We start from the raw sequence: 107,459 nt of genomic DNA, 5'->3' as shown, positions 1-107,459 counted from the left end.
GCATTCTGTGGAAATTGCTCAGCAAGCACTAGAAGACACATCTTACTGCTGGGTTTCTACTGATGGGAGCAAGTAATTAAAGTGAATCAAATTAAAGTTAAAAACACTCCTAATAAGTCAGCTGATACGATTGTACAATACATCAAAGAAACTAAAAAATAAAGGGATTTTTATGTAAAGGTGACAACTGTTTTTTAATTTGTTGTTATTATTGTTTAGGGCTTAACACCGAATGTGAAGGAATAAGATTATCTGACCATAAAGGCCCTTGTTAAAGAGCAGCTGTACATTTATTAAAGTTCAGTAACACAGCTGGATGGTTATTGACTCATTTGTTAACTATTTAAACCTCTACCCCATACACATTGCCATGGTGTCACCAACGACATGAAATCCCCCCGCCTTCCCCGAACCAGGCATCCTCTTTTTTAAAAACCAAAAAATGGTCACCCTAGTATATGTACATATGACAAATAAAGGTATTCTATTCTATTCTATTCTATTCTATTCTATTCTATTCTATGTAGACAGACGGATAGACACCACGGATGTTTTTAAAACATGATGTGTGCTGTAGAATTGTAACCCATAATGTGTACATCAGAAGGATTATGTACAGTACTTCAGTGTAGTATTGTATGATGTAAAGCGGTCAAAGGCAGGTACTTTTCCACCACATGATTGGCTCTGAGCTCAGACACACAGCTGTAACCTAAAATCCTCAATCCGGCTGTTGATTGGGCGCTGCGCTCAGACACGCCTCCGTGTAAGACCCGCCCCTCCTGCGCTCCGATTGGTCAGACTCATGCTGGCGGTGTCAGTCTATGCTTTTCACCCAGTAACAGTGCGGCTGGTGTCGGGACCTGTGGAGGGCTGAGAGCAGAGCCGTAGATAGAGAGAGTTGCGACACTCCTTGATCTCGCCGCCACGCGGTCACGTGGTTCATGTAACCCTCCAATAGTTCCAAACAAACCCGGCGCTGTCATGTTCTCATATGGGACAGGCAGCAGTGAATTAAATATTAAACGCTAAATAATAAACATTTGTACAATTTCTGGGGATTTTCAACTGCGTTTACATTTACTGCATCTGCTTTAATGTCAATTTGGTATATGAAGTGGAAGATTGATGTTTATAATGACTTGTTAATAGGTCGTTCTTGTTAACACACAGTACATTATATTAGCATACATTACATAATGCCATATCATCAAGTAGTAGAGACAATATACAGTACAGGGATTAAAGAGTTTTTTATGTTTTGTTTTTTGCATAAACTAATCTCCCTTCACTTTCCTGAGGATTCATAATAATAATCATTTTGGCTAAACACTAAGTCATGTGCTGGATTCATAAGGTTTACCTGCACTGAATGAACAGATTGATAAACACACTACCGTACCTTTAACATTATAGTGCAGGTACATGAAAAAGCTTCATTCATCTCTTATTTCATGAGTGATTAATCATTGATTCCTACATGTAATACATTAATGAATTCATTATGAATATGCACTAGTTCATTTTGTCTAATGTAAGTGGTGGAGAAGGAACACAAACCATGTAGTTGAGTTAAAGTAGAGATATCCAAGGTAACATATTACTCCAGCAAAAGTAGTAGTAAAAGTAAAAATACTCTTTACCTCCACTAAAGTACTAAACTAAATTTACCTTCAAATGTACTTAAGTATGAAAGTAAAAGTATAATGATTTATTGTGGTTCTAATGTTTTATGATCATTTCTGTAACAAGACTCTTGATTAATCAACTAATTTTAGGTGAAAAGACTCTAGTGTCATTAATTAATCTTAACTGACTGAGCTAAATTGGGTTATACCTATTAATTAAGATAAACATGTAACATTTAGTGCTGAGCAAATGCTAAACAATAACAGTATTAAGTATATTAATGACATTAAATTCATTATTTTTTTAAAACAAAGCAACATACAGCTAAAAATGCTTGATAAGTAGTGGAAATGAATGAGGCTCTATGGGATGTTTGGAACTATTCAGAGCTCCACAACCCGGAAGCTGCGCAGAAAATATGTCCCGCCCCCTTTCCAACGGTTCCCTATGAGAGTGTCGCCACTCTGTTCTCTCTACCGCTCTGGCTGAGAGCGGCTGGGCTTTTTGTTCAGTAGCGGGCTGAGCGCAGAAGAGCCGGAGGAGCTGCTTCCAATTCATGCACTTACAGTGAGGAAAATGATCATCTGTGCCAAAACCATGGAGTATCGCTTAGGAAGTCAGTGCCAGCGGGTCCGCAATCAGGTAATGCCCAGGGTGCTTAAGACGTTTTATAGTGAGTCGTTCCTCTTCTTTAGGCTGGCAGGCTGAAGATGTCGTTAGGGCTTTGTTTGAAAGTTAATAACATGTAGTTACTTGTGTAGTTGTGCTTTTTTTAATCGTTTAGTCATTATTTGTATAGAATCTATATGTGTATATAAGGCAGTATGTGTGTTTTGAGGAGTCTGAGCTCTAGATCTAGGATTAAATGTAATTCTTACAACTACAGCTAACTGTAATATAAGGTTCCTTTTTATAACCAGCAGGTGATAGGTGATAAAATGTTCCTATTTTAGTTTTTTTATGCGATCTATCCATTGTTATCTGGCTAATCAGAGCTAACTTAGCCCATAGCAGTCAGATCCAGAACTTGCCTTGACTATGCAGACTTAAGGGGGCGTTTGTGTTAATGCTAACTAGCAGAGCTGCTATATGAAGACATACTTGGCATAGCCACTTTAACTACATCCACTTTGCATCCTGCCTCAAGAACAAAGAATAACAACACTTCTAGAATACAATCATATAGCAAAACGATTAGGTGATTTTTAATTTTTCTGTGTATAATAGCTGATCTGTGTTGTTCTATAGGTTGGCTGATTAAAATGGGAATGTTGTACATCCAATCTAGATTGTAACTATGAAAATGAATGCAGCTCTAAGATCCATAATTTGTGTTTCTTTTGACATCTGTCTGTCTGATTGTAATGTTAAGTTTAGTTATTTAATCAGCAGTCAGCTTGATTATTGTTAAATAAAAAGCTGATCTTGTTTTTCTTACCTACAAACCATTGTTCAGCAGAAGGCTTTGCATGGTTAAACTTGATGCATATTCTGAATCCATATCAGATAAACTGCATTTACATTCTAGCCACAGATGCAAAGGTGTCCTTTTTGCATGTTAAGTTCAGACAGCTTTTGTTGTAAGACCTACATTCTTTAAGCAATAAAGCAATAAAATCTGCTTTAAACACATTACCCGTTCTTATATTTACAAACCCGCTGATTAAAATGCAGTAAAATACATCTGCTTGAATGCTTACATGCATAAGGATCACTAATATCCTTTCCGTAGTTTGAATGAATGCATTAGAACTGGCTAATGTAGCAATGCAGCTCTGAACTAAAAATGCCTATTCAGAATAGTAAGCCTGACTAAAAGTACTTGTACTAACACATTACGAATGTTTTTGTGGTAAATAAGCTGTATCTTGCACGTTTGGATGCATAGAGGTGTGAATAATGTGGCTCTTTTTGTTAGCATTTGTATACAGTGATGCTGATGCACTGCCAATCAAAGTTGTTTTTCTCTTCTGTTGGTTGCTGTTTGTCCCTTGGCCTTTAGAGGGCGCTCACACTACCTGAGCATTCAGGAACAATAGCTGCACAGGGCTTTATTCAGCCAGCAGTAATTTTCCTCTACTTCATCAGCTGTTTGTAGAACCTTGATCTGCATTTCATCCATAATGCACCTTGTGGACACCTGCTATTGCTCATTGCAACCCTAAACATTAATGTAAGTAACATGAAAGCTCACAGAGGGGTGCAGATTTCAGTTCTAGGTCTGTGAACAGTTTTTCTGGTCTTTTGTACAACATTGTACACATTTTTCTAAAGGTTACAGTGCAGTAGATAACACAGATAGACCATATTTCTGACATAAGAAGTGTGTTCTTGTTTTGATAATGTTTTGACACCAGTTTAAGCTAGAGCTTAGCTCAATCATTCATTTATTCATTTTTACTTACCGATTTATGTAGTCATTGTTGACATGATGCCAAGCAGGAATACTTCATGGTAGGGCATCAAACACATACATAATTACTTCATTACAATGGAAATGCCCCTTGAATCAGACATTTCAGTAAAAATGCTGCACCAAAATTCTGTCCTAGTATATTTAAATTTATATTTTATAAATCCATGATGTCAGTCAAAAATGCCAGTTTCTGCAGCAAAACAAACATTCCCACATCGTCACTGACCCACCTCCAAGCTTGACTGTAGGTCTGCTCATCAGACTCCCCTTTCTTGTGCCAGACAATCTGCTGATCCATATGGCCAAACAATTCTAGTTTTGATTCTCCAACCCATAGAACTCTGTCTCAAAACTCTGCAAACACTCTAAATTCCTTCAGACGTATTCCAGTCGACCCTTCATGTGCTTTAGTGGTCAAGAGGGGTGTGTGCTGTGAAGTCTGATATTAAAGTCCTTGGTTAAGTGATTTTCCTATGGTTGCTACCAACACATTTATCCCAGCCTTCATAAGGTCATCCTGTATATCTTTTGCAGTAACACAGGGTTTTTTCTTTGTTATCCTGGTGAGACTGCTAAGGCCTCTAAAAGAAAATTTGGTCTCTTTCCCACAGCCATGCAGTTTTGTTGCTGCACCGTAGGTTTGGAACTTTCAGACAATACTGCCAATGCTGTCTAGGAATGTTCAAGGTCTTGTAAATCTTCTTATACCCGTTGCCCTTTTGGTGCAATTAAATTATGTCCTTATTAGCGTTTGTGACAGGTCCTTAGTTCTCACCATGGCTGCAAGACACCTTGAACACTTGAATCTCTGGGTGATGTTTATATAAGACATCACAGTTAAAGCGAAGAGTCATTACTGAGTTTCCAAAGGTTTAATTATATTGTTACCTACATTTAAGACTAGCACCAGGACTATACAGACTAGCAGTACAGTTTAAGATCAGCAGTATTATAAAGAGAGTCGAATAACTATGACAGGCAGTATTAACAAAATATCCTGCTACTCCTAAATACAGCTTTAATTTTCTTTGTTTATTTGCTGCATCATTAAACTGATAACGATTGAATTTAAAGCAGGCTTTAAATAGCTCTAAAGTATAATCATCTTTATCTTTTCATACATTTACAAACAAAACCATAATCACATGACTGAGCTAAGTATCTAAGTATTATGGACAAGCCCAGGTATTTGGCCCTAAACTGGACTTTGGACATGCCTTACATAGTTAAAAATATTACGGTTCAGTATTAAGCAAAATAATAAAGCAAATATGTAAGGAAGAGTAAAAACTATTGAACTGGATAAACAGAAGTGTTTTAAAGCAAGTCATGTTTTGAAAATTAAGGGTCCAATAACTGCCTTTGTATAAATTGTGACTAACTGTGATACTATAACAAGCTTAATGTTTTCCTTTCAGAGTTCAACATATAAGAAAGACATTTTAGTCATCATACATTCCTAATGTATATTATTTACTACTAAAACACAAATAGGTTTTTATGACTATCCAGTGTACTCCAGCTACAATGAAAATTTTTTATCCACAGCTTGCTCTAACAGCAAATGACTTAGATATGACTTACAAGTAACACAGTCACACAACAAAGCATGTTTAAAAAAATGCTTGTAGTTTTAGGGCCTTTTCTGGAACTAATGATTAAAATTCAATGATGCTACATTGAACCGCATGTTTCCTGGTGTGTTCTATAAAATCAATTACTTAAATAAAACCTTTTTGGGTTTATATAAAATTGAACATCTAAAATGTAATCAAATATTAAATAGTATTTAAAATGTGGTGTAAATATTTGCGTTTAGGTGACTCTGTGGCGCGACTAGTACATTACACTCCTACCTAGTTGGTCCACCTTGTAGATGTAAAGTCAGAGACGATCGCTCATCTATTGCTGCTGTTTGAGTCGGTCATCTTCTAGACCTTCTTCAGTGGTCACAGGACGCTGCCCATGAGGCGCTGTTGGCTGGATATTTTTGGTTGGTGGACTATTCTCAGTCCAGCAGTGACAGTGAGGTGTTTAAAAACTCCAGCAGTGCTGATCCACTCGTACCGGCACAACACACACTAACACACCACCACCATGTCAGTGTCACGGCAGTGCTGAGAATGATCCACCACCTAAATAATACCTGCTCTGTGGTGGTCCTGTGAGAGTCCTGACCGTTGAAGAACAGATGAAAGGAGGCTAACAAAGCATGTAGAGAAACAGATGGACTACAGTCAGTAATTGTAGAACTACAAAGTGCTTCTATATGGTAAGTGGAGCTGATAAAATGGACTGAGTGTAGAAACAAGGAGGTGGTTTTAATGTTATGGTTGATCGGTGTATTTTCATTTGTAGTGCTGGATTGTTTACTATCACTAGAGAGCAATAAAGCCTGATTGAAAAACCTTCTTGAAATGATAAAGCCATGAATAAATAATAAAGCCAGTAATGATTTACTTAAAATGAGTTTTCCCTGCGATTGTAAATTTTGGATGGGACACTTAAATAGACTTAAATAGTTTTATAAAACCCTCTTCAATCTGCAGGAGCTCAAACCCCTCTGTCTAAACCACCATCACCACTACCAAATCCCTAAAATGTATTATCATTATTATTCAAAATTACAGCACTTTGTCATTATCGTTTACACATTCAACATAACTTGTGGCTTGTTGCAGCTGGTCGCTTTGCTCCCCTCCCTGGACTCAGGTTGCTTAGCCAAAAGATTATTTTTACTGTAGCATGAGAGATTTGTGTGTTTGTAACAGCAGCGGGGGCACTTGTGCATCACAAGGACAGAGCCCTCTCGGCACTCGGAAAATGCAGATTGAATATCTCATCCAGCTCTTATTTAGTCGCTACGTGCAGGTCCCACTCATCCACTGCTAGTTTAGATGTCTTGGTTGAAGCTTAATTATTTCAACAGGTCACCAATCAGTTGTTACTTATTTACCTTGATTTTTTTTTTAAGTAAAACTGTACTGTTTTTATGTAAACACAGTGCAGTAGGGAACTGCAAATCACTGCAGTCATTGTAGTTTTTATTTGTATTCTCCCACTGCCACACCTTTTTTTTTAAATAGGGTTTATAAAAACAGACAATGAACGAATGAACTGCTCTGCCCTGTCCTGTTGTCATTAAAGAGCGAAATTCTCATGGAGAATAAAACACTAACAACAGTAACTCTGTAGCAATTCTGTATCTCCGATTAGCCTGACTGGGGGAAAATCAGAGCTCCACGCAGACACGGGGAGAACATACAACTCCACACCAAGAGGACTCCGACCGCTCCACCTAGGAATCAAACCCAGGATCTTCTTGCTGTGAGGCGACGGTGCTACCCACCGAGCCACTGTGTTGAAGGGCCGTTTATTTCCAAATATATTCATTCTCTGTACACCTTTCTATATTGCAGTTGACCTCAGTTTTTCCTTTTGTCTTACTTGGCTGTGCTATAGTTTATAAATCAGTGACCTCCAGTGATCCAGTGATCTGCCTGGATATATTCAAACTTAGTCAAATTTGCATATTGCTAAGTTTCTTGATGTATATAACTAGACTCACAAGTTATAGTTGTTTGTTTGACACAAAACAACAGCCAGTGTAATCAGGGGCATTAAGAAATGTCATGGTTTGAATTCTAAATCTGTTGCTTTGATGCACTTTTGTGAAAGTACCATCTAGACTTAACCCTTCGACTGAATTTTAAAGGGACTTGCCAGGAGGATGTGGAAGTGGCTTTTTGTTTCAGATTGAGTGTTAATTAGAACTTGTCTGTACATGTTACCAGTGGATATACAGAGTCACTGTGTTTGCCACTGAATATTCCTTTTTGTGGCATTGCTTGACAATGCGTGGTTCAGTTTGTACGCTTTAGAATGCTGTAGAATCGTTGATTTGAGGTAAGAGCTCACTGGTTGTCACATGCACAGTTTAATGCTCTTGAAAAAGAACTGAAATAGATCAAAAATAACTGACAATATCTTCTTTTTATAGTAAAATAGCATTCCGACATTTTTACATTTCAGTTCAAATTGGGCAGGTTATGCGATCTACTCGGTCATCCCATTTGGTCAAAGGTAAGAGCTGTGGGTATTTAGGGGTCCCTGTAGAGGATCTGTGGGTTTGGCTATTGGTCATTGTCTGTTTTACCACAGACTTATTTAATTTAGGGTCACAGTGGGTTTAATTCATTGGGCGAAAGGTAGGAAACACCCTGGACAGGTCGCCAGTTTATTACAGGGCAAACACACTCACACATAAAGGGCAATTCAGTATCTCCCATTAACCTGACTTCATGTCTTTGGACTGTGGGAGGAAACCGGAGCTCCAGGAGGAAACCTTAAGTTATGCAGAATTAGATTTACGTTACATTTTGTCTTGACAACAGAGCACTCCTTTATTTACAGAGCTGTGTGTATTTAGAGGTCACTGTAGATGATTTATGGGCTTTTCTATTAAGCTTTGAGATGTGATGTGTTTACCAGTAAACGTGACCTCAGAGTCCCTGAAGAAAAGAGGTTTTTCATACCTACATTAATGGCTGGTTCACACCTGCTTTTATACTGTACAGCTTGTTGGTTATTAGGTATTGACCTTTTTCACCCAATCTAAACCTTACTTAACTCTTGGCATTTAGTGCTGCGGGTATGCCTGTGGGGTTTTCCCACGTGTGGTCATTAGTGGCGATGTGGGCTGTACTTCCTTTTTATTGGGTAACATTTTTGATAACAACAGTATTAAAACCACAAAAAAAAGCTAAAACAGGTCATATCACAAAAGCAGTTTTAAATGCAGGAATTAGGCAGAATAGGTGTGGAAAATTAGGTTGATGATGCCATTCGCCAATCAACAAGTCTGTCTTATGTATGATGAAAGCATGTTATCATATTTTTGACAGGGACTTTTTGGAATGGTTTGCCATTTTTACAAGGCTAACATGCATTTTCCAATGATCCTTTTAAATGTTGAAAATAAAACTAAACTAAATCCCCTTTCATCTTAAAAAGGCATAAATTATGGCCAAAATACGTGACCATGAAACTTGCTGTAAAGGGGGACAGGGTGGGTCTACTTTGGCCTCTACTCTTCTGGACCAGCATTTCACAAGATTTTAAAATATGGCTCTTGGGGTTTGTAAGGTCAGACACCGATGTTAGCAAGGCCTGATTAAAAGGGCATCAAAATTCAAATTAAATGGTATTCACTGGGGCTGAGATCATGGCCCTGTGCAGGCCACTGGATTTTCTTCACACTTCATTTCTCAAACCATGTGTTTATGGACCAGACCTCACACTGTGCACTGGGGAATGGTCATACTGGAAAAGAGAAGGTCCTTTTTCAAGCAGCTGCCACCAAGTTGGAAGCAAATAATTGATTTTATAGACCTGTTAGGTGTGACTGAAACAAGTCAATAACTAGGAGGGGTGTCTGCAGAGCTTTTAGCCATGTTCACTCAATTCTGACACTGTCCTAATGTCTGAATCACTTTAATTTACAGACATTTCTTAACTTCTCTTTCTTGGATTGCACAGTTTTTAAAGTGCTGTAACCCCTTGTCGCATTAGTAACACTGACCACTAAAAACGTCACGAGAAAGCCAGACATGGATTTCCGATATTTTACAGTCTTTACTGTAAAGTCTACTCAGCAGTTTTCTGTTCTGTAGAGAGTTTCAGAGATGGTCTTTAATCTATCAAAAATAGCTCTCTGTCCTGTATGTGGGGGAGCTGAGAAAGAAGTGCCATGTATTATAATGCATCAGCGAAATGATGTGATAATGGGCAATGGTACAAATTATTTTAGGCCTTTTATTGTACAATCTAATGTAAATGTCCATCAGCAGAGTTAATTTTTTTTTTTTTTTTTTTTTTTTTTTTTTTTTATATATGCATTTTTTGCGTTTTTCTCCCAATTTAGCGTAGCCACTTCATCTCCTGCTGCTGGGGACCCTGATCGTGTCCGAGGAGGGTGTATATTCGCCTGACACACTATCCATGTGTGCGCAGTCCACCGACCCCTTCTTATTCACCCATACTTCGGTGGATAAAGCTTTTATCCAGTCAGTGTTACGGTGTGTCTGGTCCCACAGTGAAACACTGGGCGCAGGATGCCTGGCTGGCCGATAGCACAGATCTCTACAGTGGCAGTGTGCACCTAGTATGACTGTGAATGAAGCACAAAACGCTCATCATGTGAAAGTGTCTGAGCATGTGCAATAGATAAAGACCCAATTCAGGTTTTCTTTTATTTTCTTACATATGCAGATAGAAGTACTGTGCCAAATTCAAAATAAAATATTATATCTTTTTGAAACGTTGGCTGACTGCTGTATCGTCGACCAATAGCAAACAGGTTTGTACCTGTCTGACCATGTATAATTGTCTGAGTATCTGCACACAGGTGAAGATTACAAAAGCACCACAACTAACTTTGTTTAGGACTATGTGCTGGTTTTGTTCATATATAGAGACTCTTTGAGGCCGCCCTGTGGACCACCAGCTGCTGCTATAGCGACTGTAGGAACGTCAGTGCTTTGTTACTTGTTGTCTCTTGCTGGGAGATGGTATTTAGGTCTTATCTGCGCAACTGCTATCCCAGCTGTCTCTCTCAGATATTTATAACTGCCTGATTCTGGCAAGTTGGCTTCTGTTGGACAGAGCAGTGAAACATCAGAACTTGGTTGGCTGTCTGTTGTAGCGTGGTGTAGCGCTTGGAAATTTGCAATTTAATAAGATTTACATCCGAATTCTTTGTGTTGATTTTTGAAAAGCTGAACATAAATTATGCTTCTGTTTTTAAAGTATGCTTGTCTTTTTCAATATTCAGCCTCACCAAGTTCAGCCATTTCACTAAGCATTCTGAGTCACATTTTTTACATTTTATATGTACACTTTAAGGCCACTAGGACACCATATAAGATATGGAAAATCAATTAACCATCTTCACAGTCATTCAAACAACACCCTAATCCCTATGTACACGAGTAAAGAAACAAATTGACCCCCACTTTGACGTTTTAAAGACAGAACCAATTATTCAGCCATGATAATAGCCATAGCAGCTGACATGCTGTTAGGAATCGAACAAATAAACAAACACTTTATGGCCTAAAGTATGTGAACTCCTGATCATAAGCTTGTTGAACATCCCATTCCAAAACCATTTAATAGGGAGTTGCCTCCCTCTTTTGCACTTATAACAGTGCACACTCAGGCCTCAATCACTGGATAACTGGTGTTCTAATTCATCTTAGGGCTCTTGACAGACTAAAACCAGTTAAAACTAACTTGATGGCCGCAAAGCTAGAACTGGAAATGTCCTTAAAGTTGGAGGCACTTTTGGAAAAACGTTTTATAATTGATTTAATACGCCTGTAAGCCATAAGTATGGCTGAAACACTTAATAGTTAGGTGGGATGTGTACATACTTTTGGTGATTAAGTAACTGTTTGCCCCTGTTATTGCATTTGAATATGGACTATTACATTTTCTAGGTTTAACAGGAGTTGGCAGGATATAAATCGACAAATACTTGTAGTAATTGTAGATACTTGTTTTAATTCATTTTTTCAGGGATGGGGGTGCTAAGAGTGCCAAGAGTCTAAGCTAAAAAGAAACAAAATGATTTCATCAGTACTTCTGTATTTTGTTGTTTTTGTTGGCTCAGCCGGTTTGTGGTACAGAACTGAGTCTTTTTATATTGTGTTGTAGCTTTGTAACAATCAAAGTTTTACTTGAACATTTATAAGCTATACCAGATGCCACATTGGACACACATGATTAATGCATTCATATCTTGTAAGGGGGGAAGCTTTTCCATTATGTGATACCTGCCAAAAACCTGTTTCTATTAAACACATACTGACTGAATGTACTAAATACTCACAAGAATGAGTCAATCTCTCGCAATACCAAAGACTATGTCGAAAATCTTTAACCATGCTAAACTAAAAACAATCCTCTTAAAAAAGAGAGCATTTAAAGAACATAAGAACAGCACTTGACAAGGATGATTATGAGAATTATCTGCCCTTCCTGCCGTAAATATAACCATAGTGAAAGCACAGCATAAAACAATTAATAAATGAATAAATTAACTACATCTGTATTAATTTATACAGATTAGCACTGCATTTTCAAATTGCTCCTGATCATTACTGTAAAGACTGAAATACTTTTAGTCTTTGTTTAAATCATTTTAAAACAGCTGGCACTAAGGTATATAGTTACTCTCATTTTTTAATAACCCTGTATCACTAAAATGTATTGTAACTTGACCAAAGATGGACAGGAACATCTCCACTGGCTGTAAGACAGCCATCTATCTCTAGCAAACAGGATCAAATACGTGCAATTGTTCATGCGAGTTGAGTCAGAAGCTGTGCTGCCCCCATGCATGTAAATGACCTCCTTCCCACCATGATGGCCTGTCGGCCCGGCCAGCAGAGCAGCGGTTTATTCGAAGACATAACTGCTGCCAGAACTGCTGCGCTTTTGGCAACGAGACAGACATTTTAGCTGCAGGAGGTCCTGCTCTCCTGTTTCCCATACCAAGAGGAAACATGATCCACTTTAGTTTTAGTTATAACTTTTATTATATCAACTTTGTGTTGCTTCCACAGATTTAGGTGTATAATTTCTCTTCTATTTAAAACTGTCTTGCATTCTTTACATGATCATTTCTTTCTATTTATCTATTATCTACATTAATAATGTGATCATTGTTTGATTTTGGCAGCTAAACATAATATTGGATGTTAGATGTACTGTATATCTGTATCTATATACATCTTTATTTTACTTTACATTTGTTTGTCTTTTACTTTAAATCAAATACAGACATGTTCAAGGGCAACATTATAGACAATATATAATTATGAAATTCAAAATTTTTTGGTAAAGCATTTTGTTTGAAATCCAAAAGCCCAAAATTAGACTTTAAAACTTCATAGACACAATTTACACCTCGGCTCTAAAAACAGATTGTATAGAAAGAATACATAGTGTATGTAAAAAGTAACATAGGCTAAATTAAAATATATATATATCTGCTTACAAGCTAATTCGAAAAATGACCATTACTTCACTACAGAATAATGTTCTGTAATGTTCCGTTCACTCCACTAAGAAAAATAAACTTGTGGTTTCACTGCTTGTATAAATATATTGAAATAAATTGGATTAATTTATGTAGATGGTTTTCCCATTATGGTCCTTCTGTGTGTATAAACCATATTAAACCATATTAATGAATACTAAATCTGATTTCTATGATATTGTACCTGAAACATGCTACACATTAAAGATTCAATGCAATCTGTATCCTGTCTCTTTTGTAGCATTAACAGGTACTGTATGTAGAAACTGTGCAAGCAAAACATATTTGCATTTATTTAAATTAAAGTAACAGAACCATGGTGTTAAACATTTAGCTATATTGCTTTTTTATGGCTGTATTGAGGGTGATATGGTGGTACAGTCTTACAGCAAGAAGGGACTGGGTTCATCTCCCCGGCCGGGTGGCGAGGGTCCTTTTTTGTGGAGTTTGCATGTTCTCCCCGTGTCTGTGTGGGTTTCCCTCAGGTGCTTTGGTTTCCTCCCAAAGACATAAAGTCAGACCAACTGCAGCTACAAAAAACTGCCCTATGTGTGAGAGTGAACGTGTGTGTGTTCTGTGAGGGACTTGCCACCTGTCTGGGGTGTTTCCTGACAATAAATCAGACCCACCGCCACCCTGACCAGGATAAAACAGACAGTAAATGAATGAATGGATGTATTGATCTGGCTACATCATTTAATTTAACTACAATTTTATTTTTTCTTATTATTATTTTTTTTATTTTTATAATTTCGCGCGTCCAATTTCATCCCGTCAATCAACCTCTCACTAATGCCGGTCCCTGCTCCTGATTGGGGCTGACGAGGCCGTTCCACGCCTCCTCCGACACGTGCACAGCCAGTCGATCGTCTTATCACCCACACTTGACGAGTGCAGCGTGGCAGAGCACCGTGCACGGAGGATCACACACTCCGCCGCACCCCCTCCTGTCTCCATGCAGGCGCCACCAACCAGCCAGCAGAGGGCGCAACCGCCCACATCCCCTCCGGTCTCAAATCCCGCCCCCCCACCTGAACAACAGGCCAATCGTTGTTCATATAGCCGCCCAGCCTCGCCCGGTGAAGGCAGAGCTGAACTCGAACTCGAGATCCAGCCCTGGTTAACTACAAATTTTTTTATAAAGTTTTTTTAATAGAATGTTAAATTGCATTTATAAATCAGCACAGTTTGCTTTTAAAAAATGCTGATCTAGCCTGACCACATTGATTTTGAGAGCTAATGCAAATTAGATTGAAGTGAACATGGCTTAATTAAAGTGAGTACATTTCCCCAATGGTGTTGCTTCAACATAGCTCATAGTTTGTGGTTTGGAACACTGCCGGAGTTTATTTAGGATAAGCTGGCTACTAGAGACTTGCAACTGCCAGAAAACTTTTTATTCTTACTTGGAATGTTGACTTTAAGAAATAGCTTAACATGGTTTAATGGGATAAAACTGTGACTTCCATTCTTACTACTGTGTACTATCAAAATTATTGCTTAATCTAAAAGTAAACTATGGAGTTTTAGGTGAATCCTGGTTTTATTATAAACCAAAGTGCTTTTTAGTGAAAATGCCTGAGAGATCATTTTATATATATATATAAATATATATTTAATGTTGTATGTTTTTAGCATTTTTTAAAATTAAACATTGATTTTAAGTTTGTCAGAGAAGGTCTTTGTGCTGAAAGTAAACAAATAGAGAAGTAACTGGTTTTAGGTGGAGGGGGATTTGAGGTTGGTTGGTGGGGGGTCCTTGTCAGATTTCTGTAATCCTCTCAGTCAGACACAATGCAAGCCAAATGCCTGTCAGGGTGGCCAGCATTGTCTTCACCACTCACATAAGCAATGCATGAACGACATGCATGATTTTATACTTGCTGTAGAAGAAAGATATTATTTTGCCATTGTGACTAATTGCTTCTGTGGCTCTAGTTCTGTCTGTAGCCACTAGCTGGTGAGATGTGTCTGCATGTATAAGCTAGAGAATTCAGTATACAGACGCCTGTCTGGCTCTCGTCTGAAAGATGAAAACTACGTACTAGCAGAGAGTTTTCACAGTGGAATACATGTCTGAATATAAGCCTCCAGGAAGCATTGCGGAGACATTTTCTGTCTTTCTTTTTCCCTTCTGTTTTTTTCTCTTGTGCATAGGAATTTAAATTGCACTTCTGGTGCCCTCGTTTCTGTTTTCCCCTCTTTCTTTTTATTTCCAGACACTCTTAAGTGTTTTACCCATGGCAAGAGTCATCGCTCTCTTTTTGAATGCTACATTTAATGCCAGAAAATACGGCCATCCAGCCAAAACCCCTGAGTAATGCGCTCTAGTGAATGTAGGCCTGTTACTGTCTGATCTATTCACATCTGAAGCAAGATTGAGTTTCTGTGCTAATAATTTATTCAACGTGTTTCTTTCAGCTAGTTTGTGGCTGTGCTATTTTTCCAGACTTGCTGTATTGTGCTCTCTTTTGTTTAGGTGAAGGTGAGCTCTGAAAAGGATCGCTCCTCTCCATTGTGCGTGAAGACTCTGGCCAGCAGAGGGCGGTTAGATACAGTATCACAGCAAATGGCCTCCCACCCTCAGTATTTAGAAAGCTTCCTGCGGACACAGCACTACATCCTGAACATGGACGGTCCACTGCCCCATCCGTACCGCCACTACATAGCCATCATGGTATGAATGCTTTTACAAATCTGCAGAAAGGAAAGCACCGCCACTTCACTTCATAACAGTACGGTTCACACAAGCAGTTTGTGGAACAGTTTGCATGTTAGGCAAATACATGGTGATTATATGCAGAAAAACAAAAACAGAGCCATAAATAGTAATTGTGTGAATTAAAAAGGGATAAAAATAGGCAAAACTACTTGCAAATAGATCTTTTCCTGGGGCAAACAGGTCTGTTCCTGGGGCAGTAATAGCTCAGTGGGTAAGGTACTGGATTAGTAATTAGAAGGTTGTCGGTTTAAGCCCCACAAATATTGAGTTGCCACTGTTGGTTTCCCTGAGTGGGGTCCTTAACCCTTAGTTAACAAAAGGTGTTGTACTTATTATAATTTGTCCACTTTTACACAAGCTTCTTTTAAGAAAGTATTTGAATCAGCTACAAGTTACTAGACATGTTTTGGGAAAAAATAGCTTTGGTTTAGCCATATGACAAAACTATAAATAAGGAATCAACCATTTACACAAGCATAACGGGACTGTGGTGGACAGCTTGTATAACTGTCAACCACATTAATACCACAGTCTTGAGACTATTTACAATACCAAATGGAGCTACTTGTGTAATTCTAGCTGCTTAGTGCTGGGGTTTTCAGGTGAGCGTCATGATATTGTAACAGCACTATAACAGTAACCCTAACAGATAGTAATAATTAGTTATGGACTCTTTTAATGTTGTTTTCCGATTGCTCTCATATTTAGGGGTCGCCACAGCGGATCATCCCTTTATGATGTAGCCCTTTTTATTTTTATCTGGGCTTGGATCCGGCACCGGAGTGCACGGACAAGTCCACTTCCCAATGGCTAGGCTGTTCAGCCCCTCCCCAGACACAGCCAATCATGTCTGTGTAGATGCCCAACGAGTAGCCCCACTGGAATTGAGTTACCGTATTTTACCACTTCGCCACCCGATTGCCCCAATTGTAATTTGAATATTTACTATATCTATTATCAGAATTAGCTGACGATTTTCATTAGTTTTTTGAAATCTCAAAAGTCGTGATTTTGACAGGCCTACTTGTGTGATGTACAGAAAGTAGACATGGTAAACATGTTATCCTTGTCTATGTTTTAGGCTGCAGCACGACATCACTGCAGCTACCTGGTGTCTCTACACTCTGCTCAGTTCCTGCGGGTAGGAGGAGACCCGCTGTGGCTGCAGGGACTGGAAGCAGCGCCGCCTCGCCTCCAGCAGCTCGACCAGATAAACAAAGTGCTTGCTCACCAGCCCTGGCTCACTTCACACTCCCACATTCAGGTACAAACTTTAATCCAGTACTACAGCGCACATATATTCATGTATAAGCTCTGATTATTGTGAAACGTAAAAGTTTTATCATGTATCCAACCTTTGTGATGTCACTTTAGGCGTTGTTGAAGCCGGGTGAGCAGTGCTGGTCTCTGGCTGAGTTGGTACAGGCTGTGGTGTTGCTGGCACACTGCCATGCTCTCTGCAGTTTTGTCTTTGGCTCAGAACAGGATACAAATCCCGGCCCCAGAGTGCCACACGGAACACCCCCTGGCTACTGTCTCTGCGATGCCGCCAACGGAAATGCCACCTTCCCACCCCGCAGGAGGGTAAGAGATTGAAAGCGTCTCATCCGAAAAGAGACAGGCTTGTAATAACTGTTTTTCAAATTTAATAAAAAGGTTTTTTGTGTGGCTTCAATTTACTGGTTATGATTCGGTAATAATTTGGACACCATGGAGACCATATAATTACTTGATGCTTTCTGATTTAGTGCATTCCACCAGTGTTGTTCCTGAAGAATACTGCTTATCTTCCAGAAAGCTAACATGAACTAAAATACTTTATTTTTATTTACTTTTTATGAAATATATTTCTAAACAAAAACAGTTTATCATTAACATGTTCCTATACAGCATTCTGTACTGTAGAAAAATAAGCACAGTGCTTTTTTTTATGTTTAGTACAACGTACATCATTCTCCTCATCAACCTCTAGGGTTGCAATGAAACATTTTCATTTGTTACTAATATTCCCTAACATTCTTGATTTTGTTTCTATAGCTGATATGTGAAGAGAATTAGTCTTACAAGCAGATTATGTGGCTGTACTGTCAGTCTGTGGGGGGTAATTGGGGCATATGAGAGAGGGAGTGAGTTGAATAATAATCCCTGATCCTATTTATCTGGCTTTTGCTTATAAATAAAAATGGTTTTATTTTAATATTAATATTGAGAAATATATTTACATTTTAGCATGAAGTCCAAGGAGTAAAAATCACCTCTCAAGCATTATTACTGCACAGTAAATTATAGATTTAAATAACTGACAAATATACGGCATGTGCAAAAGTTCAGACAACTGCCCTGTTGCAAATACTTAATTTAATTGATTTGTTAGGCTAGTCAAGGATTGATGTTTGGAATTAATAGCTGATGACAAATCCACATCATAACACATTTTCTGAGTCTTCAGACCTTGTTCTAACACTAGACAGCTATTGGTTTCTCTAATCAGCTGACTGAGGATCTGAAATTATGGCTTATTGCATACAGAGCAGGTAATATAAGATAAAAAAGATAAGATCATTTAAGCACTTTAAGATTGCAATTTTACAGTCTGCATTGCTATTAAGGAATGGCAGAGGTACTGTGGAAGACAAGAAGACAAGATCTAGAAGACACTGATTTGCTATAAATTCGCTATAAATTCGCTAATATGCTGGCCAGAAAGGCAAAGCAAATCCCCCATATGATAGAAAGATTGTGCAGACGCATGTAAAGTGGTGCAGCGTTGGATTGTCACTTGTACAAACATGACCTGGATGGAAGTCATTAAAAGTAAACCTTACCTGCAACCTTATCACAAAAGTCTACATCTGAAGTATGTAAAACATCCAGATATACAAAATACCTTTACAAGCAAGTGCTGTCAACTGAAGCATAAAAAGAAATATTCAGCTACACAAAGCAAAGATGCGTTTGGAGGAAAATGGAGCAGCATTTAATAAAAAATAAAAAAAAAACACCTTGCCAACTGTTAAGCATGAGTGGGAATGCTTCAGAGAATGTGTGAGACAGTGACACTGGAAACAATGAATTTTTAGATGGCAGAATGGATTCCAGTAAATAGTACCTTAGGATAGTGTGCAGTGCCAGGGGCATAAGAGGTGATATTTTTCTGTAAGCTGACTCAGTAGAAATTTGACACCCCTCACTCACATGATGGTGGTATGCTGTGCCAAGCGTTGCATACGTGCCATCAGATGCGTCCCCTCTTGCCGGTTTTAAGCTGAACCAGGCAAATATGATGCATTTCTATCATTTACAATGTAAACATGGAAATTATGGATCACAGTCCATACTAATACAAATTATGGAGCTGTTGTTAAACTGACTGATTATGGTACATTAAATTTCACACTTCCAAAAAGGATTCACATATGTATAATTTCCCAATATAAAGGAAAACATGGAAAAATATGATGTGTAGACTTAGGTTGTCTTATAGATTTTTAATTTACTATCTGCTTTCCTGTTATGTAGACAGCTAGCTACTGACTTTTGGAGCGTTCTGATGGGACCGGGTTACCACTTTTACCCCAGAGAGCTACAAAATCAGACAATCAAACATGAGTTATTTATATAATCAAAGACAAAGTATAGAACATAAATGGTTACAATTTAACAAAGCAACGCGTTTTCATTTACCCAATTCAGTTTGCTACCTGTATTAACTAAGTTGCATCTTACTTTTATGGCCTTGATCATCCAAGTCTCATCCCACCATTATGGCCTTGGCCAACAAACATGAGCTCATCAGAGTGGGAGAAAAGAATAAAAAATGCCTGCAAACCTTGACTCCTCAACTATGTATCATAAATCGTTGGGTAAACTTCTACATACACCATCAGTTCAGACAAAATTCTCTAAAAATGTATTAAGTAAAGGGATACTAATATAAAAAAGTATACAATAAGAGTGCATATTTAGAGTTAAACATTAATAATTTGACTAAATAAGAGAATATATGTGAAAATTTAAAATATTAAAATGCTAGCTGTGTTGAGTATTGAATATAATAGTGAATCTTCTGTCTGGTACAGTCTTTAGACTCAAGTTGTGACCTGGCCTGCCTCCGAGAAGGAATCCAGAAATCACAAGAGGAGAAAGGAAAGAAAGGAGACCCAGGTACACAGTCTTATACACTTCATCCTATAGATCAGCTGTGAGAACAAGCAATATATACAGTATGTGAAGATATATTACTGACAGTTGTCATTACTGACCTCTACAATCTTAATTTGAATTGTCTCGGATCAGATGCTGAGGATGAGGAGGAAGAGGAGACGATATGCTCCACAGACCCCTCCCACTTTGTCAAAGACCCTGATTTCGGCTATCAAGAATTTGCCCGACGTGAGGAAGATCATTTTCAAGTATTACGGGTGCAGGTGAGATTACAAATGGCAGCCACTTTGTCCCAGTCTGTGCTCTTGTTGGCTAATCTTGGCTTTATCTTTCCTTTGCTTTAAAATAAATGTGGTACTTGCTACTTAAAAAACAATTTAATTTCATTATTTTGGATTGTGTGGATCAACTGGAGATCATTCAACCGCGTGTTTGATTTGGAAACCCTTTCCCTGGAACTGAGGCAATGCTGTTACCAGCAGTGTGGCTCTTACCAAGCTCAATTTTTATACCATTTTGGACAGGATTCATAATATAGCATAATTGTGTTTCCAATCTAAATCCACTTTATGTTCAGAGAATTTATACTTTGGTAAAAGTACTGATGTATTGGATGTGTGTTTTGGTATAGGACTACTCCTGGGAGGATCATGGCTTCTCCTTAGTGAATCGGCTCTACTCGGACATCGGGCACCTGCTGGACGAACGGTTCCGCAGTGTGGCGTCGCTCCCTTCCCCACGTGATCCTGACCTTAAGAGAGCCATCTGGAACTATATCCATTGCATATATGGCATTAGGTACTATTATATTCCTTTTATTTTATTTACACTCCCTAAGAGTCAGTTTCAGTTCTTTTGGAAATGTTTCAATCCAACAAAATCAAGTTTTTATTTCTTTTCTGGAGGCAGTTAAAATAGTCCTTAAACTGCAGTTTTTTTATAAACTCTCCTACCACCACTGCTGTAGTGTACATTGATAAGTCAAAACATTAGGACCCCCTGCATAATATGACCTGCCAAAGCATGGATTCCACAAGACATCGGGTACAAAGACATTACCAACAGGTCCTTTAACTGAGTTCCCAATTCCCATACAGAGCCATATTGCGAATGGAGAGTCACACTGTACTCCATGTGGACACTGTTTCATCCAAACCCGGCCTTCACACCATTATGACAATGACATGAAAAATAATTGGGTCCAGTTAATTCCTCAGACCAAGCCATTAAGGTCAAGCTATTAAGTTCCTATTCCTATTCAATAAATATTCAATACTTGCTGCATCTCTTTTAAAAGAATTAATCAAAGCACGAGCAGTTCCCTAGAGAATTTCCTTGTTTTCATGGAACACTTTTCCTTAGTTTGCATAGCATTTTTGATAATTCATGAAATAGCAAAATATTAAGCATTGGAGACAGAACATGAATGTATGGACATCTTGTAACTGGAACAACTTTGCATGTTTATTTTACTGTGTAATATCAGGTTTTGTAACATTAAAGTTCTTTCTGTGTAATTGTCTGAAATAATTCAGTGTGACAAATATGCAATGAGAGGCAGTTAAAAGGGAATCTATTACTAGTAAATAATTTGTTTATCTTTTTTGTAAAGGTTAATTTGTGCACATACAAGAGAAAATGATTCTGTGCTATTGGATGACTGTTGGTACTTCCTACGTGTTTTATTTCAGATCTATCCATTATACAGTTTTTAAACTAATGGTCAACTGTGTTTAACAGGAGCGCAGAGGGTTGTTACTGCTACTCATTAATAATCAACACAGTCATATAGGGACAGGAAAAAAAAATCTGTTGTCATTAGTGGTTAGTCGTTCATACAATAGATAGTTACAACTAATCAATATCAAAAAACATTCTGTAATATCTAAAGTACAATGTAAGTGTTCATGTCATTCCTCAAATTCTGCTAACTTTTTTTGAATGGTCAGCAAAATATACATTATAGCCATTACTTTCTTATTGGAACTGTAGACAGTACCCTGCTATGTTTGCTAAAGTGGTCATTAAATATGACATTATTACATTATATACCCATAAATCAAATTGTACATCCTGCATGTTTTCACAGGTATGATGATTATGATTATGGAGAGGTAAACCAGCTGCTGGAGCACGGACTAAAGCTTTATATTAAAGCGGTGGCCTGCTATCCGGACTCTACCAAGAACCTTATGTGCCCTCTGCCCTGGGTTCCTCTTAAAGTCTCAGAAAGGGTAGGTTACTTTAAGGAGTCATAAAACATGTGTTAAATAAAATAATCATAACTCCAGAAAATCTAATTTGCTTGTACTTTGGTAGTGTGATAATGAAAGACTTTCTGGTCTACATGAGTCAGTCTTTAATCTGATTTGTCCGTGTGTGTAAGCGCAGTGTTCTGCCTCTGTCTCACTCAGGTCCATGTGAATGTGCTGGTGATGGAGGCTCGGCTGCAGGCTGAACTGCTCTACGCTCTCAGAGCTATCACTCAGTACATGATCGTCTAGAACCAGCGCACGCACATGGAGAGCGCAAACAGTTGCACAGTCACTCGTGGTACAAAAAAGACCTAATCCAAGGCACTGGTGAGAGAACATGGTTGATGAGGGGAGCCAAATGGACCGGTGAAGAGCAATAGCTCTTCTCATCCATCTCTCTTTCCTTTTCCAGGGTTACTAAGTGTGACCTAAGGTACTGCTGTGAAAGGTCTTCAGGGTGAAACCTGAAGCTGGAAAACAATCGTTCTTTTCCTTTTTTCACTTTGCATGTTACTTATCGTTACTTTTGACGAACCTATTAACTTTTCTGTGTGTGTGTGTGTTTTTTTTTCTACTTTTTCTGTTCGAGTAGCCTCATCCTAGATGGTAAATGTGCAATTATCAATTATATTTTTTTTTATTGTTGTTGTTTTGGCTGTTGCTTCTAATTCAACTGATGGTTGAGAATGGAGTAGAGTATCAGTTTCATTTCTAGAGTGTTGACTCGTTACACTTGGACAAAATGAATGACTTGACTTGTCTTAAAGTCAGAGCTGATGTTTACTAAAGCTGAGTGAACAGCCAAGTGTTGAGACTTGCTCAACATGGTTTCCTTATGATTCATTTGGATGTATGCACAGAACAAAACACAGCAAACCGGATAGAAAAATGTTTTGTGGCTATAATATTTTAATAGCATTTTTAATAAAAAAAACGTCTATATTTAGAAGCAAATTTGTAGACAAAGTCGCATCACAGACCCGGTTAACACTTGGTCCTTTCATGCATCTTGAGTTTCAGGATATATCTAAACTACAATTATTCACGTACATTTATTAGCCACCTTCTTGAGTAGCTTTAGCAATGTTGTACAAGTGCAAACGTGTCTGTTTTTTCAAAGAAGATAGACGTCATGCAAAAATCAGTTTCTACTGGTCAGCATTTCGTAATAAAGTGTGTGTCCTATATAACATTCTGTAAAATGCAGCATTTTGGGATTTTTTTTGCTGTAAAATATGCATCATTTTTCATGATTAGGATTCAATCCTATAAGATGCATGAAATGACCAGGTGTAAATGGGTCCAGTTCATCTAAAATACTTCATAATGACTTTTCTATATACTGCTGGTTTATTCAGCAACCATATAAAAGTACATACACCGATTTATCTGGACTTGATCATCCAAATTTTAGGTCTTAAACAGTGTCAGTTTATGATGTATTATATTACACACTCTGCAAGACTACAGTTTAGAATAAGCTACATGTTAGACTTTTAATATTGGTAAGTGAAATGAAGGATTTTAGGGGCTCCCAATTGGTTCAATACAAAAGGGTTCACTTTGCTAAACATAATCTGATGATGTCCTATCCATTTGTGACTGGTGCTGTTCTCTGGTTGGGAGAGATGGCATTCTTGTCTGTTTTTGGGGATGGGGTGAAGAAAACTAGCCCTTTGCTGTTACCTGAGCTTACATATTTAAAAGGGGCTAGGTAGTGCCACTCCTTCAGGGGTTTTCAGCTTCCCTATTATGTTGCACGAGATAAAATGCAAAAAAAAAAAAAGGGCTCTCTCAGCCGAAGCATGTGTATGTCATGACAGTCTTTGGACTTCCAAAGAGTCCTGCAATTTTTATTTAGTTAGATAGTTTCTCTCAGCATAAGGTGAGGGTTTGGATTTTCTTCCTGACCGTGACAAGAGACCACTATTTCATGTACTTTATTGGATGCAGTTAAATTAGCCCTATTTGTATGGGCACAGAAAAGTCACCAGCTATCTTCAGTCATAATCACTGAACAGCAATAGTAGGAACAAAGATAATAATTGTGAATTGCTGTTTGTATATTAGCAGAAACTATTGAAATTCTAAGACTGTCACTGTCAGTCCCTTACAAGTGTATGTAAATGCTAAGCTTTAACTTAAGCTGTCTTGTAATGAAGGACTATCAGTGAGTGGGAATAGGACATGACAGTTTTAAATTGGGTCTAAATTGAGTTTTGAGTCCTGACAAATGTACTATTTTGCTAACCATAATACTATACAAAAGGTCAAAAATCAGCTTGTTGTGATGCTTTCTGTCACCGACCTGCACAAGTTGTTTCCTTGCACTGGACTTTTTTTTGCACAAAACCGCGTAAGTGACCTGCATTGCCTTTGAGCAGCCGTAAGTTTTTGGAACAAATGACCAGGTTGAGTGAGGCCTACGTTCAATGGTACCATGCTGATGCCATACTTTACTGCAAATGTGTTGGTTGTGTTAAAGGCCAAACTTTGGTTAATCGCTTGATAAAGCCATGATAGTATTGGAGTGGTGCAGAAGTGATGCTTGTGAAGGGTGCAGCTGGTAAAGGAACTTGAGCACCAATGTTTTTGTTTGTTTTTATTTATTTTATTCAAAATGCATTACTGTGTTGCTATGGCTATGTTTGGACAGAGTTCATAGTATTGTTTCTTTTTCAAAACATATTTGGGACAACCAAATTCAGTTCAGTTCTTTTTTTTAATCGTATTTTGATGCAAGAGAAGAATGTTGGCCAATATCTATACTGATCTAATACAGACATCCTGGCAAGTAACTAAAATGACGGTCTACAAGCAATTTGTCAAAAAAATAGTCAAGATGGTCCTACTGTTACATTGTACAAATTTTTTTGCCTAAAGTATTTGGTTACCTTTACTTGTAGCTGGATGGTTTGTGTAAAAATCTTAATTTGTGGCAAATATTTTTGACAAGGTCCTTGACTGTTTTCACATATTTGGTATATTTCCCATGAACCTAAACCCTTCTGATGTGAACTGAAATAATTTGGAGTGTCTACTGCAGACCAGGACTGATGTACTAATACTATCGCCCATGAATTCAGTTCCTGGGGATGAATGGACAGGAATTCCATCTATGATTTTGGACTAAGATGTTGTGAAAGAGAATGTATGAACGTGATGTCAGGGTACCTATGTACTTTTGTTCTAATGGATCTTGGTCAACATCTGATACATACAGCTATTAATATGTCAACTATCTTAATGATCCAGCATTCTTGATCACTTGGCCCAAATACCAATAGTTTCTGACTGGAAATTTTCATGTTTTTAACATGACTACATTTAGATGCATGTAGATCAAATTTAAAAGAATCACCTGTCTAAACATAGCCAGTTTGTTGTTGACTGTTCTTGTTTTGGGAGGAAAAGGTGGGGCAAGATGGCAGCATTTCATCTGTTGTTAGGAACTGACCAATCACATATCAACGAAATTTTATTTTTATCTCATTGTGTACCAAACTTCTTGGGCTCAGTTCATGGAGTAAAGAACTTTGTAATGGAGAATCTTGCCTATGGAATTTAGCCAGAACTATGTGGCCCAACGTATCACTTTAAAAGTATGGACCTTAAAGCGGTGCCTTCAGCTTTATATCATTTGGGCAGACTTGGGCTGATGGTGTTGCTAAAATCATGGAGCTTCTGTTCAAGTGTACTGGATTCAGCATTAACTGGAAGCTTGGTCATCCTACTCTTGTGCTAGAAGAAAAAACAAAACCAGGCCACTAGTTTGCTCATCAGTACCAGCCAACCCTTGGCACTGACAAGCTGTTCCACATTTGTATGGATCGTGTGTGCTGTTTGCCTGCCATCAGCAAGCCTTGGTTGGTTTCTTCCTGATTTTTGTGCGAGATCAAACATCAGCAGTGGACTGCTTTCCCATGTGACTTTCCTCTTAATCCCTGGTGGAGATTGAAAGACTTTATAATAGTGGCTTTAGCCGAATTGTTTGATATTTACCACGTAAATGTAGGGATTATAAAAATGAACTCAACAAAAAAAATGTTAAAATGAAACAAAAGAAAAAAATCTTTTCCTGAAATACAAACTTATTTTTTCTATAAAAATGTTAAACCACTTGTGTCTCCTGTCGTCTTTTCTGGCACTTTGGGTGAATTCTTTTGGTTAAATTGTTTACACACGTATTTTACTTTTTACATGGCGGCTTTAGCTTGATATCGTTCATGTTCAGTGTTTTGCAGAGTCATTGTTATGACTGTCTTATTGTTCTGTAGTACTGTGGTAATATTGCCATCTACTGGTAAAGTTCTCATCCTAACCTCTTCCAATCGACACTGGTGAGGGAATGTACAAGCTAGTTACAAGTACAGACTAATAAATCTGTACTTATTAAATATTTAGGACAGAGTGCAGAGTATACAATGACAATTCGGGTGTCAAACTAGCTATCAATCTGGTTTAAAACAGTTTTATACACTTTATTGCTCTCTGAGTTTCTCAATTAGATTGTGTTGACTGTGTATTAATGAATGTTAATATCAGTTTCTAAGATATACATTAATTTACAGTTTAGCTAACTAACCACCCCCATAACTGTTGTTCCAAAAGATCATCAATCCAGCTGGGTTAGGACCAAGGACGGATTAAGGATAGTCTGGGACAATTTTCTTTTTCTGTTATGAATGATTTGTATTGTATCAATTCATCCGCCAGGCTCATGTTCAGATCTGAAGGATATGCTGCAGCGAGTGAGTTAGCCTTTAAAGTGAGCTCACTGTTGGACATATTGTCAGGCATGAAAAGAACATCAAATAGCTCAGTTAAGTGTGTGTATGCATTCAAACGGTGGTTGAGACAGGACACAAGTTTGTCAATGACAACATTGAAAGTTTCGATCCGAAACTTGTCCTTTCCGTTTAATGCTACACCTGGCTCTGCACTATCATCAGACATAATTTTGCGCTTCTTTGTACGCTGGAGGTCATGCCTGTACTCTTGGGAGACAGCAGTGGTGACATTTAAAGCTGCCCCTTCAAACACCTCAAAGTTATCTCTCTGTGCTGCCACAAAGTCTCGTAAAGACAAGAGAAGTTGTGTAGCTGTACATATGTCAATATCATGCTTCTGCAGCTGCAGGCTTGTGGCTTGGAACCTCTGTAGTATTGTGTCCCAGAAGTATGCCATGAAGGCCATCTCCAACGTGTCCAATTTGTCACAGAGTGCAGAGGCTTCACTTCGAGTTACACATTTCCCCTCCATATCTTTAGACATACCATTCAATGCCTCTCAGTTGTGCATAATATTTCCAAAGAGCCTTAGTTGACTCAGCTCGTGCGCTCCATCGAGTACCTGACAGTGATTTCAGTGTGAGTTTGATATCAGTATCACGGAAAACCTTTCCCCACCTGTGTGTAGATGATGCACAAAATGTGTACATTGCCTGTACAAAGTCAAAAAAACGTCCAGTTTCTGGGCTACTGTCAACAGCATTGACACCAACTAAATTCAGTGAATGTGCTGCACAGGGGACATAACAAATCAAAGGGTTTCTTTGTTTAAGATGAGCTTGGACTCCATTGTACTTTCCCGACATGTTCATCATCACATTATCATATGACTGGCCCCTACAGTTGGATAAGTCTAGGCCCAGATTCTCCACCATAGCAACGACACACTCTGCCAAACTGTCCCCACTATGGTTTTCAATAGGCTCAAAAGCTAGAAAACGCTCAACTACATGTCCGTCATTATTAACAAACCTGAAAATAAAAGTAAGTTGGTCCACATGAGCAAGGTCTGGCGTGGAGTCAACTATAACAGAGAAGTATTTTGATTCTTTGATCTCATTAACAATTGCCTGCTTTGTTCTCTGTCCCATCAAATGGATAAATTCTTCACACACTGTCGATGATAAGTAGGACACAGAACCTTTTCCCTTACCTCCAAACCTTTGGAGGTGCTCAGCTAGGAATGGGTCAAATTTGGCTAAGAGTTCTATGATGCCCAAAAAATTACCATTGTGGGCTGATCCTAATAGCTCATCATCTCCCCTGAAAGCAAGTCCCCTCTCCCCCAAAAACTGGATGACTGCAACAACTCTTTTCAAAACTTCCCGCCAGTATTGTCTTTCTGCATCAATTTGTTTGACAATATCAGAATCAATTGTTGCTGTGCCTCTGGAGCGATTATATAATGCTAGCATGCAAGCCCTATGCTCCACACTCCCCTCAGAGAGGAGAGTAAAGTAGCCACTGCCTAGTCACAGTTTGCCCGTTGGGTAGAGAGCAACTGAGTAGAGCATTTGTAAAGCTCCTACTGGTACCCCCAATGCCTCTATCCCTGACTGAGGCTGGGTACTTAGCACTTCTGTTTTGAAATGCAGCTTCTCCTCTACTAACAAGAATCGACTTGGCTTGGTCGGTAATGGTACTGGGCCATAAAGCAGGGTCGTTGACCGTTTCACACCAGGAGTTGGGGTCCTTGCCCTCCTCATTTGAAAAACGACACTCACACGATGCAGCTGGCTGGTCTGATTGTGGGTCTGACACACCTGCAACTTTCCTTTCATGGTCTTTCTGCTGCTGGTCTGTGGTAGCCTGGCAGGGCTGGCATTCCTGCTCTGCACCTGACTGGGTCTGCAAAGGTACATAGTCACTGACAGGTGACACTAAGCCAGTGGTGATCACATCTTCATTGCTAGAACTCTGATCACTGCTAACATTAGCAATACTTGTCTCACTCATATCCAGCGGTTTCTCAAAGAAGTTTGAGATCAAAGGAACGCTTTTCAGGAAATCTGCCTGATTTGCTTCCTTAATCTTTTTCGCTTTTCTTTTTGAGGCACCACTTTTTTGTTTGGGATCCATGTTATTAATGGCAAGTGTTTCTTAAGATGCAAATATAGAAGCTTGTCTTGCAAATTCCTATTCCTATCCAATACTTACTATGTTGTTTCTATGTTATATGTTCAGGAAAAAAATACAATCACAAAATTGTAGAACCAGATACAATATGTAATAAAAAAAAGGCTAACCTATAACTATTTAGCTATAAATTGTTGTTATTGTAAATGTATTGTATGTATGTACTAATATTATAAAGCTTACACTTCTACTATTATCAATAATGTAATATGCAAATAACAATAAGCTTTTAAAAAAGCTGTGAGTAGCCACTCAGGTGGCGCAGCGGTAAAAAGAAACGCGCTGCAACCAGGGCTGGATTCTGAGAGCGTGGTATCGAATCCAGCCTTGCTTTACCGGTTCGAAGCTGAGTGGCTATATGAGCAACGATTGGCCGGTTGCTCATGTGGGGGGTGGGACAAAGAACCGGATGTGGGTCTCTCTCTGTCAGAATGCGATTGCGTTCTCTGCCGGCTGATTGGAGGCGCTTACACAGAGATGAGGGAGGGTGCCCTTAGGGTGTGTCTCTCCGCATGCAATGCTAGGTGGCGCCAAACTCGTCAATGTGTGGGTGGCAAAGATGCATCTGGCTGCTGCTCGTGTTTCGGAGGGGATACGGGTTAGCTTCAATCACCTCCGTCAGGGCAGGGTTCGGCATAGACAGAGAGGAAGCACGATGCTAATTGAACAATTGGATGCGCTAAAAGGGGAGAAAAAGGGGTAAAAAAAAAATAATAATAAAAAAAAAGCTGTGAGTTGCTAGTTAGATAATGTAATATAATATAATATATAAGCCTTTGAAAAGACTATGAAAAGAATGTAACAGAATATATGCAATATAGTATAGTATAATATAATATAAAAATATTTATATATATTATAAAATAATATAATGCAGTATAAAGGGCAATGAGCCTTTAAAAAGGCTGTTGGTTGCTGATCTGGTAATAGCAAGGTAAAAGTTGTAGTAAAAGCACAGAGCAAGTTCGCAAGCTGAACTGTCTGAATGTGAGGAGTTTTGATACTGGCAGGGGGTTTTATATAGATCTTGCATATTCACTTGGAAGTTCTCTTTGCGTGCGAGCGAGCGAGCGAGCGAGACAGGGGGAAGGTTTTGAGTATATTAAAAATGCTGTGTTAATGATATTAAATCAAGTTTAATTATTGTCGAGACCCCTTCACACTGCCTTGAAACATGTCAAGTCATGTCAAACTGTCATTGAATAGTCATTGAATAACAAGCTGAATAAAATATGTTTTCCAATAAATAATCCTCAAACTAAATATCAGGGTTACACGCATACGCAGCCACAGCTACTACAACAAAACCACTTGCTGTATCATCTGTCACCAAACCAAAATTGTGCTACTCAGTAAAATTAGCTTGCAGTTCTGTTGTATGAAAAGGCACTTTTCCTTTCATGCATTCCTTTAGAGCTAGAGTGACCACTGGTCTCTTTACTGTTGTTTATTAAAGGGGAAACATGAAACTAGTCAAATGGCTTGTTGTTTTCACATAAGTGAAATCACACCCTTGGCCAAATTCACTCAATTTAATCGGTGTCAAAGATAGCATTCATCAGACAAATTGCTTGTCTTAAATTTAAATAATTGCTAAATTGCTAAATTAATTTGTGTCTCTGCGCTTAAGAGAAATTGAACATAATAATTTTGAAACAATACAAATTCTGAAACATTAAGTAAGGGCCTGAATCGCATATTTGCAACAAAACGTCTGTTATGAAATATGGTAGCTTGCCTGGCAATTTGTAGGTCCCTAGTAAGTCAAGGAGCCATGGTAAACGACTTCTATGGAAGTCAAGGGCCCCATAGCAGGGGCCCTCGTGATCAAGGGCCCTCTAATGGTATGCCCTGCTCTTCTCTAGGGCCCCCTGGTAGGGGCTCTCATAACCAGGGCCCTCTAAAAATATGCCCCCCTCTTTCCTAGGACCCCTAATAGCCAGAAGTCGAAGTCAGAGCAGTGCCACAACACCTCATCCATTTTCATAAGGGGCCCAAAAGCATGGCTAGGGCCCCCAAGAGGCCCTGGGGTCAAAGTCCCTAATAGTCAGAGGATCCTTAAAATGGAGGGCCCTCGGAAATAAAAATATATTGTATCATAAATGTTGACAGGCATCGCAAAATGTTTTGGGCCAGGGCCCCCCCGGGGCCCCCTGACCTCAAGGGCCCCTGGGCGCTGGCCCCACTGGCCCGGTCAGTAATCCAGCCATGGTTAGGACTGGATAGGACATGGATTCCACAAGGTGTTGGAAACAAAACCATTAAACTACTTTAGTCATTGTGTTTTATTACTTGTTATATTGCTGTAGGTAGCTTTTATAAAATTAGTCATTTCTGACCATGATGGGATGCACATAGTTGGCAACAGAACACACGCTTTTAGTGTTTATGTAACCTACATCTATTCGTAACCCACCTGTTTTCATAACCCACCTATTTTCGTTACCCACCTGTTTTCACAACCCATCTATATTCATAACACAGCGAAAAATTTCATGGGCATGTTTCCACTGATGGAAGCAATTAAAAACAATAACATTAACTGAATAAACAAATGACAAAAATTAAAATTAAAAACACTCCACACACGTCAGCTGATACAACTGCGCAACACGTCAAAGAAACTAAAGAAATAAAGGGATTTTTATTTGTAGGTAACAACTGTTTTTTATTTGTTGTTTTTACTGTTTAGGATTGAACGCTGAATGGAAGAGACTAAGATTATCTCTATTCATAACCCTTCTTGTTTCTGTTCTGATAAAACACACCCGTTTTCAGTTTTTATGTAACCCACCTATATTTGTAATGCACCTGTTTTCATAAACCACCTCTATTCATAACCCACCTGTATGAGTTACCATGTATGTGTCTGTCCAGTATTCGTAACCCGCCTAGTTGAATTCGTAACCCTAGTTAAACTAAAGTGCAAAAACTTGGTGTAACAGATACTCCAAAAAAGTACTGTAACGAAGTATTATTACTTCCTTACATTACACACTGCCTGTTTTCAGTTTTTATGTAACCCACCTCTATCCTGTTTTTATAGAACACACCCATTTTCAGTTCTTATGTAACCCGCCTGTTTTCATAACCCACCTCTATTTGTATCCCACCCGTTTTCGTAACCCACCTTCATTTGTAACCCACCTCTATTCATAACATACCTCTATTCATAATCCACCTGCATTCATAACCACATGTATTCATAACCCACCTCTATTAAGTTTAGCTGTAACCCACCAAGGTCTGAAGGGAAGGGACTAAGATTATCCGACCATGAAGGCATTTGTTAGTTGTTAAAGAGTAGCTGTTTATTTATTTTAATTCAATAACAAAGTTGCATTATTAATGTATTTGTCAACCCAGTGCCATCTTACCACAAGTGTTCTCTTATTTGAAAACCAAAATATGGTCACCCTAAATTAGCTGAAGTTAGCATTATTACATATAAATGACCCAAGAATGTTTCCTAGCCTTTCTCTTTGAATTGCACAGCACTTTTTGGTATTAAAATATCCAAACGTGACTTTTCTTCTTGAATTTGTAATTACCGCTTCCATCAAATATGAAAAGTAAAGCTTTAATAAACCAATAAGGATTTAGACCATATGAATCACAAGACACAAGGTGAGTTAAACTGATTAGGGTTTATTTTAATTTTATTCATGACCGTTTTCACAGTCACCTCTGGCTAACTGAACGGTAACGGGAAGGAAAAACAAGTCATCAAAATAAAGCATGAAGTACACATACACATTGGCTATGCACAACCCAGTCTTATACACCCTTCCCCTAAAATAAAAACAAAAAGTCTACAAACAAAAATAGTGTTTTATCAAATAAGATATGTATTCAGGAAGACAGAGAAGATGAAAAAATCATTTTAAAACCTACAATAGCTATGGTAAAAAAAGATAGGGAGGCAGATTTAGAAAACAAATGTAGAAAGTTTAAGGCTGTCTGTTGGGACTTACATGTCAATTATTTAACCACTCAACTGAACAGCTGAATAAATGCTGTTTAAATTCTGTTTTAACACACAGTAAACAGTTCGGTAATTTCAGTTTTTTAGTGATCAACCTACAGACCCTTCGCTTACAGGCAGTTCCATGTATGTATCTATTCAATCAGAAATTTTCATCTTTACCATAAACCATTAATATGAAATAAATGTATTCAGATGTTATTACTGTAAAGGACTGTATTCACATATTTCAGCCTGTTAGTCGACATGACGTCTGCTGGCCCATCACTCTGCACTGTGCATTAAATACGTGTAATTCACTCTCAAAATCAAAACAAGATCTAACAACTTTACTGAAACAAACAGAAATACACACAGGAATGAGAAAAAGCACAAAAGACAAGAGCTACAATGTAAACGCTTCATTGAAATACTAATCACCTTCAATCTGTCATAAAGTAACACTATGTTTTCTGTTTTGAAAAAAAAAAGAATAAGAGACTTGTTGAATGGCTAATTTACCTTTGCCATTCAAAATCTGCAAAAATAATGAATGTTTGGATTAATAAAAGGGGTGGATGAACCTTTCTATGTCCAACATTTACAAACTAAAAAATTGGTTGCATAAAATAATATACATCTAGCCATAATAACATCTAGCACCAATTGATAGGACAAACTCCACAAAAGCAGAAAGGTTTAACAGTTAGTCTAGTCATGTTATGACCGTTATATGATGATTAATGTCCAGCTCTGGGATTAAAATCTTTACATTAACACCAATGCTAAGTATTGAGTAAAACCAAAAACAGAAAAAGAAAACATTTCTAAAACAGAACACCAAGATTTAAATACAATAAGCATGGAGTTATATCATTTGTTCAAGAGCAACGTGCTATAGTGTTGTTGGCAGTTTAACTTTTTTACCGAAAACTGGTAAATGCATACATTATACAACCTCTTATATTCAAGTAAATCAAGGTTTACTTCTGTAATGTTCAAACGTTTCAACTGATGGCTGAGTGGCTTTTATAAAATCAGCACTGATTATCTTAGCACTTCCTTTAGGAACCCTGAGAAATACATTGCAGCCTTTATCCACTTAAACCTTTATTTGAGATATTATTTCACCAAATTATTTGATGTGTGAGAGAGCTCACTCTTCTCAAATGTTCCAGTCACAACCAAACTGCGACTGTGATTCACATCGCAAGTGGAATTCTATTACCTGACGGCACCAATACAACTTATTGACTTTTAATTTAGATCATTTACATCGCTGTACAGTTTAGGTAAGTTTTAATGATTTTATCTCAAGCCATCCCAGTCCGACATGCAGTTCTTAGTGTTCCTTTGGTTATGTATAAAATCTACATGCATTTCATCTTTTACAAAAATAAAAGATTACATAGAAAAATGACCGTTATAAATGATTTCTGCAGTTTTAACATGGTATTTTTGATTAGTACAAATATGTTTCAATATATAACCCCAATTTAAAAGGGACATCATAACTATAGTCAATATACTCAGTTTCTTTGCTTCTGTTTTAAAACTTTATACAAACGATTAATATGATATAAGAAAATCACTAATAAAATAATTTACCCCTTACCACTGTTTAACAGATTTATAAATTGCCAGTTTTGTAAGTATAATTTTTAAAATTTCATCCTTCAACTGAAATTATTCTGTGTTTCTGTAAATAAATTTTTTTGAGAAACAGCTGCGTTCACAAGGACACTGTTGGCATCTGTCAAAGATGACCTGTAGAACCTCTGGTCAGATAGATTTTATATTTATTAACACTAACATACATTTTCAAAGCTTGATCTCCTACTGGCTGATGAGTGTATATGACCAGGTACATTCTGTCAACGATTTTTTATACCCCTTAACAGAGTTTTTAGGCATCACCACAAAGGTGTGTGTCTGTCAAGGCATAATTCTTACTGAAACTGACAGAAAAACATCGATATTAAGAGCGTCTTTGTAAACGCAGCCTCAAGTACTTGCAAGTACTATAAAAGTCACACTTTTTTATGTGAATCACTTTAAATAAAGCATTTTGATAATAAGCATTTCATTTCCAATCACATTATGCCATTTACCTTGACAGTTGGAAGAGTGGAACAGACCACAGAAATAAGAACATTTTTTAACATTTTTAAGTATTCTAAATTGAAAATGCCCTGTATATTTTAAATCAAACTTCTTCACAAGGTTAATCAGAATTGAATCATTAAAATTAAAAGTCATACTTAAGGATCAGTCCCCAATCATAAGCATACACGGATAACACCTTTTTGAGTTGATGTCAGAAATGCCAAACTAAAGGTTTAAACATCAGGACATCACCAAACCACCTTCTATACAAGAATAAAATATCTGAGTACATATGTACCACTATGAGGGTGCTATCCAAACTCAGCACAGCTGCCCAAATATAAATAAAGTTAGGGGTCTATAGAGACCATCCTTATTCAAACTCTGCTGACAAATGCTGAAGATGTGTTTTAACAAAGTTTCCTTCGGCAGGCTGTCAGATCCGCTGTGTATTCGACGTAATCCAAGCATTCAATCCTGTAATCCATAAAGCATTTTAAATTTCATCATTTGTTTATCAGCTAGTGACCATTTAAATCAGCCTAGATTGAAAGAATCTGCCAAGTTTAATTCTCCAGTCCAGGTCTCATATTTAGTTCAAGAAAGAGGTGTAACTCCATCCTGCAGTACTATGGTATTAGTAATAGTTAATACCAAAATAAAGTTTAATAAAAGTTTAATAGTTGTGCTTCTTTATGACTGGATTTCCTCCGTTTTCCCTAATCATCACTGACATCCGAACTTTAAAAGCTCTTGCAAATATAGCATTTCAAAAAAATGTGTCAGGACTTCTTTCTGAGTCTGGTGTGTATTAGCTGACTTCCCTGTATAGATTGGCACTTGTGTAATGTTTGCTGTTGTGATCCAAAAACGTAAAACCAAAAAAGTCTGTATTTTCATTCAAGACAGTTTTATGCATTTGAGGTAAAATGGCAATTGCAGAGGCAAATCTAGATGGGTGACATTTTGGCAATGCACCATGTTGTGTTTCCATTAACTTGACAGAACGCATTCCTGCAATGAGAATAAAAAGAGGAGGGGTTAATCACTGCTTTATTTAAAGTCTATTCATAAAGATGAAAAAGAAGATATAAATAAACTGAACACAATTATATGCTGAAGCACAGATTAACAATAGAACTGTCTACAATTAGGGATGGGCACAGGTGAGTGAGTACTCTGTTTCGAAAGAAAGGGGTCATTATGCTGAAATCTAAGCTGATGGCATGATGTTTTAATCTACTCCTGTGTTACTGTAGTCTAGGCATCATTGAAACACCTGGATTGTTGCTGTATTCAGCAGAAGCCACTTAAACAAAAAGTGTGAAAGTGGTGTGGACATCACATTAAAATAAGAGAAGCTTTATTCCTGCTGTGTTACTGCTGTCAATCCAGCTGCTGTTCAGAGATTTTTATTTTTAAATATACTAGAGACCTTTGGATAGTAACAATGTGCCTGTTTGTACTCCTAACTCTTTACCAATAACTAATTAAGAGTAGCCAATCCACCCATTGACATGTTACTAAGATGTTAAAGGGATCCTGAATACCTGAAAAACCAATCCAGTGAAAGACAAAAACAGGCTTGCATTTTAAAATCTCTAGCTCTTGTCAAGGCCCAAACCAACATTTACAATAACTTGCTTATAAAGCTATATGCTTCCCCTACTTTGAATAAAAAGCATTTAAGGAAATCACACTTGTGAATGCATGAATAGTCCTGCCCATCCCTAATTGCAAGTTTTTTTGTCTTGATAGTAATTCTGAAAAAAAAATTATGCACCTTTCTTACGCTTGTCTTTTTCAGAGTTAGCTGGGCACCCAGTTGTGAGATGAGCTTTGTGTGGTCGCTGGCCCAGGATAACTTTGCCCTGTTGGTACAATGGAGTCAAAATTGAAGTCAATCATTTCTCCATCCATAAGGTCACTGTTGATAATATAATCAACATCGCAGTCCAGGTTCTCAGTGAACATGTCAATGTCCAAGTCTGTGGGCAGGCGGTCCTGAGAAGGCATAAAGCAAGCTTGAGTCCCAAACTGGTTTATCCCCTGAAGACCACCACTTCCACCTGAAGAAGGGACAACTCCTTGCTGAATTAGACCTCCACCAGGCACTTGATGCTGGGTCTTTATGGCGGTTAGATGTGGTAGTTCTTGTCCCATGCCTGACAGCACCATGCCAAAGTTCATCTGAGAGACATGCTGTTGCTGCTGAGGCTGTAGCTGGGATTGCGACTGAAGGCTCATTTGCACCACTGGGCTGGGTTCCATACTCTTGCCCAACATCATCTGACCGGGCTTGGCTTGCTTGCCAGACATATGGTCCCCAAGCCCCAAGACATTAGCACCTCCCTGGCTGGGCATCAAAGGGTCCATTTGAGTCATCATGACATCGTTTGGTGGGGGAGAATCAGATATGAGGAGTGCCTCAAGGCTGGATGGCACATGGGTCTTAAAACCAATATGAGAACCAGGACCAGGCAAAGGGTTAAATAGGGAGTTTCCAAAGTTTGAGGGGCTTGCATTGGAGTCCCCTCTTTGCTGAACTGTGCTTTGCTTTCCTGGCTGAGATGGTCCCTGAGGTCCCTTTGCCGGCTGCAACTGACAATAAGAGGCAAAATTAGACCCACGAGGCAGCAGGGTAGATGCAGAGGGCAATGGTGTAGGTGGAGCTTGAGGGGCTGTGCTAGGGCTTGCACCCCCTTGCTGTGCTGTCATCAAGGTAAGCCCATCAATTAAGTCTAATTCTTCCATTAGGGTAGGTGGAAGACTGCTAGTGGGATACCCACTCAGAAGTCCATCCTCAGGCAAGTCATCATCGTCTTCTTTCAGTGGAGCAATTGGAGAGAGCCTTCCACTCAATGTGCTGGCATTTGAGCTGGTGCGTGGTCTAAAGCTTGTCCACATGTCTTGATCATCTAGGCTACCACGTGATGATGGACTGCTACTGTTCACTCCCCACTTCCCAAACTGTCCTGGAGGGCCAGGACTGTCAGCACCCCCTGAACCAGACACACCCTCACCCTGAATGGCACCACCTGGTCCCCCTATGCCACCTGCACCTGCTTGCTTCTTGGTCTGCTTGGCTCGCATACGGCTTTTTAGCAGTTTCGCGCTATTGTCCATGGATACTGCACGACGACGAGGTGCCTTTCCCATCTTGCCACCTTCAGGATTGAGCATCCACCAGGAGCTTTTTCCTGTAGATTCATTGTGTACTCTCAGAAACTTGTTGTGGAGAGACAAATTGTGGCGAATTGAGTTCTGTGTGGAACAAAAGAAAAAAACAAAACAAATGACATTAGGAGAGCGAGCTATAAGATAAGATATAAGATACTGTGATATGATTATGGATAAAATGGGCAATTCTGCACCTAAAACTTGCTCAAATATGCTAAAAAAGAAATCCATTGTCCACTAAATGACTTTCTAATTTGACATAGTCAATGAGTAAGCTTGGTAACATATTTTACACTTTGATGGTTTTACATGATCACTTTTTATTGGCTAAGAATAATTTTACCAGGGTAAAAAAGAAAGATGATGCCACGCTTTGGTGATACAGCTGAGATGAAGCCTTTACAAAAGAAAAGTGTGTAATAGGGTGACATATCTGCATAGTGCAGGTTCATAAAATGTCTATGTGTATTTTCTATTTCATCGCCTGTGCTAACAGGGTAAAAGACTTCAAACTCCAAACAAGCAGCATTTGCTTAGCACTGAAAAATTACAAACGATTTTTGCCATATGCTGCAAAAGCAACTGTGCAAAGCAATAATAATAATAATAATAATAATAATAATAATAATAATAGTAATAATAAAAATTACTTTACAATTTCCAGTGATTTGGTAAAAAGTAAGAGAACAGCAACCTCTGGCTACTGGGAGGACTAATGACCATTCTACTATTAAGTAAATTGTATCAATTAATTAATTAATTAATGAAAGAACAACAAATAAAATCAAATGCACATGAGCAGACAAAGTTTTACACTAATTATTACAAAACCCAATGATTGCAGCACAGATTTAATGTTTAAACCCACTGCATTGTATCACAGCCCTGTAGCTTTAAATGTAAATGGAGAATGAAGAGACAAAAGAACAAAAATTTTTTTTAACAATTTTATAAATTCTGTTTGCAACCATTTAGATGTTATCGGATGTTTAATTTGCAAAAACTTTAGTCCTATAATATTCAGTTTTGTACAGAATGTGTTAATGAAATCTGGAAAGCCATTCCTTCAGCTATCAAAATGAAGAAAATAGAATAAAATGTATTTAAGGTCCAGTTAGTTATAAGTCATAAAAGCATTGACACGTAAAACACAAACTATGCTGATATAAGTGTAGTATGATGTTTAAATCACCACATTACTATCATCTAGATCTGTGCTTATCTACCTTCCATCCTGCAGAGCTGTTGCTGTCTCCTTTATCCTTAAAATAGGGCACTGTTTTGACCATCCAGTCATAGATCTGTGCCAGGGTAAGGCGTTTCTCAGGGGAGTTCTCAATTGCTTGGCTGATTAGATCAGCGTAGGACTGATTCCCCCAGGCATTGCGTCGGGAAGAACCCTTTCGAGGTGCCGCTCCACCCACTCCGGGAACAGACCCGTTATCCGCGGTGACGACTTTCTCGGGTTCGGATGTGATTGGCTGAGGCTCCCGTTTGTCCTCCTCGGCGGGCGGGGTTCCAGCGGCGGACTCCGCGCCGTCTGTCCCCTCGGCTTTGACAGCTGAGATGTCCGGCCGCGGCAGTGGCCATGTGCAGGACCTCGGTCTGCTCTGCGGTTCGAAATCTGGGTCAATGGGTGGTGCCGCCTCGGGCTCCATTGTGCCCAGTGATTTTGCCAATTTCAGACGAGAGCTTGATGATTCACCGGAACCAAAAACCAACAACCAACAAAAGAAAACGAAAAATACAGGAATATGTGCTGCTGTTTTATTAATTCTGTAAAAGTAAAACGCTGAATTTATAACGATGCGGTTTATTTAAAATAATCTTATTTCAAATAAATATTTTGACCATACGTTTTGGCCATAAATAATAACAGGAAGTAATAATAATTTGGCAAGATGTTTTTGTTAAAGGTGAGCAGGCGAGACAGCGGCGGACTGAGCTGAGACGCAATAATCTGGACGCACCAATATAGCGCCGCTTAATCCTCAGATTGGAGATTAAAGAGGCACAATAATCTCCTTAATACTAACTATCATAAACCTTCCGATTGAGAGACTGGGGTCTCTTTTTGTTTACAAAAACAAACAAAGGAAAACCCTAGTAAACCGTACTATTTTTGAATATGCCTAGATGAAAACATCTGGAATGCTGCTGAGGTAAAAACCAAAAAAATCTGAACATCTAGTATGATGAAAATATAATATAACAAACAAATAACAGCCCAGATGAGCACAGTTCAAACTATAGCCTTATATAATAAAATACCTCCCTTGCATAAACTATAATGCCCTATTTACTCTCGTGTTGTGTCTACAGTTATTTGCTTTGCACCTATAAAATTTAAAAAGGCTGTTTAATGTAAAATCGAATTAAAATTTATACTGGATGTCAAAAAAAGTTTTCTTTAGTAATATTTGTAAACATTTCATCGTCTACCCAAATCAAGCGTTCGTGTGTCGTGTCATTTCATCCAACAAAGTCCTATAATTAGTTCAAAATCAGCTTCTAAAATGTCAACTAAGATCAAATTTAGGATTTCATAAAATACTTCAATCCCTAAAATACGACGCGTTCAAATGAGCTTTGCAAGCAAGTTATAAACTCAAAACAATAAAGCTTGATCAGGTTAAAATCCGGATGATCGGATCGTTCGTAGGTTTGGAAAGAACTGTGTTGTTATTATTATGTTATTATTATTATTATGGTTCAGGTTTGTGCGCTCCTCCATGCTGTGTGCAGGCGCGTGTCACCATCTGCCATGTTCCTACACACACACACACACACACACACACACGCGCGCGCACACACACACACACACACACGATCGCGCGGCAACAACTACGCCGAATCCGTCCGTCCACAGTTCGTTATGTCCAAACAAACCCGACCCTCTTATCGTCCTTTACAGGCGCCAACAATAAACAATAACATGTCGAGCTGGGTCGTCAATAACTCCTCAGGCCGGACTGAACTCGCCACCGTAGTTTTAACGTGTGCTGAAAGTAGGTAGCCGCCTAGTTAGCTAACTCCTCCGGTTAGTTACAATCCCTCTGTAAAAGGAAAACGAAAAAACCTTCCTCACGAAACCAGATTTTCCGTCGTAGTTAGAGTTCATTCGTTTAATGTGCTGCGCTGGAAGCAGATATTCACTCATTCATCGTGAGGATCTTGTTTTGTTTTGTTTTGACTCGAGGCGAAGACTCCCTGCTGACGTCTGTTTACCACAGCCAGCCAACGTGTTCTGCGCATGCGTGGAGGCGCTGCCTGGGAAATGAAGTCCGTCATGTAATGCGTGAAGCCGGCACGTGGTGAACACTACTCCACTCTATTTTAGTGAGTCACTTAGGTTGGGTCAACTCACCAATAAGAGTCGACTCTTTTACTCAGCGAATATATAAAAATATAAATACTGTTTATTAGCTTAAAATGAGGTATACAAATATTTACATTCATTTCATTATTTCATTTTCGTTTTCACTACCGCTTTATCCTGGTCAGGGTCCGGTAGAACTAAACAAAAAAACTGTGAGTGAAAAATATACAAATATTTATTAAACGAACAAATAATCAAAATAATTTACCTTTTTTTTTTTACAAAATTACTGTAAATCATATACAACCCAAAATCAGAAAAAGTTGGGACAGCATGGAAAATGCAAATAATAAAAAACACAGTTTCTTACATTTACTTAAAATTAAATTTATTTGCATTTTTCATACTGTCCCAACTTTTTCTGATTTGGGGTTGTATATAAAATGGTCAGATAAATCTACATGTGTGTATTTTAAGTTATTTTTATTTTTTGTTTGAGTGTAACCATTAGGCCACTCTATTTTAGTGAGTCACTGAGGTTGGCTAAACTCACCAATAAGAGTCGACTCTTTCAAATCCTAAACGGTTCTTTAATCGGTAGTATTATCGGGTTTTTTTTGTTTTTACTCAGCAAAATGATCAGAAATAGGTATGTTTTGTTCGTCTTATTTATTCATTGATTTTCAACGACAGATTCACCCTGATTAGGGTCGCGGTGAGTCCGGCGCACCCAGAAACACTGGTCACGCAGCAGCAATATACAGTACTCTGGACACAGAGCTTTCGCAGTACTCGTCTAATTTATATTTATAGATTGTCTAAGCTATAATTAAGTGTAACTTAATTTGTTAAAAACGTACAGTCTTGTGATTAACAATAGACAAACTTCAGGCTGGAAAAATACTGTTTACTAGCTTAAAATAAGGTATAAAAAATTAATTAAATCCATTTAATTATTTAATAAACTTTTTACTAAACACTTAGGCTGACTTGTACTTATTTACTAACATTTTGTTCCATTCTTTTCCATTAAAAAAAAAAAAAAAAAAAAGGCACTTTGGTTCTAACAGGTTTTAGCAGATTTATGTTCTTTGACTGTTGTTTTCCTAAACTTGAGAAATGAAATGTTCACTATAGAAGCACTTCTGTAAGTCGCTCTGGATAAGAGCGTCTGCTAAATGCTGAAAATGAAATGAAATGAATGAAAATGAATTTTCGTTTTCTCTACCTTTTTATCCTGGTCAGGGTCACGGTGGAACTAAACAAAAAGCTATGGGTGAAAAATATATAAAGATTTATAAAGTGGTCAAATGGACTTACAGATGTGTATTTCGTTTAAAGTTATTTTTGTTTGAGTGAGCCATGAACACATGCTTAACTATTAGTGCCAGTGTTTACTATGTTGTTTGGCCTGCTTTGCCCCACCCACCCCCACACTTAGGTACAGTATGTTGTAACATTAAACTAAGCCCCCCTCCAGCGCCCTCAGTAAACTGACAATAATTCTATTTATTAATAATTTCATTTATTAATCTTTTTTTATAATTTGTTTACATTGTTTGCGAATTATCAATGAAGTATACACTATAAAAAAGACACAGGCATACAAGATCTTCATTTACAATCATTCATATGATTGATATTTATATAAAATATTGCATGTCACATCATTTACATACATATAAAATGTTGTATTATGCCAAATAATAAAAAAAATTAGAAATTGAAGGACTATCAGTAAAAACGATTTGCTTTTCATCTGACACTTGATTCTGCTAAATGTTTGTTTGTTTTGGTATTTGGAAAAGAAAAAGAAAAACAGCAATTAGTCGATTAATATATATTTTAATGCATCTAAAACAGAGTCTTCTCTGTTTTTTTTTAATCATGAAATTAATTTATTTTTAAACAACAGTATACACACTGGGCTACAGATATAGCCTTAGACAATGGTATAATATCTGGACTGTTTTTTTGACTATACTGGTGATAGAATCTCAGGAATATTCTTTGAAGGAATAATAAAGAAAAGCTAGGAAGTTTGATTTACCTTCTGATTATTATACTGGGACCATTAGAAATGCGGCCAAGTTTGTATTACAAAGACTAAAGTTGGGGGCTTGTATATTTGTATTTACTTTATTTTATTTATTTATGGCTGCATTAATGTAGAATACAATGTGGAGAACTGTTTGGATATTGTATATGTAAATAATGTGTAATGGTCACTGTTTGTGTGTAAGTTCAAGTTTAACAATGTGAAAATGAGTACAAAAAGTATCCAGTATACATACAAATATACACAGTATATCTGAGCATACAACCAACATTATGATTTAACATGACAGGATCTTCTGTACTGGGCTGTACTGGGTTTGGGTTGGAGTGTGGGTGAGCTGGTGTGAGGTTTAGTGAGCTTTGTTCCGGGGCGGAACGGAACTGGAGTCTCTGGTTGCGTCTCTCGGTTTGATCCAATAACAAACTGCGCCACAACTTTCAAATCTGCTCTCGGGCTTCTGTTTCACTCACAGACATGTAGCTGCTCAATGTAGGTTAGTCAGCGTTAAACACGACTGTCAAGTAACTGGGTAAGTCTCTCTGCGTGTCATCTTTTATTAGATTATAATATACTCGGTGTTTTATTAGTCAGTGTTTATTATTCCTGTTGAACCGATGACATTGTGAGAGGATCAGCACGAGCAACTCGTGGTAGCATGTTAGCATAAACACAAACACGCTACAACTCATCTCAGTTCCTGTTGATTTTACAGTTCTTTATAATATTCTGCTGTTTGACTTGTAATTGTTTGTTAGTTAAATGTTTTGGATGGTTAAATGATTTCATGCATTTATGTCTTGTAAGATATAAACAGGCTTGCATGTGACAGTTATATGTTTTACATACATAGTCAGTGTTGACCTTTATCCACTTATTTTATCAAAGTTAAAAAGTAGTACATTTATGAATAGATGTCGCCAAACTGTATATTTATCTTTGTATCAAACTTTGTTCAATATAATAATAATAGCATGTTGTTCTGTATAAAACACTGATGTGTATTTTGACATTGCACTAATAAAAGGAAAATTATTTATTCAGAACAATCATGTCCATAATGATACTGACAGTATATGAAATATAAATAGGTAAGCTCTTGGCTCCTGGTATTTAATTTCTTTGCCAAATGCACCCAATGCAAAAGAAGGACAACAAAAATTACTGAAGTAAGCATACAAAATATTGAAGTAAGCATAAATGGAGTTCTGTACCAGGACACGTTAAAGAGGAATTTTATCAGCCAACAATCAAAATCTAAAGAAAATGTGATTTTATTAAGATGTGAACTACACATTGGTTAAGACTGAAAAAAGACAGTAGAGTTGCGTGGCCTTGCACGTGTCCTGACTCCTGACTTAAAATTTTATTTAAAATCTATGAAGAATTTCACCAGAAACAACCCCTAATAACTTCGGGAAAGTGGATGGGCAACATTTATTTGCAGTGACTAATCATTTAAAAATGGTTAAAAACTTATTTGTTTACCTAGCATAGAAGTACATTAAGTAAGTCAAGGCATTGTGTGTGTAAAGTTTATGTATGCACTGTATATACATATCCATTTTGTAAAAAGTTTGGACAAAAGAAAAACTTAAATAAAAGCAGACAGCAGTGATGTGCAAATACTTTTTGCTTGGGCTCAGATACAAAGGCAATTTTTCAATTTAATGACAAGTGTTTCACAACTTTAAAAATGTTCTGTAGAAACTCGCATAACCTTTGAACAACTGAATGTTGACATTTGGTTCATAGTTCAAAGATCTTTTGACCAACATGTATAAAATACGATGGTGCGCTGTTTGGATAATGGTAAAAAGGGCATCAAAATAAACCTGATACAATCTTACTGTTCACTTTGATTTCCTTAAATAATTCACAGTAGTTAAATGATTTTAATAAGGCAGTTATTTATTACATTAACAGGCCCATTTATGGTGATCAAAAGTCTTTGGTCTCCTAGCCATGAGCTGTTTTGATGTCCTAGATAGATAGATAAATAGATTGATAGATTAATTGATTGATTAATAGATAGATTCCACAACCATGGGCAATAATGTAAACTCATTATTTTATTTATTTAAAAAAATCCATATAAACATTAGGTAGCCATGTCCAACAGATAATTACCCTCAAAAGTTAACCTGGTTTTACAACCTTTAGCAGCAACAACTGCAATCAAATGAAAATGAATATAATAAATGTATTATATTTATGAACTTATTGATGCTGAAACTAGTTAGTCTACTCTGTGTGTTCTTTGTAGCCAGCCACTGTTGTGTTTTTTGAACCTTTTGTTCGTACTGGGATGCAGCACATTTCACAAATTGCATATGTGTTACTGTGAAGTGCCTGTGTTGGTTGGTTGCAGCGTGAATGTGAATTTTATATGCTCTGCTGTCAACTACTTTAAATTGTTACAAATTGCTTAGATAATACAAAAAGCCGTCATCATACAGATACAGTTGGCACTTTGTTTTTCTTCTGCAATGTCTTTAGGTGATATGGAGAGCGTTCAACAGGAGCAGGCTGCTAGTTCAGCCAACAGACTCAGGATGTCTTCGAGTCAGCCTCACCTATTACCTGACCTGTGTTTTAGTTCCTCCGTTTGTAAAATCACAGATGAAAGCTTGCCATACATGTCAGGAATTTTTGATGATACTTTGAATCCCTCTTTTATGTCGAATGGACCAGTGGCAACTGCTGACATCCCTGACCAGTTAAAACCATTGCCAAAAAATCCTGAAGAGCAATCAATATCTAAGGCTTTCAACAACAGTTGGCTTAGTATACCAGTGGAGAATGGTAATCAATTAGATTACAGCATATCCTTTACAATGCCACAAAACAACAATGAAGACGCTGCTAATGTAACTGAAACCAATCTGAAAGAAGATTTCTCTGGTCAACCAGAATCCACAAGTTGTACTGAAAAATGTGATCCTGGAGTGCAATCTAAAAATGGTACTTTTAATAACAGCCTTAAAGAAAGCTCTCCTGGACTAAATTCTACCAAACCTCTTCTCCGTGAATCCCCAGAATCAAACAAGTCGGTGGAGCTTCAGGAAAAGTCTGCTAGACTTAGTTCTATTGTTTATACGGAGAATGCAGGTCTTGAAGACAAATCTGAAAAGCATTTAAACTCAACTGTTGACATTTGTGGCTCTGCAAATGTTACCTCAGAGCATCCAACAACAGAGAAATTAGACTGTACCGTTGATATTACGCATTCTACTGTACCGAAACAAGAGCGGAGCAGTGAAAAACTTGCAGCGGATGAGAAGCTCGATAGCACTGTTGATATTTCTCAGTCTAGTGTGGTTAAACAAGAGCAGGACAAGAAGAGACTTAGCTCCACAGAGAGGCTTAATGAAAAGCTTGACTGCACTGTGGAGATCAATAATTTGAATGTGGCGAAACAAGAGCAGGACAATAACCGGGAGCAGCCCGACGTGAAGCTTGAATGCACTGTATCCATTGCTCAGTCAGATGTACCAGAGCAAGAGCCGAGTCTTGGTCTTAGTTGTAGTAAGGACAGTGAGAAGCAATGCACTTTTACAAAGTCTACAACAGAGACGAACTCAAGTGGTGACTTGACTGCTGACATAGACAAAAATTCCAGTGCATCTTCTCACGTCTCCACTATAGTCGGTCAGCCAAGTTCTGTCAATTTGGAAAAAGTTGATGGTACGTTTACTAAACACAATGCAACCACTGATCTTGCACCTGTAGGGCCTGTTCCTGACACAGCCAATACCACTATGAACATTACAAAAAAAACCAATATAGATTTACCACTGGAATCTAGTCCTAATAATGGCCTTGGACCTGTAAAAGACCCTGTTCTATCTGAACCATCAGTTCCAGTCAGCACAGCCCCAACAGTCAGTATTGAGATTGCAGTTTGCTCCAACAGAACTCTGGATTTTCCAGAGACTGAAAGTAAAGCAGAGGAGCAACAGGATGTATTCAGGAGGAGAAATGGAGTTTCTGATAATGAGAGTTGCATAAACCTGGACATTAGCCACAGCAGCATGTTTTCCCTGGATGAAATGCTTGACATGAAACCCCCTCCCCTTGTTGCATCCACCCCTATTATTTTAAACAGAGGCTTTGACAGACTGGGATCCATTAGGCCCATAGATATGCAACATCGTCTTTCTGTAATTAACAATGTGGACAAACCTCTGAACAACGATGCCATCAGCATCGGCACAAATGATGGATCGGATGCATCGAAGACAAATCCACCATCCATTAGGTCTGAGACTTCTAGTCAGATCCAAAAGGTTTCAGCAAAGGGCACATCGAATTCCACCACTGAATCAGTTGTTATCAACAAACCTCCCTCAAAACTTGCAGCCAGGAGGAAAATTCCCCAGCCCTCTAAATCAAATATTCCCAAGACTCAGATCTCATTAAGGCCTCCCATCTCACAATTGGCATCCGTTGCTGGTAAATCAAAGATTGTGACAGCAGCTCAAACCCTAAATCAGCCGAAGATGTCCTCATCTGCTCTGAACAGCATGAGGAGGACGGCTCATCTTAATAATGGGAAAAACCTCGCTTCTGTCAAGAATACTGCGCCTGCCTTCACTCCAAAGGTAGGAAATGCTTAATATACTTGGTACACTGCATCTCCAATAATTAATTATTAAGTACGGATGTTTTAGCAACCCCAATTATTAATAGTTGTACATAATCAGTTGTATAAAATTAATTTCTATTCTTCAAACGTTTGCAACAGTTTTGGAGTTATTCATTATGAGAATTAAACATGCTAATTAAATTAAAGAGATGCAGTCAGTGTCTTTTCTAACATTATCGTATTTATTATAAAGTAATAAGAGTTTTACCATTATCCTGAAACATAATGCAAAAAAAAACACATCTACATTATCTTTGTACATAAATAGTAATACAGACAATTCCACTTGTACAGAGTTTAACATGCAGAAAGATTTCAAACATTTTTCCTGTTTGCAATTTTAATTCTTCGTTCATAGTGTTCGGGTTATAACTAAAGTGCTCTTCATGTTTGTACACAGAAGTTGATTGTGAGCACTGACGTTGGGTAGGAAAAAAGAGAGAGCTCTTTAGCTCGTTTCTCAGTTAAAATGAAGTGTCTGCTGGTGGATGAATTTTAACATTAACCTAAAAATGACTTCTTTGGTTATTGGTTAACCAGTTAATCATAAGCATCACTGGTCTACATACTGTTGATCTAAATGCTGTTGCTTTACATGTAGCAACAAATAAGGTACAGCAACCTTGTATCTATGCTTATTGGTCATTTTATCAGGTTTACTTGTACAGGATAGTTATAGCCTGGTAACCTAGTGCAACCTACTTTTTGCAAGCCTATTGAGGCCATAATCACAATATATATTGTAGGGAAACACTGCCCCAATATTCAGATATGTTCAAATGCCCCCTGTCATGTCCTCCAGTTGATTATATGGCAGGATCCAACTCTTCACCCCTTGTAGATTGGTAGATTGCCTCCCATGTTCAATTCATGTCTACGGCCTTGAAGCCTGTAGCAGACTGAACACTGAACTGTGTTGCCTTTTCTCCACAGACCTCATCTTTAGCTGCCAGTGGATGTAATTTGACTACAGGTAAGTTTAATCACTTCAGATTTTAAAAGTTGATTCTTTTGAACAGGGCTTCAGATAGCAACCCTGGAAATCGCCTTTGTGAACAACTAGGTTAATTTGTCCATTATTAAACTTATTTGCAGCAACAAATAAGGTACAGCAACCTTGTCAGTGTAAAACTGAGGCAGCACACAAGGGGGCAGAGTAATTCTTTAGTCGCAGTAAATGTCTATGTTGGGAACTATAAGTTGGTGTTTTTTTTAAAAGATGATAATAGTTATTATTTTGCCTAGTTGCTATCATGGTTTTACTAGGTTCATTGAATGAAGCAATGAAATCAGGGCTGATCCTTGATTGAAACTCTGGATTGGTTACAGGCAAAATATAAAAATGTGCAGTCTAGTATTTTGTTGTATATGTGTGGTATTAATCGACAACATGGATCTTGCACCTGAGCAATGGAGTAAAATGGACCATTAAAATTTTTGCTAACACTGATAAATACTTGCACAAATACTTGAGATTTGACCTAATTACTGTTTCTGCATGCACTGGTCAAAATGTAAAGCTCCAACAGTCACGTTTTAAAAATAGAAAAAGAAATGACATCCCAACATAATTATACTACGTAACAACCCCATTTCCTAATTATAATACTACTCAAGAACTACATAATGTGTATTCCTTTCGTTGATCATATTTAACTTTTGATGTGATTATGGTTAAACAGTGGCATACAATATTCTGACCAAAATTATATGTGGCAAATTGGATAACCACAGATTTGCACAGAAAACCTCCTTTATAATGGCTGAAACTGGTTCAGATAATTACTACTGGGTATTAAAAGTGGTTACAAGGTACATGTGTACTGCAGTGCGTAATATCTGTTAGAATTGTGTGTATACGTTTAGATATACGGAGATACGAGCGTTGTTCAAAAAGTTTCTGCACTTTTTTAAAAACTCTATTTATTAAGAATTTCGAACACCAAATTTTCTACATAGTGACTGTCCGAATCATTTTTTTTCCCAATGTTGTACCAACTTTTTAATGCCATCAGCTAAAAATGTTTTTGGTTGTGCGTGTAGCCACAGATGCATTGCTGCTTTCACATCATCACATGAAAATCATCTTCCCCTTAAAGCATCTCTCTTCTGGCACTAAATCCAGACTATTAGCTCGCTCTCTGTCTCTCAGACACGAGTAAAAACTACTACTCCCACCCTCACTGTTTCCAACGAAATTATAAAAGTGCAGAAACTCTTTGAAGAACCCTCACATAATACAAATGAATTAAATTGTTTAAAAAATTTAGTTGTATTATGCTTGCAGATATTAAGGCTTCAAACACTTATCTGGCACAGCCTAAACCATCTGGACTGCAACCCCCCGGCAGAGGAAGATTTGGTCTTAAGCCAACTGGGACTGGTGTTTTCCCTGAAGACACTGGTTTGTCTCAAACCACTAACAGACAGACTGGTTTATCAGGTAAACTCATGTTTTTTTACTTTTTAAATGTAGTCATTTTGTTGTTCTTATGTCATGTTTACTGTATTAAAACTGAATTAAAGGTATAAGGACAAGGAGTTCACTGCTTCCAGGTTTATCCCAGAAGCATGCAAGCAGTGATGCCTTGCCATTGGCAAAAAGGAAAAAAACTGGTATGATGATTTTGTGTGATTGCTACAAATTCTACACTGAGCCTGTGGTGAAACTTTGATCAACATTTTTGCTTTTCCTACTCAGATATGCAGAACCAGCCTACCTGTGCTGAAGCACTATCAAGTACTAAGCTAGGTGGAGGTGCTCAGAAGCTTATCGCTGCACCCACAGACATCAGACCGAAGGGACTTAACAATGGTATGAATCTTTTACACACAGAAAAAGATTAACTAACATGTGCACACAATCCATTTAGCTGATTTTAATTTAATTGTGTAATTATTCAAGGGCTCATGTAAACTGCATACCAGAGTAGGGTTGGGCGATATTGCAGATTTTCATACCGTCTTCAGGAAATACCGCGGTATACAGTATTACCGCGGCGGGGGGGAAGATTGGGGGGGGGGGGGTGTCGCGGGTGTCGCGGACAAACTTTACAGTGTACACACTTGAGTGTAATTACAATATTTCAATGTTTTATTATAAAAAGATTTAACAATCTGAACGTCAAACATTGCTTATCTTGTCTGATCTATAATAAATACGCATAAGTATAAATGCATGTGTATCAATTACACTTTAACACAAACATTAACACATAACATTTTGGCATTGTAATCTCTCTCTGCCCACACAAAACAGAATAACAGCAGCTACACACTTCAATATATTTCAAAAGTTAACTGCTTAGTTTATAGTTACAGATATTTCTTAAACGTGTATGAACGTGTACGATTAGTTATGCCTGTAATCCAGAATTAAGTTCTATACCGTAACAAAAAATATGAATGTAAATGTTCATGTTGCGATGACGGTGATGTAAAATAATGTTAAAATAATTCAAAGTCCAAACATTTGAGTGGTTAACGAGAACGCTACTTTACATGTCACACAAGCTCAGTGCAAAACTCGAGCACAGAAACGGTACAAATCCGATCTCTTCCCTACACACTCGCTCCCTACGCCCTATAGTGCGCTTAACTTTCATAAAGGGCCAGACAATATATTTTATAATTCACATTACACGACAGGTGAGACGTTCTTTTTTCTTAATATAGCACTTTTATTTAGGAAAAAATAGTTCTTACATAGGCAGGAAAATCTATGGCAGACAAGAGTCAGAACAGCGGATTGGGCGTAAAGTTATTATTACTGTTTGCTCCTTTTTCTCAACACTTGTGCTCAATTTACACTGAAGATATATTTAGTAAATAAGTACATGTCCGCGCATGCACGCGCTTGTGTTCATTTCCGGTTGAACTGATAAAAAATGTTGATTTTGAAAAATTAAAAGACGAGCCGTTTTTCAGTTTCTGCTTGTTAGCTCACAGCTAATGCTAGCCAGTGTGGCTCTTCACTCGTCTCTCTGTGTTATCACCAGTGAGCACCCCACAGCCAATCAGCGAGCCCCAACCGCCTACCCCTCCCACCCCTCCCTCACTGTGGATGCGCGCATGTCCTAAAGTCTCAGTTTTCAAGGTAAACCTGAAGCAAAAATTTGGGGCTTCACATTTAAAAAAAATACCGTCAGCATTTTTGAATACCGTCACCATTTTTAAATACCGCGGTATACGGTAATATCGTCATACCGCCCAACCCTATACCAGAGTAATATTGGGTTTTATTAACTTAAATACTTCAAATGTAAATAAGTAGTAGATGTTTGGTGCATGTATAGTTGAAATCGGAAATTTTCAACTTTTACATGTTACTGCTAATCGTAAAACTCACTGCTAGTCTGTATGACCTAAAGTTGGGTTACAACATGATTAAATTATGGGAACTCCATAATGAGCCTTTTTTTGTTTCAGCTGTGATTTGTCGTATAAACAGCACCATGAGATTCAAATGTGGAGAGAAAAGACAATTTTATTTCACTGAAAGGGCAATGGGTTTAAGATTTCCAGGACTTAACTTTTTTAGAGACATGACTGGGGGCATTGGCGCATAAGTTATAGTGCAGCAGCAAACCTTCCTGGCCGTGGGAACATCATAACACATTTTATGCATCATAGAATAATTATTGCTTACTGAACTTTAATTTGTAAGTGGTATGCCAAGGCACAGCCAGTGTTTATGTTTTATTTCTTATATTAATATTCAGTTATTAAAGTTTTGCTTTCATTGTTCTTTACTCTAGCCATTGTTGGTGAAATGCACTGAGCATTTATAGATTTAAATAATTTTCGTTTTGAGGGTGTTTGAACTTTTTATGAGGAAACAAGGGCATAAAGATGTGTGTTTCCTTTATTTAAATCAGCATGTGGCAGTATGCATCATTTTAGTGGGAATTCCTCATGCACTTTCATGCATTTAGCCCTTTCAGTTTTGCTATTATCAGGAACTAAATACTAATGTGCATGAAAGCATAATCAGGTTATTACCAAAGAACTATTAATCATATTTTAGATTATGTTTCCTGATCATAAAGTCTAAGTATAAAGTTACACATTTACATGCTTAATTATTTAAGTCATTATTAAGTAAAAATAGAATTATTACCTAATTCTTAATTCTCAAAACAATAGTCTGTGTAATACAGGAGTGGTTAAGTAGTTGCCAGACTATCTCAGAATTTGCCTAAAGGTTTCAGCAAAGAAAAACACCAGTTACATAGTAGTAGTAAATGAAGAACCATTTCCTCATGATGGATATAAAATGTTTGTGGCTAATATTTGTGGCTAATGAGTCAGTGTTGATCCAGCTGTTGTTATCTGTGCTTTTATTCATTTTTTCTAATTGATCTAAACATACCAAAAAGTAAAAATCAATAGAATCAATCAACCAATGTCATGCAAAAATCATCATCATAATGCATCGTCATGTAAAATGTTTAAGTAGCGAAGACCTGAATACCCAAAGTCTATGTTTATGAATTGTAGTACAGTTGAGAATATTGTTGTGGAAAAATCATTTAGCTTTGGTATTTTTGTACACTGGCCATCAAACCATAAATGTTAGTTTTAGAAAACGGTACATAGCAGCTACTATGTTGACTTTGACATATGGTCACATGCCTAAATGATTCAGTTATTTTTTTTTCTTTTTCCACTTAGACTGCCAAAATTGTACACTGCTTCAGGAGAAACTGCAAACATTCCATCAAGAACTGGGAGGATTTCTTCAAGAGCTTGGAAGAATACCTGCAGGTATGAAACTTTAACAAGGCCAGAGCCATGGAAATTGGCGGCTCGGTTTTGGAATCATGTCCTTCTGCCTTGCAGAATGTGTTCGGTGGCGATGTGTGATCTGCCTCATTAAATAAATAATAGGGAATAAAAATAATAACTTTGTGTGTGAAAAATGTTTCAATATTTTGCATTGACTATAGTCTCATCATAATGCATCTATATGACCTGACATTAAATAATGTTGTATCTTTTATACAGATTGTGGAAATTGGACTTCATTTCAACAGAAATTTGAAGTGTGTTTAGAAGAGTTTAGGAGATTACAAGCAGGTATGTTTTTATTTTGAACTTACTACTTAGCAGTGTAATGACATGGTAGTGTTTATTAATGGTATTGGTACATCAGTTGATGCTGTGTATATGAGGTTTTTATATAGTGTTTACACTTACTGGTCTCTTTATTGGCCACACATACCTGATTGTTGTAGGTGTTAAGTAAGAAACTAAAGCTATTTTTAATTTCATTCATGATGTTTTTTAATCCTCCTTTAGTCATTTAGCAGTGGACAGTTCCTAATCACAGGACACAGTTGACTGTTTATTTTTGTTTGTGTTTACATTATGCTGCATCAAATACACTAATACCAGTACCACACACTACCATTGATGGATGGTGTACACAAGGGTGACGAAGTTTACAAAGCAACAGATGTGCTACAATCAGTAAATGTATTTACCACAATACATGTGAGCAATACCTTTTATGTAGTACATAGAAGGTATCGCTCAAACGATGGCCAATGAATGATCATACGAGGTAGCTAAACCTAACAAAGTGGCCTGTAATGCATTTCTTTTTAACCCAAATTAGCCCATTGTTTTGAAATGGGGTGTCAACCAGACTGCATGTTGACTACAAACACATCAACAAAAAATCATGTCTGGAAAAATTGTAAAGTAAATGATGTTCGTTCAGTTGCTTTTATGTATACTATCTCTCACTTTGTCTTCATATGACATTGCTATTATATGCTTATGATTTAAATGGTCTTTCTGCCATTCCTTACAGCACATCAGTAATGAAGAGGACCTGATCTGCAAGCTTATGTTTTGTATATTATAGTTAATAAAATTATTAAATTATTGTGTTTCTGTATTGACTGAATTTATGTGGAAGAGTTTAACATCAAATTATTTAACTGTCTTGTTATGACTAGAGCCTTTCTGAGGTTCTTGGTGTTTTCACATTGCTGTGAAATTACAAACTGACCACACAGTGCAGAAATCTATGTATTCGAAGCCTTAATTCATTGTTTTAACTACATTGTAACTAACAAAGGTGATAAATCACTGTGAAAACAGCTGGCCTATAACTACTTTTATAATGCTAAACATAATGTGGTTTATTGTCACTAAAGTTTACACAAAGCCATAAAAGTAAAAAAACTTTTATTATTATTTTAAATAAGCATTACGTTGCAAGATGTAATGTCAGGATTGTTTGGAAGTTATTTACAATATATAAACTTAAGCAGAGACCCTGCATGCATGTAATGTTTCAAGTTTTAAAATTCGAAGTGAAAATGTTAGTCCATGTTTTATTTTAAACCATGTCAAATATTTTAGACATGAGTACAATGCTACTGTTGTTGTCATGTATTTTTTTGTGTTTACTCATTGCACTTAAATTAAAGCAACTCTAAATAATGCTAAGTTTTGCTCTTTGGCTTTTAGCTAGAAGAAAGACTAAGACAATCAGACCACACAGATCCCAATCTGTGTATTCAGATACTCTAATGCTAGAACTGTTTATTACAGGGAACTCGTGGTCACTTATTAATGCATGCTGGAATTTTGAGACTCTTTTTCTTAAATGTGAAAGGGAAAGGATGAGCAACTGACTTCTTGCTGCATTAATGGGCTTCCATAAAACAAAGAATTATTCGATGGTTGCAAACCTTTAACAGATTATTGCCCATACAGCATCTGTGGGGATTGTTCATCACATTCATTTTATTACAGTGGTTGTATCATGTGTAGTTTCTATTTTAGTGAAAATATTTGGTTTAGTATTTTTTTTTTTTGTTAGAAGTTAATACTTTCTGCCTGTTTGAGCAAATTTTTACACGGAATTGCTTACAAAAACACTACAGACTTTTTAATCATTATGAATGAATAGCTAAAGCATAGCACAGACAGTAGATTGTTTATATTAATGCAGGTAGTTTCTCTCAGTTGACTTGTCATAAGGAAACAAAAGTAACTTTATAATCTTATTTTGTGTATTCTTTACAACAGGCAACAATTTCCTTGTACCAAACCTATTTCAGTTACCACATAACCTTGATGTTACATAAGAATTTGTGTTACATGAGAGATTCCTGTTGTACTTAATGTTTTGCAATGGTTATATAAGAAAAAGAAACAAAGTGTATCTATTACATTTACATTTTCTGCATTTAGCAGAAGCTCTTATCCAGAGCGACTTACAGAAGTAAGTCTTTTTAAGTCTATTAAATAGCAGAACTAAAATGTTATGGCAACAGCATTTCTGTACAGGCTGAAATGGCCCAGAGATTTAATGGCATTACTAAATCATGAACATGTGGAAAAAGTAAATGTCTTTGTGAGGCAAGCAGGTCTTGTTCTCTACCGGAATCCATTATCTCTGGTATGAAACAACAGGACCCTTGATGGGGAGCAAAAGGTGACCAGCATAGATGGAGATAGAACACTCCATATTTGTGTGTGTAAACAGTCCTCTTCCCAAAAATTGGCACCCCTTGAAAACATTCTGTATTCCTTATCCTTTGATCTTCCATGAATATGTAAAAAGTAATGCTAAAACAGTATGATACACCAATCTGTCAAAACACTAGGACCACTGTGCTGCTGTTTCATAACTACTGTGCATGTCACAGTCGGGATATATTAAATGTTGGGTTGATGGTAGTTACTATTATACCTGTTGAATGCAGCATATATGCTCAGGCATAAAGACCTGAGTGATTTTGATGAGGGCCTGTCCACCATCAAAAGCACCAACAATAAGAATGTGAGACATCGGAACTAGACATCAGTGGAAGGAGGCATCCAGAATGATTTCTATTTTCATCAATATCAGAAATGATGGGTGTGTGTACATTGTTTACTCATTAAATGAGTGGCACCAGGATGCATTGTAAGATGATTCACTTTGCAACCTACAGAAGATGAAGGACCTGCTGGTAATGTCCTGGTACCAGACACCATCATTTTAAATATAAAGCCAGGTTTCAATATAATGTTGTCAACTTATGCAAGACATTGGTGCAGCTCAGGGGTTAGCACTATCGCCTCACAGCAGGAAGAATTTGATTCCCATGTAGAGAGATCCGGGTTCTTTGTGTGTGGAGTTTGCATGTTTTCCACGTGTCTGCATTCCATTTCCTCCCACAGTCCGAAGACAGACAAGTTTGGTGAACTGGAGATACAAATTTTCAAGTGATGGTGTCTGATGTTGAACTTCAACTGATGAATCAAGTGTAATCTGTAACTACCTGTCCTGTCATGAATGTAACCAAAGTGTAAAAGATGATGTTAAAATTTTAATAAATATAAATCCCCAAAATTGTGTAACTTATTAAATGTGTGATGCCCTGCCATGGTTTGGCTCAACCATGTGTTATGTTTACATTTCAGACAAAAGCTTTAATCCAGACTGTGACCCAAATATGCAAGCGATCAAGGGTTAAGTGACTTCCTCAGAGGCAAAAGAGTGGCAACTTGTTTTGGAGTGGCTCAGACCAGCAACCTTCAGATTACTAGTACATTTACATTTTCTGCATTTAGCAGACGCTCTTATCCAGAGCAACTTACAGAAGTGCTTCCTTAGTGAACATTACCTTACTCTAGTTTAAGTAAACAACAGTTCAAGAATACAAATCTGCTGAAACCCTGTCAGAACCAATTTTTTTAAATGCAGGAATTAATTAAGAGCATTGGTAGGTACATGTCTTAAGTGTTTAGTAAAAAGGTGGGTTTTTAATCGTCCTTTGAAGACAGCGAGAGACTCAGATATTCGGACATACAGAGGAAGTTCGTTCCACCACTTGGGTGCAAGCACAGAGAAGAGCCTTGATGCTTGTCTTTCTCGAGTTCTGGGTGGAGGATCAAGTCGAGTGAGACTAGTGGCTCGGTTGTGTGGTACAGAGTGGGGTTTTATTAGACCTCGAAGCAGTGGCGTTTCCTGGCCAAGATGACCCGTTCAATGGGTAAATTAAAGTTTATTTTAGGTGCAGCAGATCCTGAGGTAATAGTAGTCATGTGGACGAGATCGCAAGCTGCTCCAATTATCGCTACACCAGGTTACGTGTGACAAAAGCACGTAAGTGCGAGCCCTCTCGGAACCCATTCAGATTGTATTGCAGTGCCTACAGTTCGAAAAAAAAGTGCCTTAATATGAGAGTCTATCAGAGCAATCCGGGTGATTTTCAATCACACTAAAATCGCCCAAAAGGGGCGGTACTGTACGGAACACAACTCGACGCTGATTGGACTACGATATTCAGCGGCAAGACAGACTGTCCAGAACAGTCACAGCTAGTTTAACACTGGTTGAATGTGATAGAAAAATGTCTTCCCTTTCGCCCTTTGGTGGTGCGTTGCGCGATAGCCCTAAAGCCTCGAAGGTGGCTTGGGGCTGGTCCATTTTTGGCTTTGTAGGCGAGCATCAGGTTTGTTAAAAACCAGGCGAGCAGCTGCATTTTGGATGAGTTGCAGGGGGTTAATAGTGGACATGGGAGCACCTGCCAGGAGGGAGTTGCAGTCGTCCAACCATGAGATTCCAAGTGACTGAACAAGAATCTGAGTGGCTTCCATAGAGAGAAACGACTTACAGTTATGACTGAACACAATTTTGAGCAATTGACACCTTGCTCAGGGGTCCAACAGTGGCAACTTAGCAGTGGTGGGGCTTGAACCGGCAACCTCTTGATTACTAGTCCAGTACCTTAACCACTGAGCTATCACTGCCCTAGTAGAGTAGAGAGTACAGTCACTTAAATGCTTAGATACCACTGCGTTTTCAGATCGGCTTCTAAACCACTGTGACCATGTCCAAGATGAGGCTTTCAGTAAAAATAAAGTGAGTGAATACTGAATCAGTCTTAGTTTGGTAAAATAGGCTGCTGTAACAGACACGAGTCGGGTACATGTTGCATCTCCACTCCAATCACTCTATTCCGATCCAATGATCAGAGCTATAATTAATCATCAATAATTAGGTAAAGGATTCGGAAGTGTTGCTTAGATTTATGAGATCATTAATATGCTTTGCATGTTTGTTATCAATGAGACGGACGAGCGCGCCATTAGGTCCTCAATGACGTCAATCTTTGACGTTATTCCCCCCCGCGCCTTTTTCCATATAAGGAGTTCTGTTCCGTAGTTCTTTTCGATTCATTCATATGAAGTAGAAGCGGTTAGAACACAGCCCACATCTGCACTGACACAGACACGCGCTCTTTTCACAGCTGGACACCAGAGCGGGTAATTATTTACATCATTTATCGTTTTATTTTTTCAAGTTTGACATTGAAATAATAAAGGGTTTTGAGAAATATGTAACTTAATGTCTTGACATGTATGTACTGACTAATCTAAGTATGTTAACTTGAAGCCACATGAGGTAACGGAAAACCTTATAACTGACCTTACTGTTCTGATAAAAAATTACAGCAGGATCAGTGTTCCGTACATTACACAACCTCGTGTGACCCATGCCGTTCAGACATTTATGGTTTATTTATTTATTTATTTATTAGGAACGTCATGTTTCACACACTTTGGTTACATTCATGACAGAAACGGTAGTTACTCCTTACACAAGATTAATCAGTTCCAAATGTTTTAATGTCCAATACAGTACGTTTCTACATTTGCAATTTGTAGAAACGTAAAATGGTCCTGGAGGGAGTTCGGACTGTTTTCGTTCAGGAATGTGTGATTTGACACAGGAGTTGACATGATGGATGCTGTGCTGTGTTCGTTGACAACTAGAGCAGAAAAAAGGCTCAAATAAGTAGAACAAACATTTGCCTCCGTACTGGATTCTTTCAATAGCAAACCAAATATTACTTACCTGCTGTTTTTATAATGGTGTCACATAATTCATTATATATATATATATATATATATATATATATATATATATATAGAGAGAGAGAGAGAGAGAGAGAGAGATCCTGTACACTGTTAAGCCCACCGTCCAACAAAGCTGAATAGCTCTAGTCACCACACAACATAACAAAATAAACCAAACATGATGTAGTAACTTACTTAAAATATAATTAGTCGTCTAAAATGGTTAGAAACCAATACAGGTGTTAGTTTGGATTTTTTTTTTTTTTACCGCCTAAACTGATGTAACCGTGATGTGATGTTACACGACCTGATTCGCCATTACACAGGAAATGAAGTCATTCATAGTATTACTCCTCAAGATCAAACCACAGACATTAAAACTTCAGTATTATTAGTTCTATCTTATGTACTAAAGTGACTTGATTCTGCTTAAAGTTTACTTACACTTGTAGGAGACCTTTGTGTCAGTTTTTAAATTGTAATAATTTCTGAAGTTCTTTGTCAGAATCACCTAATGGTGTTTATAGGTTTTATAATGTCATTTTACTCTGTGGCCTTTTAAGTCATTCTTTGTCACCGCAACATAAACATCTCTGAGAGTCTTAAGACGCAATATAATATAAAGTATTTTCTTAAAATTACACAAAAATAAAAGTTCTTTGTTGTTTAGGAAAATTACAGTTTATTGACTGATATTAGGGGTATACACTGTATTTAAACTGCAGTATTTAGCAATTTGTTACAATTGTTCTTAAACTGACACAATTTTGCAGGTTTTAATTTAAAACTTTTCTAACTAATTTAGCTCTTGGTTGGTTGGAAGATCAAACAAACAGACATTATTAATTGAGTTCAATTCAAAAATGCTTAAAATTAATTTTATTTTGACGTATTAAATGTGTTCACATAAAATGTAGAATGTAAAATTGCAAAGTAATTTGCTTTATGTATTTAATTATTTTAAAGAAAAACAGTGGGCTTGGGCATAAATGTGCATGTTGTCATTTCTACATGGTTGGAGGCAGTCTCATTTTTCTGTCTAAGAGCACTTAGAAACAGAAACATTATTATTATGATAATAAATTAATGAAAATATTTGAAATATAGAATTGAAATAGAATTTCTGCTCTGCATTGTTGCTCATCTGACATACAGTGAGCAATTTGGTTATTTATGTTATAAATAGGTTACAAGTAGCCCACTTGTTGAGACAGCAGACTGGCCTAAATGAATGCTGAGTTAAATGATAATTTAGTCATGCCTCTGTGAATTGTAGTCACACTTGGCATTCTTAAGCACGCAAGACATGCGTGTCATATGCGGTATAAACAGTTATTATGTGGAATAAAAATAATACAGTTGAGACTTCATAGAAAGTGACGGGTGATGTGTGAGGCAAAGCTTGTATGCTTTGCTGGAATCTGATAGTAGGGAGCTATATTGGGACTTGTGAATCAGACACGTGTGTATCACATTTCACCAGTGGTGTTAGTATTCTGGTCATGTTTCAGTCTGCACAGCCAGCTTTCATCACTAGAGATCTTACATCTTAATGCATTAACTTCTGAGCACAGGAGAAATTGATGTCTATCAATGCTTTAAATAAACAGGTTATTCTTTATATGCTCCAGCATGACAGCTTCCTTGTAGGAATGTTATTTGGAAAATTACAACTGCCATTGTTGTAGAACATTAAAAGCCACCACTTCCTTTGAGCTTCTTAGAATCTTTCTAACAACCAGGAAATACAGATTACTATTGGTAGATAGGTTGGCAGGTACAAATATGTACCCACTAGAGGTCTGATATTTCCGCCTAGTGATGTTAAGGAACTTTTACCCGCCAAGCCTTGACTTAAAATAGCTGGTTGTTTCTGGTTCTATGGTTTAAAACAGTGGGTGTGCTAAACTGGCAAATGTCTATTCATTGTGTTTGCTGGATTCTGGCACTGCATTTGCTGCCCCATTTCTGAACTTGTTGGAATTCCTTACTGTATATGCATAAAGATGTTAACATTTTATGACTAAAGCTATAAACATTTTAAAGTGCTATACATCTGTCAGTACACTTTGAATTTGCCACCACTGTTCCTCTTTGTTTATACTTTTTGTCCATGTTTGTCGTACACTTTCATGACTTTTAAGGCTGTTACTCCTAAAACGGTTTTTCAGTTTTTGTGACTGACACCGGAAAATGTTTTTTCACAGTTCCAACTTGTTAAAGAGATTAAACTCAACTTTATAATGAATTAAATAGATTTCCTCATTGTTTGGTTTACGAGAATCTCTTCCCATTCCCTTTTTTCGAAAGTTCACAGTTATAGTCGCAGTTTCTCAACTGCTGCATAGTTCCTCAACTGGTTTTTTTGTTACCCAAATTGACCTGGGTCTGTGTTAGTCTCAATAAAAAGTCCAAGTCTTATTTTTATTTTTCCAGAGATCTGTTATTATGAGCTACTTAAGCATTGATATTTAACCCTTCCAAGACCATTTTTAATAAAATTAACAAAAGACTAAATAAAAGCTTTTTGGTATATTACGCCAGTTGTGTATATTGATAAAAACAGCATCCCTACTAAGAAATATGTAGGCTCAATTATGTTTTGGGGTTGTTTTGTTGGCTCTGACACTGGGGGCCTTAAATTTGTTTAAAGAAGACTTTTGAAAAATTCAGCAAGTCCAGTAACAGAAAGCTCTGTCTCATTAACAGGTCATGTATCCTCCAGAGAGCTAATAAACCAAAACATACCCCAAAACACCCAAGAAAGGATACTGAAAAACGATTACAGAGTAGTTGAAGTAGCTGGCTTTGAGCTAAAAATTTACAGTTGTGAGAGGATGCCCGCCAAACAACCAGTTAAGAAATGTACAAATCACCATAAAAATATAAAAACTACCAAAATATGTGTCAATGCAATGTGTTATATTATTTTTATTTTGGAAAATATGTTAAGTCAAGAATCATTTTAGGTGGAAGGCCACCTATGTATAATTATGTAAATAACTTTATTTAGTATGGGCACAGGCATGTTTGATAAAATGTGTCTTATTAGTGTACATTCAGTGTTTTAATATAATAATATACCATAAAATGTAATATAACAATGTTTACATGTATCATTAAAAAGGGTTAGTATTTAATGGGAATGGCCAAATGTTCTGTTAGCCTGTCCTGCATCATAATTTATTTAGAAGGAAAGCTAATTAAAAATTAAATCAGCCTGGCTAGACCTCATTCTTCAGGCCAGACAGAGCCTGTCATTGTTCCTGCTTCCTCTTCTCTCCTCTCCTGATTCTATTTTGAGAATTCTTTGTGATGACTTGATTTCCTTGTGCTTCGGTTTACAAGAATTTCTTCCTTTTTCCTTCTTAGCATCCGTCTATCATCCGTCTATCATCTGTCTATCATGTTTTATTGGGTGGATCCATTTTTGGATTTTTATGTGTTACTGATTTAAATTCAGCTTCTTCTTTTTTCTCACTTATAACTTGTGAGTTATAAAAAACTGAAGAGTCCCCTGCAGATCTACAGTAAATTTAAATTAGCTGAATAAAATTTCCAGGTAATAACTGCCAAGTACTAGAATTTATTACCAGTAAACCACGGACGGTGTTTTTTAAAGTCTGAATCTTTTGGTTCAGTAACCAGGTGCCTGTTTATGTTTAGCATAAACAGGACAAACTAGGGTACTCATTAAAGTATTCATCATTAATCAGCAGACAGTTGTAGCCCAGCGGTTAAGGTGCTGGATTATTAAGCAGAAGGTTGCTTGTCCAAGCCCCACCTCTGCCAGGTTGCCACTGTTGGGCCCTTGAGCAAGGCCCTTAACTCTCAATTACTTACTGCAGTAATGTAAGTCACTTTGGATAAAAGGATCTGCTAAATACTGAAAACGTAAATTTAGAAAATAAAATGTATCACAATAAAAACAGAAAACTGTGCCTCGTTGGTCATGTTTGCAGAATTTGTACTTAATATCAACAAAATGTGCTTATTTACACTAGCAAAGTATTTTTTACTACATTATTATATACTATTGGTTGTCACTGTTATCAGAAACTAAACTTAAACCCCAATTGCACAAATGCATCATAATTAAGCTCAAATTGACTTTATTATTACTGTTTTTAATGCCTGCATTTGGTCCTTTGAATGAAATCACAGATTCTGGCCCACATTTCATTATTATAACAATATCACATATTTGAGCCTCGTATAATCTTTATCACCAAAACTAAGCCTAATGAGATGCAAAATTAGACAGAACTAAGACTAAATTAACTAAGAATGTAATTGTTGCCTTTTTATATCAAGCACTCTACATTTTTCCTTTAGTAAATAATGAAAGTATGTTCTTTTTCTTAGCCATAGTATGTTTTTGCTATTACACATTGTATTGTGCAACTAACCTTGTTCTTACTTTTACCACAAGAGTTGGCAGTTAGTGTGTTGTGACACACAGAACTTTCACCAACAGAATATGTGCTCTAACCTCTCTTTAACACCCCTATATGCAAAGAGAGATTGGCGCACCAATTAAGTTAGATAGATACACAAACAGTAGATTGGGTGATATATGTGAGTTGTTTTTTTTTAGTGTCCACTTAATTTTGCCCATGTCTGGATAAAAACTGTAAGTCTTGTAGGGTCTCAGTTGAAATACTGTGTCACAGAATTTTGGTAGTCAGTAACAATGGGATTTTATAATGATTTTAAAGGAATTTTTCAGTGTATAGTGCTGCTGAAATACAAAAATGATATAGACATTCATAGATTGAAGTCTAAGAGAGTATAATTAGTCTTGGTTTTTGGGTGGAAGTGATATCTTGTGTATCAGTTAAAGTGACAGTAGCCAATCGTTATTGCTACAGAATTTGGCATAAAATATTTTGGAATTGCCTGATAGTTTGACTTTATAGCTGGTGTCTTTAGTGTTAATTAATGTTTTAAAAACTAAAATTGTCACTCACCCACCTACACCAGCATACAGCATCATATACACCATGTGATTGTCATTGCAAGTCATTAAAAAAATCATTAACACACATTTTTTTCTTTTTTGCAGTCTTTTCTGTAGATTTCATCTTTCCTTTGTGATCAAGCACCACAATGTTGCAGTCAAAGTTGACCGGCTTTGGGAAAATGCTGGTGCGTCGACGTGTTCTGGACGCCAGCGATGACACCTCTCGCTTTGCTCGCTGTTTATCCACGTTGGACCTCATTGCTCTGGGTGTCGGTGCTACTTTAGGGGCTGGTGTGTATATTCTAGCCGGAGAAGTTGCGCGACAGAAGGCCGGCCCAGCCATCGTGATCTGCTTTCTGATTGCAGCTTTGTCCTCTGTGCTTGCTGGGTTGTGTTATGCAGAATTTGGTGCACGGGTACCAAAAACAGGGTCTGCCTACCTTTACAGCTATGTGACGGTGGGTGAAATCTGGGCATTTATCACCGGATGGAATCTCATCCTTTCATATGTCATAGGTGAGTGGAGACTATTGTGCAACTTGGCTTTAAGGTCCACAGACAGGGTTTAATAGAATCTATTAAATCATATTTATGGCTGAGTTTTAGTTAATCTATTATTTGTTATAGATGTAATCTATCAAGAAACAGAATTGATTAAAATAAAAATGACATATTTATATACATAATGCAGTCTATTTAAAATATCCATGTACTGTATTTATATGGGCCCATTATATCACAAGCTATACTTAAATTACATTATAGAACTTTCTACACCTGCAATAATAATTGAAGTTGTTAATGGGGGCGACACAGTGGTGCAGTGTCGCCTCACAGCAAGAATGTCCTGGGTTTGATTGCCCGGCTAGACGGCCAGGGTCCTTTTTGTGTGGAGTCCCCCTGCGTCATTGTGGGTTTCTTTCAGGTGCTCCAGTTTCCTCCAAATACATGCAGTCAGGCCAACTGGACCTACTAACATTGTGTGTGCCCTGTGATGGACTGGCGAAATAAGTGTTACATAAATATATGTTCCAGTTATTTAGTCAACAAAAAATCACAGAAATCCCAGTGCTGCCTGGAATTAGCCATGATCTCATGAGAGCTTGTACGCAAAGGCAAAACACATCTTTTAAAACAAAAAAAAACAGAATTTCTAATTATTTAAAGTAGCTCTCAGAATGTATGAAGTGTTTATGCGTTTCTGAAGAGCCAGAGAGTGTCAGCTTAAGTACGCAGCAGTGTAAAAGAGGTGCTTGTTTTTCTGACTTGTTCAGTAAAGAACATGTTTTCTTTTTCTGTTCAGGTACAGCCAGTGTGGCCAGAGCATGGAGCTCCACTTTTGACAACCTAGTGCATCAGAAGATCTCCACTTTTTTTAATGAAACCATTCCCATTCCACCCACTGGAAAAGTGCTGGCAGAGTATCCGGACCTTTTTGCACTCCTTCTCGTCATTTTACTGACTGGTAAGTTTATTTTTCCCGAATTCTGTGACAGATTCATGTGTAGTCATTTCTGCATGATTGAGATGTTTTAAATGATCAGCTTATACAGAAATTAATTTACATATATGATTTAAACAAATAACTCATGCAGTCAGCTGTTGATTTTTTGGCTGTAAAGAGTCAGAAGGAAAACTTTCATAATAAATGATTGGTGCACCACTGCTGCCAATAAGTGTGTAACTCTCACCTCCCACTCCACAGGCCTGCTGGCGTTCGGTGTGAGTGAGTCAGCCCTGGTGAACAAGATCTTCACAGCGATCAACCTGGTGGTGTTGAGCTTCATTATCATTGCAGGCTTTGTAAAGGGGGACACAGCTTACTGGAACTTAAATCTAGAATACATCAAAAACAACACAAGCCTCCTGGTACCCGAGTGAGTCAACCAACTGCACCTGTGTGGGCGTATGTAGGGGGTGTTATTTCAAGGTTGTGGTTGAAGTGAACAAAATGCGCTTGCTACACATGCAAATAGCAAAACGTTATCTTTCCGATTTGCTATCAGACTATCGCTGTGAAACAGAACTCAGACTGTACTGATCTGCAGGGCCTCAAAAATGTAATCAACCCCCAACCCTTTTGTCTCATAACTGATATATATACAGGGGTTGGACAAAATAACTGAAACACCTGGTTTTAGACCACAATAATTTATTAGTATGGTGTAGGGCCTCCTTTTGCGGCCAATACAGCGTCAATTCGTCTTGGAGATGACATATACAAGTCCTTCACAGTGGTCAGAGGGATTTTAAGCCATTCTTCTTGCAGGATAGTGGCCAGGTCACTACGTGATGCTGGTGGAGGAAAACGTTTCCTGACTCGCTTCTCCAAAACACCCCAAAGTGGCTCAATAATATTTTGATCTGGTGACTGTGCAGGCCATGGGAGATGTTCAACTTCACTTTCATGTTCATCAAACCAATCTTTCACCAGTCTTGCTGTGTGTATTGGTGCATTGTCATCCTGATACACGGCACCGCCATTGGATGCACATGGTCCTCCAGAATGGTTCGGTAGTCCTTGGCAGTGACGCGCCCATCTAGCACAAGTATTGGGCCAAGGGAATGCCATGATATGGCAGCCCAAACCATCACTGATCCACCCCCATGCTTCACTCTGGGCATGCAACAGTCTGGGTGGTACGCTTCTTTGGGGCTTCTCCACACTGTAACTCTCCCGGATGTGGGGAAAACAGTAAAGGTGGACTCATCAGAGAACAATACATGTTTCACATTGTCCACAGCCCAAGATTTGCGCTCCTTGCACCATTGAAACCGATGTTTGGCATTGGCACGAGTGACCAAAGGTTTGGCTATAGCAGCCCGGCCGTGTATATTGACCCTGTGGAGCTCCCGACGGACAGTTCTGGTGGAAACAGGAGAGTTGAGGTGTACATTTAATTCTGCCGTGATTTGGGCAGCCGTGGTTTTATGTTTTTTGGATACAATCCGGGTTAGCACCCGAACATCCCTTTCAGACAGCTTCCTCTTGCGTCCACAGTTAATCCTGTTGGATGTGGTTTGTCCTTCTTGGTGGTATGCTGACATTACCCTGGATACCGTGGCTCTTGATACATCACAAAGACTTGCTGTCTTGGTCACAGATGCGCCAGCAAGACGTGCACCAACAATTTGTCCTCTTTTGAACTCTGGTATGTCACCCATAATGTTGTGTGCATTGCAATATTTTGAGCAAAACTGTGCTCTTGCCCTGCTAATTGAACCTTCACACTCTGCTCTTACTGGTGCAATGTGCAATTAATGAAGATTGGCCACCAGACTGGTCCAATTTAGCCATGAAACCTCCCACACTAAAATGACAGGTGTTTCAGTTATTTTGTCCAACCCCTGTATATATATATTGTATATATATATATATATATATATATATATATATATATTTACATTTTAAATCAGACTCAGGGCGCTCAAGTGGCACAGCGGTAAATTGCGGTAGCCCACTACCGCTTATTTCCAGGGTTTGAATCCCCAGTAGTGCTATCAGCTGGTTTGGCGTCTACGCACAGACATGATTGGCTATGTCAGGGGGTGGCCGAGATTTTGTGATGGATTGACATCCTGTTCTGGGTGGGGTACTACATCATGCCCAGTGATTCTGGAAAACTGGAGGCATTGCTGCCCTGACCAGTGTAAAGTAGTGAAAAAAAAAAGAAATGAATTTAAAGCAGACAATATGCTTTTCAATATAAAACACTATCTAAAAAAATAATTAGTGCTATAGATTGTGTCTGATCAGAGGAGTATTCTTGTCTTGGGATTCTAAGCAATTATTGAAGCTAGTTGAAAGAATAAACATACACTATAAGGAGAAAAGTATTGGGACACCTGACTGTAAGCCTGTTGGACATCCTATTTGAAAACCACTGTTTAAATTGGATTGTTCACTCCTTCCTTTGTCGCTTTAATATCTTCCACTCTTCTGGGAAGCCTTTCTACAAAGCTTTGGAGTGTTTCTGTGGGAATTTGTGCATATTCTATCAATAGAGTCAGTGAGGTCAGGGACGTATGTTGGAAGACAAGGCTTTGCTTATAATCCAAGTTTAATTCATCCACAAAATGTTCAGTTGGGTAGAGATCAGGGCTCTGTGTACACAACTGGAGCTTGTTTTGGACACAACTAGTCAAACCATGCCTTTATAGACCTTGCATTGTGTTTAGGGGCATAATCATGCTGAAAGTAAAAGGGAATTTCCCCAAATTGTTCCCACATTGTTAAAAGCATATCATTTACTTTATGTGATTTGTGGAGGCCTGTTAGCAATGGATGTAGCAGAAAAACTAAATGTAATCATTAGGAAGGGTGTCCACATACATTTGGCCATGTAGTGTACAAACAGTTCATTAATTATTTATGACATTTTTACTGTATTTCTGAAGCAGAACAAAAGCTATTACTCTTACAGAAGTAATAAAATATGTATCTGTGCTATGTTTTACAGTGGAACAAGTTTTGGCTCGGGGGGTTTTGCGCCTTTCGGCTTTTCTGGAATTCTCTCTGGTGCAGCCACCTGCTTCTACGCATTTGTGGGTTTTGACTGTATTGCCACCACAAGTAAGTTATTCCCCACTGTAATTTCACTGTATAGTGTGTAAGTCTTAGGTGCAGCTGTATGACCACTGTATTTTTCCTCCTACACAGGTGAAGAAGCCAAAAATCCTCAGAGGTCTATTCCAATAAGTATAGTGGCTTCTTTGCTCATCTGCTTTGTTGCGTACTTCGGAGTGTCTGCATCTCTCACCCTGATGATGCCTTACTACATGCTGGATACTAAGAGTCCATTGCCAGAAGCCTTCAAATTTGTGCACTGGGAGCCTGCCCGCTACATAGTGGCTGTAGGCTCTCTCTGCGCCTTGTCCACCAGGTACATATGCTAATAATAGTAACCTTTATGTTCTGTTCTCTTTTAACCAATTGATGTATTTAGGACGTTTTATTTAATCCAGAATTAATTTTTTTAATATATATTTTCTATTTATTAGTTTTACCTCATTTTCTAGTCATATCTAATTTGCAGCATTGTTTCAACTGCTGTTGCCCAAACTTACAGGATCAAATAACATTAAAAGTTACTAATTAGGAAAACCATACAATGGGTCTCTTAATAGCAGTACCTTACAATTATCTCCTTTTTAATCAATCGATTCAGTAACAAGTTTGAATGCAGTTAATGACTTTTGCACATTTCATTCATTCAGTAAGGCACTCACATGTTTCAGTATGTTTAGTAATCATCCAGTAAAAGTGCAGGGCCATAAAGAAGAAAAATAGAACAATAGTACCAGACAACACAAGTGAAACCCTGGTTTTCCAACATTATGTGCAAAATGCACCCCTGAAAACCTTTTATTAGGTTGAAAAACACTTAAGTAGTAAGATGTGATGACTAGAGGATGATTTGTAGATGCTCAAATAAAATTAAAGTTTGCTTACTTAATGTATTGAAAATGACAAAATCTTTGACCTCATATTCAAAAACAAAGAAAGTTAATGAACTCAGTTGAAAGCTGATGTAAGTGTATTTTACACATAGGGAGGAGGATGGTCACAGAGGCAAAACATCTCCAGGGATCACTGTTACAGATTTGCATAGCTTTTAAAAGGCATGCCAGAAGAACACATTCTTTCATCTAAACACAAATATAGGCCAATTGTTCTTTACCTATTCAATATAGTGAAGGAATTGTGGAGTAAGATACAGAAAATAGACTCTGAGGGAAAAAAAGACGTGAAAGCCTGGGTGAATCAGGAGAGATTCGTACTGAGGAGTGCTCTCTGAATTTCTGCTCTTTTTGTCCGAGTATCATTAAGCATTACAGCAGCTTGTGAGAAGCGCTTGTTTGTAAGAAAAAGTCTCGCTACGCTAAAGAGTAAAATGTAAAAGTACCTTCTGCCCACTTCAAACACTTCCTGAAACAAAAGGTCTTTCTGGGCTGGACTCTTTGTTGTGTTTAAATTTTTGCTGACAGTTAGTATGTAATCATGCCCCTGAGGGTCCTGCATGCCTCCAGTGCAAACACTGCCTGCAGTTTATCTTTAATATTGAGTGATCAAGGAAACCTGAAAGAAATTTTAATCACATTTTATTTCACATTTCCATAAACCAGTAATTTTGGAAATGTAATTCTACCCTTAATTTTTATTATTTATTGTACATTTTATTATACAGTTTATTTCACCGGTGTCATCTTTTTAGTATCTTTTACTAAAAAAGATAATTAGAAACATAAAAAAACATGCTCCTACCATGCATGTCATTCATGTCTTCTCCTTTCAAGTGTTTGTTTCTTCATTCATTTTATTTTTTGCTTGATTCTAGCTTGTTGGGCTCCATGTTCCCCATGCCTCGTGTTATTTTTGCCATGGCTGAGGATGGATTGCTGTTCCGTTTCCTCTCCCGCATGCACAAGAAAACAAAGACTCCTGTGCTTGCGACCATCGTTTCTGGCATTGTGGCAGGTAGAGATGCAGTCACATTTGGGACAGTTTACATGTTTTATGATTATTAATGTAGGTGTTTGGTAGTAAAATAACATTTTTGTTTTACCTCTTTACAGCTTTAATGGCTTTCTTGTTTGATCTGGCTGCCTTGGTGGATCTGATGTCGATCGGGACCTTGCTGGCCTACACGCTGGTGGCAGTGTGTGTGCTCATCCTGAGGTATATGTAACAGATGAACACAAATGAAACCCTGGTTTTCCAACATTATGTGCAAAATGCTTTACAATAATCGAAACCTTTGGAAACTTTTTATGAGGTTAAAAAACACTTAAGTAGTAAGATGTGATGACTAAAGGATGATAAGAAGATGCTCGAATAAAATAAAACAAAAGTGTGCTTACTTAAAAAAATTTGTTGCAAATGACAAAATCAGTTAAAAATCTGACCGTATATTTAAAAAGAAACAAATTTTATGAACTCAGCTGAAAGCTGATGCATGTGTATTTTACACATAGTGAGGAGGATGGTTAGAAAGGCAAAACATCTCCAGGGATCACTGTTACAGATTTGCATAGCTTTTAAAAGGCATGCCAGAAGAACACATTCTTTCATCTAAACACAAATATAGGCCTGTTGCATTAGATCTGGCCTGTATTTTACCTAATCAATATAGTAAAGGAACTGTGGAGTAAGATAAAGAAAAAAGACGTAAAAGCCTGGGAAAATCAGGAGAGATTCTGTATTGAGAGATGCTCTCAGAATTCCTGCTCTATTTGTCCTAGTATCATTAAGCATTACAGATACCAAATATTCTAAAACTAACTGTATTGACACTTTTTTATCATCTTTTCAGGTACCAGCCCGGCAGTCTAAGTTTCAGCTCAGAAAAGAAGGCGGTGGAGCAAAAGATGCTGACGGACAAAGAAAGCAAGGATGAGATGGAGAAAAAGCCAGTGAAGGAGGTTTTCTCTCTCAGACTTCTGCTACAGCCCAGCTCTGAGTCACCCACCAAGACCTCAGGCCTCATCGTCTATGTCACCACTGCCATTACCTGTAAGAGTTCACTTATGTTTGTCTGTGGTAAATAAATAGCTCATGTCAGTGTCTGCATGTAATCGCTTAAGAAAGCACATGTACATATCGCTCCAGAATTATTGGCACATTTGGTAAAAGACTTTGAAGTATGCCTGTGGGAATTTGTGCCTATTTAGTCAGTGTATAGCTGGGCACTGATTTTGGTCAAGAAAGCCTTAACTGATGTTCCAGTTCATTCCAAAGCTGTTCACCTGTTAGCAACTGTTGTGAGTGAAACACATTCATTCAAAAAGTGGTTATTACCTTGGTGCTTTTTTCTTAGTCTGGCTCTTTTTCTCTTTCTCTGTAGGTGTGTTCTTCACTCTTCTGTGTATAATACTGGCACTGTGGGGTGAGAAGCTCCAAGAGTGGCATCCCGTATGGCTTATTGTGGCCCCTCTCGTCATTGTCTCCATCCTCTGCACTGTTATTATCTGGAGACAGCCCCAGAGCGACGAAGCTGTCAGCTTCAAGGTACACAGATCTAATCTAACAGATGGGTGACAAACTTTTTGGCTCATGTTGTTTGTTAAGATCCATTGACTCTAAAACCTATAGCATATTAATGATAGTATCCCCATATTTTTATACTTATTATCCTTGTTCCCTGTGGATGAGGGTCATGTCATTTAAAACCAGTCACATCAAGATTAAAATTCATTCATTTGCCTGATGCCACCCTGAAACTGGAACACACAATAGATTGGGAACCACTTCAACACATTATTCACTCACACATATAGTTACTCACCTACACCTAGGTACAGTTTAGGTTTTTTTTTAATTATATGTGAGTAAATTTAAATGGTTCTGCCCAGTTGATTAAGGATCAGTTGTGTTGTTTTGTGACTTATTTTCCATATGCTGCCTATTTCCTTATACATCAGATTCTCAAATGCATGTTAACCGACGTTCTTGTTTCATACTCCAGGTGCCTCTGCTTCCAGTCCTGCCCTTGTTCAGTATTTTTGTTAACATCTACCTCATGATGCAGTTGGATGGAGCAACTTGGATACGTTTTACAGTATGGATGGCAATTGGTAAGTGTTTTAGTGGTTTAGTGATTTTATACAGACTTATTAATAAATAAATAAATTAATATAATACAATTAATACATAAAGTGTTTAGAGGTGCCAGTAACTGTACAAGTGCTAGAAACTAGGGTTGCATTCACAAGGCATCCGTCAAAAATACAGTTTTGCCAATGATTTCAATCAAAACTTTAACCATAATGACAGTGCTGTTAAAGTGGATTTAACTTGCTGTTCTCACCACATCTCAATGTTTCCCTACAGGCTTTTTGATTTACTTTGCATATGGAATCAGGAACAGTTCTGAGGCCAAAAAGGATTCAGAGCCAGTTCTGCTAGGAAAGAAGCCAATCTATTTATCTGCTAAAGCCGATGACGTTGAAGGTATCGCAGCCTAAGAAGTACAAAGAAAATACAGTGTAAAGTTTACATGTACACCCGCACATTCTGTGTATTTGGTAGAATGCCTAATTTATTAAATGAATGAGCTATTTTTGTATTAGAGGCATGTTTTTATGTCTTTGTTTTTAAAGTGTGCTTTTTATTAAGTCATGAGATATTATGACTTATACATATCAAGAAATGTCTAAATCTTATCCTGATTTACCTCTGATCAGTGTTTGGCTGAACAGGTGCTGAACAACCAGTTTATGGTTGGAGAGTTTGGGTGGAATATTTGCAGAAACATGAGAGTTAGATTTTTGCTCCAAGTAACATTAAAAAATAGTAGATGCACTATACAAGAATCTAAGTATAACGATTTCTTGGATTGAGAGATTATATTGGCACTGCATTAAACTAGTAAATTCAGTCAAGGTTACTTTTTAATGCATTTGGATGGCTGTTTTTATACATTTGAAGATGTAATGTTAAAAACTATTTTAAAACCTAAATTGTGTTTTATGTATATTTATCTATTTATCTTTTTAAATACATATTGATGTATGTGTAAAACTAAATTAGTTTAAATTTACATTGGATTTTATTTTATTATAAAGAAACACATTTGTAGAATCTGGTGATTTATAGTAGAAGTAAACAAATGAAAATGTAAGGATCGGAATCTCTTTAAATGGCTATGTGTTTATACAATTTTAAGTAAAACTGTTTTTTAAGTCAGTAATTTTATTTTCCTTTTAAAATGACTATTGTGATTACTGTAACGTATTTTTTGTAAATGTATTATTGTTCACTGGTTCAGTGTTTGTAATTGTTAGTGGTTTGCACAGTGCTATACACAGTGGGTAACAAATACAACAACAAAAACATACAGCAGACGTGTGTCTCAGTAATGTGTTGGGTCACCACAAGCCACCAGAACAGCTTTAGTGTGTGTTGGCAAAGATTTTAGAAGACCTAAAATTAGATAGGACACCATTCTTCAAAATGGTATATCACTGTTTTGATGATGGTAGTGGAGAAAGTTGTGTTAAACATCAAACGTTTCCAATACAGTAGTGATTGTTATGCTACAGCATATCATTTTCATTATTTTCACTTTCAAAGTAGCATTCAGTTAGCTCCTGTTCTTTGTGGATGGGTCCACCGACAACCTAGTAGAGACATTTTGGAGAGACACTTACATTTTGCTTGAAACCAAACCACCTAAAAGATGTTATACAACATTTGTACTTATTGATATGTTCATACTGACAATTTGGCAGATGCTTTTATACAAATTGACTAACTAAATAAGAGCCTAAGCAACTGAATGTTACTGGGCATGCTCAAGGGCTCAACATTGCAGCGGCAGCTTAGTGATGCGAGGTCTTGTATCTACCAAAGCCTAGAACCTTAACCGCTGACCCATCACTCTTACTATGATTAACTATGATCACTTATGCTTTGTTAGTCAGCGGTTTGTATGTTTATGTTGCACTTTTTTAGTGACATTACTGGGCCTGTTTAATGTAAAATGTACATATGTAAATATTATTCATTTTTTTAATTATTTATTATAATATACCTTTTTTTTTTACTTTGTACCTTCATTGTTTTGTTAAATGGTAATAAATAGTTTGTACATTTGATTTTTTTAAAATAAAAGTGTCAAATGTTTGCGGTGTCATTAATTGCTTATTGTTTACTGAAATCCAGGGTCCTTTGTGTGTGGAGTTTGCGTATTCTCCCTGTGTCCATGCTGGGTGGTCTGGTTTCCTCCCACAAGTCCAAAGACATGATGTTAAGCCAACTGGAGCTAACGGAAATTATATATATAAATAAATAACAATATAATAGCAGGCAATCCAGTGGCGCAAAGACCTATTATATTAAAATGAAACCAAAGCAGCACTTTATGCGGCAAAAGATAAAAAGAAATAACAAGTGCAAGTTCAAATCTCAAACCAGGTCCTCCAGTCCTACTTACAATTAGTCGTCTTCTTTCAAACAGTTCCACCCTCAGACATTAGGCTACACCCTCAACAATGTAAAGTTTAAGGTGCATGTCAATTAAAAAATAACAAAAATGCCTCCTTAAGATTAGAATGTACTCTCAGTGTCAACAAACACATATGCAAGTGAAATTAAAATTACTTTTTGTGATTTGGAAAATGAAGATTTTAAAATGCTGTTTGCTAGCCTCATTTGTTAGCAACACTGACATTATGGCTCCAGCGTAAAACATTTTCTGACTGGACAGAATTAAATAAGGGCCTTATAGGGTAAAACATCATTAGAATTAACATGCCTGCATTATTTATGACACTAAACAAGAATTAATTTAGTCAGATAGTTTGTTACGCATCAAATCAATTTGCACTTGATTTTATTTAGGTATGTTTTAAATATGTCTTTAAGTATGTACTGATGTGGGTTTAAGTGGTTTATAATGGAATTAGTATGCGTGCACTGGTGAAAATACATTATTAAATTTAGTTTTTCTACTATGTGGGTTTGTTTTTCTTAGTGCAACTCAATGAATTATTTATCAGTTGGATACATAATGTAGCATATGCAAATATTCAGTTTCTTTGTGTGAATAAGTTCATGCTCTGCTGATGTATTGTATAACAGAAATTAAATCTATTTACAGTAGGACACATGTTTATATATGAACTTTATTAAATATCTGATATAAACTTGCCTTTTTATTGACATACCAAAACTAAAAAACAACCAAAACAGTTTTATAATACTACTAAGATGGTGATTGCATATGTGTTCTTTTTGATTATAATACTTTTTCCACAGGACTGGAAGACAGCATAGGTTTTGAAATGCGTTTTAGTCAGTTTTATTGAGGTATATTTACATTTTTATTTTTCTACATCTATAAATAAAAGCTGACTGATCAAAATGGAGTCCTGTGTTAAAAACTACAACTCCCAGTGTCCATGAGCGGTTGACGTTGCTGTGTACAAAACCAGCTGCTTTCCGGTGTCTGTAACATCTCGGCCATTAATCTGAACCCAACACTGATGTGTTTTTGACTGTGAATAATCGAGCTACAGTATGGCTATATCTATCAGCTTGTGCATTAAGTAGTAGTATCGTAATCGGGTTGTTTAGTCTGGTATATTTCGAGCTTTTTTAGCTCTAGATTGCTGGTGTTCCAGATCGCCTTCGGTGCTGGATCGTTCTCGGTTGCTCTATTATTGAGAGCTGCAGTTGGAGATTATCGGTTCCTCTGAGCGGCTGTGTGCTGGTGAAGGCCAGCTAGCGGCTGTACAGCTCGGTTAGCAGCACCGCGGTCGGACTCTATTCTGTTGGATTAGCGCTGTTCCAAATGCTTGAGGAGTGAACCGAACACGGATAGTGGTGTTTTTATTTCGTGGTTGTTGAACGTGTTTTGACCTTGTGCAGTTAGCGCACATTTGTTCGTCTGTCTGTACGGTAGCAGGTTTGCTAGTACCGACAGCGGTTTGCTAATATTAGTTTTAATTTTCTAGCGGATAAATAATGCTGCTTTCGTGAATATACTCTGCCCCAGACCATCATTCTGTAAGGTATGCTATTTATTTATTCTTTGTGTGATGATTTTATAGTTAAATCTAACGTAGTTACATTATTTCTTAAGCATTTTGGTCGGTCAGCTAGTCAGCTGTTGATGCTTATTAAAAACACAGTGTAACACTTCTCAGGTTTTCTGCACATTTCTTTTCAGATCATTACATTTACATTTTTGCCATTTAGCAGACACTGTTATCTAAAGCGACAGTACTGTGGCAGTATACTGTATAAGCAATTGTGAGTTAAGGGCCTTGCTCAAGGGCCCAACAGTGACAACCTGGCAGTGCTGGGGCTTGAACCAGCAACCTTTTGATTACTAATCCAGTACCTTAACCGCTAGGCTACAACTGACTTATTTTGTGGTATGATTAATTTTTTCCTTAAATATTTAACATTATTGTCTCGCTTTATTGCTGCAGATTTCTCAGCTACACATTATTGGTGCAAATCTCCTTTTCTAGCATATCCCAGGTGTGCTCTGTTGGATTCAGGTCTAATGCCTAGGGAGGCGATTGAAGCACACTGAACTCATTGTCATGTTCAGTGATCTTGTTTAAGATTACTTGGGCTCTTTGTGATGTGTATTATACTAAAAGTTGTCATTATAAGACAGGAACATTTTGACCATTAGGCAAATTATGTGATTCATTAGATTTAAATTTTTTTTCCAATTCTTAACCGTTTGGGTTTATTGGCTTTGGACCTGGACGTTGTACATTCTGAATTCTGAATTGCCTTTTTTTCTCACCATGTTTATAACAAGGGGTTATTTAGGTTACAGGAGCTTTCCTGCCTGCTTGAACCAGTTTTGCAATCTTTTCTAAGCTCTCACATCAACAAGGTGTTTCTGTCAGCAGTGAATAGATGTTTGTTTGGGTTTTTTGCACTATTCTCTTTGAGCTCTTGCGACTGTTTGAGTAACAATCCCTGAAGATAAGCAGTTTCTCCTGCCAACAGCCATACCACATTTAAAGTTACTCAGATGTTTTTTTTTTTTTTTTACCCATACTGATGTTTGATGTGTATATTTAAGATTTTAAACTGTGTTTTTATCATTTTATGCATTGTGTTGCTAGGCATTATCACATTGGCTAATTACATAATTCTATTAATAAGCAGGCATATAGATGCTCCATTGTATTTAGATGAAGTGTTTTGATACATAAATGGTCCAAAATGATATATTAGTACAAGATCTATGTGACAATATCAACATTTTATTATTATAGCCTATTGTTCCAAGCTTTTTACAGTATAGTGTGGGTATGTGTATAAATGAACATAACTACCAGTGATTTGTTAATATCTAACTGGCAGCGATGATATAATACATACATTGCAGCAAGTGAACTACCACATTATGACACATTGCCAGTTAGATAATAACAACTTGCTTTTGAAAGTGCAGTGTAAACAGAATTATAACCTTGTTTGTGAATGTATGTTTTGGTGCCAGGCGGTGTAAAGCAGAGAAAGGCTTGTGAGAAAAGCACATACAGGCTCTTTGTGCCAGGGCTGTGCCACCTCCAACACATCAGCATTTCCTGTGTGCCTTCCTCTTTAACAGCAGCCATGAGCACTCGGAGAGACTCACAGGACACAGTGAGTATTCTGTTACACCCCGTCCACTTCTGTATCACATTCAGTTTAGTGCAATTAGAGATGCTGCATAGTATAAAGAGAACGATCAGGTTTCCTCTGATGCGCATAGTCGTATTTAATCCAGAAGTGAACTGCTAAAGAAAACCATCGTTTTGTTTGTGTTTGAGGATTGAGGAAGTGTTACAGTACAGGTGTTGTGAAATTTACATAAGCTGTATGCTAACATGGACTTCTGGACAAATTTTGAAAAACTTGAATTAAAAAAAATAACAAGCACAAGAAAGTTGTTTTACACTAAACTAAAGGGGTTTAGTTGGATTATCTGTACAGATGTGAAAATAGGTGATTGTGAGGAGTCTTTACATGAAAAATTTGAGGGGTTTAAGTGCATTATTGGTGCAAGTAGAGATGAGGCCATTGTACTGCATCCTCTAGTGACTGGGCCTGCACTTATCAAGTGTCTCAGTAAAGGAGGGCAGAATAAAGTGTCAAAACCTTGCTGCCAGGCAGCAGTGCCTACTGTCTAGTTAGAGTGGAGGAATACAGCAAGCATAGTGTTGTACATGTTAAATAATGCATCAGCTGTGGTAAAAATAAGCAGTGGGCAGCTTCACATGTGTGAAGAGGAAAAAAAGAAAAGAGGATAATGCTAAATTAACTCATTTAAATAAATGGACCTTTAATGGGCTAATCATAACAGTCTGCACAAATGGTCAAACGAGACTAGACATTGGGAGGTGCACCTGTCATTGCACTGTCAGTGCTGGTCTCAAGCCTTGATTTTTAAAAAAAGGTTGCGTCTGGCTTAAAGACTGGTGTGTGTCACAGCCAAAAGAAAAAAAAAAAGTAGAACTCTTTAATAGCCATAAATCAGGTAGAAAAGTTTTTTTTTTTTTGCGCAACTGGTTATATTATAAAACAAACTGTAAAAAGATTTCAGCTATACACCGCAGACATCCCTGTGAGTACAATTGGCTTTCATGGAAATCTCACGGAACCACAAACCGTCCCCAGGTGTCACAAAAGATTTTCCATCATGCTCTCAGATAAAGACAAAAATCCAACAGCCATTCACCAAGTTGCAGGGTGATCTGATGCCTTTGTGTCATAGCCAATGGTCTAACCTAAATTCTATTTAAAAACTATATGGAAGATTTTTATAAATGGGTTTGTTATAGGGACCCCCATTGAACTGTATTAAGTAGTTAAAGAAACAAAATAGGATATTATGGGTCTGTTTTCTCAACGGAAGTGTATTAAACTTAACAAAAAACAAACATTTGATATATAATAATAATAATAATAATATAATAATTAGTAAGTTTTGGTCCACAAAAGCACTTTTCGTATGATTTGCTATTAAGTTATCATTTTTTATATATATATATATATATATATATATATATATATATATATATATATATATATATATATATATATATATATATATATATACCTCACTTGGCCAGTGGTAGAAGGCACATTTATTGTGTTGTTTGGGTGAACAGAATGGGTGCACTCTGCATGTTTTTGTCAAAACAAAATGCTTCATCTTCTCATTATCCACCGCAGATTTGTGGGTTAACACCTTAAATCCTTTTGTCACCATGTGGTGCAACCTCATTTTTTCCCCCTCTTTTTAGATGTCAATCATAAATGTAATAATTTTACAAGGGATGGGGGCGATTTACATTCAGTAGTATTAATCTTGAGATTTGTTGCTTTGCTAGGGTTTAAACGTCACACACTAGTGTTACATTTAAAGACATCCATGTGGTTTCGGGATATTAAAGGATTTTTGTTGTTAGGGTGTGGTGGTTGACGCTGACGCTGTCTCGGTCATGACCTGCCCAAGTATTATTTGCAGTGCTGAGGTTTTACTAGGTGTTTGTATTAAATGTTTCATAGAGCTGATGTCTGCCTGATCTCACTCTAAAATGTTTTTGCCTAGTAAGGTGTTAAACCTTAACCGAAAACCATTTTTTTTTTTCACTTCTGCTTTTAGTTTTGCATATTTCCCTATATAGAGAGAAAAATCGGTTTGATTGTATGAAGTCGAGTGATAAGTTGCAGTGTCATATGTCTTGGTCATTTGACTTGTTCAGTCTTTAGGATTTAGTGAATAAATCAAAGTGCCAAGACCAACTGACTTGCTTTTTTTCCCACCCTCACTGAACAAATAATTCTGAACGAGTGCTTTTACTACCAGCCAAACCTTGCTCACAGCATGTGGGTGATGTCATGTTTAAGTTCGTAGAGACATTTAAAACCAGTAACATAAAAAAAAGCATTTAGGCTTTTTGGAACTGAACCAACTTCCAAACAAGAAGGCTTTTCTCATATTCTAAGACAATCTGTGGCATAACATTGCTGTCATCCACTTTCAGTTCTAGCAGGCACACGTTCTTCAAAAACACCCAAGACTGCTCTCATTTGGCTCAATTTTTTTCTTCTTTTGGCTGCTCCCATATTAAGGGTCACCACATCAAATCAGTCTGCATACTTAAATTGACACAGTTTTGACACCTGATACAGCCCTCCTTATTTTATCTGGGCTTGGGACCGGCACTAAGAGCGCAAGGACAAGTGCACCTGCCAATGGCTATGCTGTTTGGCCGGCCCCGCTGTCGATTTGAAGCTAACGAATTCCCTAATACAATTTTTTTTAAATATAATGTGTCAAACCAGTTTATATGTGAACTATTTAAATATGTTTTTCTAAAAAAAAATCACTTCGGTTTGTTTCAAGGTGTTTTATGTTGTTCCCAATACCACATCCTACACCCACAACCACTTTACCCTGCTGATGTGCCTATAGAGCAAAGCTATTATCATGGCATCTAGGAAAAGACTGTAGATCTGCATACACATATATTAGTGTGTTAAAACCATTGGATATAGTGTTAAAGCTACTAACAATAATAATAATAATCTAATTCCAACAGCAGGTTGAGTTCAAATAATACAACTAGAATATCTGATGCATACACACACACACACAGCGAGAGAAAGAGAAAGGTTTTAATTAGGTACATTTGTAAGCTAATGACTTAACAAAGAGATCCATAATGGTCAAGTAATGAACTGAAACAGATTAATTACAAAATACATGCAAGCACTCAAGAGAAGTAGCAAACACCGTATGTGGTGTTTAAAGGGAACGATTTTATTTTAGCTTGTTTTTTTTTATATTATCAGCAAAGGATTGAAAATTCCAGAATTCCATTCAAAAAGAGTCAGAAGCAGCTGAAAGAAAAAGAAACATTTAATATGTGAAGCCCTAAAATAAATTAAGAGGAAGTAGAATCATTTCTATAAGTTGTGATGAATGATGTTTGGTTATTTTAAGTTTTTTGTTATTTTTGCTGTTCTAGGTAAACCTGCGTCTGATTCTTGTGAGTGGGAAGACCCAGGACTTCACCTTCTCCCCCAATGACTCTGCCACAGACATTGCTCAACACGTGTTTGAAAACTGGCCTGAAGGTAAGTTTGGATGAATATAAGTTCATTATAGAGTTTAGCTTACACACAGATTAATTAGCATTCATTATAAAATGTCTTCTAATCTTAAGTCATGATAATAGACAGTCACATTCTGGGTGATGTCATTTATGGTCAATACTTGGGGGGGGGGGGGGGGGGGGGGGGGGGGTGATGATTGTATTTAATAATTGGTCAAACTTCCTTTAGTTTTAAACACTAACTTCCTGTAGTGACTAATCAGACAACTGACTTTACTAAAGAGGATTTTTAGACTATTTCTCCCCACAAAGCTCTTTCATTTCCCTAATGTTTTTGGTGGTTTGCATAAACAGCCTGATTTCTAAACAGCATTACAGTTATGTTTTGTAATTTGCCTTTTTTTAATGTTTTAACTGACTGTTTCTGTTGTTTGTTTTTACCATTCAAATTCTAATAATCTTCAGTGGACTAAATACTAACATGTTGTTTAAGTTGTTTAAAAATACCATAGTGCTCTCTTCACCATGTTTTACAGCTGGGTGATGTTGAGTGCAGCACCTTCTTTCTTCAGAAATTTGCCACACTTGTATATCCACAAAATATTAATAATTTAGCCCAAATGTATTTGCAAACCTTTGATGTGTAACCATGGTGTTTTTACATTTAGGTATTTTACATTGTACAGTACAGTACAGTACAGTACAGAAAATCCCCACTTGTATTGAAACAAAAAACTAGATCTTAGGAACTGCTTGTGTTGCTTCATGCATCTGTACTTTTTTTCTAAGGTCTGCTGAAATTTGATTAGAACCTAGTTCACAAGAGCACACTTTAACCTTGTGTGCTTTTTAGTACAAGACACATCTTCAACTAAAATCTGTAATCTTATATCATTAATTGTATTGATATTGATCAGAAATGCATCTTTCCAGAGCATGTGGTATATAGTGTTTTTTTTATTATTCAGGCTGGGAGGAGGAACAAGTGAGCAGCCCCAGCATCCTGAGACTTATCTTCCAGGGTCGGTTTTTGCATGGCAATGTCACACTAGGAGGTTAGTTGCAGAATGCTCACTACATGGGTCATGGCAAATGAATCATCTCTGTTTTAAATTTAAATGTATTTGGATTAGTTTATTACTGATTCACCCATTGTTACCTTTTAATTTGTCCCCTCATTGTATCAGCCACAGGTGTTAATTTGAGGTTTTATAATAAAAGAGTATTGTAACAGCAATAGCATCCACAGTTCTTATAAATCTTTAGAATCTAACAACAAATAATGTCACTCTGTTTTGTTTACAAGTAATGTTACGTCTAAATCCACTGCAAATTTTTTTAAAATATATCCTTATTATTTATAAAGGACTACAATAACTTCACTGCGTGGTAGGACAAAGGAGTTCTAAACAATAATGTTTTTATCAACAATATGTTTACTTCCAAAGTTGGTTTTTAATAAAACCTGCACATAAAGTACAATTAATCATTTTATATCCTTTGTTTGTGTATAAGTTTTCATTTCATTTTCCTTAACTGCTTTATCCTGGTCAGGGTTGTGGCAGATCTGGTTCCACTGGGTAAATACTGGGTGCAAGGCAGGAACACCCTGAAAAGTGTGCCAATCTATGACAGGGTTAACCCCTCACTTTTTCCCCCCAAAAGAAATAGCCAGTCATGTCTGTGTGGACAGCCAGTGGGCAGGGAAAATAAAACCATCACAGCGAATGTTTTTTTTTTTTTTTTCTTTATACCAAATCCAGGTACAGAATCCAAGTCTTAATATGAAGGCTAACCAGTCCGACTTTTAGTAAATGCTTCTTGAACCGAGTAAGGAGTCTGAAGCCATTTTTGCTCTCGGCACTAAAAATATCCACCCAGACATTTTACACCCAGACATTTTACACCAAGATGTAATTTATGCCTCGCAACACCCAATTGGTTAAATTACGTTTTTTATTCTTCAAATGAATACTTCTTTTTGGTGATGATTGCTGATGCCACCTGTTTTGTCCTTTAAGGCACTTAAACTGCTTATAAGTGTTGATTTATTTTAAAGCTATTGTAATGCAAACTTTGTATGCATTAACAAATCATACAAAATCAATAACAATTATGTCCTCATTGCATTATATCTATATTGTTTTTCACATTTTCAGTCCTTTAGTATTCTCAGATTACATTCTAGCCTAAAGCTTTTCAGAAAAGCATTATTTACAGGCTGAAATGAACATGTTGAAACATGCTGAAACATGTTGAACATATGAAATGTTTAGCGTAGTAGGATCCCCTGCTGATTTTGTAAGTTTACCCCCTTACAAAGACTTGAACAGTCCATAATTTTTATGGAAGGTTTATTTTAACAGAGAGAGACAGAATATCAACAAAAAATCCAGAAAAAAATCCTGTCCCTGTATAAAAGACTCCTGTCACTGAATCAGTTTCTTCCATTCAAATCTCTCGACCACCATGGGCAAGTCCAAAGAGCTATCAAAGGACGTCAGGGACAAGATTGTAGACCTGCACAAGGCTGGAATGGGCTACAAGACCATCAGCAAGAAGCTTGGTGAGAAAGAGACCATGGTGCGATAATTCGAAAATGGAAGAAATACAAGATCAGTCAATCACCCTCACTCTGGAGCTCCATGCAAGATCTCACCTGGTGGGGTAAGAATGATTCTGAGAAAGGTGAGGTCAGTCCAGAATTACACGGGAGGAGCTTGTCAATGATCTCAAGGGAGCTGGGAGCACAGTCACCAAGAAAACCATTAGTAACACACTTCGCCGTAATGGATTGAGATCCTGCAGTGCCCGCAAAGTCCCTCTGCTCAAGAAGGCTCATGTACAGGCCCGTCTGAAGTTTGCCAATGAACACCTGAATGATTCAGAGAAAGCTTGGGAGAATGTGATATGGTCAGATGAGACCAAAATTGAGCTCTTTGGCATCAACTCCACTCGCCGTGTTTGGAGGCAGAGAAATGCTGGATATGACCTCAAGAACACCATCCCCACTGTCAAACATGGAGGTGGAAACATTCTGCTTTGGGGCTGTTTCTCCGCTAAGGGTACAGGAAGACTTCATCGCATTGAGGGGCTGATGAACGGGGCCAACACTGAAGATGGGTCGTGGATGGGTCTTCCAGCATGACGATGACCCAAAACATACGGCCAAGGCAACAAAGGACTGGCTTAAGAAGAAGCACATTAAGATCCTAGAGTGGCCTAGCCAGTTTCCAGACCTTATTCCCCTAGAAAATCTGTGGAGGGAGCTCAAACTTCGAGTTTCCAAGCGACAGCCTCGAAACCTTCAGGATTTGGAGAGATTCTGTAAAGAGGAGTGGGCCAAAATCCCCCCTGAGATGTGCACAAACCTGGTGACCAACTACAAGAAACGTCTGACCTCTGTGCTTGCCAACAAGGGTTTCTCCACCAAGTACTAAGTCACGTTTTGCTAGGGGATAAAATACTTATTTCACTTAATTAAATACAAATTAATTTATAACCTTTATTTAATGTTTTTTTTCTGGATTTTTTGTTGATATTCTGTCTCTCTCTGTTAAAATAAACCTTCCATAAAAATTATAGACTGTTCAAGTACAGGGGTTGGACAAAATAACTGAAACACCTGGTTTTAGACCACAATAATTTATTAGTATGGTGTAGGGCCTCCTTTTGCGGCCAATACAGCGTCAATTCGTCTTGGAAATGACATATACAAGTCCTGCACAGTGGTCAGAGGGATTTTAAGCCATTCTTCTTGCAGGATAGTGGCCAGGTCACTATGTGACGCTGGTGGAGTAAAACGTTTCCTGACTCGCTTCTCCAAAACACCCCAAAGTGGCTCAATAATATTTAGATCTGGTGACTGTGCAGGCCATGGGAGATGTTCAACTTCACTTTCATGTTCATCAAACCAATCTTTCACCAGTCTTGCTGTGTGTATTGGTGCATTGTCATCCTGATACACGGCACCGCCTTCAGGATACAATGTTTGAACCATTGGATGCACATGGTCCTCCAGAATGGTTCGGTAGTCCTTGGCAGTGACGCGCCCATCTAGCACAAGTATTGGGCCAAGGGAATGCCATGATATAGAAGCCCAAACCATCACTGATCCACCCCCATGCTTCACTCTGGGCATGCAACAGTCTGGGTGGTACGCTTCTTTGGGGCTTCTCCACACCGTAACTCTCCCGGATGTGGGGAAAACAGTAAAGGTGGACTCATCAGAGAACAATACATGTTTCACATTGTCCACAGCCCAAGATTTGCGCTCCTTGCACCATTGAAACCGACGTTTGGCTATAGCAGCCCGGCCGTGTATATCGACCCTGTGGAGCTCCCGACGGACAGTTCTGGTGGAAACAGGAGAGTTGAGGTGCACATTTAATTCTGCCGTGATTTGGGCAGCCGTGGTTTTATGTTTTTTGGATACAATCCGGGTAAGCACCCGAACATCCCTTTCAGACAGCTTCCTCTTGCGTCCACAGTTAATCCTGTTGGATGTGGTTTGTCCTTCTTGGTGGTATGCTGACATTACCCTGGATACCGTGGCTCTTGATACATCACAAAGACTTGCTGTCTTGGTCACAGATGCGCCAGCAAGACGTGCACCAACAATTTGTCCTCTTTTGAACTCTGGTATGTCACCCATAATGTTGTGTGCATTGCAATATTTTGAGCAAAACTGTGCTCTTACCCTGCTAATTGAACCTTCACACTCTGCTCTTACTGGTGCAATGTGCAATTAATGAAGATTGGCCACCAGACTGGTCCAATTTAGCCATGAAACCTCCCACACTAAAATGACAGGTGTTTCAGTTATTTTGTCCAACCCCTGTATTTGTAAGGGGGTAAAGTTACAAAATCAGCAGGGGATCAAATAATTATTTTCCCCACTGCATGAAGCTCCCGTTGTAATGATTAATGACACAAAACTGGATCGTTATATTTTGGTTGTGTTATTATTTTTATACTAAGCAGTATTTATAATGAACTGTGATCACATAAAACTGCTTAACATTGCTCTTTTGCAGCCTCTGCCCCTCAACCAAGAACATAACGTGTGTCTTTTGAGTGCAGTAAAAAAAAGTACATATACGTATACTTGTTATTAGCAGTTACACTGCCAAAAACAACCCCAATACCAGGAAATGAAGTTTGGCTTCACTACTGTTTACAGCTCCTCAGTTTCCCCACCAATGCAAATACTATTGTACTAAGTAATATTTTAATGTACACTATCAGGTAATAGAGTTGTTAATAATTATCTGACAACCTGCAAAGAAGTCATTGTTTTATTAACTCTGTTGGTTACAGCAGTTTTTGCAGTTATTTTCCAGCAGCTGCTGGTATATATTTGAAATCGAAGCAGAGCTGGAGATCTCTTACACACCTCAGCATCACTGAGGGAGAATTCTGGTGCTCTAATGAAATTTGACTGAGCAGAAATTTGACACCCCTTTAGTGAGCAAGTGCTGTCCAGCTGAAATGTGCACAACTGCTGCCAGGTGCATCCCGCTGTCGCTTGGGTGTGCTGCAACAGAGATTAACTCACTCACTGCACTCTTGAAATATCTGGACATAAAAAATATGTGATTCATTGTTCTCTACACGTGTATATGTATATAGGACCAAGGCATTCAATCGGCCCTAGATTATACTTATTTCTAAACTTAAATTATTCACATCCTTTTACACATATGTAAAGGTTTTTTTTAACAAACATGATTCAAACATTTTGCCTGATGCCCTGATATGAAGGTAGAATCGTTATATTAAATAAACTTTCTGAGAGAAGCTTTGAAGGTTTGTTTGTTTGAAAGACACATCAAGACTGGGAATGGTTCAGTATGTAAAATAATATTACTGTTCTTAATTGTTGTTATGTTTAATTCAATATTGCCTAAAGCTGCATTGACATGAAGCTCTGGGGTGTGATTAATTGGTCACTGTATGCTTGTAAGTTAGCGTTCAGTATAAAAACACTCAAAATCTGAGGCCTTTTTAAGGGTTTAGAAACGTCTAAGAATGATAAACACATGAAGCTTATCTGACCAGATTTCACTTACTGTATTTCTGTTTAATAGCTCTTAAGTTGCCTCCTGGCCGGACAACCGTCATGCACTTGGTTGCCAGAGAGACACTGCCAGAGCCCAACTCCCATGGTAAGAGCTCAATTGTCCCTTTGGCAGTCTCTGTACGCTCTTCTAAAGCATGACTGAATGTGTGTGTTCTTTTTTCTCTGTGGCTTTTATTCTTTCAGTTTATTTATTTTAGCTTTATTCTATTTGGTTGCTATGCAGATGTGACTATCTAAAATCCTTACAGGGCTGAGCAGCACATGACAGATTTAGTGACGTCTAAAATGCGACTGTTGGTTAGCAAGAGATTTTTGTAATCTGTGTTCAGATATTTTGGAGTGAAAGACTAAGCATTTTTGGCAGTCTGGAGACAGTAAAAGGGCGTGTCGTCATAGGTTGAGAAATAGTATCTTGCGTTAAGAGCCTGTTGGGTAGACCTTTTAGGACAATTATACAGAGTATGACGGCTAGGTCCGGAGATCTAAAGTGCTTATTTTCAACATAACGGGTCATGGTGTTCCCTGGATTTATAAAGCTTAGCTGAAGGTTAGCTTTTATTAAAGAGATTACTGCGTTTACTTTTCTAGGACTTTAAAGTGGTCTGGAAAAAACACAATTATTGATTTTTTTTCTCCACAGATGCAATTTGTGAGACTCGGCTGTTGGTTGATAAAAAAATAGTAATTAAGATCAATGTTAACCATAATTAAACCATAATTATTTATAATTGGTTTATCTTTTTAGGTTATCTGTTTCAATGGTAGCTTCATTCCTTACAGTGTTTTAATGGATGAGCCAAAAAATTATGACATGTGAATGCCGATTAAATGTTGAATGCGGCAGATATGGACAGCATGAAAACCTTAATGACTTTGATAGGGGCTAAATTGTTATGGCCAGACCACTGGGTATATCAAAGTGTGTCTGAAAACAGCAGGGGTGCTTATGAGCCGTAGGGACAAAATCTCAAACCTCTGACAGAAGGTTGTGCGGCCAAGACTTACAGGTGTCATAAGACAACAAAGCTCATTGTGTCTGGTATGAACTCATCATTTTAATTCTGGTAATGAGATGAATGTGTGTATGGGGCTGCATAGTTACAGACGAGTGCCCAGGCTAACTCCTGTCCACTGTAGGAAGAATGCACTGTAGGTTAATGTAACATCCAGGATTTGAGACCTGGACACTTTTAGAGGTCTCATGGAGTCTGTGGCTCTGCCAGAAAGAGCTGTTTTGACAGCATATTAGATGGGTGGTTATTATGTTCTTGCTGATCAGTGTATTTCTAAATTGTAAATAGTTCAAAAACGCTGGTGGTGTTCTTCCAAAATGTATTTGTGCATGTGTATAGTTGGCACAACATGGCACACATTAGTACATGCAAAGTAGTTTCTACAGCTTCTATAAAACAGAAACTGACTGTGAGATAGATTTATTATGTAGGCGGCCGGGCATGTGTGCGTCATTTATCCAGGGAAAAGATGGCACCAGGATGCCCTGTAGGATGATCCAGCTTGCCATGTATAGAAGTTAAAAGACCTGCTGGTAAGGTCCTACTTCCAGACTGTTGGAATTGGAAACAGGTCATTTTTAAAGGTCTCGTGATGTCTATGCCTCAGCTTGTATAAAACCCTGTATATACAACAATATTGTTAGGATAAGGTTAGAATTGTCATAAAATATTTTAATAAATATGGTTGGGTTTTTTTTTTAATAACCTTTTTATTTATTAACTGTAGCACATTCCTTTAGAATGTGTAACATACTGACATTGTACAAAGTCAATAACCAAGCATGAGTATGTTGTTTGTATTGGCGTAGTGAATTTTTTGTAACACAGTACCTGACAGATAAAGCTGAGTTGTAGTCCAAATGTTTTAACAACCACCTAATGGTTGAGCTATTAAGTTATATATACACTGTAGGTAGGGTGACCCGATGACGCAGCAGATAGTGTTGGTGCTGCTCAGCTCCATTATTGTTTCTGTGTGTTTTATGGTCCAGATTGGGTGGCATGATGGCTCAGTGGGTAGCACTGTCGCCTCACAGCAAGAAGGTCCTGGGTTCAATCCCCAGGTGGGACGGTCCAGGTCCTTCCTGTGTGGAGTTTGCATGTTCTCCCCGTGGTTGATAAAATAATAGTAATTAAGATTAAACCATAATTATTTATAATTGATATATCTTTTTAGGTTATCTGTTTCATTGGTAACTTAATTCCTCCAGAAGGTTCGGTTTCCTCCCACAGTCCAAAGACATGCATGAAAAATTGTCCATGACTGTGTTTGACATTAAACTTAACTGATGAATCTTGTGTTAATGAGTAACTACCATTTCTGTCATGAATGTAAGTGTGTAAAACACAATGTAAAAATCGTAATAAATAAACATAGTCCAGATTTGTTTAAGATCAGATCTTACGTTATTTTAAAGCCTATGAACATTTTTACTGTTACATTTGTACTTTCTAACCAAGTCTTGTACAGAATAAATAAGGGACTGACCAACACAGCCAGATCTGGAATTATTACAAATTCAAGTTGTATGAATGGAGAAACGAATAATGTTATGTAAGGGTTTTGGTTTGTGTACAGTGTCTAGTGTTCACCTGACAGCAACGTGTTTTCTACCTCAGCGTGAACAAATTTTTCCCATGTGTAACGTGTTAAAAAAATACTTAGACTTTTCTGGTACCTCTGTTTCCCGTAAATCCAGTGAATGTTTGTGTTTTCGTTTGTTTGCTGAGGCATTGTGGAAACAGCATGTGTTTAGTGTATTTTAGGGACTTTTGGCTGCCACTGATTGTTTGCTTATGTCGTCTTTTAAGGCCAAAGAAACCGGGAGAAGACCACAGAAAGCAGCTGCTGCTTACTGCTGTAAAGCAGAAGAGCGAACAACTCGAACATGCCTCCTGTTCTTCTACCCTTCTCCCTCGATCTGCTTGCCAACCTATGATGCATTCTGAATGATTATCGTACCGCTTACAGGGTTAGATCGATCTTCATTCAGTTTATTCCTTTATAGTAGCTGGGATCTTTCTGTGCCAAGTACTCGAATCTGTTATGTTTGCCCTTTTGCCAAAATTACTCTTTGCTTAGTAAAACCATAATATTTTGTACATAGACCTCTGTTAATAATGCAGAAATCAATTTAACAGATCACTGAAAGGAAAATAACAAGTAGGAGTGTGATGGACTGTTTTGAACATTTGTTGTATTCTAGAGAAAATCTGGAGGTCACTTTATCTACTAACAGAGACTTTTCTGACTGGAAACACGGTTTTGGACACAGCCTAGCTTTTAAGTGGTGGCTGCCACTTATATTCATAAGCCTGATCATCAAGTGATGTGCACATTTGATTGGACTCCCGATGTGGTCTGGTCCGTTACTTCACGTCAGGCATTACATTCTGCCTTGTACGAAAAGTACAACAGAATTGGCATTTGTGGACTGATGGTGTACGTCATGGTTACTCAATCAGTTTGCCTTTGACGCAGGACCAAGTGAGAGTGAAGTTGGTCGTAAGGCTCTTTTTACTGGACTGTTGACTGATGTGTCAATATGTGTGCATGCCCTAGTCTAGTGTTTCCTCACCCTGGGTGTGTACCTACGTTCTCGAATGCTTGAACAGGGAAGGTCCCTCCACCTAAAAAAGGGACATGGAAGTGTTGCCAAATGTGCTTGAACTGCGAGAAACTCGGCATCTCCTTAACTATGGACACTTTATCTGCTAACTTGTCCTAAGGGACAGTCTGGTGTAAGGAGTAAGAAGAAGGGAACTGTCACAGTGCTTTTGCTTGAAAGCTACAGCCATGAGAGCCGCATTGTAAGCACGGTGGATTCCTGGACCTCCAGCCAAGCGACACTGGCATTGGAAAAGACAAGTGTTAAAGAGATGGAATTTCCTAATGGGTCAGGAATTAAAATGGGTGTTTTATTCCCTAATGTTTGTATGCTGTCTTTTTTTTTTCCTTTTGCCTTCAGATTAATATTATTAATAATGAAATTCTAAAAAGTTCTTTGTAATCTTGTGTCTGTGTATTTCAGGTTTTAAATGGTAAACTTTTAAAGGCTGACCATCTGAATGAAAGGTTTTTAGGAAGGGATAGCACAAATGATATGGGAGAATAGATCAGTTACAAATGTGTTTAGTGGTCTTGACTCTCCCTTTGAGTGGCCGTCCCTCATTGAGTGTATATTAATCATCGTCACTGCTATAAATTAGCTTCAGAATATTAAATGTAAAAATAAAATGCTTAAAATTCTGTATTATAAATTAATAAAACGATCTTTGAATTAGTCTCTGTCTCTTTAGTTTATTTTCATATTGTGACTTATTATACTTGTTTTGATCAGATTTCTGATTATAAAAATAGACGGTGTGGTCAAAGGTATGTGATCGGATGCCTGACTATAAGCTTGTTGAGCGTCACATTTCAATGCCATGGGAATAAACATAGAGGTTTATGATTTTATAAGCATGCCATTATAAAGAAAATGTGGCCATAGTTCGATGCACATGGTCAACAGCAGTACTCAGACTGTGGTGTAAAACAATCCTCTAATTGTAGTCTTTTCAGGTCTGGTGAGCCTGTGCTCACTGTAGTTACTGATTTATTTATTTATTTATTTATTTTTGACTCACAGGAGAGGAACCGGAAGTGACCTTTTTCTGTTGTAGCCCATCTGCTTCATGGTTCAAAGGCTTGTGTGTTTTAAGATTAGTTTTTTTTTTTTACCTAACACAGTTATTTAAAGATTTTTTTGGAGTTACTGCAGCCTTACTGTTAGTTCAAACCAGTCTGGCAATTCTCTTCTGAATTCTCCAATTACGAGGCATACAGAACTGCTGCTCTCTGGATGTTTTTCACACCAATCTATGTAAACTTTTTGTGTCTTTTGTACATGAAAATCCCACTGGATCGGCAGGTTTTAGCATACTGTGATTTTCCTGCAGAATTGTGTTACGTCTGAACAGCTTCTGGTGATCTTATTTATCTGCGTATTTGAGACTGTACCTGTTGTGTTGCTTAACTTTATATTCATTGTCTTCTAGTTCTCTGATCCATATGATTTAGAATTTCTCTGATGTGTTTCAAATGTGACTCTGTATTGTGAAAGTAGTAATCGTTTACTCTTTTTATATATTTTATTGTTATATGTTATTGCAGTTATGTGAGCCGGTGTGGTGTAATGGTACGGAGAGTGCCTTAATTTCGAAACCCAAGTTGGACTCACTAATACAGAAGGTGCATGATGTCATGTGAACCTAGCCATTAGGGGGTGCACATGTGAGTGCTGGATAAATAAGAGGGTTGAGTCAGGATGAGCATCTGTTGTAAAATCTTTGCCAAAATGTAATATGCAGACAGATGATCCATTGTAATGAATCCTAATAGGAGCAGCCAAAACGAATCATTTGTTCATGTTACAATACATTTATGATACCGGTGGTTTATTGGATGATTGTGGTTTATGGTCTATAGTTATCTTCTGCTCCTGGATTTTTCTATCTAGGTACTCAAGTAAACCACTGTTTGTCCCCGTTGTGCTCACATGTCCTGTCTTGGCTGACAGTTTTATGCTCTAGATGGCAGTGTTGCTTCTGTTCTCTTAAATGGCTGCCCACGTGTTCCTGAATTCGTCATGGTCACCACTGACAGCCTCAACATTCATTTAGCAACATCTGAATTTAAAATAATCAGTAATCAACTAATGACAATGAGTGGAGTGAATAATATTACTGTTCACTTTTATTCCAAATTTTTAGAATTAAAGTGTTTATGTCTCTGATTCCCAGCCTGTAATGGTTCATTACACATCATTGATTGGTGCCAGATAAGTTAGCCTCATGCTCATTTTCTGTTGTTTGGTGCCAGTGTGGGACAAATAGAGCATAGTCAACACATTAACCTTTATCCTTTTTTAAAGTGCTTTCCTGTTGGGATAAATTTTCCCCTGTTGTGAAAGAGCCTTTTCATGACATATATCTGTAAGAGCTCCAGGTTTCCAGTTGACACTGGCAAAAAATTAAAGGAAGAAAATGGGTCCAGACACATTTCTCAGTAGTGAACTATGAGGTCTTATCCCAGTTTCTAGCTACCATTTAAGCATTTTATCAAGCACAAGTGGAACTTCTTTATCTGTTTAATGTTTTAACAAAAACAAACCACAGGAAAATGTATTTCTCAGTTCTTCCGGCCAATAACAGCAAATGTAAATGTGAAGACTTGTTTTATTTAAACTGTTAGATATTTCTTTCATACATTACACTCACTGGCCAATTTATTACAACCTTAAATCAGAACCAGGTGAGGCAGTATAGATAATTCACATTAAAAATGCTGTTTTTCTTGCATTAACTTTTATTTTATTGCAGACTTTATGAACCCAGGATATTTCATATATCCATTCCTGCTTTTTAGACCTGCCACACTTTCCAAAAAATGTTGGGATGGTAAAGCATTTACCACATTGTAATGTTAGACATTGTGGCACCTAGGATACAAAGCATTTTAGGTGTTATTTTGTCCCATTCCTTCTGCAAACATGTCTTAAGGTGTGCAACAGTACAGGGTTGTTGTCACATTTGTTGTTTAAAAAATTCTCCACGTTTTCTACTTGAGACGGGTCAGGACAGTCGAGTACTCGTACCCTCTTCCTCTGTATGTTTACCTATCTTGTACATAAAAACTCAACATATCTTCTCAATTAAAACCTTTGTTAAATGTTAGTACATTTTAACCTGTGTAGGATCAGAACTCTTATCCTGTCAGGTGGCAGTACATCGGGCAGGGCTTGTGCACCAGATACTTTTGCTGAGAGACTTGTTGGGCCATGGATCTGTGGAAGTAATGGGACAGCTGCCTCCCAATTGTATTTCCTTTTAGTCTCTGTGGTTTGGCTTGGGGATTCCTTAAGGGAAAACTTAGTATGCAAGGCTAATGGGCAAGGTGGTGGTGGGGAAAGGTCGACTGTTATTGGCAGTGGTGGTCTGTTATGGTATAATTTCTTTAACCCTTGGAGACCACATTTATGTGTTTGAGCAATATTTCTTTCATTCTTTCAGGGCTTTTCTTCATTTTCCATTATACAAACCTGATGGAATGTCACGCTCTGTAATAAAACAATTAGAGATGCATACGACACGTCCAATGATTTGTATGATTAACTTGCATCACAGCCTTTTGTGATTGCTGCAAAATAAAATGTGGCACTAATATTTTATTTAAGATATTGCATTAAATTTATAAACATCTCTGATATTCCAAGTGACTCCCATGTGGCTGGACAATTCCCATCTACCCTACCAATGTCATCCATCTTGGGCATTTGTAAGTATGTATATGTATATGAAAAAGCTTCTTTGCATTCTCTATGTATTCAGTCATTCATTTATTTTCACTAACATTCATTTTTAGTTCATCCTGGTCAGAATGCAGAGGATCTGGGGCCACTCTGAAACACTGGGCTTAAAGCCCAGTGGCCATGGATCTGATTTATTGCAGAGCATTGAAAATCCTCTCACATTTAGGAGCAAAATTAGTGTAACCAATCTACCTTTTGCATATTTTGAGAGATGAAGAAAAAAAGAGCATACAGAAACAACCCAAAAGAGGTGAAAGTTTACAATAGTTTAAAATATTAATGACTTCATTTCTGGTTTTCAGCATTTTAAAGTTTTATTTTTATGTTTTATTATTACTTTATCCCCATCAAGGTTGTTGTGGGTCCAGTAACACACCCTTGACAGGATGGCAACTTTTTTCAGGAGACCAATAGCACTGCTGGAGATTCAAACCCTGGATCCCAGTGATAGTGGTCTACCAAAATTTGCTGCTTCACCTGGTTTTCAGTATGTTTCGGATAAAAAGGTAGGTAAAACACTAAATGCTGTTATTATTATTCTGGGAACCTGTTTGGCAATCAACCACACTCAGCTCATTACTCTGCAGAACTTTTTATACACTATTTATGCTTAATCCCAAATTATATACTGTACTCTTTACCATCTTTGCCCTTTACATTGTGTACAGTTCTTGGGAATTGTTTAATAGAACCTGTTTAAAAAAAACAACAGTATTTGTAATTTAGCAACACAAGACATAGCAGGAAGATCCTGGCTGAATTTATAAAACTAAAGAGTGAGGTTCTAGACACAGATCTTTGTGAATCTGCTTTTCGCCAATGTCTGTACGCTGATAAAATGGTACCGAGCCTGACTGACCTGGCACTGACACAGATATCTGTACAGATGCTGCGATTTAGAAGCTCATCAGATTCCCTCTTTTCTGTTTCCTGTCTCTGGACAGGCAGAACGATACTAAGCCGTAAGTTCCGGTGATATTAAAACCAGCTGGGTGTCTGTCCACAGGAGAAAACCAGACTATGAGTCCAGATTCTCCACTGTCTAATCTGTAATTCCATAATTCTGTTTATTCATGTCCTGCTGTTGCTTATTTAAGAAGAAGTAGGAGTCCTTAAAGGCTTAGTGTAGTCTGAAAAAAGGTCTCTTGCAAAAAAATGTCTCCACTTGTGTAGAAGTGTTGTTATTCTGTTTGTATACTTAGCCATTTTTTACCCAGTAGTAATGGTGGTTTAGTCATGGGAGAGTTCAGCAGGATCACATGTCTCAGATGTGTGAATCCTCTCTGTGGGCACAGTAAAGGTCATAGCGCCGGCAGACTGTGACCGCCTGCTGCCCAAATCAACTCCTCCTGGTCCTTTTGATCCTAACCAGAATAAAACTGACTCAAGTTCATTCAGTAGTGTTTTTTTTTCATATGAAAAAAGGAAACGCTCTGTAAAGCAACAGACCTTACACAAAGCTTCTTAGATATTGCTGGCAGGGTTCACAGTGAGCGTGCAGCTCTGTGGTTCCTGGCTTTAAGTACTTAAGGGCCAAGTCAAGCAGCTATGTAACATCTAACGTATTATTTCACTGTTTATATAAAAAGTCCCTCGAGCTTCATAGTCTGCCACTGAAAAGAGTGGCCAGACGGCAAGATGAGCTTAAAAACTATGTGGGCTCTGTAGCTCATGAAAGAAACTAGAAAGAAGCGGTTCACTGCTGGATGACAAAAATGTGCCGTAGCCGCCTGTTCCAAAGTATTGTGAGTAAAAGACTTCTCACACAGCTTGGAAATGGAATGTGTGAAAATTGATGATGATTATATATGAATGTAGAGTTGTTTGTTCTAGTCAATAATAGCCTATTTTCTGACAAGTCGTCTTTTAATCTACATACCCCATGTGCCCTTCCCTCTCTCAGACTGTGACCAACATATGCTTCAATTTCACAGTGGCCTGCTTTAGTGTTGCACATGGACCTCATTAGATCAGAGTAAAGACTCTAAGGTCTTTTGTATCATCAGTTAGTAATGCCTCACTGACAAGTTTATGTAAAAGTCTGAAACTTGTAACTTGTCATTTCATTCTAGCATATTTAACATGTAGCATATTTCATAGAACACTGTGTGGTTTAGGTATGCATAAAGGTGTTTTTAGTAAGGGAGCCTGGCAAATGAATTCAAAAGTGTGAGGTGTGAAGCAATAAAATTGCAAATCTGTTGATGCATGCTCAATAATCCAGGTACACTAATTCAACTGATTGATGAACTGATTCAACTTTGTGGAAAATTGCAAATATGCGATCACTGTAATTAAGCTTGTTTGTGGTAGTTGGTTGTTATTAGAAGACCAGATATAATCTGATACATTATTTAGCTTAATTGTGCTTCAACAATAGGAGAAAGTACTCGTGCTCTCACTGCTGCTTTCTTCTTGAAGAAATTAGATTAAGAAAATGCATTTAAAAACAAGGACAGCAAGGCCTGATGAATGTTTCTCAGTCTGGTTAAAAATCAGCATGGCAATTAGCCATTCTGACAGCAGGCAGGCTGAAAGCTCATAGTTGAAAACAGCTAGGCATCAAATTATTCAGCTGTTGAATTTACACAGTGCACAAAAACTTAGTAAACGCTGTCAGCTGGATCTCTTTAGTTCTGAGAAAACTGCTGCATTTTATTATGTCGTGTGGAGACCGTGTCCCAGTGTTGCCATTTAAAACACATTTAAACGGTTGAATTTTCACCCAGGCTTCAACCACTGGAATGTGTTGAGGAACTTTCAATGTAAACTGGCAAGTCAGAGTGAATTTTATCCTTGTAGACAGGAAGAAACTCATAGCATATGTGATTTAAATACAGCATTCGATAAACATCCGTCTTCTTCATAAATCATTTGTTCAACTGTTCGATTTAAGATTTGTGGCATGAACCATGACCATGATTCAGTCAGTGTGTTTGTTATAAATTCTGAAGATGTGTTTGCATCCTTTCCTCGCATCTCTCTCCTGTGTCTAGGTCATGTGGCATGTGAATCAGTATATTCTGACTTTTATTTGAGCTCTCATTGCTGTTAACCTTTTGCTCCTAACCTTTGGCAGGTTATTTGATATCTTACTGGAAACTTTACCCTGTTGCCAACAAAGCCCAGCATGCTATTACATTATCCAGAACAGGTCTGTGTTGTCAGAGAGTGTGTTTAACATGGAACAAGTATTTCCCATATGGAAAAAATACTGGCTTTACTCGTGGCTGTGGCTGCGATGTGTCTATACGCAGTCTGTTAAAAAAATTCTCCACAGTTATTTAATCTAATCTTTGCTTACCAAATATGTACCAAATTGTTACTATATCCTGACATTTATTTGGCTAGGTGCAGAAATTCTTCTGGATCACATGTAATCCCAGAATGACTAAAAAAGTTTTTTGTCCATGCGATCAGCAACAAACTTTAGTTGAGCTCTAAGGTGCCAATTCTGGAGCATGAGCTTCTTCACTGCATGGAAAGCCTGAAGCCTCAGGTGATGTAAAGCTTATTTGACTGTGGACAGTGTGTCCCATGTATGACCAGCTTCTGATTAATTAATCAGACCTATTTTTGGTCATTCTTGACCAGACTAATTTTCCCTTAGCATAACATGAGTCTGGGTTTGAGTTTTTTTTATTCTGATCTTGGCAAAAGACCACTGCTTTATGTACTTTTTAATAGATGAAGCCAAAAGATTGGTGAAGTCATTGTCTGTATAGTCAGTCATAAACACTTACCACTAATTAGGAGGCCATGGCCAAAAATTTAACAAAATGTTTAAACATATTTCAATTTCACCTTGAATCCAGAGTTATATATATATTTTTTTATAGTTTTCAATGTAAATGTAAATTTGTTTGTATGATTGTTCCTCAAGAGGCTTTGCCTTTTGCCAGGCCACCATTGTAAATAAGAAGCAGTTCTTAATGACTTGCCTGGTTAAATAAAGGTTAAATAAAATAAATAAATAAAATAAAAATATTTTATAGCACTTTCATAAATTCTTTTGACAAATCATTTAAATAGTCACTTACTTATGAAACAGACTATATCAAGTGTTGCAACAATATAACAAGGTAATCAGCAGTAGGGAGCTGCTAATTTTCAAATACTTGATTAATGTATTATTTTGACTACCTTGTACATTTTTGCAGCTTGGATGTTTAACAAAAAGCAATTATTTTTATGTCTCTTTTTGGGTAGTCATAACAAGTTAAAATCCATTACTAGAAAGCTGAGAAATATTCTTAGGATAGTTTCCAGTTGTGGGTGTCTCAGTAACTCACTCCAAATGTAGACAGTTGATGATAAGAAAGATTACACAAGAGCAACATCTAATGATCTGCAGAGCTTATTTCATTTAGAAATAATGTTAAATAATAAAGTTCAACATCCTATTAAAAAATAAAATACTGACCATTTTAACAATGCTACAGTGGTCATTATATGCCAACATTTCAGTTATCCAGCACTGTGGAGAAGGGGTGATGATTTTACAGTCGCAAAACTTTGTTGCCTTGCAGTCACAGAGTCAACCATAAAATACTCTTTGTTCCAAAATATGCCAAAATGTAAGAACATCTGTCTGACAGATTAAGCTGAAACAGGGTTATGCAAAACAACAATGATCTCAAGCACATCAGTAAAGTACAGCTGAATAGCTAAGACTGAGGACAATCCAGTCTGGACCAGTCTAATGTCCAGACCTTAGCCCCACTACAATGGTATTTCACAAAAAAAATGCAAACAAAAGTGCAAGATTTTAACATTAATATACTATATGGTCAAAAGTTAAGTACATTTATGTGGACACCCCTTCTAATTATTAAAATAGAGTGACCTCTATGTGATCTTTTGAGCTGTAACAACAGCCCAATGGCCACTCTGCTGAGAAGGCTTCTCACAAGACTTTGAAGTATGTTTGAGGGAATTTGGGCCCATTCAGTCAAAGGAGCATTTGTATGGCTGAGCACTGATGTTGGTCACAAAAGCCTCAATTAATGTTACAGTTCATTTTAAAGCTGTTTACTGGTGCTGAGGTCGGGACTCTGTGCAGGTCACTGGAGTTACTTTAGTTTGGGGTGATGGAACTCCAGTGGAACCTACTCAACATCTTTGAAAAAATTGTTAAAATGTCTTTTGATATAGGTGTTCTTGTCCAAATATCATTGTCAGGCCTCACTTATGACATACACACTTATGACATACACATGGGCACAAATTGTCACATATCTCGTGAAAAACTTTCACAAAGTAGTACAATCTGTTTTGATGACATATGTTACTTTATATTAATGGCTATGGTTTTGAAGTAGGATGTCCAAAAGGTCATGGTCAGGTGTGTATTTAAAAGTGAAGGATGAGCAAAGCTCATGTAGACTAATACATTTAAAATGGATAGAGATATTGTTGGCAAAAACTACTAAATAACTGTGTGCTTGCTTATTCACGCAAGACATTTTCTTTAATAATGAACTGTTTAGTAAGTAACAGCATGGTGGAAAATCTATTATGAGGTTTTTTACTCATTGATAGCCTTATTTAGTTTTGAAATCTGCTGAAGACCAGATGATGTTTTGTTATGCCCTGATATATAGAAATTTTTTATCTTCTATTACCTAATAGTCGTGTATTCATGGCAAGTAAAATAATTTGAACATTAGACTTCCATTATAAGTTTTAAATAAAAAGGTGTGTCAGAAAACATCAAAAGTCCTGCTTGTGGTTATTACACATATATACTACAGATGTAGTGGTTAAAACTGATCAGAAACTGCTGGTCTTTTTCTTTATTCTAACTGTGTGGTATGATTATTTCTTCCTGTTCCTGTATCATGTTTGCCAGTGCAGGTTTATCCTATAGTATAAACACTTTTGCAGTTGTACAGTACTGTTTACACATGTATTTGGTGCAAGGCATCACTGGAGAATATACAATATGCAGTGTTCATGTGTGCAGGATGCATGTGTGAGGTCCAGATGCAAAACAACCTCTCCTCTTGTGAGTTTATTCCAGATGGGTTTTTACAGTGGCTTTCAAATGTGTTTTCAGCCAGCACCCTATCCAGTGTAAGAAATATCCATTATACATAATACATAATTCTCCTATTATACAGTATCATACAACTATTTACATATTAGGACACATTGGGCAAATTGGGAAAAGTATTGCAAAAGTATGTAAATAAGTTGGCAGCCTGATCAGTCATTAGAGAGCTGAAGGATTAGATATGTGTTTCTCAAACTGTTTTTTAAAGGCACTATTGGTCTTTTGGTGTGTTCTGTAAATGCTGTCCCATGCAGCTAAATAGGATGTTTGGATGTTTTGTTTACCATGTTTTGCCTTTCTAGAGCTGCCATGGTGTAGTAAGTTTATTATAAGGAAGAAACAATTTAAAGTTGATCAGCCATAAAGCTGCTTCTAGAAACTTTCTGGATTAAGAACCCACACATTAGCCTAAAAAATAATAAGTCATTCCAAAAATTGGCTGAAATAGTGCAAAGCACACTGTAATTGGACACTGGAGCAGTGAAAACATTCTCTTGAATAGTGACTCACAATATACCGTCTGGCAGTCTAAGGGCCATATCTGATTTCAACAAGCACCAAGATAACACTACAGTTACTGATGGCAACTTGATAAAGAAGGAATAATAGTTTAGATAAGTGGTTGGTTGTGTGCATTCAACCTGCAACAGTGTTGGGAGTACCCTATTTTAGTGACAGTGATCATGTCAATGATACGATGAGAAAGCAAGCAATGACCTGTAATCAAAATTAGACAGTATTACAAACAAGGCAAAAAACAAAAAGGCTTGTAGAAAGCCTACTTACCTGTCTTAACAGTCCCTGCATGTCTTTTTAAATTTTCTTTAGGATTTTTGTTTGTTATCAAAAACACTGTAGATATTAAATGAACAGTTGAGTTTTATTTACTGGTTTGGCTCATAACACTCAGTTTGGTTCTGCAGTATTTGGTATACCAAGACAAAAATTAGTTTCTGAAAACAATGATCACAAGCCAAATGTTTTTGTATGAATTACAGCTGCTGTAACAGATGAGAATGTTTTCAGCTAAGTGAAACAAAAAAAAGGAGATTATGTAAGATCCATTATGTCACAGGACAGCCTACAGAGAAAAGCAGAGCAAGACACCACAATTTAATTTTTCTTAATATTTGCTGCAGTTAATGAGTAGACATAACAATATGTGTTTCTAAACATGCCATTCTGCTTGGTTAAATAGTTAAGTAGTAAAATGCTAATTGTGCCCAGATAAGCTCAGCTTTTGATAAAAATGCCAAGAGAAAAAGAGCTAAATTACTCTGAAAGGAGATTCATTATTTGAGAGGGATAGCTAAACTGTACAGTCCACAGTACTTTGTAAGGATCTAATGGTTCTGAAATGCCATTAGGTAGATTTTGCTGGCATAATTCGGCACAAATTAATGCACAAAGGGTAGTTTAATCAATATGAAGACTATAAACATAATTAAACACTTATCGAGGATTTTTGGGTGTTATGTTGGACAGCACTCACAAACATTATTAAAACACCAGTTAAAATAATATCTATGGCGGAATGAAGTTCCATTTCTCAAGTACAGTTTCTGAGCCAAAGCACATTGCAGCTGCTCTGATTGTGGTGGATGTGGGTGGAATGGAGCATGCATGCATATTTATCTATACTTTACCTGTACATTAGCCCATAAAAGAGTTGCACAGGCTCCTGCTTTTGAAATAAATGTAATTCTCAAATGTAAGCCAGGCTTTAACATTATGTAAGGAGATGAGCTATGAGTACTGTTTCCTGTAAAGCCATGTGTTCAGCTCAGTACAGTGCTGAGTCTTTGCATTGTGCTAGACTAAGCCGGTAACATAAATGGCCTGTGTTACACCTGCCTTTTGTTTTAGAAATCTCCAAAAGCATTAAAACTTACATGGGATTATCCCTGTCATCTTTGTTATTTAGGGCAAGAGGAAGAAGCACTGGTTTGTGATCATGTCACAGGATGTTGGTGGATCGAGTATCTGGTGTCCCGGGCTCGATCGCAAATTCACTTCACCTCACAAACTTATATTGTTTATTTTTCCCTACAAATCAATTGGTGTGTGCAGTTTACTGCTTGCTTTTGCTTCTCAGACCTTAAGGATTTATCCCTTTTGTCTAATATTCTGATGGATTGTCCGTTAGGTCACGCCTAGGTGATTTATTTTCTTTTCTCATCAGCAGCTCTGTGCATGTGACTGACCTTTTGTGTTTTGTTTTTAGCTTTTTATTTTGGGTAATCACTGCATGTGGTATTAGAATCATCTTGGTGGAGAGTCATCCGATTAGTCATTACTCAGGACATCACTTTCCAAACTTGCTATTGCTCTTGTGTTTAAAACTCACTTGTTAAGCTTTTCCATAAAAATCAAGGCTTATGTGGAATCAAATGGAACCAACTATATGCTGATAAATTTAGATTTGCTGTTTGGCTCTCCGAATGGCTTTTGTGGTCATGTACTATAGCAATAACCATTCTGTTCTCATTTGAAAAGTATTAAGCAGACTGGCTTCAGTTTACATGAATACATCTAAATACTCACATACATCCGCTATACCACATTTAAGGGTTCTTCTTTGTTGTGCTCTCTGTGAAGCATGTCATGACCAGGCATGACTGTAGTGAAAGAATGAGCCGCGTTAATCCGTTCCTATCAGAACATTCATGATTTCCCAAGCTTAAGAATGTGACAGAGATTCAAGTTCATTGGTTCTCAATTAAGAAGGAGTGGCTGGTTTTAATTTTCATTTCACCTGCTTTCAGTGTTTCCTGGTGTCACTGATAGGCTTTTGTATGTTTTGTAAGGTCAAGAACCGCAGCCCCTTTAGTGCTTTGGAAAACACAACCATTCTTAGTATCAGCCCTGGAGCTGTGTAACATTATACAGGTGTTCCTGCACAGGTGGTAGAGCATATAAAGACAAATGAGAAAGACATTCTATGGCTTACCCCTATACAAAGATAAGAGGTTCCCTCCTATAAACTATTATGTGTCATTGTCAGGTTTCCAAATAAAAAAACTACTCTGGGCTGTCTGGTTTAAAAAGATAACATTAGCACTTAATGTTCAAATAATAATAATAACATGTAACATGTACCATGACATATTGTCTGATACTTGTTGTTGTGTTGTAGTAAGTGACCTGAGATTTAATTGATTTACAGTAGGTCGGGTGACTGGGTAAGATGGTGAGCAATTTTTGTGCCTTTTACTATTAATGTATTTAAAGTTATTTATATAAATGTATATTGTTAAACTTTCAGAGATGACATTTTAGCATACTAATAAGTGGATAAATCATACATAGTGTTCTCTTCTTCTAACTGTTCCAGTTTTTTTATACATGCACATCAACAAAGTGCACTGACCCAACCACTACATTTTTGGCATTTAGCAGATGCTTTTTTCCAAATCAACTTACAGTACTTTGACAAAATATAATCAATCAAGGGTTAAGGACATTGCTCAAGGGTCCAACAGTGGCAACCTGGCATTGGTGGGGCTTGAACCAGCTTTTTTTTAGGAGACTGGCACAACCAAGCTACAGCTGCAGTTACTCCCTCTGTTGTATTTCTGCAATTCAGCAAGGACTCACCCGGCCAGTAAGTCGTTTTGATCGCTTTGTCAATTCACATACTTTAATAAAGCAGAGACATTTTAAACCTTAAATCAAATATTGACGAAAGGTAATAACATCCATCAGCTAATCATCAGATCGTTTTGCAACAGATGTTTAAACATCTGGCAGTGACAGCACTTTAGGGCCCTTGGAATAATTTGCATCTTATGATATTTTTAATCAGAGTAGAAAGAGCACAGATGAAAATCCCTGAAACTTAGTACAAACAGTCTTGCCATTTAAAAACATTCCTGCCATATCAACAACTGAATTGTGAATTGGGGCGGCACGGTGACTAAGTGGGTAGCACTGTCACCTCAAAGCAAGAACGTCCTTGGTTCGATCCCCAGGTGGGGCGGTCTGGGTCCTTCTGTGTGGAGTTTGCATGTTCTCCCCGTGTTCGCGTGGGGTTCCTCCGGGAGCTCTGGTTTCCTCCCACAGTCCAAAGACATGCAAGTGAGGTGAATTGGAGATACAAAATTGTCCATGACTGTGTTATATAACCTATATAACCTTGTGAACTGATAAACCTTGTGTGTAATGAGTAACTACTGTTACAAATTGTGAATTGTGCTTGCTAGGTTTCACTAAGGAGCTGGAGCATTGGCCGTAATAGGACCCACAGGTAGACTGATCTTATATAGAGTATTTTTTTGGCTTTGACCTTTGAACATGTGAAGTAGATTATTAGTATTATTTATTAGCTATGTTTAGCATTATTTATTATTACTAGCATAACAACTGTCTATATCACTTATGCCAAGGACCAGCCCTGGACTTATGTGAAGGACCAGTGTTTTATTCCAAGTACAAAATAATAAAATCTTAAATTAATTTTATGATAAATTGTAGAAGCAAGATTTGATCTAATGTACTGCTGTACTAGTAACTAGTGTGTGCCCAGTGCTAAAGCTTAGTTGATCAGAAGTTTAGCATTCACACTTTACTGCAGTTTGACCTGACAATGACAAGCATTCTTGACTTAACACCTTTCAAACCTTGTCTATAAATCTGTGACACTTTCAGGCATGATGAACTCACGCAGACCTTAGCTGAGATGGTATCTTGAGGTCAGGAGTTTATTGTCTAGCCTGGTTTTCCTAAACACTCTTGATGCTCTTGTTGTTGTGGGTCATATAGGAAGTATTGCGTAATTGCAGCTGGTTCAGATTTAAGCTCTAGTGGGCCTTGGAGCTGGATGCACTCCATGGCTCTGGATCTTCATCTCAACTCCTGACGCCTGCCTGACTGCACTTTTAAATAAACAAACATAAACATTCATCATAAAGGTGTAAGAGAATAAATCTGACACAGTCTCTGAAAGGTAGAGGATTATTTTAGCTTAAAGACTTATTAAGCTTCTGTTCTGTGTATGTTTGAGAGTCAGCTGTGGACAGGCTTGCTGTACAGTGTGTGCTTGGTCAGAGGATTAA

The 107,459-nt window shown here is 37.6% G+C and overlaps 5 protein-coding genes across 6 annotated transcripts; 4 read left to right on the top strand and 1 right to left on the bottom strand.

Moving 5' to 3' along the window:
* The first annotated feature begins 2,058 nt into the window (after positions 1 to 2,058).
* On the top strand, positions 2,059 to 23,229 carry sesn4 (sestrin 4). The gene is made up of 9 exons (XM_062999804.1): positions 2,059 to 2,271; positions 15,628 to 15,825; positions 16,952 to 17,134; positions 17,245 to 17,454; positions 19,950 to 20,034; positions 20,167 to 20,297; positions 20,666 to 20,832; positions 22,124 to 22,268; positions 22,449 to 23,229. The coding sequence occupies exons 1-9, from the start codon at positions 2,206 to 2,208 to the stop codon at positions 22,536 to 22,538; spliced, it is 1,275 nt and encodes a 424-aa protein (XP_062855874.1). The 5' UTR covers positions 2,059 to 2,205; the 3' UTR covers positions 22,539 to 23,229.
* Positions 23,230 to 32,843: 9,614 nt separating this feature from the next.
* Positions 32,844 to 41,698, bottom strand: foxo4 (forkhead box O4). The gene is made up of 3 exons (XM_063000436.1): positions 39,692 to 41,698; positions 37,069 to 38,549; positions 32,844 to 36,299 (listed from the first exon to the last, which is right to left on the bottom strand). The coding sequence occupies exons 1-2, from the start codon at positions 40,121 to 40,123 to the stop codon at positions 37,095 to 37,097; spliced, it is 1,887 nt and encodes a 628-aa protein (XP_062856506.1). The 5' UTR covers positions 40,124 to 41,698; the 3' UTR covers positions 32,844 to 36,299; positions 37,069 to 37,094.
* Positions 41,699 to 44,292: 2,594 nt separating this feature from the next.
* si:ch211-126c2.4 (uncharacterized) lies at positions 44,293 to 55,384 on the top strand. 2 transcript variants are annotated; one of them, XM_062999802.1, is made up of 9 exons: positions 44,293 to 44,372; positions 46,340 to 48,444; positions 49,422 to 49,461; positions 50,776 to 50,931; positions 51,015 to 51,104; positions 51,190 to 51,303; positions 54,162 to 54,254; positions 54,495 to 54,566; positions 55,306 to 55,384. In XM_062999802.1, exons 2-9 carry the CDS (start codon positions 46,345 to 46,347, stop codon positions 55,314 to 55,316), a joined length of 2,676 nt encoding a protein of 891 aa, XP_062855872.1. In that variant the 5' UTR covers positions 44,293 to 44,372; positions 46,340 to 46,344; the 3' UTR covers positions 55,317 to 55,384. The 2 variants fall into 2 exon arrangements, with proteins under 2 accessions (XP_062855872.1, XP_062855873.1); XM_062999803.1 differs by lacking the exon at positions 51,015 to 51,104.
* Positions 55,385 to 59,692: 4,308 nt separating this feature from the next.
* Positions 59,693 to 74,726, top strand: slc7a3b (solute carrier family 7 member 3b). Its single transcript, XM_063000433.1, has 12 exons — positions 59,693 to 59,765; positions 65,425 to 65,838; positions 66,626 to 66,787; positions 67,028 to 67,199; positions 69,783 to 69,895; positions 69,983 to 70,205; positions 71,661 to 71,800; positions 71,899 to 72,001; positions 72,636 to 72,835; positions 73,167 to 73,330; positions 73,788 to 73,896; positions 74,153 to 74,726. Exons 2-12 carry the CDS (start codon positions 65,469 to 65,471, stop codon positions 74,284 to 74,286), a joined length of 1,890 nt encoding a protein of 629 aa, XP_062856503.1. The 5' UTR covers positions 59,693 to 59,765; positions 65,425 to 65,468; the 3' UTR covers positions 74,287 to 74,726.
* A 2,557-nt stretch (positions 74,727 to 77,283) lies between these two features.
* On the top strand, positions 77,284 to 93,281 carry ubl3b (ubiquitin-like 3b). Its single transcript, XM_063000435.1, has 6 exons — positions 77,284 to 77,835; positions 79,296 to 79,441; positions 82,816 to 82,924; positions 83,871 to 83,957; positions 88,992 to 89,069; positions 91,810 to 93,281. Exons 2-6 carry the CDS (start codon positions 79,412 to 79,414, stop codon positions 91,860 to 91,862), a joined length of 357 nt encoding a protein of 118 aa, XP_062856505.1. The 5' UTR covers positions 77,284 to 77,835; positions 79,296 to 79,411; the 3' UTR covers positions 91,863 to 93,281.
* Positions 93,282 to 107,459: the final 14,178 nt, after the last annotated feature.

Source organism: Trichomycterus rosablanca, chromosome 8 (assembly GCF_030014385.1).
Source record: "Trichomycterus rosablanca isolate fTriRos1 chromosome 8, fTriRos1.hap1, whole genome shotgun sequence".
NCBI classification, from domain to species: Eukaryota; Metazoa; Chordata; class Actinopteri; order Siluriformes; family Trichomycteridae; genus Trichomycterus; species Trichomycterus rosablanca.
The sequence above is the reverse complement of the archived record's forward strand: the minus strand, read 5'-3'. Positions and strand labels throughout refer to the sequence as shown.

Coding starts and splice junctions, on each gene's coding strand:
- sesn4 (XM_062999804.1), top strand. CDS start 2,206: ATGATCATCTGTGCCAAAACCATGGAGTATCGCTTAGGAAGTCAGTGC. Junction 20,298..20,665: donor TTCAAGTATTACGGGTGCAG/GTGAGATTACAA, acceptor GTTTTGGTATAG/GACTACTCCTGGGAGGATCA. Junction 20,833..22,123: donor CATTGCATATATGGCATTAG/GTACTATTATAT, acceptor ATGTTTTCACAG/GTATGATGATTATGATTATG.
- foxo4 (XM_063000436.1), bottom strand. CDS start 40,123: ATGGAGCCCGAGGCGGCACCACCCATTGACCCAGATTTCGAACCGCAG. Junction 38,550..39,691: donor ACAGCTCTGCAGGATGGAAG/GTAGATAAGCAC, acceptor TGTTCCACACAG/AACTCAATTCGCCACAATTT.
- si:ch211-126c2.4 (XM_062999802.1), top strand. CDS start 46,345: ATGGAGAGCGTTCAACAGGAGCAGGCTGCTAGTTCAGCCAACAGACTC. Junction 51,105..51,189: donor GGCAAAAAGGAAAAAAACTG/GTATGATGATTT, acceptor TTTCCTACTCAG/ATATGCAGAACCAGCCTACC. Junction 51,304..54,161: donor ACCGAAGGGACTTAACAATG/GTATGAATCTTT, acceptor TTTTCCACTTAG/ACTGCCAAAATTGTACACTG.
- slc7a3b (XM_063000433.1), top strand. CDS start 65,469: ATGTTGCAGTCAAAGTTGACCGGCTTTGGGAAAATGCTGGTGCGTCGA. Junction 66,788..67,027: donor TCTCGTCATTTTACTGACTG/GTAAGTTTATTT, acceptor CCCACTCCACAG/GCCTGCTGGCGTTCGGTGTG. Junction 72,002..72,635: donor GTGTGTGTGCTCATCCTGAG/GTATATGTAACA, acceptor TCATCTTTTCAG/GTACCAGCCCGGCAGTCTAA.
- ubl3b (XM_063000435.1), top strand. CDS start 79,412: ATGAGCACTCGGAGAGACTCACAGGACACA. Junction 83,958..88,991: donor TGGCAATGTCACACTAGGAG/GTTAGTTGCAGA, acceptor TCTGTTTAATAG/CTCTTAAGTTGCCTCCTGGC. Junction 89,070..91,809: donor GCCAGAGCCCAACTCCCATG/GTAAGAGCTCAA, acceptor TCGTCTTTTAAG/GCCAAAGAAACCGGGAGAAG.